This window comes from Mustela nivalis (assembly GCF_964662115.1).
Source record: "Mustela nivalis genome assembly, chromosome: 9".
Classification (NCBI taxonomy): domain Eukaryota; kingdom Metazoa; phylum Chordata; class Mammalia; order Carnivora; family Mustelidae; genus Mustela; species Mustela nivalis.
The window spans coordinates 59,798,313-59,939,403 of NC_139028.1; the positions used below are offsets into that span (position 1 = coordinate 59,798,313).

At 40.0% G+C, this 141,091-nt stretch overlaps 3 protein-coding genes and 1 long non-coding RNA gene across 8 annotated transcripts in view; 3 read left to right on the forward strand and 1 right to left on the reverse strand.

Annotated features, from left to right (window-relative positions):
- RSF1 (remodeling and spacing factor 1) overlaps positions 1-40,220 on the forward strand; it is a 158,457-nt gene extending 118,237 nt beyond the window's left edge. Inside the window, exons 6-16 of one of the 2 annotated variants that reach the window (XM_082749528.1) lie at positions 6,777-8,533; positions 10,397-10,603; positions 17,175-17,279; positions 18,911-18,990; positions 23,918-23,972; positions 25,524-25,633; positions 29,057-29,124; positions 30,555-30,762; positions 32,460-32,680; positions 35,140-35,328; positions 37,667-40,220. In XM_082749528.1, the coding sequence (XP_082605654.1) occupies positions 6,777-8,533; positions 10,397-10,603; positions 17,175-17,279; positions 18,911-18,990; positions 23,918-23,972; positions 25,524-25,633; positions 29,057-29,124; positions 30,555-30,762; positions 32,460-32,680; positions 35,140-35,328; positions 37,667-38,232 (3,566 nt within the window). In that variant the 3' untranslated portion in view covers positions 38,233-40,220. Of the gene's footprint in view, positions 1-6,776; positions 8,543-10,396; positions 10,604-17,174; positions 17,280-18,910; positions 18,991-23,917; positions 23,973-25,523; positions 25,634-29,056; positions 29,125-30,554; positions 30,763-32,459; positions 32,681-35,139; positions 35,329-37,666 lie in introns of both variants that reach the window. The other variant, XM_082749527.1, reaches the window with a different exon arrangement.
- Positions 40,221-54,518: 14,298 nt separating this feature from the next.
- Positions 54,519-83,863, forward strand: CLNS1A (chloride nucleotide-sensitive channel 1A). Of its 2 annotated transcripts, none has more exons than XM_082749568.1 (7): positions 54,519-58,235; positions 65,579-65,715; positions 72,090-72,188; positions 73,063-73,170; positions 74,573-74,746; positions 80,115-80,204; positions 83,096-83,863. In XM_082749568.1, the coding sequence occupies exons 1-6, from the start codon at positions 57,961-57,963 to the stop codon at positions 80,180-80,182; spliced, it is 861 nt and encodes a 286-aa protein (XP_082605694.1). In that variant the 5' UTR covers positions 54,519-57,960; the 3' UTR covers positions 80,183-80,204; positions 83,096-83,863. The 2 variants fall into 2 exon arrangements, with proteins under 2 accessions (XP_082605694.1, XP_082605695.1); XM_082749569.1 differs by having other exon boundaries at positions 74,636-74,746.
- Positions 83,864-87,488: 3,625 nt separating this feature from the next.
- Positions 87,489-106,680, reverse strand: AQP11 (aquaporin 11; the record flags this gene model as incomplete). 3 transcript variants are annotated; one of them, XM_082749570.1, is made up of 3 exons in its annotated part: positions 87,489-90,829; positions 96,765-96,881; positions 106,059-106,680. In XM_082749570.1, 3 exons carry the CDS (start codon positions 106,678-106,680, stop codon positions 90,750-90,752), a joined length of 819 nt encoding a protein of 272 aa, XP_082605696.1. In that variant the 3' UTR covers positions 87,489-90,749. The 3 variants fall into 3 exon arrangements, 2 of the variants coding, with proteins under 2 accessions (XP_082605696.1, XP_082605697.1); XM_082749571.1 differs by lacking the exon at positions 96,765-96,881; XR_014316423.1 differs by lacking the exons at positions 87,489-90,829; positions 96,765-96,881 and adding an exon at positions 104,970-105,663 and having other exon boundaries at positions 105,695-106,680.
- On the forward strand, positions 100,334-116,158 carry LOC309873618. The gene is made up of 3 exons (XR_014316426.1): positions 100,334-100,591; positions 105,447-108,060; positions 113,034-116,158. It is a non-coding gene; the product is annotated as an uncharacterized lncRNA (long non-coding RNA).
- The last annotated feature ends 24,933 nt before the right edge of the window (positions 116,159-141,091 follow it).

Sequence of the window (141,091 nt, forward strand, 5' to 3'; positions counted from 1 at the left end):
TCTTTTCCCCTCCCTTTGAGATTATTTATTTATTTGACGGGAGAAGGTGAGGGGAGAGTACACATTGTGGGAAGGGCAGAGAGAGGAGGAGCGAATTCTCAAGCAAATTCCATCAAGCACAGACCCCAACTTGGGGCTCAATCCCATGACTCTGGGATCATCACCTGACCTGAGACCAAGAGTCAGATGCTTAAGACTGAGCTACCCAGGCAGCCTTCATGGCAGTTTCTTTTCTTTTCTTTTTTTATTTTTATTTTTTTTTATTTTATTTATTTTTTATTTGGGAGTGAGAGAGAGAGAATATGAGAAGAGAGAGGTCAGTGGGAGAAGCAGACTCCCTGTCAAGCAGGGAGCCCGATGTGGGACTTGATCCCAGGACTCCAGGATCATAACCTGAGCTGAAGGCGGTCGCTCAACCAACTGAGCCATCCAGGCACCCCATGGCAATAGGTATTTCTTGACAATAGGTATTTGTATTTCACTTTGAGAGAGTTTAGAGTCTAAAGAAATGTGGAAAGATAGTTTTTCCAAGGTCTCCTAACTAACCAGTGTGGAAGTGGCACCAGAGCATGAAATTTTGCCTGACTCATATCTCTTCATTTTTAATGAAATGTTGAAATAAACAACATAGTATAAAATACAGAACACTTAGATATTGTTAAAATTTGCCTTTGATTAAAAGTGTTATAGAAACAGGTATTTCTCCCTCATTTTCCATTCCATTCTTTTCCTCTCATTTTCCAGGCATGGCCACAGTCCTGTGAAACATTCTTATGTTTATGATTTTGCTACGTGTATGTAGCCATATCAATATTGTAGCATCATTTTGTGCATTTTATAATTTCTGCGAATCCTATCATACTACCTGTCCTTTTGTGTCTTGCTATTTTCATTCATCATTCTATTTCTGAAATTTATCATATTGATCTATGTAATTTGTTTCTTTTCTGTTATTTGCTATATAGTGGTTATTCATTTTCCTGTTTGAAGGATATTTAGATTATTTCTAATTTTGCAGTTTTATAGCAGTGCTATAATAAATACTCATGTTTATTTTTTTCCGTTTAGTATATGTAAGTATATTGTCCATAAGCAGAATTACTCTGTTACAGGGTATATTTCTTCAGGCTTTAGAGTGGGTGTTTCCAGCTTGCTCTTTAAGCTGTTTGTGTTAATTTATCATAGGTATATAAGATTTGAGCAAACTCTGAAACCACTATCCTATTTTAAAATTAAGTCTTGGTTTAGAAGAAGAAAATTACAAAGAAATCAAGCCTCCGCAGGAATTAGTTGCCCCTTTATCACCCAATGGATGACAAGCCCAATATATATTAAGTGGATATGGATAAATTTTGGTCAGTATGGAAAAGGAAAGGTAATAGAAAGCAAAAGGAAAGGAAAATGTGTCAGACATGCTTGCATTTGTTCAGACAAACCCACCACCCCAGTAAAGCAAATATCACAATAAATAAAATGAATCAAAGGAATTTTTCATTTCCGAGTGATTATAAAAGTTATATTTACATTATGCTGTAGTCTGTTAAGTGTGCAATAGCATTGTGTCTACAAAAACAGTGTGCATACCTTAATTAAAAAATACTGCTAAGAAATGCTAACCATCATCTGAGCTTGCAGTGAGTCACAATCTTTGTGCTGGTGGAGAGTCTTACCTCGATGTTTGTGTGGATGCTGACTGATCGGGGTAGTGGTTGCTGAAGGCTGGGTGTCTATGGCAGTTTTTCAGTATAAGACAACAGTGAAGTTTGCCGTATCAGCGGACTCTTGCTTTCATCAGTGATTTCTCTCTAGCATGCAGTGCTCTTTGATAGCATTTTACTGTCAGTAGAATCTCTTTCACAAAATTGGAATCAACCGTCTTAAACCCTGCCACTGCTTTATCAACTAAGTTTATGTCATATTATAAAATCTTTGTGTCATTTCAATCATCTTCACAGCATCTTCACCAAGAGTAGAATCCTTCTCAAGAAACCACATTCTTTGCTCATCCATAACAAGCCACTCCTCATCTGTTCAAGTTTTATCATGAGATTACAGCAGTTCAGTCCCATCTTCAGGCTCCACTTGTAATTCTAGTTCTCGTGCTGTTTCCGCCACATCTGCTGTTGTTGCCTCCCCTGAAGTCTTAAACCCCATGAGATCATCCCTGAGGGCTGGGATCAGCTTCTTCCACACTGCTGTTGTTGATATTTTGACTTTTTCCTGTGAGTCATAGATGTTCTTCATGGCATCTAGAATAGTAAATCCTCCTCAGAAGGTTTTCAGTTTTCTTTGGTTACATCCATCAGAGCAAACAGTGTCTATGGCAGCTATAGCCTTCTGAAATGTTTTTTCTTAAATAATAAGACTTGAAACTGGAAATGACGCCTTGATACATGGGCTACAGAATGGATGTTGTATAAACAAGCATGAAAACAACATCCGTCTAGTTGTCCATCTCCCATCAGAGCTCTGGGGTGACCAGGTACATTGTCACGAGTAGCAGTATTTTGAAAGGACTCTTTTCTTATGGGTAGTTGGTCTCAATAATGGGCTTAAAATATTCAGGAATCCCTGGTGTAAACAGACCTTCTGTCTTCCAGGCTTTGTTGTTCCACTTACGGAAGGTAGGCACAGTAGATTTAGCATAAATCTTAAGTGCCTTAGGATTCTCAGAATGGTAGATGAACATTGACTTCAGCTTCAAGTTATTAGTTATATTAACCCCTAATGAGAGTCAGCCTATCCTTTGAAGCTTTGAAACCTGTCATTGACGTCTTTCCAGTGTGGAAGTCCTGGATGGTGTTTTTTTTCCATTAGAAGGTCTGTTTGATCTGCATTGAAAATCTGTTGTTTGGCGTAGCCACCTTCATGAATTGTCTAGCTGTGTCTTCTGGATAACTTGCTCCAGCTTCTGCATCAGCACTTGTGGCTTTGCCTTGCACTTCTGTGGTATGCTCCACAGCTGCTTTCCTTAAACCCCAGAAACCAGCCTCTGTTAGCTCTAAGGTTTTCTTCTGCGCTTTACTCTCTCTCCCCTTTATGGGATGGAAGCAAGTTAGGGCCTTACTGTGGATTAGGCGTCGGATTAAGGGGATATTGTGGCTGGTTTCCATCTTCTATCCACACCATTAAAACTTTCTGCAATCAGCAATAAGGCTGTTCTCCTTTTTTTTTTTTTTTTTTTGTTAACTCATGCACACTGGAGTGGCATTTTTAAAATTTCTTTCAAATACTTTTCTTTGGTATTCACAAATTGGCCAACTGTTTGGTGTAAGAGGCCTGACTGTTCACCTGTTTGGGCTTCTGACATACCCTACTAAGCTTAATCATTTCTAAAACTTTTGATTTAATTTTAGAAATGTGTGACTTTTCCTTTTGCTGGAATACTTAATGGCTGTTGTAAGGTTATTAGCTGGCCTGATTTCGGTATTGTTGTGTCTCAGGGAATAGGAAGGCCCAAGGAGAAGGAGAGATTGGGGGATGATCAGTTGGTGGAGCAGTCACTTATCACTTAAGTTGACTATCTTAAAAGGATGGGGTTCGTGGAGCCCCAAAGCAATTGTAATAGTAACAACAAATGATCACTGATCACAGATCATGATAACAAATGAAAAAGCTTGAAATATTGTGAAAATTACCAAAATGTGACTGACGTGAAGTGAGCAAATGCTTTTAGAAAAATGGTGCCAATAGACTTGCTTGATGCAAGGTTGCCAAAAACTTTTGAACAAAATGCAGTATCTGCAAAGCACTATAAAGTGAAGGCCAATAAAAAGAGGTATGTCTGTACTGGACAGATGCCTAGCAATGGCTTTTATAGTTAACTTTTATAGGACGTTCACTGTTTTATTCCATAGTGATTATTGTTGGGCAGGTTGAGAAAGCACACAGTAGGTGATTAGTAAATATTTGTTGCGTAAATGGATGAATCTGCTTTAAAAACCTACTGTAGAGGGGCGCCTGGGTGGCTCAGTGGGTTAGTCTGCTGCCTTTGGCTCGGGTCATGATCTCAGGGTCCTGGGATCGAGCCCCACATCGGGCTCTCTGCTCAGCGGGGAGTCTGCTTCCTCCTCTCTCTCTGCCTGCCTCTCTGCCTGCTTGTGATCTCTCTCTGTCAAATAAATAAATAAAATCTTTAAAAAAAAAAAAACCTACTGTAGATAATACTTCTCTTTAATTGCCTTAAGTTTGCCAAGTTCAAAACTCCATTGTGAGTTTTGAAGAGAGTTTTTTACCTTAAGTTATGTTTCTTCAAATTTTACATCTCTTCAACTCATTTGCATGTCTTTTACAGTTTCTTTTTAAGGATGCTTATGTACCCGAATGATCTTTTTACCAGTTATGGTTGTGCTTGAAGGCTCATTTTCTGTCATGATTTTGTTTTCTTTGCAGTTTTAGCGACGTATGTAAGCTAGCGGAGCTAGAGAAGTAAATGTTCTCACATCTGAAGGGAATTGAGCCAAACACAAAAATCCCAAGGATTTAACATTTTGGGGTTAGGAGAAATATAGGCCAGTGACATATAATTTTTCAGTTCACTTATTCCAGCTGCTTTATTTGTAGTTGAAGAAATGAGGATCAAGGAGTTTGATACATATGTGGAATTCCCCACTAGGTGAATTAGGATTCATGAACCTAGGAGCCTTGAAACTAATGTTATTCCTCAATTTATTTTGCCATGTTGTTACCAAATTGGAATCAGTTGAAATCACTGAAGAGATCTTTCTCATTCATCATTGCCAAATGAAAAAAGTGTCGTCTTACCTCAGGTCAGAACCATAGTGAGGTCCTGAGTTGTTTTCTGAACCAAAACATATAGAAGAATTATTAAACTGTGTTTAGTAAACCCTTAGTATTAGGTTAAAGTTACTTTTTCTTAACCAAGATGTTCATTTAATTAGATTTCCTGATATGCTAACCAATCTCAATAATCAGGAATTTACTAAGGCTGCTTTTTCAGTGGGTAGCAAAAGGCACACAGATTAAATCATTAGTATCATGTCTTTAATTTCCTTTTTGGCATGTATATATGAAATCATTAACAATGTAAAGAAGGAAAAGCCATACTGACCTTTGTTTCAGGTTCTGAATGGTGCTTAGTGATCCTTGGACGGTGTGTATTCGCAACATGACTTAAGTAAAAGAAGTAGTGATTTATAATTTAAATACTCTGTTAAAGATTCTGCATTCTTACTTTCAAAAACATGTTCTCCCTTCGATTTGACTCCGTTTTGTACCTCCAAAATACATTGTAATTCTGGTTTATCAATTTGGCATAATGTGTGCAAAATTTTTTGTAAAAATTACTACTTTGGTAAAACAACATTTTTTTTAAAAGATTTTATTTATTTATTTGACAGAGAGAGAGATCACAAGCAGGCAGAGAGGCAGGCAGAGAGGGGGAAGAAAGAGGGGGAGGCAGGCTCCCTGCTGAGCAGAGAGCCCGATGCGGGACTCAATCCCAGGACCCTGGCATCATGACCTGAACCGAAGGCAGCAGTCTAACCCACTGAGCCACCCAGAAGCCCGGTAAAACAACCTTTAGAGCTGAGTTTTTTCAGTTGTTAGAATAGGGTGAAGTGATGGGAAATAGAGGTAAAATTAGTATTTAATGAATTCTGTGAAAACATTCTGCTCAGATTCTCTGAGTACTGGTTTACATTGTGCAATCTGTGTAATCCCTTTCAAAGAAATGCTCTTGGGACACTTGAGTGGCTCGATTGGTTAGACATGCAACTCTCGATCTCAATTCGGGTCTTGATCTCAGGATTGTGAGTTCGGGTCCCACATTGGGCTCCACGCTGGGCATGGAGCCTACATAAAATGAAACAAAAATGTTTTTTAAATGCAAAAGAAATTCACAAAGATGATGCTATTTACGAATATGTTTTTTGCACTATTAGGTACTCCACAAAAGTTGGAAATATGTAGCCAATTAAGGTAAAAAGAGGAACTGATGATAAAAATATATAGTTGGTAACATAATAACTTCTGAAATGTTCACTAATGACATTTGATAAAGTAAATTGTAATATAGCCACATTGAGGATTGCTATATAAGTCTGATTTCAAAAAAGGCATTAAATATCATAAGAAAGTGATAGTGTTTCCGTGAAAAAAATGGGGTACCGTGATCCAGAAACTTCATCAAAAATATACAAGACTAGAACAAAGTAACCTAAAAGAGTAATAGTGGTTGCCTCTGGGCATTAGGATTATGGACCTTTTACTCTCTTTGTGGGCAGATGTCTCATTTTCTGTATAGAATTGTGTTACTTTTATAATCTGTGTAAAGCATAAAACAAACATTTTTCCACTGCCATGCTCACGTTACCTCAATGAAATGAAGCGTTCAGTGACTTACGAGAAAGAACATTTGTCAGTTTTTAAAACAAATATGGTCTTTTGGAAATGTTTTATGTAGTATTTTTAGTTCACATTTTTGAGCCATCACTTGAGCTTGAATAAATTATTTGAAGTGTATAAACATTTGCATTCCATTGAGAACACTGAAGCTAAAAGTATAAAGCAGAAACATGAATCTTTCTGAATAAGTGTTAATATTTAGAAGCTTTGCTTCAGGTTTGGTAATTTCCTTCACTGTCAGATTTGGGGTATTTTGTTTTTGCTTTATGTTTCTTTTTTGGTCAGATGTCCATTAACAGGAGACTTCTTTTAAGAGGGAAATTTCAAATGGGAAAATCTATTACATTTACCCTTTTATATTTTATAATCTTGAATGATTTGATTTATGTAAATTTTTTTCTGATTTTTAGAGGAACAGAAGGAAAATGAAAAGATGAAAAGTGAAGAGCAGCCAGTAGATTCAGAAAACTGTTCTACACCCAGTGCTCTAGAAGAGGCTACTGTGAAAATAGAAAAAGAAGATGATAAGGAACTTGTCAAACTGCCGGTCATAGTCAAGCTAGAAAAACCTTTGCCAGAAAGTGAGGAAAAAAGGATTATCAAAGAAGAAAGTGATTCCTTCAAGGAAAATGTCAAACCCACCAAAGTCGAAGTAAAGGAATTTAGAGCAGATCCTAAAGATATCAAAGGTAGTATGGAGAAACTAGAGCCAGAGAGGCTAGAGTTTGGTGGCAATGTTAGGTCTTCTCAGGAAATCACTGAGAAGTCTACTGAAGAAACTGAGAAACTTAAAAATGACCAGCAGGCTAAGATACCACTGAAAAAACGAGAAATTAAACTGAGTGATGATTTTGACAGTCCAATCAAAGGACCTTTGTGTAAATCAGTTACTCCAACAAAAGAGTTTTTGAAAGATGAAATAAAACAAGAGGAAGAGACTTGTAAAAGGATCTCTACAATCACTATTTTGGGTCATGAAGGGAAACAACTGGTAAATGGAGAACTTAGTGATGAAAAGGTAACTCAACATTTTAAGACAGAACAAATGGAGACAAGGTTTTATGATACAAAAGAAGATAGCTGTAGCCCCTCTAAAGACAGAAGTGTCATTGTTGAGGGAAATGGAGCAGAGTCCTTAAATTCTGTCCTAACGAATATGAAAACAGGTGATCTTGAGAAGGAGGTGGTCTCTGTAGAGAAAGATGCTGACAGATCAATATCAGTCTTAGAATCCCAAAATCAAAAAGGGCAGTTGGAGGAAACAGGTCCTGCAGAAATGGAAATCTCTCTTGAGACTCTTGAGATGGCCAAGGATCTCTCTTTGAAAACTGCTTTATCTGCTACTGAATCTTGTACCCTGAAAGTTGACGAGAAGTCTCCCCAAAGTAAAAAGGATAAGCACCCACAAGTTCTAGAATGTCTTGAAAAGTTAGAGAAGTCCAAAAAGACTTCTCTTGATAAGGACACACAACGATTGAGTCCAATACCAGAGGAGGTTCCAAAGCATACTCTAGATTCAGTAAAGCCAGTCTCTCCTGAGGCAGCTGAAACTTTGGCACCATCTAACATGACTGACCACTGTGAGAAGTTAGCCTCCGAAAAGGAAGTGGTGGAATGTCAGAGCACAAGTTCTGCTGAAGGTCAGCCCCTAGAAAAATCAGACCCAGAAATTCTAAAAAAAGATTCTGAATCCACCAGGGTAGAAACAGATCATCTGGGCAATGCCCAGACCTCGGGCACAGAGGATCCTTCTGAGACAAAGGGTTCTATGCAAAAAAGCAAATTTAAATATAAGCTAGTTCCTGAAGAAGAAACCGCTGCCTCAGAAAACACTGAGATAACCTCTGAAAGGCAGAAAGAGGGCATCAAATTAACAATTAGGATATCCAGTAGGAAGAAGAAGCCAGATTCCCCTCCCCAAGTTCTAGAACCAGAAACCAAGCAAGAGAAGACAGAAAAGGAAGAAGAGAAAACAAATGTGGGTCGTACTTTAAGGAGGTCTCCAAGAATATCTAGACCCACAGCAAAAGTGGCTGAGATCAGAGACCAGAAAGCTGATAAAAAAAGAGGGGAAGGAGAAGATGAAGTGGATGAAGAGTCAGCAGCTTTGCAGAAAGCAGACAAAAAAGAAAACTTGAAAAAAACGGACAAGGATACAAATTCTAAAGTAAGCAAGGTAAAATTTCTTCTATTCTGAGTTTTAATTTTTATTAGAAATAATTTGGCCTAAGTGTAGCTCTTTATTTTGGCCAAAAAGAAGTTATAAAGAGCACTTAAAAAAAAAGGTATCTTTATTCCTGTATCCGAGATGTCTTTCTCACTAGTTATCCCCAGATACTAAATTTCAGACTGTATAATCTTGTCATCTTTTAAACTTTTTTTCTATTACAGGCAATGTGGAAATATATATTCTCTTTATAAAAAAACTATGCAGGTAATATTTAACCTGTAGGATTAAAAAATCAAAATGCTGCATAAACATTATTAACAGTTGGGATACATCTCTTCCCCATTCTTTTTCCATACATTCATGTGTATGTTCATAAATATTTACCCATTCACTTATAAAATAGATTGAATATGTTCATTTTTCTATGGATTTTTCACTTATCAATGTGTCTCTGAACTCTTTCCATGTCAGTAGATGTAGTCTACCTTTTGGTGATTGAGGGGTACATAGTATTCCATAGTATGGATGTACCTCAGTTTATTTAATCACTCCCTTATTGATTGACATTTAGGTTGTTTCCAATTTTTCACTATTACAGGCAATGCTGCATTGAAGATCCTTTTGGACATAAGTGAGTATTTCTTTAGAATAGACTCCTAGAATTGGCATTGCTGGGTCAGGGGGCATGTGTTTATTTTAACTTTCGATAGCTGTTGCCACATTGCCCTGCCCAAAAGGCCCCATTAGTATACTCTCACATTACTATGTATGAGAGTGTCTGTCTTCCCGCATTTAATCATTAGTCTTAGAAACCAGAGTTCTTTTTTCTATGACTCTTCTAAGCAAAATCTAGTACAAATCTATAGCTAGTTCATAGGAGTTTGTTATAATTAAAAGTGCTACTTTTAATTTAAGTGATCCTTTGTTCCCTGAAATTAGATTTTTAATTCTTTAAAAATATTTCTCCTTCTGTTGTTAGAATCATTTTGGTCTTTGATGGGGACTTTACTGTAGGAATGAACTGAAATATTAATTAAAAGATTGAAACCAGGTAGTAAAAAATTTACAACATTATAAACTTATTTTCTGAATAGTAGATTTTAATATTTGTTAAGATTTTTATTTGAAGTTCAGACCCTTAAAAATTTTTAATTCGGGGACGCCTGGGTAGCTCAGTTGGCTGAGCAACTGCCTTCGGCTCAGGTCATGATCCTGGAGTGTCAGGATCGAGTCCCACATCGGGCTCCCTGCTCGGCGGGGTGTCTGTTTCTGCTGACCTCTCTCCTTCATGTTCTCTCTCTCTGTCTCTCTCAAATAAATAAAATATTTTTTAAAAAATTTTTAAATTCATCTCTAATATGGGAATTTAAACTTTTATATAACAGTAGGTGAAACTATAGTCTCTATTAGAGAGCCCTTAAAATGTGCGTGGCCTTTGACCCAGAATCCTCTTCAAGGAATTTATCCTAACCACAGAGATTTATAAAAGTTTATATTTATGAGGAGCCATATTTTATGAAAGTGAAAAACTGGGAAACTACCTAAATGTCTATATAGTAAAGGATTAGACAAATACAGCTGTGTGATGGCATGTTATACAGTCATATACAGTGAGGTTAATAATATATTTTATGACTAGGGAAAATACTTACAAAATAGAATGTTCATATAAACTCCCCCCAACAAAAGTAGAATAAATACTGGAAATATGTAGCAAAATTTAATAGTAGATATATCTGTGATGAAAGTATAGTAATTTTCATTTTCTTCTTGTATTTTGACTAAAAATGGGCATATAATGAGAAGCTTGTTTTATATTCTTATTATACCAAATTATTCCAATTTTTAATTTTTTACAAGGTAAAACCCAAAGGCAAAGTTCGATGGACTGGTTCTCGAACACGTGGCAGGTGGAAATATTCTAGCAATGATGAAAGTGAAGGTTCAGACAGTGAAAAATCATCTGCAGCTTCAGAGGAAGAGGAAGAAAAGGAAAGCGAAGAAGCCATCCTAGCTGATGATGATGAACCATGCAAAAAATGTGGCCTTCCAAACCATCCTGAGCTAGTATGTACCTGAGCTAAATGAATCATATTCATCTTACTGGCATGCTGTGGTTACCTGAAGTAGCCACCTCTTCTGGGTTTGATCATGATTTGAAATTTTTTAATGCTGCACAGCTTTTCTGCACAAAATAACTTTAATTTCTATTTCTCCAATAATAATTCTGTTTTCATTCTACTTGGTTTATAGATATTTCTTCTACTTAAGGATACACTCCTAACCTCTTCTCACAGATCAATGAATTCATTCAAATTTTTCTATTCTGTTCTTTTTCTTTAAATGTTTCTTCTTTCCCTTTTATTTATAATGATATTTCTGAAGGGCCAACTTTAAAGAGGTAAGGCCTAAAAGCCTTATTGCCTTCTGTAACAACATTTAAGTCAAGTAGTCACTTAACATTTAAAATAACATTTAAGGGGCACCTGGGTGGCTCAGTGGGTTAAGCCACTGCCTTCAGCTCAGGTCATGATCTCAGGGTCCTGGGATTGAGTCCCGCATTGGGCTCTCTGCTCAGGGGGGAGCCTGCTTCCCTCTCTCTCTCTCTCTGCCTGCTTCTCTGCCTACTTGTGGTCTCTCTCTGTCAAATAAATAAGTAAGATCTTTATAAATAAATAAATAAATAAAGTAACATTTAAGTCAAGTAGTAACTAGTAGGGCTTTAAACTTTAGAAAATGGGGAGTCCCAATACAAAAACAAAACAAAACAAAACAAAACCAAAAACCCAAATGTAGAGGATAAATTCTCTACCAGGTATTTTCAGAAGAATACTGACAGTGGAACCTACCCAGGAAGTTAAGTTCTTTAAAAGTAGCCTAAATCAGGAAATTCAGTTCCTAACCTGTTTATATAATTTTTGCATTTCATAAGAGCTTTCTAAAGAGGCTATTGAAGAAACATTCTCTTTATGCCCAATTCTGGGCAACTGGTCTGTTTTGAATAGATGCGACTTTCAAGGCAATTTCCAGCTACTAAGTAGAAAGGAAAATAAAGGGGCGCATGGGTGGTTGGTGGGTTAAGCCTCTGCCTTCAAGCTCAGGTCATGATCTCAGGGTCCTGGGATCGAACCCCACATTGGGCTCTCTGCTAAGCGGGGAGCCTGCTTCCCCCCTCTCTCTGCCTACTTGTGATCTCTGTCTGTCAAATAAATAAAATCTTTTTAAAAAAAGAAAGAAAGAAAAATAAAGAAAGATGCTTCCACGTAGGTAGAATTTTATGTAGCTGAAACTTCTCTAAATCCAATAAAATATGGAAAATTCATGTGAGCTAGTTCTCCAAGGCTCATTTTCTTATAAAGCAGTGTGGGGTGATAGGAAAAGCATTGGAGCCAGACCAGCATGGTTTCAACTCTTAACTTCAGCCACTTAACAGGTGCTCTCTTCTCAGTATCTTAATTACTTTGTTATAAAATGGAAATACTACCACATACTTCTTTCGAGTGCTGTTTGTTTCTTTATTGGTTTGTCTTTTAAAGGAGAAAGAAGTTTATTGAATAACCATAAGGGAGTGATGGGCAGGACAGCAGAGGAGAGACTGTCTGCTATGGGTTGTTTTTAATAAGTTATGTAAAGTTGGCTTAGTACATACAGTTCCTGACACCCTGGTGTGCTATCTTAAAGCTATTTGTGATTTACTTATTCTTCCTCTTCCTTAATGTTAAAGTCTATCTGGAAATTAAATTATCAGTAATGTTTATCCTGTTCCCATAGTTTCAGAGGGTTCAAGTAAATGATAAAGCTTAGAAGCAGACAGTGACATTAGCTCTGAGAATAGATGTTGAAATTGTGCTGAGAAGATCCTTCCAAGAATTTTTATGATCATCAGGCTATGAAAGTTAAGATTTTTGTGTGGAGGGGCGCCTGGGTGACTCAGCGGGTTAAAGCCTCTGCCTTCGGCTCAGGTCATGATCCCAGGGTCCTGGGATCAAGCCCTGAGTCAGGCTCTCTGCTCAGCAGGTAGCCTGCCTCGCTCTCTGCCTGCCTCTCTACCTACTTGTGATCCCTGTCTGTCAAATAAATGAATAAAATCTTTTTTTTTTTTTTAATGATCTTTGTGTGGAGAAAGGCCATGAGAAGACTTGAGATTTGGTCTTTTCTGCCCTCCAATAAAAACTTAACACTTGTGGGACGCCTGGGTGGCTCAGTTGGTTGGACGACTGCCTTCGGCTCAGGTCATGATCCCGGAGTCCCAGGATCAAGTCCCGCATCGGGCTCCCAGCTCCATGGGGAGTCTGCTTCGCTCTCTGACCTTCTTGCTCATGCTGTCTCTCACTGTCTCTCTCTCAAATAAATAAGTAAAATCTTAAAAAAAAAAAAAATTAACACTTGTGTTCTTTCCCTTCCATTTGTAATACCTTTTTAAACCAAGAGTGTGAATTTTGACTGAGGAGGCAGTAGATGTCAGTAGCAAAGGGGTGAGAGGAAAAGAGAAGTAAAATGAAGTGAGCAGAAATGATGTTAAAGAGATGGAGAAAGTTGTACCCTTCTTGGAACACACACACAGGACTTTTCATTTATTTGGTTATTTTAATAGCTGCTCTTAAAAATCCCATTGCTGGGGGCACTTGAGTGGCTCAGTGGGTTAAGCCTCTGCCTTCGGCTCAGGTCATGATCCCGGGGTCCTGGGATCGAGCCCTGCATCGGGCTCTCTGCTCAGCAGAGAGCCTGCTTCCTCCCTCTCTCTCTGCCTGCCTCTCTGCCTACTTGTGATCTCTGTCAAATAAATAAAATCTTAAAAAAAACAAAAAAAATCCCATTGCTGGCTACTGTGCCAAAAAAGAGTGACATTGGAAACTCAAGATCCCAAGTGTGGTGGATTCCATTTGCCCAGTGTTTAAAGATAATCATAAATCAAAATCTCAAGCATCTATGATGTGTTAAGTGGTACAGAAATGACGCTGAATTAGAAAGACATGTCCTTGCCCTCACTGAACTTACAGCAAGAAAGCAATAAATTCATTGATGAGTCTAGAATTCAGTGGGGTGTTCCAGATGCTTTATTCAAAATAAATGGATCATTGGCCAAGGTTTGGAAACCTTACACAGTAGGATTTATTTTAACGGAATTTTATCTTTATTGCAAAATAGAGACAAACATCACTTTTTAAATATATTACATTCCAAAAGTTTACTTTTAATTTTGTTATTTGAAATTTAGATTACATTTTACCATGCAAACAATGTGATAAATGAAAGGAGGTGCCTAGGTTAGTCCACATATGCCTGTGTGATCAGTCAGTGGTATGACTTAAGTAAAACACTGATGTGACTTAGTATTGAGTTCTGGGTAGTGGCAGCAAATTGTGATGCATTGTAAGAAGGGGGGAGGCAGCTTTTCACTTTTAAATTGCTGTACACTGGTGCACATCACACTGCCCTCCTCTACCCATTCCAGCCACTGTGGTTCATGTTAGCAATTTAGAAACTGCTTTACATATATACTACAGTTGAACAAATAAATGAAGTGTGGACAATTGGAGCCAGTTTTCTCAGTGTCAGATGAGCAAGATCAAAGGCTAGAATGTGTCCTGTGGTACTGGATTAGAGCTGGAGTTACTGGTATGAACTCCTGCTTGCTTTAATATAGATCTGTGTTATACATGGATTGCTCTACATGCATTTATATCATAGCTCTGTTCTCTGAGAGAGCCTAGAAGCAATGATGTCTCATACCATAGCACTCAGCACCCAGATGTTTATTTGTTTTTTTCTTTTTAAGATTTCATTTATTTACTTATTTGAGAAAGAGAGAGAGAACAGGGGGAGGAGCAAGGGGAGAGGGACAAGCAGACTCCACACTGAGCAGGGAGCCCAGTGCAGGGCTCGGATCCCACGACCCCAAGATGATGACCTGAGCCAAAATCAAGAGTTGGACATTTAACTGACTGAGCCATGCAGGTAACCCCCAAATGTTGATTTCTAAATACCGTTCTCCAGTAAAGGAACTAAGGCTTCCAGGAGAAATGGCTAATTTAAGGACTTGGGCAGGGAAAATACAGGATGTACCTGGAGTGTCCCATAATGTCAGAAAGTTTAAAAGGGCCTTAAAAAAAGGATGCAAATGAGTCTTAAGGACACCAGGAGCCAATCTGAAAGAATTAGCCAGTGCCTGTGGCTAGGGGAAGTTGAACAGTAAATAATGATTTTAGATTCTAAGCCAAAGAAAATAAATCTTTATTAGTTGATTCTGATATAAAGAAGTGACTGAACAAACAAACAAATGGGGGGAGAAAGACATTTCTTTACAGAAAAATTCCAAATAGTAGAAGGCCTGAGGGAAGTAAGTAATCATCATTAGAACACCACAGTACGGTCATTACAAGCAATGATGTAGCACTGATGAGTGCTAAAATTAATGGGTGAAATTTATTAATTTCTGTGGTTGGTTTTAGTTTACACCTCCAAATTCTTTGCTACTCCACCCTCCAGAAAGTGGAGCTTAATTCTCCTCCCCTTGAGTGTGGGCTAGACTGGAATAAGTATGGAAAGTGAAAAGCAGTGACTTCACAGTGATACAAACCAACAGGTACTACCATAACCAAGTGATCAAGGTTAATATTATTAGTAATAGGTCATGATGATATCACATATCCCCAGATTTGATGCATTGAGCAAGGCACTTCACCTCTGTGGTATTCTCCCAAACTCGTAACAAACCCAAACTGAGTGGCAGTCCATGTAGTATCTAGTACTCTTAAACTGTCAAAGTCATGGAAAACAAAGACCAAGCAACCATTACTGTTGAAGGAGATTGAGGAAACATGATTAAATGCAATATAATATCCTAGACTGCATTCTGAATTCAGAAAAAGAGCACCAGTGAGAAGCTGGTAAAATCTGAATAAGGTCTGTTGGTCAGTTAATAGTAATGTACTAAAGTTAATTTCTTTTTTTTTAAGATTTTATTTATTTATTTGACAAAGAGCATAGGCAGGGGGAAGAGCAGAGGAAGAGGGAGAATCAGGCCCCCTGCTGAGTAAGAGGGCCCAACATGGCGCTCAGTACCAGGACCCCAGGATCATGACTTGAGTTGAAGGCAGGCAATTAACCGACTGAGCCACCCAGGCACCCCTAATGTTCATTTCTTAATTTTGATAAATGTCCCATGGTTATGTAAGATGTTAACATTAATGAAAGCTGGGTAAAAGATGTTTTTGTAAGATTTTATTTATTTGACAGAGAAATCACAAGTAGGCAGAGAAGTAGGCAGAGAGAGGGGGGGAAAGCAGGCTCCCTGCTGAGCAGAGAGCCTGATTCGGGGCTTGATCCCAGGACCCTGAGATCATGATCTGAGCGAAGGTGAGGCTTAACCCACTGAGCCACCCAGGCGCCCCTGCTGGGTAAAAGAATTAAGGGAACTCTACTATCTTTGCGACTCTTCTGTGAATCTAACATCATTTAAAAATAAGGTTTTTTTAAAGTTAAACATTTCTGAGTGTACATTTTAAGAGAATTGTTCATCTTAAATAATATAAAATGACAACTTGGGTCTAGTTATTATTACCCTTTATTTGTAAACATGATGATCCTAAGTATAGCTCCATTCCTCATACCTTTGTCCCTTCGTGTTTGAATTTTCATGATAAAAAGGCTCATGTATGTTTCAGCAGGGAGCCTGCTTCTCCCTCTGCCTGTTGCTCCCCCTGCTTGTGTGCTCTCTTGATCTCTCTCTCTGACAAATAAATAAAATCTTTTAAAAATTAAATAAGTAAATAAAATCTTGAGATACCTGGGTGGCTCAGTCAGCTTTGTCTGATTCTTGGTTTCAGCTCAGGTTTTGATCTCAAGAGTCATGAGTTCAAGCCTCACATTGGGCTCCGTGCTGGGCAGGGAGCCTACTTTAAAAAAATATATTAAACAAAATCTTAAAAGAAAGAAAGAAGAACTTGTGGGGGCTCCTGGGTGACTCATTCAGTTGAGCATCTGGTTGTTGATTTTGGCTGGGGTCATGATCTCTGAATCATGAGATCAAGCCCCATGTCAGGCACTGCTCAGCATGGAATCTGCTTGATTCCCTCCCCATCCTTCTCTACTCCTCCCCCTCCTCCTGCTATTTCTTTCTCTCTCTCGCTCTCTCTCTAAAGTAAATAAATAAAATCTTTTTTTAAAAAAGAACTTAATTTTTGGGGCACCTGGGTGGCTAAGTCGTTGGGCGTCTGCCTTCAGCTCAGGTCATGTCTCAGGGTCCTGGGATTGAGTCCCGCATCGGGCTCCTTGCTGTGCGGGAAGCCTGCTTCTCCCTCCCACTCCCCCTGCTTGTGTTCCCTCTCTGACTGTCTCTCTCTCTCTCTTTGTCAAATAAATAAATAAATAAAATCTTTAAAAAAAAAAAAAAGAAAAAAACTTAATTTTTCACTGAATTTTGTAGTTTATCATATTGCAAAACTTTTTACTTTTTAAAAAAAATGACGTGTTAGATCCCAGTTAGCAGAGCTTTTTTAGTTTTATGCAAATAAAGATACTCTGGTATAGGATACTTCTTAGTATAGTATTAAGAAATATTGAAATGTCTTTAACTTCAGAGTCACTGAATTTTAGTCATAGAACTAGGTTGACTTTAACCTGTGGTTTGTTTCAGATTCTTCTGTGTGACTCTTGTGACAGTGGGTACCACACTGCCTGCCTTCGCCCTCCCCTGATGATCATCCCAGATGGAGAATGGTTCTGCCCCCCTTGCCAACACGTAAGATCCAGAACACCTTTGTTTTTAGTCTTTCAGTTTTATATTCCAATTAATAATACTTTTTGACGGCCACTAAACATTTTTCGTTTTCAAAGCAGTTGGTATATACTGTTTCCTTTTTGTTTAAAATTCTGTGAAACTTGAGACTATTGAAAAAAACTACCTTTTATTAATAACTTTTAGGCCTTTTTTTTCCCCCTACCAAAGCATTTTTTGAAGACCTAATTTTTATAAAATTATAATCTCTGATACATTGTTTTCTTAACATATGTTACAGGCACAAATAGCCCCAAATTAAAATGATATATGAGGGAAGAAATAAATTTCTTTATCCCTTTGTTTCATCCTCTTTTTCATTTCTGCCTACCTCCTTCTTGTCAGTTTTATGGATGGTATTATGAATTATGTACCACTGTGATGCTACTGTGAATAGAAACATGGATTATACTTTTCTTATATCTTGGTTCAGGTGAATTTCCTTTGGAAGCTGAAGAACAGACTATTTTTATGCCACTGCACTCAAGGGGTCCTTTCTGTCACAAGTCCAGGCTCATCTCACTTTAAAAATGATGGGTTTTATTGAAGTTCCCATCAAAGTGGATTTCCTTGGCTTATCATAGCTTTATCAGATATATTCTTCACCTCTGTTTTAACCCAGTCACCTTGTGGCATGGTTGTATAATTTTTTCCCATTCTCTTTTTTTTAAAAGTAGTGATTGGCATCATTATATTGTATTGTACATAGAACCTTCTCCCTTAAAAATGTTGTGGGATTCTTAAGACTTTTTCATGACTGTCATGTAAACGTGTTGAGCCAGACGCTATTTTTTTTTAAGATTTTATTTATTTATTTGACAGACAGAGACCACAGGTAGGCAGAGAGGCAGGCAGAGAGGTGGGGGGGAGGGTGCAGGAAGCAGGCACCCTGCTGAAGCAGAGGCCCGATATGGGACCTGATCCCAGGACCCTGGGATCACGACCTGAGCCGAAGGCAGAGGCCTCAACCCACTGAGCCACCCAGGCACCCCAGGTGCTATTTTAAATGTTGATTACCACCAGCAACATAGGCATAGAATGTATTTCTGGATGAGGCTGGGAGTTTCCGCAGCAGAGTACTGTGCTCATCCTCATTTCAGTAGAGGCTGAGTCATCTCTTTATGTAGTTAAACCCAAGGACCTTCTCAGTGTTCTTTCACTGTGTGGCCTCCCTCTTCAGCTCTCAGAATTGCATGGTATCCATGAGCTAGCATGCAAGGGATAAATGTATGTGGAAAGGTGTTAAAAATGACAATCACAGGGATAGCTGGCAGGCTCTGAGTCAGTAGACTCTTGATTTAAGGGTCAGGCATTCAAGACCCCCACTGGGTTTAGAGCTTTCTGTAAAGAAAAAAAATAGGGGCGCCTGGGTGGCTCGGTGGGTTAAAGCCTCTGCCATTGGCTCAGGTCATGATCTCAGGGTCCTGGGATCGAGCCCCACATTGGGCTCTTTGCTCAGCGGTGAGCCTGCTTCCCCCTCCCTCCCTCTCTGTGCCTGCCTCTCTGTCTACTTGTAATATCTGTCTGTCAAATAAATAAAATCTTTTAAGAAGAAAATAAAGAAAAGAAATAATACTCATGTTTTGTTCTTTCAGAAACTACTGTGTGAGAAATTAGAAGAACAATTGCAGGATTTGGATGTTGCCTTAAAGAAGAAGGAACGTGCTGAACGCAGGTATTGTGATATGTGTGTTAATGTTTTACTTGGGAATTTGTTAGTAAAACTGTCTTGCAGTATAGGTTAATATATCTATCTAAAGTAATTATTGGCAAACTGTGCTGTGGGTCAAATATGGCATGCTCCTTATTTTTCTATTCCCACTAGGAATGTTTGTTTTCCATTTTTAAATGATTGAAAAAAATCAAAACAAGAATCTTACTTCATGACAGATGAACATTGTATATTCCAATTTTATTGTCCAAAAAGTCTTATTGGAACACAGCTATGCTCATTTGTTTATATATTGTCTGTTGCTGCTTTAACACTACAGCAGCAAAGTTGAGTAGTTACAACAAAAACCTTTTGGCCTGCCATGTGTAATTTATTATCTGTCCTTTTACAGGAAAAGTTTTCCAACTCCTGATCTAAAATATTTATCAAAACCTACTCTGAATATATTGTTATTGTGCAGTTATTGTGCAGGATATATACCTTACTAAGTATGTAGTGAGTACAAGAAAATTCTAAGAACTGGTCTAGTTACCCATGTCATCTCTTTGGTTGGACAGAATTAACACCGATAAAATAAAGAGCATTGAAATGCTAAACTGTGTCATAAGAGTCCTGACTTACAAGAAATGCCTCCCTTTTCAATTTACCACTGCACTGTAGTCTTAAAGCAGTTGTAGAAGACTTCTTGGAGGAAGTAAGACTGGAGTTGAATCCAGTCTTTAAAAGGGGGCTCAAAATCAGGATCATATGTTTATGTTTATTTGTATTTATTTGTACCTTCTTCAGTTATTTTATTGCTAAACAATAGTAGTTTAATGCTAAACAACACATCTTCAGTGTGTACCAGACTGAAGAGAAAAGGTGAGTGAGACGAAGCTCTCCTTACATGGAACTCACCTCTGTCAGAGTATAGCCGTATCAGCCAGTGGTATAGAAAGGTAGACTGATGGTATATTCAGAGCAATACAGGAACACTGTGGAGGGCCATTTTAGTTTCTGGTAGGGGTTTGGGCTATCAGGCAAGTCCTTGGAAGATAACTTAGGGCTGGACATGCAGAGAAGCATATTTCAGGCAAAGAGCCAAATACAAGCAAAGACGAAGTGTGGACATGAGACAGGGAGAGTGGTAGGAGATGAAGTTGTCAACACAGATTGAGGCCAGATTATGAACAGCTTGGCGTTTGTGACTGGGGGATTTGAATTATTCTCTACAGGTAGCAAGAGAGCCATCAAAGGAGAGAGAGAAGTATAACCAGATCTTTATTTCAGAAAACATGCCCTGGTAACAGTAAAAAGGAATTAGAGCTGAGACTGTTGCACTGGGGTCTAGGAGAGCTGGTGAGGCCTGCACTCGGGCATACCTTCTAAGAAAGTGGTGGAGGTATTAAAAGAGAATATTCAGAAGCTTAACCGTTGATGCCCATTTGTACACATTATGAGAAAATCTAAACAATGTCTCCTGGTTGGTCTTACTATCTTCATTTGCTGCTACTGTAACCTTTACTTGCCCTCTCATAGTCTTCCTCTCCCTCCAGTTTAGCTTGCTTTAAAACAGACAGCTAGCTCATTTGATAATCCACTCACTTTATTCCCCCATACCGTGAACTCTGTGGATTCAGCCTCTAGATCCTGGTTTTTTTCCTTACTAGTCACCTTGAACTCTCTGCTTTATAATGGATGCTACTTGGTTTAAAGGCAAAATTAATCTCTAAAGTTGATTAGGAAATAAAAATAGTTCATTTTTAAAAACCAGTTGTCTACCCTGGAGCTAATAATATATGTTTATAAAAAATTAAAAAATTATTTAAAAATCAGTTGTCTAGATACCTTTGTATTTAGAAACTCTGGATAATAGTCTTTCATGTAATTATTAGGATAATTTTGATATTAACAGTTTTTCCTGCTTTTATTTTTGACACTAGAAAAGGTTTAAATAAGGATGCTTCAAATTAAATCATAATAAGAAATTAGGCATTTTCTTTACTCTTTCTGAAATCTACCTGCGCTTCTGAGAAATGAGTAGTTTTATGGAAAGGCTGGTTAAAATTTTTTGACTACTGCCTCACTATAGGGTATATTCTTGTAATAAGAGGTACTTAAAATTGATGTTAAAATATGCCACAATACTTATTCACACTATTGGTCTCCCATTACTAACTCATTTGCTTTTGCTTTTACTTTTGGTAATCCTTTTTATTTAAATGTCATCCTTTAAGAGGATATCCATAATTGTGGCTTTAGTTCATACATGAAATCCTTTTTGAGATTGCATCACAGAAAGAAGAGGAAAGTTACTATTATAGGGAGAATAGGCTGCCATAAAGCCAGTTAACTGAATTACTGTTATTATTTTTTAATTCTTACCAATAACCTGGTTAACAAAGTTTTCTTTATCTGTAGCTCCTAATAGCTCCTGATATATATGAATCCTAGGGGCTCTAAACAGCAAAATTAAAAAAATAAATAAATAAATAAACAGCAAAATATATATATTTCTAAAGTAAATAATATATTAATTGTAAACTCTAGTTGACTTCACTTGTTTTTAAAAATGAGCATTTTTATTCATCCTTTTTAAAATCTGTAAACAATTTCTCTAGCACTCATTCTAGAACCATAGAGCCTTGGTTACTCTCTATATCCTAGCACAAGAACATCTTTCCCTTTGTTCATACATTTATTCAACATTTAACCAACATTTAGTGAGCACCCACTTTATGCCAGGCAATGTAATCAACATGAAGTGTATTATGTGGTCTCTACCTTAAAGGGCTCTACAGTATGGTGAAGAAGAAGGATTTGTCAATCAGTAATTAGTGACTGGCCAGAAACTGACTACAGAGCTGGAGCTGTGATGCTCTGTGAAATTTGATGTTTCAGAAGTCCCTTCAACTGGTTGGTAAACATCCCTTCCAGAACTTGGTGCCAGAAATTATTTGGGAATTCAAATAGTTCTGTACTTCCAGAGTTCTTTTACTAGTGTTTGCTAGCAGAGAGTTGGATTTAATCAGGGTTGGAATTTTCCAGGTAATGTAACAGAGGGAAGGAGAGAAAGAGACAAGGAATTTGAAAGTATATGCAAAGGAGTATTTATAATGATGGACCATGGAGTCTAAGCCAGGTAAGGGGGAAAGTAAGGACACAAGGGAGTAATGGACAGTGAAAAGAGGCTAGGGTCGATGGATAGAGGTCCCACTGGAGTTAGAGAGTTGTTGAAATCAGTGTACCAGAGGGCGTGAGCCAGAAAAGGGAGCGAGTAGACGTCAAAAAATAGGTTCCCTGAAATTGAAATTTTAGGAAGGGTGTGGTTGTTTCTAATAATGAGGTCTGGGCCCAGTATGATCATTGAGCCAGGTGGTGGTGAACAGAAGACATATGGAACAGAAGACCTATCTTTCTAGAAGATTACTGAGCAAGAGAATGCTGTAATGAGTAATCATACCTACCTTTAAGAGCCTGCTTAACTGTTACCACCTATTTAAAGCCTCCAACTTTCTCAGCTTTTTTTTTTTTTTAACTTTCTGAGCTTTTCAAACAAGTTATTCCTTTTTCATGTTTCCATTATACCTTTTCATAATGGACTACAGTCAGCTGCTAAATAATTGTGAGGATAAGAACCGTGTATTATTTGCCCTTGGAATTCCCAAGCCTGACACAAATCATGGTGGGCTTGAACCGAATGTTTTTCAGTTGAGTTTGGGAGATAATAAGTGAAAGTAGAGATTTTGCGATATAAAAGAGGAAGCTAATACAACAGTAAACTTGATTAGTGTAAGGATAGATATCTATTGAACATATTTAATAACAGAACTCAAGTTCTGACTTATCCATGAAGTCTTCCCTGCTAATTTCAGCTACTACTGTTCTTGCCTTTCCTGGTTTTTAATTCATTAACTATACTATTTTTAATCAGGTTTTGATTAAAATAATTTTATCATTTTCTTACATGCCAGTTTTTGATTGAAGAGCTTTGTAACCCATCTCAAAAAGACCATAAGATTCTTATTAGCAGAGCCAAGGGTTTCTAGGGCAGTGAAGGCTGCATTCTGAAGGACCCAGGTAACTGGATGAGAAATGCCCTTCTCTAAGGAATGTCACAAGCAAAGAGAGGAAGAGTGCTCATTATTTCTGTTCAGTTCAATGGACACTGGCCTGTGTATATAAGAGCTCATCTGTCCTTGGTGAATTAGATGATGTTCGGGAGAACCAGAAAAGAAATGTCTATTGGGTATAGCAGTTTGTTAGTGTGAAATTTGTTGAATTAAAATCAACAAGGATTTGTTTCTGTGGAAAGAAACTATGGAGATCTCATTAGTGTTCTAAATCCACATTACGTGAAGAAGTGTTACCTGGCTCTAAAAATAATCTTCATTGGAGCAACTAGGGTGCAGAGCCCGCTATGTGACTGCATGCCTTTTTTCTTCTCTGCAAATGCATGGTGTTAGTATCATTCCCTGAAACCTTGACATGATCCTATTGTGTAGAACTCTTTTTTTAGTATTGATACTTATTACCACAAGAGTATAGTTTTGTATAGACGCATATGAAAACTTCTAGCAGAACAGAGATCTAGTTTGTCTGGGGTTGACGTTCTGTGTAATCACTTTGTCAGTGAGTTGTAGCATGACTCTCCTCATGGATTTTCCTTGTCTACTTCAGTTCACAGGTTTTATTTCATCAGTATGATTACTTCCAAGACTATAATTTTTGGTTACACCTTTTTACAGTTTTTACCTTTAGAAAGTTTTGTGCCTACCACAGATACCAGTGCAATAAGCTCCATAGAGAGTAGCTAACATGTCTGACCTAGCTAGCCTCTGCTATTACCATGAAATCATAATTTTAGTATTGTCTGTGTTAGTAATGCTTTCATAATAATTTTATTTTTAGCAAATCTCATTTTGCATGCATTTTTGTTTTTCACTTAAAGGAAAGAACGTTTGGTGTATGTGGGTATCAGTATTGAAAACATCATTCCTCCACAAGTAAGTTCCTCGTTTGTACTATTTTTGAAGAAGAGACTGCCATAATTGTTCTAAAATTTAACCCACTTTATGTAATGTGAATTGTTTTAAATACATAGTATACCTGTTTTATTAAAAGTGGAAATGTTGGGGCACCTGGGTGGCTCAGTGGGTTGAAGCCTCTGCCTTCAGCTCAGGTCATGATCCCAGGGTCCTGGGATCGAGCCTCGCGTTGGGCTCTCTGCTCAGCAAGGAGCCTGCTTCCTTCTCTCTGCCTGCCTCTCCACCTACTTGTGATCTCTGTCTGTCAAATAAATAAGTAAAATATTTAAAAAAAAAAGATTTAAAAAATAAAGTGGATATGTTGGGGTGTCTGGGTGGCTCAGTGGGTTAAAGCCTCTGCCTTCAGCTCAGGTCATGATCCCAGGGTCCTGGGATCAAACCCCGCATTGGGCTCTGTGCTCGGCAGGAATCCTGCTTCCTCCTCTCTTTCTGCCTGCTTCTCTGCCTCCTTGTGATCTCTGCTTATCAAAAAAATAAATAAAATTAAAAAAAAAAAAAAAGGTGGAAATGTAGGACCTTAAGGAAATCACCTGTATTTTCCCTCATGATTAAAATTAAGTACATGCTGGACTGCTTGGTGGGCTCAGTTGGTAGAGCTTGCAGCTCTTGATCTCCGGGTTGCAGGTTTGAGCCCCATGTTGGGTGTAGAGTCTACTAAAGAAAATAATAGTAATAGTAAAATAAAATTACGTATATGCTAATAGCCCTAAAATGTACTATCACATTCAAATCAGATTTATATAGCTCACCCCTCTGAGGTTTATGTTCCAGGGTGGTTTTATTTTTTAACACTGTATTATACTGGGTAATTAGATTTTAGCTTCTTTATGTGTTGTTTATGTAAAGTGACAAAAGAGTAGTTTAGGGAGATTGGGTTTTAATTCTGTGCTCTGAGTGTTTATTAAAAATCTCAGTATCTGTTCTTAACAGTTGGTTTCTTTGAAGGAATATTGTTTTACATTTATTAGTCTAATTTCTCATTAAAGATATCCCAAGAGTGAAAGTACATATAACATGGTTTTCATTTAAAATAAAGAAATGTTCCTAGTTTTGTACACACTTTCATTCAGGCTTAATTAAATCACATGCTTAACTAACCAAGACAGATTACTACATCACCATGCTTCTTTCTTTTTCTAAATCCATTATTTCATTGATTCAGCATATCTTCTGAGTATCTTCTATGTGTTCAATTTAATTATTTGTTAAAAAATCTATTAGTGGAGAAACTTCATCATGATTGTTTTAAAAGAGTTAATTATAAACTCACAGAAACATAAGAATTTTAATACAGAAGGGCTTCATCCTTTGATCACCAGTATTCTTTTGAATCTCTCTACTTAGCATTGCCATGTTCATTCCATTTTGTTGGGCGGGTGGGTGGGATAACCTCACTTTTTCGGAACTTTAACATGTGCTGCCTAGACAGACATTAGAAAACTATTCATTCCAAGTATCTTCTTTTTTGTCCTAATAACCTATATGTTTGTTACCATATTTTTAAACCAGGAGCCAGATTTTTCTGAAGATCATGAAGAAAAGAAGAAAGATTCAAAAAAATCCAAAGCAAACTTACTTGAAAGGAGATCAACAAGAACACGCAAATGTATAAGTTACAGGTATGAAATATGTGAAAATGGTGAAAGTGTAAAATGTCTTTTTTAATTATCCAGAATGACCCAAAAGTACACGCTTTTCCCTTTATAATGCTCTTTAGTTGCTTGTATATATTTGTTACTTGCTGTCTGTAGAATCCTGGGGCTTCAGAGCATGGTCCTTTCAGAGTGTGAATTTGCTCCTGTCATCCTCTTCTGCTTAATATACTCTGTCAGATTTCTCTAGCTCTTGGGTTAAGGATCGATGCCTTTAACAAGGCCCCTACAGGCACCATAGAGTCTGTTCCATACTTACCTTTTTAGCTCCGTGTCATCCACATTTTCCCTCACTCTGTCATTATCAGCCACAGTCGTCTTTCAGCTCCTTTGCGTGTGCTCTTTACTCGACCTAGGATTTCACTCCTACTTTCAGCTTGTTACCCTTCTCTTGACCAAATCTATTATATGCCCTCATGGCAACCAATTCTTCTCTTAGAAAGTACTTGTCATGGTTTTAATGATTGTGATTTTAGTTACTGAATTAGTATTTCTCTCCCTGACTGGACTGTTAGCATGAAGGTAAGGAAGGTCTGTTTTACACATTCTTTCACCCTTGGCAGCTTTAGCATAGTACCAAGAGATAGTAAATGCTCCACAAATGTCTTTTGAAAGAATCAGTAAATATAGTTTGGTTTTCCATCTCCTTCTGACCCTCCCCCTGCTTGTGCTCTCTCTCATTCTCTCTCTCTCTCAAATGCAAAAAAAAAATTTTTTTAATTAAAAGAAATAATTGCAACACATGACAAAACATTAAAATCTTTAATACTTAAAAAGGGGGCGCCTGGGTGGCTCAGTGGTTAAGCCGCTGCCTTCGGCTCAGGTCATGATCTCAGGGTCCTGGGATCGAGTCCCGCATCGGGCTCTCTGCTCAGCAGGGAGCCTGCTTCCTTCTCTCTCTCTCTGCCTGCCTCTCAGTGTACTTGTAATTTCTCTCTGTCAAATAAATAAATTAAATCTTTAAAAAAAAATTTAAAAAAATACTTAAAAAGCTCCCACAAATCAGTAAGAAAATATGCATAGTGGCTGATAAAATGGGCAAAGGTTTCAAATCAGTGCTTGTGAAAGAAAAAGCAAAAATGACAATAAACATGAAACTAATTTTTGACCTTACTCAGTAATCACATTAAAATTAAAAGAACAAATAAAATATTTTAAAAAATTAAATTAAATTAAATTAAAAGAACAAGAAAATAATTTTGCTTTTCAGAATTAGAACAAAATTGATGATAAAATTCATCAACTTCATGGTTATATTATAAATTACTACAACCCTTGGAGAACAGTTTTTCTACTCTTTAAAGCCAACAGTTTTATTGGTAGCAAGAATACTAAGAACAGACGTGTAGTCCAACAGATCTCTTGGTGAAACCTTGGCCATCAAGAGTTATGATAGAGTTATGATAAGGTAGAGTTACAATAAAATACCGAGGAAGGGTAGCGTTTAGATGAAATGTAAAAGAAGCAATGAAGAGTTATACTCAAGGCAAATTTATCAGATCTAGACCCCATAGGGATATGGGTTCCTGTTTCCTTGAAAGCATAGAATTTGAAGTCGATGTGTGGAGTGTCATATCCAATCCCTTATTCAGAGCTCTGCATCTGGGATATAAATCAAGGCTACTTATTTATGTTAAAAATAACAAATCCTCCAGGCAAGCGTGGAATGTTTTATTCTTAATGATACCATTTTGTAAGTCCAAAGAAAACCAAGTTTTTCAGTGAGTGAGAAAGTAGAAGTCATTCAAAGGAAAAGGCTGTTTTGGGACGCCTGGGTGGCTCAGTTGGTTGGACGACTGCCTTCTGCTCAGGTCATGATCCCGGAGTCCTGGGATCGAGTCCCGCATCGGGCTCCCAGCTCTATGGGGAGTCTGCTTCTCCCTCTGACCTTCTCCTCACTCATGCTCTCTCTCACTGTCTCTCTCTCTCAAATAAATAAATAAAATCTTTAAAAAAAAAAAAAAAAAAGGAAAAGGCTGTTTTGCCACTTTATACTGAAACATACCATTGGGAGAAAATGTTGTTTTCTGTTAACTGTATCTGGCTTTATCTGTATCTGTTATTCTAGCCTAATGAGTGGATCCACAGATTTTTACTTTCTCAGAATTTGTTTAAGAAAAGCTAAGCTACAGCTGCAAGGTTGTTTTTCATAGCTGTGTTTGTAATTGTGAAAAAATTGGAAGTAAACTTTAAATTATGATACATCTATAAGATTAGATACTATATAGCCATTAAATACTATGTTGTAGAAGAATTCTTAACCTGGAACTTCTGGCTTCTCTGAAATTAGAGATAAAATTTTATGTTTATGTGGATTTTTTTTTCCTAGAGAGGAAATCCATAGCTATAATGAGTTTCTTATGAAAAGACAAAATATTTGGCTGTTAAACTCTGATGTTAATCCATTGTCTGCCTTTAATCCAGCACTGTCCAGTGTGATTTACTATGGTTATGGAAAGGTGCTCTTTCTTTGCTCTCTAGCCTGGTAATTGTAGCCATACGTAGCCGTGGAGCACTTAAAATCCACCTGGTGAGAAACAGAATTTTTTGTTTTAATTAATTTAAATATAGGTCGCCACATGTGACTAAAGATCATATTTTGCTTAGTTTTAGACAAGCCACTTTATCCTTTTGGTCACCTCAGGTCTAAAGTCTAGCGAGTTTTGTATGTGAAGAAATCTTGAGGATCGTCTAGACTTGTCTTGTTTAAGTTGGGGGCAACGGCCTTTGTGAGAAAAAGTACTTTTACCTAGTTCTAAAATTCTGACCATCTATGTATGGATTTTGGAAATAGTAATATCATCTCCGATGACCATAATCATGTAGTTCTCACACTTAGTATTACTTCTGGAACACTAATTCAACTTACTTTGCTGTGTGATTTGTGTAGTTAGAGGTTGGCAAACTGGTCCATGGAGCAGGTCCTGGCTCACTGCCAGTTTATATAGCCATAGCCCATGACCTAGGGATGGTTTTTATATGTATAAATGATTGAAAAAAGAACCAAGAGATGAAAATCTTAGGACCGTTACATGAAATTCAAATCCCAGTGTCCATGGATAAAGTCTGCTTACATTCTCCATAGCAGCACAGTGACAGGGCTGTGTGGGTGTGGCAGAGACTGTGTAGTCTACAGAGCCTAGAAGAGTTCCTGTTGGGCCCTGTACAAAATAGTTGCTGATGCCTGGTATAGATGATCTTTGAAAAGGAGTTAGATCCCGATTTACAAAAGAAACTGAGGTTCACAGGAGTGAAGTGGTGTAGTCCAAGTCCCACAGCCCTGAAGTGGCAGAGAGCATTTTTATATTCAGGCCTTTTTCATTTCAGAGGCAACTCCTCCTAACCCATGTACCAGGTCGGGCTGTGATGTGCTTGTTGTATATATTTTAGATTTGATGAATTTGATGAAGCAATCGATGAAGCTATAGAAGATGATATCAAAGAAGCTGATGGAGGAGGTATGTGTTTATCATTCCCTCTTCTTCGTATGAGTTGGCCAATAAGTTAACTTAAAATGCCCTGATTAGGGGCACCTGGCTGGCTCAGTCAGTAGAGCATGTGACTCTTTATCTCTCGGGGTCGGGAGTTCAAGCCCCACATTGGGCATAGAGATTACTTTTCAAAAAAAGACAGAAAAACAACACTGATTAGAGCAGTAAGCATATAAATTTTTTTATTCTCTACTGATGTTAAATGTCTGAGATTCAAAATAATTTGTGGACATAGTGTCAATGGGTAGACTCAGATCTTACTAATTATTTTTTAAGCAGTTTTATGACCTGATATAAAATGTAAATGTTCCTGTGTAGATTAAAAAATTTACTTCTGCTTCCAAATAGAAAATCCAGGGGCGCCTGGGTGGCTCAGTGAGTTAAAGCCTCTGCCTTTGGCTCAGGTCATGATCCCAGGGTCCTGGGATGGAGCCCCGCATCAGGTTCTCTGCTCAGCAGGGAGCCTGCTTCCCCCCCATCCTCTATGCCTGCCTCTCTGCCTACTTGTGATTTCTGTCTGTCAAACAAATAAATAAAATCTTTTTTAAAAAAAGAAAACCTGCTTAAACTTTCTTGTTGTTTATGTTTAGATCACTACAAATACAGAATCTTAAAAATTATGGATAATCTGAATCTGAATGATTACTTTAGATCAACCTTTTAAAAATCAGTTTATTAATTCCATAGTCTTTAACAGGTGACATAAAAACAGAAGGGTTTGAAGGTAAATTAAGGAGAATGACATAGAGAATTACCAGTGCTCTAGTATGGAGCATTGTGGTTTCCATTCATACTTAGGAAACCTCTGAGGAGGATTAGTAGTAAGTAGGCTGTCTGAAGAACTCACCAGCTTTTCCAGGGCTCTGCACCTTATTGACAGCTTTGCTGCAGGATTCTCATCTTTTCTGTCCTGCACACACAGTTAAAACAGATTGGTCTCTTTCTAAAGCCATGTCCAAAGACAATTTTGAAGAAGAGATTCTTGAGTGATTGCTAATAGGTATGAGGTTTCCTTTGAGGTTGATAAAAATGTTCTGGAATTTGTTAGTGATGATAGTTGCACAACTTTGTGACTACTAAAAACCTCTGAACCATACACTTTTAAAGGGTGAATGTTATATAGTATGCAAAATGTATCAAATTTTTTAAAAAGTTCTTTACATGGTGAACTTCCACTTAGTAGACTAAACATGTGCAAAAATTCTCTTGATGAGAGCTCTGTCAGTGGAAGTTGTGAGAAAACCACTTATTTCTAGGAAAAAAATAAATGAGCCTAAACATGAACAAGGACCGCTCTAGATATTAAAGAGAAGCTTTTAATAAATGTACTGTCATCTCTCTTCCTCCCTTTATTCCCCTTATCGCACCTCTCACCCTCCTCCCACCCCCAAACTCAGGAGCTGGCCGAGGAAAAGATATCTCCACCATCACAGGTCACCGTGGGAAAGACATCTCTACTATTTTGGATGAAGAAAGAAAGGAAAATAAACGACCCCAGAGGGCAGCTGCTGCACGCCGGAAGAAACGCCGGCGTCTAAATGATCTGGACAGTGACAGCAACCTGGATGAAGAAGAGAGTGAGGATGAATTCAAGATCAGCGACGGGTGTGTGGTTTGCCAGCAGATCCCATTCCCTAGATACAGGCTTAAATGGGGCTCGAAGAGAAGCTCGGCCAGGTTGTGACAGGGCTTTGGTCCTTCGTGCACATGGACGATCTCTTTTTATTTTCAGGCTATTTAAAACCGATTCAAGACTACGGTTCTTGGGTTTTTTTTAGATTAATACATTTAATATTCAAAACCGTGTTTACATTTTATTAACTGGAATCAAGCATTCATTTGCTGTGCATCTCCATGCCACCTTCTGCCAACATGTCCTTGAGAGGTTCCTAGTCAAATGTGAGAATTAAGTTCAGGTGATTAGGTGCTATTCTCTGGTGATCCACAGAGGTTTGGCTTGGGGCAGGTAATCCAGTGCGGAAGATCAGGAAGGATTTTTCCTGCAGACCAAGTGTTGAAACAGTACTGCAGAGTTTCTCCTCTCAGATTGTTAGTGGGAGAAACAAACTTGAAAACCACAAAAAAGTCATTCTGTGTCATTGCTACTAAAATGTAGGTAAAGTTAACCCTAACTTAGGTTAGGGTATAAAGGAAGAGTTTGATAAATTTAGAGAGTTCAAAGAAAGCCTTAGAGTGGAAATAAAGCTTGATCTGAAATTTGAAGAAAGAAAAATTAGGCAAATCAGTGAGTTTGAGATTTTACAATGGGATGAGAAAGAGGGTACCCTAAGAGCAGTCACGTGTTGAAGACAGCAAGGCATAAAGACATCATGGAATATTTAGGAAGCTCCTGGTATGTCAGGGTGGCAAGAATATGAGGAAGAAGTAGAGAGTGCCTAGCTGGAGATGTGGCTAAAAGATAAAAAGGAACCAGGTGATGGAGCAATTTGTTTGTCATGCACGGGAGTTCGCACTCTTACCCTGAAGATGATGAAAGCCCATGGATGGATTTTTAAGCATCAGGCTAATTAGGTTTATGTTTCAGAAAAATTCATCCTGACATTCATTTGGACGCTATCTGGAGGGGAAATGAATCTAGTGACTAGAGGGACTCCTTGGGCAATTGCTATAGTGGTTTAGGTGAGAGATGAGTGTCCGACAGAGAAGAGGGATCAGGTTGGAGATAATATCTTTAAGAGGGTGACTCAGTTGGTTAAGTGACTGCCTTCAGCTCAGGTCAAGATCCTGGAGTCCTGGGATCAAGTCCCACTAGGGCTCCCTGCTCAGCGGTTAAGTCTTCTCCCACTGACCTCTCTCCTCTCATGCTTTCTCCCTCTCTCATTCTCTCTCTCTCTCTCTCTCAAATAAATAAATAAAATCTTTAAAAAAAAAAAAAAAGGGTGACTCAGAAATCAATAATTGATTAGATGGGAGAAATTAGGAATAGTACCAGGTTTCTGGTCTGAGTTACTGGATAGGTAATAGTTCTAAATATAAGACTTGGAAACAGAAGAGAGGAATAGGTTAGGAAATAATGAGTTCTCCTTGGACATGTTAAATTTAAGGCATGTGGGGAACATCCCAAGATGCCAAAGAAATTTATGTACAAAAATCAGCATCATTTCATCTTCTTAACTTCTCTGAAGAGAAAAATAGATGGCAAGACCTTTCTCCATTTTATTAACAGACAAATTGATAGAATTATCCAGATGTTTTACATTTTTTAACCATTACTGAATGATTCATTGGACTTGTTAGAATTTGAACTCAGAATCATAATTCATCTGGTTTCTCTTGGACAGATCTCAAGATGAGTTTGTTGTATCTGATGAAAACCCAGATGAAAGTGAAGAAGACCCACCATCTAATGATGACAGCGACACTGACTTCTGTAGCCGGAGACTGAGGCGACATCCCTCCCGGCCAATGAGGCAAAGCAGGCGTTTGCGAAGAAAGACCCCAAAGAAAAAGTACTCTGATGATGATGAAGAGGAGGAGTCTGAAGAGAACAGTAGAGACTCTGGTAAAAATATTTGTACCCATATCACACCAACTCAATTCTTAGAACTTCTGGAGTTAAGAGGTTTTGTTTTGTTTTTTCCCCCTAAAGATTTTATTTATTTATTTGACAGAGAGAGGGGGATCATAAGTTGGCAGAGAGGGAGGGAGGAGGCAGGCTCCCTACCAAGCAGAGATCCCAATGTGGGGCTTGATCCCAGGACCCTGAGACCATGACCTGAGCTGAAGGCAGAGGCTTAACCCACTGAGCCACCCAGGTGCCCCTAGACTTTTATCTTCATAGAGTTTCTTTGGACTCATTCTCAATAAGCTGAGAACATTTTTCTCAGATACCTAGCAGTTGGAAAGAGAAGGTTCACCAGTTATTTCTAACACTTAGATCACTATCAGTGAATGATTCATTCGTTTTATAAATTAGTAGTAGTTGATGTTCTTATATTTTATGTTTATCCCTATTAATTGAATAAATAGTGACAGGCCTAGCACCTAAAAGAACAGATAAGATTGGCAGAAAGGTAGCTGTCCTCTCACTGAGGAAATGTCACAGCTAGGAAGGAGTATTATATCCTTCACCTGGCTGAGCTTACGGGTTTTTTGGTTTCATATATTGTATAACCATAGTAGAATTATCAAAATCAGATATTTTAAAACATTGAAGGGTGCCTGGGTGGCTCAGTCAGTTAAGTTATCTGCCTTTGGCTCAGGACATTTTCTCAGGGTGTGGGACAGAGTCCCACATCAGGCTCCTTGCTTGGCAGGGGAGTCTGCTTCTCCCTCTCTCTCTGCCCCTTCCTCTCCCCTTGCTCGTGCGTTCTCTCTCTCTCTCTTTCTCTCTCTCTCAAACAAATAAATAAAATCTTTAAAAATAATTAAATAAAACATGGGTATATTACTTTATCTGATTAATAGTATACATTAAGATTTCATCAGGTATCCCAAAATTGTCCTATCAATTTTTTTCTAGTCCAGGATCTAATCCAGGAGTACACATTGCATTTATTCATGTCTCTAGTCTCCTTTTTTTTTTTTTTAAAGATTTTATTTATTTATTTGACAGAGAGAGATCACAAGTAGGCAGAGAAGCAGGCAGAGGGAGAGGAGGAAGCAGGCTCCCTGCTGAGCAGAGAGCCCGATGTGGGGCTCGATCTCAGGACCCTGGGATCATGACCTGAGCCGAAGTCTAGTCTCCTTTAATCTAAAATATTCCTCAAACCTTGTCTTTATTGATCCTGACATTTTTGAAGAATACACACTAGTTAATTTGTAAAATGTCCCCTAGTCAGGGTTTTTGTTTGTTTGTTTGTTTACTATGATTAGATTTAGATTATATATTTTTCAGCAGGAATATCACAGAACTAATATATGTTCTCCAGGTCTCCGATAGTTTTCCCTTTAGAATTAACAATAATTTGTAGGAGGGCATTTTGAAACTATTTATATACCATTTCTTTTCAGATGTTTCATCCATAGTTTTAGCATTCATTAATGATTTCCTGGCTCTATCATCCCTTTTATATTTATAATTTGGTGTTCTTTAAGAAAGTGCTTTCCCTTTTCCCCTATATATTTCTTTATATCAGTATATACTTGTGGATTCTTATTTTAGTCTGTGGATATAATATGTTATCACCATTATGTAGGCTCAGTTTTTCCCAGATTTGGCCAGTAGGGACTCCTTCAGACTGTTGGTGAGCCATTTTGAAATGTTCGAAATTCATTCAAAGCTGGATGTGATAATTCAGTGGAATTCGTTAGCACCCCTGAAAAACTGCTCTAACACAAGGTCATAGTCTCTGGTTTACTATGCAGAGATGGTAAGGATAGTGCTATGTAACAACACTTTGAGAGCTGAGGTAGCCCTGTGTACTATAGTTAGCAGATTTGATTTCCGTGGGGAAGCCAGAACTGTAACTCCCAACTCTATACTTCTTTAAAACAGGTTTGTCAGTTTTCTGGGATTAGAGATTTTAATCTGTGCAGTACATTGTGAAGTTATAACTGTACCAGACATCTGTACACATGGGAACAACAGGTTATTTTGAGGCAGAATAGTAACCAAATAGTCACCAAGAAGAGCAGCTATATAGCTGGCTGGGTAGCTTTAGGTTGAATGAGCTAAATAAATCGTGTAAAACATCTACTCTCAAACAGTGGCTGCTAATAAGAAACATTAGTGAGCTTTGGGATTAAAGACCCCTACACATTTACTCATACTACTAAGAGGAAAATAAGAGACTTACAGTGAGTGGTGCCTGGCTGGCTCAGTCAGTAGAGTATGTGACTGTTGGTCTTGGGCTCGTGAGTTTGAGCCCCATGAAAAGGGCGACTTAAAACCATTATTATTAACTTAAAAATTGTTATTACTGAATCCTACTTACTAAGAGCTTTACATTTTTATAACCTAGGCTAATTACATTTCTCTTTAATAGACTTGAATTTTGTTATTTCTTTTTTCTTGAACAGAAAGTGATTTTAGCGATGATTTTAGTGATGATTTTGTAGAAACTCGGCGGAGGCGGTCAAGGAGGAACCAGAAAAGACAAATTAACTACAAAGAAGATTCCGAAAGTGATGGTTCCCAGAAGAGTTTACGACGTGGGAAAGAAATCAGACGAGTTCACAAGCGTAGGCTTTCCAGCTCAGAGAGTGAAGGTAAGGAGTAGATCTCCAATTTATAGAAGTTTGGACAAGGCATTAATAGAAGCTATAAACTCAGGATTGTGGTTCTGTAACATTTCATAGAAATTCAGTAATAAGCAGTGATATCTTTGAGATAAAATCCATTATTTTTTGCCCGATCCCTTTACAGTTAAAATAAATGATACTTGATAAGATGCTAATTTTTAATATCTCCATTGTAATAATTTTTCACTGAGATAGACAAGTCTTGGAAAATTAAGATCTGAGCAAGAATTCTTCTGCTCCCTTATTATTCATGGGCCTCATTTTGAGATAACCTATTCCCCAGATAATTAAACAGTTGCAAATACAGGGACCTGCTGTCTCTTTCCAACTTGACGGTGTGCTTCAGTTGGTTTTATTTCTTAATAGTTTTAGCTGTGCTCCATGCCAGGAGTATAGGAAAAGCTCTAAAATGTGAATTCGTGATACCCATTTAGTCTTGTGGTTATTCCAGTTCTTTTAAATGATTCTAACCTTTACATAATTCTCCATTATTTATTATCTGTCTTGAAGATTTCAAAGATCCTAATCAGTTAAGTTTGAGCCCAAGCCAGGAAAGAAAGGGAAGAAATAGTTGAACTTGGGAGACTAAAGAAAGGAGATGAACATCTGATTGTGTGTATTTATCTTCATGTGTCATTAAAGATAAACAAATTCAGTAATTCAACTATTAAAAACAAATACTGCACTGGTCACTATTCTGGGCACTGTGACTGGAAAAGTGAACAGAACAGCCAAAAATCTGTAACTCCCATGTAACCCTTATTTTAATTAGGGGGAGAGATAATCAAGATAAGTAAGTAGAACGGATGCTGTATTAGATGGGGATAAATGCTGTGTGGAAGAATAAAGGATTGAAAGAGGAGCTGGGTTGGGAAGAGTGACTGGGATCTCACATAGGGCACCACAGGAACTCCTCATTAAGAAGACCACATTTGAGTAAAGACCTGGCATAATGTTGGTGTGTGTCATGCATTTATCTGAAACAAGAGTGATACAGGCAGATGGGGCAACTAACGTGAAGGCCTGGAGGCAGCTTTGTGACTGGGGCGTTCAGGAATGGAGAAAAAGGAGGCCAGGGTGGTGGAAAGAGAATGATTGAAGGGAAGAATTGCGTGAGATGATAAGAGATCAGCAGGGGTCCCAACACGAAGAGAGTAGTCCACAACTACAGCCACCTGTTTGTGTAAACACTTTGTAAATCAAGTTTTATTTAAATTTACAATAGCTACACGTGAGTAGTGACTACCATATGGGATAGCATGGTAGGCCATTGTATAGTATAAACTTTGGAGTTTATTCTCTGTGAGGAGAGAAATAATTAGAGGAGTTTGAGCAGAGCAGTGATATGATCTGACTTATATGTTAATTTGCTGTGGTAGCTGTGTTATGAATAAATTTAAGGGGAGAAGGGCAGAATCTAGAAGACCCATTGGGAACTCACTGAAACAGGCCCAGTAAGAGGTGATGGTGGGTGAAACTAGGACAGTAGTAGGAAAGGGGTAGAAGGGGTGAAAGGGCTACCTTGTGAAGGTAGACAAAGAGGATTTACTGTTTGGTTAAATGGGACAAAGAAAACAATCAAAATATGACTAAGTGATTAGAACACTAGAGCTGCCGGTGACTCAGACCGGGGAGACCAGAGCAGTGCAGGTTTGAGGCAGAAGTGTAGGACCTTGGTTCATGACATACCAGGTTTGAAATGCCTGTTTAGGAATCCCAGCATAGTTGTTGGGTTGGCGGGTTGTTGATACATGAGTCTGGAATTTAGGGGTGGCCTAGAACAAGGTCATCAGCATATAGATGCCAAGCCATGAGATTAGGTGAGACCAACCAGATGTAAATACAGACAACAAGAAGACATTGAAAGACTGCCAAGGAAGGACATTTAATAATACGGGTTAGGGGTTAGCACACTGTTTCAGATGCCCAGAGTTGGGTGCTCAGTTTAATCTTTCCTTATCAGTCTGTATACATGATTCCATAATTGGAAGGATAGTGGATAGGAGTTTCTCAGTTTGTGACCACCCTATCTTCATCTAATTTAAGGATCATCCTGTTTGTTTTCTAAGAAATGGGATTTTGTTCTTTCCTAAAATCTTAATTAAAAAACACACAATGGGTCATTCTGTGGATTGTTAACAGGCCTGAGAGGATGGAGAAATAAGGCCAGTTATTGGAGGGAAATAGGATACATGGGCAAGTCTGCAAGCAGGATATGGGGTGAATATGGGGAGGAAAAGGAAAATTACTTGTAAATCTGTTATCGTTAACTGTGTCGATGGCTTAAATGTGCTGTTTATTCTAGAGAGCTATATGTCCAAGAACTCTGAAGATGATGAGCTAGCTAAAGAATCAAAGCGGTCAGTTCGCAAGCGAGGTCGAAGCACAGATGAGTATTCAGAAGCAGATGAGGAAGAAGAAGGCAAACCATCTCGAAAACGGCTGCACCGGATTGAGACAGACGAGGAGGAGAGTTGTGACAATGCTCATGGAGATGCAGATCAGCCTGCCCAGGACAGCCAGCCCAGGGTCCTGCCCGCAGAACAGGAGAGCACCAAGAAGCCCTACCGGATAGACAGCGATGAGGAAGAGGACTTTGAAAATGTAGGCAAGGTGGGGAGCCCTTTGGACTATAGCTTAGTGGACTTGCCTTCCACCAATGGACAGAGTCCTGGCAAAGCCATTGAGAACTTGATTGGCAAGCCAGCTGAGAAGCCTCAGACCCCCAAGGACAACAGCACAGCCAGTGCGAGCCTGGCCCCCAATGGGACAAATGGAGGGCAGGAGGCAGGGGCACCAGAAGAAGAGGAAGATGAGCTTTTAAGAGTGACTGACCTTGTTGATTATGTCTGTAACAGTGAACAGTTATAAGACTTTTTTTCCATTTTTGTGCTAATTTATTCCACGGTAGCTCTCACACCAGCGGGCCAGTTATTAAAAGCTGTTTTATTTTTCCTAGAAAACTCCACTACAGAATGACTTTTTAGAAGAAAAATTTCAACAAATCCTGAAGTCTTTCTGTGAAGTGACCAGTTTTGAACTTTGAAGATAAATAATTGCTGTAAATTCCTTTTGATTTTCTTTTTCCAAGTTCATGGTCCTTGGTAATTTCATTCATGGAAAAAATCTTATTATAATAACAACAAAGATTTGTATATTTTTGACTTTATATTTCCTGAGCTCTCCTGACTTTGTGAAAAAGGGTGGATAAGAATGCATTCCGAATCTGTGAGGGCCCAAAATAGAATTAGGGGTGGGAGAAAGCACTTGTGCTTTAGCTTTTTCATATTAAATATATATTATATTTAAACATTCATGGCATAGGTGATGATGAACAGACTGTTTAAAAGTTCCAGTCTGTATTGTTGCAGTTTGAGAACTGTAGATAACATCATACATGAGTCATTCAGTAACAGCATTCATGATATCAACTTGTTTACTATTGGAGATAACCACACTTAATAAAGAAGAGATGGAGAAAGCACCATCATTAAAAACTCTAACCTGAGTTTCTGTTATAGCGGAGTTTCTTGTTTAAAAAAAAAAATCATCTGAAAAACATTTGTACAGTAAAATGTATAATGAAGCTTTGACAACCAGATTGTGCTAGCAGCAAATTTTTTTTAAGCAGCTTTATGCAGTGGTGATGAGGTGGCCTCGAATATCTTATCAATGGAGAGTTATTAGTGAAATAAGCACGGTCTTTCTTTAGGCCAAGGTGGACTGTAAACTTTGCAGCAAGTATAACTCTTATCTTCTGGCCACTTACTATTTAAATATCTGAAATATCCCATTTGGAAAGAAAAACATCTATACATAACATACATGAAGAGATGCTAAGCTGACAGCGGTATTTTAGCACATTTGATGACGGGGAAAGGATTTTCAGGTGAATTTTAACTGGTCTATTCTTGCCCTTAGTATCTACTTCAAATTGAAGTCTACAAACAAAGCAGTTCCTTTGGGAGGTTTTTAGTTTGAGTTTTAGCATGTATGTGTGTGTATATGTGTGTGTATGTGTGTGTGTTGGAATTTCCTATCTGCCTGGATATATTAGCAGGGTTTGAATGTAGTTTTGGCCTCTGGCCATTAGACTTCTATTAAAATTCATTAATAGTCACACGACCAACCTAGAGTTGATTGAGAACCGCCAATATACTTAATGGGCATGACATCCATTTCAAACATCTCAACACTTTCATGAAAGAGAAGCCCTTTGTTTCAAGAAAAAGGGGTTTATAACTAAATATCTAACATGTAATTGACACTAAAATATGAACTTTGTCTTATTTAGTTACTGTTACAGCTGTAAAATTTCAGGCAGAGCCATAAATAACATTGTACAAAGTGTAGCACTTGTGATTAAACCTTGCCTGTCAAATTCTGAAGCCTTCAGCCATTACTTCTGTGAATACTTTTGCCCTGGGATTTGGGTTTTTCTGTTCCGGTGTTGTGTCTGTTGCCGGCAATGGACACACCATATCTGCTGCTGGCCCAAGGAACTTTGTTAATTTTTCTTTCCAAATTAAGCATTATATGTGCTAGTCAGTGTATAGTAAAGCACTTCTCTTTTTTATTATTAAAAAGCTGGCATTAGACTTGCATTATAAATACCTCTCTAGAAACTTTATACTCCTTCTTTTCCTTTCCACAGGTGTTGCCCTTAAATCTTCTCTTTTGGCCTTGAAAGTTTATAGCTGTTGTTTTCATTTGTTGGTTCTTTTGTTTGTTTTGTTTTGTTTCACTTTAGTTGTGTAGTACCTGCCCATTAATATTTTTGCTTTGATTCTAGCAATGTATATGTATCTGTATAAAAAAATAAAATAATGAAAGCAACCTAAAAATAGGATGCACCAATAGCATGTGGTTCCAAGCAAGTTGTGATTTTTTATTTTGAGACAGTGTTCCACTGGAAGGGAGGGAAGGGCTCACAATCACAGACACAGAGCAGGGTTACGTAAGGAGCCATATTCACGTACCAAGCTTTTTTTAGCCAGGCTTGTTCATTTGTTTGAAAGTTGGGTGAGGATGTTAGTTACCCTTTTTAACTATCCAACAGGCAGTCAATAGAAGGATTCCTACTAGTGAAAGGTAAGTGGTTAGAATGTGTGGAGGGGCCTCCCCTGCCCCCATTCTTCCTCTACCATTTTAGTCCTGCAGCTGGGTAAAGCCACTACCATGTAGAAATTCCCACGTACGCTGTCTCTACCTCTGGACACACCAGCTCCTGCTTCCACCACTCCATTGTTAAGCAAGTGATAAGAAGTATCCAGTGGGGTAGATTATTTATTTTACAGGATGCCTAATGTGAAATAAAGGTATTCTTTTTACCTTTCTCTTACAGAGAGCAAAAGGTCATTGTTACCAGAGTAAAGACTGAGTACAAGTTAGCATAGGTCCCACTGACATGGGTTATGATAACACTTTTGCTGCCTGTTAATTTACCAAACTTGAATTAAGTGTTTGTGAACTTGATAATGAATGTCTGCCTTCTAACCTTATATTCTGATTAAGCCAATTTACTGTTTCATCTACAAAGAGTGCAATCCAAGCAGCTGAACTTACAAACTATTATGCAGACAGGTTAATTATGGGCAATTAAATGTTGGACAGTTCAAAACCAATTCTGCTGCTTGATGATTAGATTTAGTCCTTCATAGAGTCTTGAGCTCATTGAAATACTAAGTGAACATGCTTTGAAGAAGTTAAAAAAAAAATGTAGAAAAAAGTAAATGTCCTGTATCCAAAGATTTAATTCAGTCATTAGGAACTGGACAGAGTATAGGAAAGCAGCAGTTCCTCTAGAATTTCGAACATCTTGGATCCTCAGAGTACTAACCGTGGATCTAGATCCATCTCTAGCTGCCATTAAATAGAGTGCTTTAGTACTTGGATCCTTTTTTGAAATACAGGTGGACTCCCAGCGTCATACTGCACAGTCTAGCATGTGTATTAAGGGGAGATGTAGTTTAGTGCGCAGAATATTTAGTGCGCATTTCTGTAAAAGTTTGAAAAGTAGCCAAGTTTTCACAAAGCAGAAGCTTTGAATTAAAATACATGAAAGGAACTCAGACTGAAAATACACATTTTGGTTTTGTAGACTTGTGTCAATGAAATAGGGTGTAGTGTAAAACATTTTCCATTGTTGGCACATTATTAGAGAATGATGGCAGAGAGCTTTTCAAGAGTTAACTAGATAACATTAAGGTTGGGTTTCCTTGACATTTGTTTTTCCAGCTGGTCAAGGTTGCATATGCAGATAATAAAGAGGAGTTTTGTTTAGAATAAATTCTTGTCTACTGATAGTCTTTTTTTTTTTTTTTATATGACCTGCCAAAGAACCAAGGACTTAGGATGCTAAAAATGTTGTTGAAAAAAACATTTTTAAACAAACAAATTTTAAAAGGATATTCCAAACTCCAGTTTTCACGTTTTGGTTGATAGAGCCCATACCATAGTATGCATCTAAGCAAAGTATATATACTAAGAAAAATGTAGGCATTACTTGCTTCAGGGTAAAATAGTGGGAAAATGTTGGGAGTTTTTAAATGGAATTGATGGAATTTACTTTGTCACAAAGAATGCCTTTTTAGCTTATGTTTGTGGGGACGAGCAATGTTAACCATGCGCTAGTTCTACCATATGACTGGAAGGGACCCAAGGAATCTATTAATTGAATATTCAGAAAAAGTTGTGAATTCTGCCCTTCACCAACACAGTGAAACAGGTCCGGGATTGCTTCACAGCTATAGAACAAGTATTCACAGACCCAGATCTTTTTTAAAAAATAGAACATACATATTTGTATGTATATATATAAATTAATATGTGTATACATACTTTAGATGTTAGCAATTAAAAATGAATCCTTTGAAATCACTGACATCGCAAAAAGACATAAGACGAATAATTGTGACTGATGTGAAATTTAGAACATTTAATTACAGAAGGTCTAGAAAAAAATAGTGAAGTTCCTCTTCTTGATTTGATACTCTAAGAAAATATTACTGATTCCCTAAGAAGTAAGAATGCCAAGACTGCATATCTGCTATAATCTACCTATCCCCTGCTTAATATTATTAGACCTTCTTAGAACAAAATCCATTCCTATTTTATCCACCATTCCCAGTGTGTACCTGTAAACCTACTTTGCAAGTGGCAGTTCAGCTGCTGATTGTCTTATTTTTATACCAATCCGAAAAGACAAGGCCCTTTGCTATCAGTGTATTTAAACTGGGTTATTGTGTTATGTGTACATGTAATAATTTGTTTTCAAGATATTTTACTTCAACTTAAATATCATTTATCATTTTTTCAGTGCCAAGAATTGCTAAGTAATTATGTAATATACATCGAAGAAGAGTCATTCCCTAGCAAGCAAGCAGTCTTTGTAAGCCAAACTGTAGTGTGCTTGGTATAGAACCACTTTAGATTATACAATGCTCCTTTTGTTTGCATAAACCCTCTCAGAAATTGATTAGAATAGGACCCCAGTAGTGGATATTTTTCCCCTCATTTTGGTCATGTGAGCTCAATTTTTTTTTCATTTTATATTTTTACAATTTCATTCTGGGAAATGGTGATTTCAGTTAATGAAAATGTTATTTTTATTTTAGTAACTTTTAAGATAGATCTATCCTATGCTTAAGTTATATGAGAGGGCATAACAAATTATTAGATGAATAGAAATTTATTAATTAAGCTCCTTAGACATTTTGAATGAGAAAAAACATTTAAAGGAACTACATTTTTGTTTTTTGCCAAACCGGTACAAGCTAGTAAATGCACTAAGGACTGAGTGACCTGCCTTGTTCATTTTGCCACTGGATGATGTAAGTTAAGAATGGAATTGTTAACCCTAATTATATATTTTCTTGACTTTCATCACTTTCTAAAGAAATCTAATTTAAGTGTTTGGGGTTTTGTTTGACCTGTATTTATTGAGTTCTGGTCATGGACCAGGAGCTGCATGTCATGCTTATGGATGGCCAGAACACAGTCATTGGGATACTTAATGGCTCAAGACCTTCTGAATCATTTAACTTATTTTGTATGTTGCAAAAAAAAAAGTTTATTTTGCTTGAGAGTCACATTTTTTATATAACTGTACAGCTTCTAAGGGTTGGGAGGTGGAAAAATACCCTAAAATAGGTTGTAGATTTTTACAATTGTGTTTATGCTAGAACATCTACAGGTGCATATGTAATTAAACCTAAAATTGTTTAAAAATCTGTGCCATGGTCTTTTTCATTTTCCTACCCTTTAGCAGAGTTGGTGCATGTCAATACTGCTATGTGGACAAGCCTTGGAATTCGGTTAATAACCCTTGTCTCCAAAGCTTTAAGATCATTGCATGAAAATTATACACAAACACGTATATACACAAACATACACACACATGTGCACACATGGATCTAGTTTATATTATTGTAAATGAATTTTCAATTTCGGAACAGCTATAATAGCCTAAATTTGGCAGTTAACAGCATATTATAGTGTGCAATTTTCGTGATGCCTAAGTAGGGTATTCTCAATGTTGGTCTGGTATTTTGTTCTCTTAGCGAAGTAGTTTCTTAATATCTGAATTGTAGCTTGCCCAAACCTGCCGGGGAGGTTTTGGATATACCTTGAAAGGGAGTGTCCCATGCAGGGATAGGCGGGGTGGGTTGAGGCAGAGCTTGGCTTCTTTTCAGTATGTAAAAGAAGGGGAAAACTAGAATTACTTGATTTGGTTCTTGTTATTCAGTAGACTTAATGCCACAGGAATATTTTTCTGCTGGAAGGGATATCAGATTCAAATCCCAATTCTCTCCACATTTGATGAAAAGTATCTTTAAAGCTTGTAGTGTTGCTGATTCTAGCAGTCTTTTACATGGCACATTTCACCGTGACTTATATTAAGACACCAGTATGTTTGCTGTCTGATAATTTTACCATTCTAACTCCTCGTCTATATAGCACAGGTGTATCCTTATAAAGAATTAAATTCATCTAATTAAATTCATCTAAGTGTGTCTATCTAAACTACCTTAATCTATTGTCAGCTAATGTGGGATTGTCCGTTTCTTTGCTAGCTTCATCCATTCAGAGGAGAAGCCTGGGAATCATGAATTTCCAGGTGAAGAAGACAAATTCCAGATAAGAATTTGTGAATGGTATATGTTAAATTTCATTTTGATTTTAAAGTAATAGTAGCTGAGATTCAGGGAGTATTTGGTCAAATGCCTCTTGGATTTTCAGACATGCTTATATGAAATGCTTTATTTTCCTATGCATAAAAAAATTATTGCTGGAATAGGGTCTCAGAATGCTTTATTTTATTTCTAGGAGATGAGAGCTAAAGCAGAAGCTCCAAGATTGGCATAAAACTGTGGAGGTAATCAGGAACGCGCTGTTAGTCAAACAGGGGAAGCTGGAGTGCTCTCTGCCACATATAATGTACTGCATGTGTGTGTGTGTGTGTTGGGGGGGGAGATTTGAAAACTGGAAATGTGATTCCAATAATGCACAAAGTAAATTTTGTGCATAGAAAATATGGGAATTCCTGGTAGCTTAAAGCTTCAGGGGTTAACTGCAGTGTATGAACACCTAGTGTGTTAGAATTGCAGTGCGTACTTGTTTAAATATAATATTCCTTGTAAGTGACAACCAAAATATGTTGTGGCTGGTGCCAATATTTTTTGTTAATGAAATGTTCAATGTTTCACTACAGTCTGATCAGAACTCTTGGTGTTATAAGCCAGGCCTAAAGCTATTTTATAGCTATTGGCCTAATTGTGTAACTTTTTTCTTTCAAAATGTTTTATTATAATACTTCTGTCATTTCTTTCACTTAATATATGTCAATTGTCATAATAAAAAATTTAAATAATTTGATGTAGTTAGCATCATGTGTTTGCAAACTTAGTTTATTTCAAACTTCATGGCACAGAGAAGGCTAAGAATTTTCAGCAATAGTTGATGAAGCCTGAAAATTTTGTCATCTAAGGGGAAAATGAATTGTTTTCTACTATCCAGAAAGTAGGGGCACCTGGGTGGCTCAGTGGGTTAAGACTCTGCCTTCAACTTAGGTCATGATCTCAGGGTCCTGGGATAGAGCCCCGCATCAGGCTCCCTGCTGAGAAGAGAACCTGCTTCCCCCTCTCTCTGCCTGCTTATGATCTCTCTCTCTGTCAAATAAATGAAGTCTTTTTAAAAAAAAAGGAAGAAAGAAAGAAAGTAAATTTGCAAGTGTATCGATTTGCCCAAAGTTACTTTTAAGGCTGTATGCCAGCTAGGTGAATTATAGGTATTAGAAGTCTGTCTATTGAAAGATTTCTTTTAAGCTTCTAGAGAACTGACTCATTAAAGAGGCCTTGTTCTTGTTTGTTCAGTGTGGGCCTGTGGGAGCACAGAACTAGACCAGAGGGCACACAAGCCGAAAGGCAAAAGCTTTTATTTATTCTATGGGAAACTTTTTTAGAGTTCTGTAATAACAACTTTGGAAGTGAATTCTCAGCAATAGGGGTTGTTTAGGTTTAGGCTGAACCACTACTTGGCAGCAATGTAACAGATCAATACATTCAAAAAGTGGTTGGACCAGATGACATTAAGGGGCACTTGCAAAAATCCTGAGTATGACTCATCTACAAATGTTTATATATTCTGGGGTATAGTAAGATTGACAGTGAACTCTCTCTCTCTCTTTTTAACAAACAAATTAGTGGAATTCACCACTGTTTGCAAATCTGATTTAAAACACTGATTAACTGCAATGCCTGGGTGGCTCAGTTGGGTTGGGTGACCAACTCTTGATTTTTGGCTCAGATAATGATTTCAGGGTGCTAAGATCCAGCCCCACAAGGGGCTTCGCGCTCAGTGGGACATCTGCTTGAGATTCTCTCTCCCCCACTCCCACTGCCCTCCCCTACTCATGCTTGTGTGCTCTCTTTCTCTCTAAAATAAATAAATTGGAGCTCCTGGGTGGCCCAGCATCTGATTCTTGATTTCAGCTCAGGGCATGATCTCAGGATCGTGAGATCAAGTTGAGGTTGAGCCCCACATGTCAGGCACCTGCTTCTCTCCTTCTCCTACCTTGCCTCTCCCCACCCCTCCCTCTCTTTCTCTCAAGTAAATAAATAAATAGGGGCGCCTGGGTGGCTCAGTGGGTTAAGCCGCTGACTTCAGCTCAGGTCATGATCTCAGGGTCCTGGGATCGAGCCCCGCATCGGGCTCTCTGCTCAGCAGGGAACCTGCTTCCCTCTCTCTCTCTGCCTGCCTCTCCATCTACTTGTGATTTCTCTCTGTCGAATAAATAAATAAAATCTTTAAAAAAAAAAGTAAATAAATAAATAAAATATTTTAAGACAATACCAATTAACTGGGGCATCTGGCTGGCTCAGCAGGTGGAGCATGCAACTCTATGATCTCAGGGTCATGAATTTGAGACCCACATTGGGCACAGAGATTACTTATAAAAATACTGATTAACTATTTAGGTAAAAAACTTCTTAAAGCAGATTTTCACTTAATGGACTGAAAGCTAATCTGTGCTGGTAAGAAACGACCAGCTACATTTTCCCAGTGGTTTATTTATCTTAAACAGAATGAGTTAAATGGAGGTGACAGTGCTGTGGCAGCCTTGAGTTTAAAAGAGTCTTTTCTGGAGCTGAGTGAGTCTAGAGAATGGCTGTCAGTCCACATCTCTTTCAGATTATGAGACCAGAGGATGTAGAAGAATTTTTAAAAACTGAATTGATGTACTATATGGGACCATGAGAAGAGCACAATTATAAAATCGGTTGGCTCAGTCAGTTAAGCATCTGCCTTTGGCTCAGGTCATGATCTCAGTGTCCAGGGATTGAGCCACATGTCAGGCCCTCTGCTCAAGAGGGATTCTGCTTCTCCCTCTTCCTCTGCCCCTCCCCACCACTGCTCATTTGCTTGCTCTTTCCCTCTCAAATAAAATAAAATCTTTTGAAAAAACTGATGAAATATTCTACTGAAACTAAATTAAATGTTGGGTGAAATGAATGATTGTATCATTTTGACCCTTCAATGACTTTGCATGAGTTCCTTAAGGTCCTAAAAATCTTCTTGTCCATTACAGAGCTACTTTATCCACACTGGAGCACTCATCCTTCTCTCCAGCCTGTCTCCAAGAACGAGGTATCTCCTGTGCTTGTCACATCACTTCTGTGTCCCCGATCTGGCCCCTTCCCCCTTGCCTCCTATAGGTCTTCACATCTCAGTGATCTTATTTGGCTCCTACCCCTCTATACTCCTTTCTGTACAAACCTCTATCCTGGAAAACAAAAGTGTCAGCCTGTCCTTCATTTAATCTGTCTCTCACATATTTCTTTTTTTTTTTTTTTTAAAGATTTTACTTATTTGTTCATGAGAGACAGTGAGAGAGAGAGGGGCAGGCTCCCCATGGAATAGGGAGCCCAATGTGGGACTCAATCCCAGGCTCCTGGGACCATGATCCAAGGTGAAGGCAGACACTTAACAACTGAGCCACCCAGGCACCCCTAAACAAGGAGGAATTTCGATACTAACTAGGGCTTAAGAGAAGCAAGCTGGCTCAATTTTGGAAAACTGGAAAGTTGGCTTCAGATTCAGACTGATCCAGAAGGCAGGGCTGGAGTTTTAACTGGGAGATGTTGTAAGAAGAATCAGGACAGTGCTAAAGAGGCAAGAACCCACAACCAGAAAAGGCATATGAAAGGGGAAGAGAGGGCTAGGAAGCAGTCTTTGTGATGATTTTCCTCTCTGAGACACAGCCACTTCTAATAATCTAGATGTGTTTGCACAGTGGTTTCCAAAACAAAAGTTCTGACAAATTTCACTTAAAAACCTTTCTTCTTGGTTTTTAAATTGAGATATAATTCAGGTACCATAAAAGTCACCATTTAAAGATGTACAATTTAAAGGCCCTTAGTGTATTTACAAGGTTGTCATCATCCCCAAAAGAAACCCAGTATTACGGGCAGTCACCATTGTCCCCTTCCCCTCAGACCCTGGCAACCATTAATCTACTTTCTGTGTATAAGGACTTGCCCGTTCTGGACATTTTATATAAATGAAATCATACAAAATGTGGCTTTTTGTGTCTGACTTCTTTCATTTAGCATGTTTTCATGACTTCATCCATGTTTTAGCATCAATCAGTACTGCAGTTCTTTTTATGGATGAATAATATTCTACCATGTTGTTTATTAATTCATCGGTTGGTGGATATTTGGATTATTTCCTCTGTGGGGCTATTATGAATAAGCATTTGAGTACAGGTTTTGCGTGGAACTATTTTAAATTCTCTTAGGTACATACCTAGGAATGGAATCGCTATTACATGGTAATTCTTGTTGCACATTTTCAGGAACTGCTAAATTGGTTTACGCAGCATCTTCATTATATTTTTTTTAAGATTTTATTTATTTGACAGATAGAGATCACAAGTAGGCAGAGAGGCGGGCAGAGAGAGAGGGGGAAGCAGGCTCCCCACTGAGCAGAGAGCCTGATGGGGGGCTCGATCCCAGGACCCTGGGATCATGACCTGAGCCGAAGGCAGCTGAGCCACCTAGGTGCCCCCATCTGCATTATTTTTACATTCTAACTGGCAAGGCAGGAGGGTTCCAATTTCTCCACAGCAGTAATGCTTATTATTGTTGGTCTCTTTTTATTATAGTCATCCAAGTGGATATGAAGTGGTTTCTCATTGTGGTTTGACTTGCATTTCCCTGGAGATTAACGATATTGAGCATCTTCTCATGTGCTTATTGGTCCATTGTTTAACTTATTTTCAGAAACACATGTTTAGATCCTTTGCCCACTTTTTAACTGGATTATCTGTATTTTTATTGTTAAGTTATAAGTCCTTTATTTATTATGGATGCCAATCCTTACCAAATATATAACTTGAATTGCAAATATTTTCTCCAATTCTTCAGATTTTCTTTTTGCTTTCTTTCTTTTTTTTTTTTTTTTAAGATTTTATTTATTTATTTGACAGTCAGAGATCACAAGTAGGCAGAGAGGCAGGCAGAGAGAGAGGAAGGGAAGCAGGCTCCCTGCTACGCAGAGAGCCTGATGCGGGGCTCGATCCCAGGACCCCGGGATCATGACCTGAGTGAAGGCAGAGGCTTTAACCCACTGAGCCACCCAGGCGCCCCTTTTCGCTTTCTTGATGACATCCTTTGACACAAAGAAGTTTTTAATTTTGATGAAGTCCAATTTGTTTTTTTCTGTTTGCTTTTGCTTTAGATGTCATCCCTAAGAAACTGTTGCCTAATGCAATGTCACAAAGATTTATGTTTTATGTTTTTTTCTAGGAGTTTTATAGGTTTAGCTCTTAAGTTTAGGTGACCGATTCATTCTAAGCTATTTTTGTGTATGATGCCAGGGAGAGGTCCAAATTCATTCTTTTCTGTGTGGTTATCTGGTTATACCAGCACCATTTATCGAAAAACTGTTCTTTCCCTCACTGAATTATCTTGGCATCTTTGCCAAAATCAGTATACCAGAAATGTATGGGTTTACTTCTGGACTCTTAATTTTATTCCACTGATCTATGTATCTATCCTTATGCCAGTACTACACAGTCTTGATTACCGTAGCTCTGTATTAAGTTTTGAAATCAGGAAGTAAGCCCTCCAATCTCTTTTTCTTTCTTTATAACATAATTTTGACAATTCTGGGTATCTTGAATTTCATATCAATTTCAGGTTCAGTTTGTTAATTTCTATTAAAAAATTGGAATTTTATTTAAAAATAAATAAAGTTCAGGGCACCTGCGTGGTTCAGTGGGTTAAATGTCTGCCTTCGGCTCAGGTCATGATCTCACGGTCTGGGAATTGAGCTTCCTGCTTACTGGGGAGTCTACTTTCTCCCTCTCCTCTGCCTCTCTCCCTGGCTTATGCTCTCTCTCTCAAATAAATAAGTAAATCTTAGGGACGCCTGGGTGGCTCAGTTGGCTGGACAACTGCCTTCGGCTCAGGTCAGGATCCCGGAGTCCCGGAATCGAGTCCCGCATTGGGCTCCCACCTCCATGGGGAGTCTGCTTCTCCCTCTGACCTTCTCCTTGCTCATGCTCTCTCTCACTCTCTCTCAAATAAATAAATAAAATCTTTAATAAAAAAAAAAGTAAATCTTAAAATAACTAACTAACTAAATAAATAAAGGTCTAGAATAGACTAATCTACAGTAATAAAATCAATCAATAAAAATCAGATTAGTGGTTGATTCTGGAAGGGATAATTGCCCAGAAGAAAATGTGTTTTATGTATCAATAGGGTTGTATGTGTATTTGTCAAAACCATACATTTAAGGACCATGCATCTCAGCATATAAAATAAACTTCATCAGCTATTTTTTTTTCAATGTGGGACTTGAATTCTCAACTCTGAGATCAAGACCTGAGCTGAAATCAAGAGTTGGACGCTTAACTGAGAACCCAGACACCCCACTTCATCAGAAAATTCTTCAAAAAATTGAATCCTTATACAAATTTATGTTACAGCATTTCACAGTTCATCATACACAACATACACCTATTTCTTTTCACCTGGCTAATTCTAAATAATTATTTAAGATGCCACTAAGTTACCTCTTCCAAGAAGTCTGTCCTCACCCTTCAGATCAAATTAGGTGCTCCTGTATGATGCTGCATATTCTATATTATACTGCTTAATGAACTATTCTGTAATTGTTTTTCCAGCTACTGTTTGATAGGCAAGGGCTATCTGCTCTCAATCCTCAATCTCTAGCAAAATGCCTTACATATAAGACATTTAAAAATAATAACAAATCTCACTTGTCACTCACCTAATCACAGGAAGTAAGCATTCTTGTTCCCATTTTACAGAGAGAAAACTGAGGCTCATAGATTAAGTATTTTTCTAAGACTCTAAGTTAATATTCTTTCTACTATGCTTCTTTTAATTCAGAGGTAGAGTTAATAACCAAACTCAGTTTACATGCTAAGTAAGCACTCAGCCTCACTGTTTTGTGGGTCATTCCAATGAGCCATTCTAGGATTCTATCTGAACACCGTAACAGCAGAGAAGGCCAATTCTCTTAAGTCCTAGAGTTTCTCCCATTATTAGTCCTTTTTTTTTTTTTTAAAGATTTATTTATTTGAGAGAGAGAGAGCATAAGCAGGGGGAAGGGCAGAGGGAGAAGCAGGTTCCCTACTGAGCAGAGAGTCCATGTGGCTTGATCCCAGGACTCCAGGATCATGAACTGAGCTGAAGGGGGGTGCCCCTTTAATAGCCTTTTTATTTTTTTATTTTTTTTTTTAATTTTATTTATTTATTTGACAGAGAGAAATCACAAGTAGATGGAGAGGCAGGCAGAGAGAGAGAGAGGGAAGCAGGCTCCCTGCTGAGCAGAGAGCCCGATGCGGGACTCGATCCCAGGACACTGAGATCACGACCTGAGCCGAAGGCAGTGGCTTAACCCACTGAGCCACCCAGGTGCCCCTAATAGCCTTTTTAAATAGAGTTCTTCTTTACTGATAAATTTACATATGCTTATTAAACAGATAGTAAGAAAAATTAGTCACATCCCCACCACTCAGAAATAACCACTCAATATGTTAATGCATTTCCCTTTAGTACTTTTTATTTGGAGATTAAAAAAACTAGATCTTTCTGAACAAAGATCCTTCATAATAAAATTGACAGTTTATATAACCAAACAACACACTCCATTATCTGTAAAAGCCAGATGACCCAGGCGGCAGGAAGCTTTGAGAACGAAGAGCATATTTTTTGCTCCTGGGTCAGCAGCAGCCCTGAGGGGACTTGGGAGGTTTTCAACAGAGAAAGGCAGTGGCAGCTGAGGAGGTAGCAGAAGAGTCCATATTTTCCTGGACCTAGACCCTAATAGGTTAGGCTTTGAAACTTCTTATTTCCTAAATTTCTACTTCTGGCCATGAGGTCTCTGCTGCTGTATGTTGTTACACAAGCTGCTTTCTTCAGTTTAGGTCACTTGCTCATTCACTCTGAAAGAATGTCTGCTGATGTGGTGATGTTCTGCCCTTTGTGATTTCTACTAGTTATACATTTAAGAGGGACCTCAGTAGTTTGTTAAAATAAGGGTATTGCTGTCTGAACTCACCTCCTGGGCCTATTTCAAGATTCACCATCTTCCCTGATAATCCTTGCTCTGCAATTCAAGGACGAAGGAGGAACCTGAAATGACCCTCACAACCTTAATGTTAACCTTAATGTTCTCCTGAAAACCTTGTACATAGTGGGGGACTATGCTGCCTGGCACCTGGTATGCAAGCAGTAAGAGCTCTGAAACATCATTAACTGTATTAACCTCTCAAATCCATATGCTTGAAAAATCAACAGGTTAGGAGCAATTCCTTTTAAGTTAAAACCCAATGATAGGTGTCACATCAAATGTAAAGACTTAGACTAGCGCAGAATACAAAATCACAATTCTAATTTATTTTCTCACTTCATGATTTTTATTTTTTCTGTATTCTTTCCTCCTGATTCATGCTTTTTCATTGATTTTATTTCACTTGTTTATTCATATGCATCACGCATTACCTTATAAAAGTTAACTTTTGCTCACACATGACACTGTCCACGTTATGTTAACAGAGACCTCAAATCCTTAAATTTAGGAACATCACCATAGCATATATGGTACCCACTCCTCCAACCATCCCCTTCCCACAAAAAAAGAAACAACACAGTCTAGTTTTTGTGGGTTTTTTTTTTTGAGAGAAAGAGTGAGCACTTGCATGCAGTGGGAGGGTAGTTGGTGGGGAGGAGTGGAGGAAGATGGAGAGAGAGAATCTTTTTGTTTTTTTTTTTTAAGATTTTATTTATTTGACAGAGAGAGAGAAATCACAAGCAGGCAGAGAGGCAGGCAGAGAGAGAGAGGGGAGGAAGCAGGCTCCCTGTGGAGCAGAGAGCCCGACATGGGGCTTGATCCCAGGATCCTGGGATCATGACCTGAGCCGAAGGCAGAGGCTTTAACCCACTGAGCCACCCAGGCACCCCGAGAGAGAGAATCTTAAGCAGGTTCCACATTCAGCATGGAGGCCAACATGGGATCACGACGTGAGCCAAAATCAAGAGTCAGACACTTACCCAACTTGAACACCAAGGTGCCCCTCATGAATTATGGTTTCATGACAGTGGAAATGTACCTCAAGTCATGGTAAGAGGCAGAAAAGCTGCTAAGTTGAGTTCAACGGCAGGGCAGTCGGCCAGGCTTATTTATCATTGCACCATTGTTTTAGCAAAATGCTACAGATTTCAGCGATAATTTGTGGCAAGTCACTCACCAAGGGCTTGCTATATACATGGCCCCTTCCAGACCATCTTGGCCTACTTTCCAGCCCCATCATGCTGTCATATGCCACAAATTCTTGCAATTCCTTAAAGACTGCATGGTCCTTCCTATCTCTGTGCAACAAATAGGAATTACCTCCACTTGTACTTTTTATCTTTAAACTCCTCATCCTCAAGTCCCAGCTCAAATGTCACATTCTCCTAGTTCTCTAGGTTCTCATGCAGAGCAATCCCTTGGCACTTGGTGCGGCCTTCAATACAACATTTAACAAAGATTATAATTTCTTGTACCTCTTCCCCAAAGACAATGAGGTCTCTGAGTTCAGTGAACTAAGACCGGTTTGGAGGCTCTTAGAGTGGTTTAATAGACAGAGGACCTGAGTGGACAACAGTGGAGGAGTGAGGGGTCAGATTCATGATATGGTAGTTAAGAAGTGACGGGACTTGGTTGACTGGAGGCAGTAGAATATAGTGGTTAAAGGGTGCATGCTTTGCTGCCCAACAACACAGATTCTACATCAAGCTCTGCCACTGAGTAGGTATGGACCTTGGGCAAGTTACTTCGTCCTGACTTTTTTTTTTTTAAATCTGTAAAACAGGAATCATGACAGCATTTATTTCCTAGGATTGCTATGAAGATTGATACACATAAAATGCTTAGAACAGTGAGTACGTAGCATATAGTAAGCCCTCCATAAATGTTAGTTGCTGTCTTTAATTATTATTATTACTGAATATGAAGAGTGAGGGAGAACAAAGAAATAATAAATTCCAGGTTTCTAACTTGAGCAACTAAACAGAGGTGGTATTTTTCCATAGAATGGACACTGAAGAAAAAGTAGAATTGAATGAGAAGATGGCAAATTCAGATTTTTATTAAGACTATTTCTCAGAGCAGTTTTAAGTTCACAGCAAAACTGAGGGGATGATACACAGATCTCCCATATATTCCTGCCCCCAGTCATGCACAGCCTCCCTCATTATTAACATTCCCCACCAGAGCTGTACATTTGTTGCAACCAATGAACTTACCTTGAGACACATCATTATCACCCAAAGTCCACGGTTTACAAGTTCAACTTTTGATAAGCTGAATGAGAAGTGTCTGTGGAACTGCCAAGTACAGAAGTCTAGCAGGCTGCTGGATGTAAAAGTCTGTAGTTCACAAGAGAGTTCTGGGATGGAGATACAAATCTGGGAGTCCCTGCACAGCATTATTGAAATTATGGGCATGGACAAGCTTGCCAAGTCAAGTGTATAAGGAGAAGCACAATGACTCAACACTATTCAAGGTTCTCTCTCACTTCTCTTTAGCTAATCGGTTATTGTTAGGTTTACCCCAAAACTTAGTGACTTAAAACAACAAATATTATCTCACAGTTTCTGTGGATCACAAATCTGGGCCATTTAGCTGGGTACATCTGTCTCAAAGACTCTCCCAAAGCTGTAGTGAGTCAAGGTGGCAGCCAGGGCTGCAGGCATTTCATTGCATATAACACTACAAGGCTCATTAAAAAAGAAAAAGAAAAATCCAGGAGATCCTACTTGTGGCCACACTCTGTAACTTTCTTTCTTTCTTTTTTTTTTTTTTTAAAGATTTTATTTATTCATTTGAGAGAGACACAGTGAGAGAGAGAGCATGAGCGAGGAGAAGGTCAGAGGAAGAAGCAGACTCCCCATGGAGCTGGGAGCCCGATGAGGGACTCGATCCCGGGACTCCGGGATCATGACCTGAGCCGAAGGCAGTCGTCCAACGAACTGAGCCACCCAGGCGTCCCACTCTGTAACTTTCAAGGCAAGGTTAGAAGAGCAGCTTCTATCAGTCTCTCTTTTGGGATGCTCACCTTTAAAGCCCAGCTGCCAGGGCGCCTGGGTGGCTGTTATTAAGCGTCTGCTTTCGGCTCAGGTCATGATCCCAGGGTCATGTGGGATGTGGGACTGAGCCCCACATCAGGTTCCCTGATCAGCAGAAAGTTGTACTTTCCCACTGCCCCTGTTTGTGTTCCCTCTCTTGCTGTCAAATAAAGTCTTTAAAAAAAAAACCACACATACACACATGCACACAAACAAACAAACAAAAAACACAGCTACCAAGCTGTGTGGAAGCTCAGGCTACACAGAGAGGCCATGGAAAGGTATTCCAGCTAATAGCTCCCACTGAGGTCCTAGTTGTCAGCCACAACGTGTCAGATGTCATGCTGGAAGGAAGACTGGGAATCTCAGGGGATATCTAGTCCTGAAAACAAAGTTTTCACCAGTCTTCTTTCAACTCTAATCACTCATCTTCAAGTCTTAAGAGGACTATTAAAAGTATGATCCTAGTAAGAACGGACATACAGGAGGTTTAATTCTTACTATCACCAAAAGGCAGGAACATCCTTATACCTCTCTGCTAACTAGTTGTAAAGGTGATGGTTTGTAGTGAAAACACTGAACCTGACATAAAAAGGAAGGAATTTAATTTCTAAAGTACTAGTAATGTAGCCTGCAGGAAATCACCTACTTTCTCTGATCTTCAGTTTTCTTATCTGTACAGTGAGCATAGTAACAGCCCCCATGCCTACCTTACAGAATTATTACAAAGATCAAAGGAGACAATGGATGAGAAAAACATTCTTTTGAAAAGTAAAACACTATACATAAGTGAGACCTGTTAGGCCTAGTGCTTCTGTTACTCATTGGGATATATAGGAGGCAAAGGAACAAATCCTGCCCTGCTTTAATTTCTTACTGATATGCCTGTTTGCTTTGACATACATTTGCTTAAATGCCTCCTCTGAGCCTGTCACTGTAACAGGTGAAGAGCTCTTTGTCATAGCTATCTCTTTTCTTCAGTTATAAACTTGAATAAAATGTTTCACCATTAGACTAGCACTTTCTACAAAGACACTATGAAAACTATGTCAAGTTGATATGAAATTATCATACAGGTCTTAGCCAATTTTCTCTCTGCATGATTTAGGAGATTCCATTTCTGAACAAAGCATTGGCTGCTTTTCTAAATAGTCAACCACATGTAGCTGTCCCATGGAACCCTGAAACTCTCCATTTCCCATATGAGATTGTTAGCGCCTCTCAAAGCTTACTCCTCCTCCTGAATTCTCCATCTTGGAGAAATGAGCCAGCATCCACGCACTCACTTTGCCTGGGAATCATCCTTGACTTCTCTCTCTTCATCCATCCTCATGTGCATTTTCACCACCTTCTTTCTCTCAGTCTCTCTCCAGATTTTGAGGATTTTACCTTTGTAATAGCTCCAGACTCCTCTGTTTTCATTCTCACTGCCACTGTCTCACCTATACTGTGGGAACAACTTTCTAATACTCTCCCAGCTCAGCGTACCCCTCCTCCAGTATCGCTACCAACAAACGAAGCCTAGTTAAAAAAAAACAAAACAAAACAACCTAAGACTCCTCTTTCAGTAGATAGAAATGCAGCTGTTCCACATGTCCAGTCATCAGCCTCAACAATGCTGGTATAGGCATGAGTATACTGATTTCACAGGCTAGAAAATTTGGCCTAGAAACTGACTGACTTCAATTCCACTAGGTCTCTCCCGGCTAAACCCTCGCTCTTCAGTTTAATGCCTCAGGTTTTCCATCTGTAAAACTGGATCAATAATAGCTTTCTCATATAATTAGCATAAAGAGGAAATCAGGGCCTGGAACAGTGCCTGACACAGAACACTCGGTTACCCATTACCAATTATTTCCTGATGAAAGTTTTCATTGCTCATATTACTTCGTTCTTCAGTGCCCAACGAAGAAATAACGCAAGGGTTCCGAATCTGACCGACGAATTCTTTTCCTTTCAGGGCGCCATGTCCTCCCTGACATAGCCAACTCTTCACCCAGAGTTCATTACCTCTTTGGGCTTGTTTGCCCGCCCGAGACGAGGGGATACGCAGCTCCCGCACTGGGGCAGCGTCTCAACTTAGACTGATGGCGGAGGCACGGCCGTTAAACTGAGATGTGGACGCGCCAGGCTGAGGCCCGCGCAGGCGAGAAAAGCCGTGAGCCCTTATTTAGACTTCGGATCTCTAGATGACGCGGTCTTTGATTCCTGTCCAAGGCTCAGGCCTCTGTTCCTCCTCTGTAGAAAAAAGAGTTTATCATTCCTTGTGCTTCCTCTCTCAGAGGGTTGCTGTGACGACGCAGGACTAGGATGCCGGAGAGAAAGTTCAGCTTTTCAAGCCCGGAGCCTAAGAAACCGCGACGGGGCCGAAGCCCGGAGAAGGGAGTCACGTGACCGACGCGGCCGGGTCCTCTCAAGCCTCCGGGAGCCAGCCCCCGGACGACTCGTCTCTATGGTGGATGGGGCTCAAATTCCGGGGCGGACTAAGTTGCTCTTCCGGGGTGATTGCCACCGTTTCCGGGGCGGGGCGGGGCGAGGCTTGCCCCTCGAGCCGACGTGCTTCAGCATCCTCCCGGTTCGTGTCTCCACGCTCCCTGCTGCAATGAGCTTCCTCAGAAGTTTCCCGCCGCCTGGCTCGGCTGAGGGGCTTCGGCAGCAGCAGCCAGAGACCGAGGCTGTGCTGAACGGCAAGGGCCTCGGCACCGGCACACTGTACATCGCTGAGAGGTAGGCAGGGTCCCTGTTCCCCTGTGTCAGTTTCCTGCGCGCCGCCTTCCTCCTGCTGTCGCGGCTGAGTGGCGGGGCGGGGACGAGACCGCGACCTCGCGGGCTGCTGAGAGGTGGAGCGCGCGAGCTCTGGGTCGCCTCAGGGGGGCCTCTGCCGGGGCGAAGACTCGATTGTTCCGGTGTCCCTTTCTCCCGAGTCTTCCTCTTTCTCACACGGAGTTCTCTCATTGATTATGCTTTTACCTGTTTTCCCGACGTCTGCTGAGTGCGTCGCTCTTTATTCAGGGTTTCGTTTTAAGATTTTGAGTTTCCAGCCCCTGAGTTGAGAATCATCCTTGTGCCTGTCTTGCCTGTGAAAAGGTGCGGAAGGTGTTGCCCTGGGCAAAATATCTAAGTTTAGAGCAGATTGTGGAGGATTTTAAAAGTTTAGTTAAGAAGTACGGCTTTTCGGGGCGCCTGGGTGGCTCAGTGGGTTGGGCCCACTGCCTTCGGCTCAGGTCATGATCCCTGGGTCCTGGGATCGAGTCCCGCATCGGGCTCTCTGCTCAGCGGTGAGCCTGCTTCCTCCTCTCTTTCTCTCTGCCTGCCTCTCTGCCTACTTGTGATCTCTGTCAAATAAATAAATAAATTCTTAAAAAAAAAAAAAGAAGAAGAAGTACGGCTTTTCTTCTGTAGGTGTGGATGGGGAGAGGAACATCCTCAACCCCACGCAAACTGAGATCAGATCCAAGAGAGACTGAGACTCCCATTTCTCGTTTCCCATTTCTGACTCCCATTTCCATTCCTAGGAGGAATTGCCCTTTTATTTGGCCTCCTGGAGCACTGTAATTTTGCCGTAAGACAGATGTGTCTCCAATATCGTAGCTGTAGGACTGAGGTCCCTATTTCCTTGTTACGCGGTTTCAGTCATCCTCAAGCCAGCAATGACACATTGAATCCTTCCCATCCTTGAAATTTGTCTGACTTCTACTGATGCATCACTTTTGTCTACAGCCAGGGAAATTTCTCTTCTTTTTAAGAGCTCATGTGATTCCGGGGCGCCTGGGTGGCTCCGTGGTTTAAGCCTCTGCCTTCAGCTCAGGTGATGGTCTCAGGGTTCTGGGATCGAGCCCCGCATTGGCTCTCTGCTCAGCGGGGAACCTGCTTTCCCCCAGTCTCTGCCTGCTTGTGATCTCGGTCAAATAAATAAATAAAATCTTAAAAAAAAAAAAAAAGAGCTCATGTGATACCATTGGACCCACACAGAATATCCAGGATGATCTCTCCATTCTGTTGTTAACTGATTAGTAACCTTAATTGCATATACAGGTTTTCTCTTGCCATGTGACAATATATTCATAGGCTTGACACTAGGGGGTTGAAAGTCCTGGGGGAAGCAAATTTTTGCCTACCACAGAGCACACAAGAAAATGTAAAGTCTAAAACATTGAGGACAGCTTAGGAATTTTGACCAATCACTGAGAGAGGAAATAGAGATGGGAGGAAAAGCAAGTTGGGGGTGAGGTGCAAATAATGAGTTTGGTCTGGACATGTGTGATTAGTTGGACACAAGAGTGTCTTAATCTCTATGGTTAATACTCTCCCAACACACACACTCTATCTTAGCGTATACTCATGGCGGATGGGTTAGATACACCAGAAGAGAAGAGGGCCAAGGCATATCTATAGTAAGATAGGTATGGAAGAAGAGACTTAAGAACAGACAATAGGGTGAAGCAGTCAAAATCTGAAAGCATCTGATGGGTAATGACAAGGAGATCTTTAATGATCTTGGGAGAGCAATTCTAAACGGCGGAGAGTGCTGTATATTGACTCTTTCTATAATGTAACTACTGTTTGGGGAAAGGAAGACAAGGCCCTATGCTTGTCTTTTCATTTTGAAAAACTTCAAACCTAAAGAAAAATCTCAAGTGTTGTTTATTAATACACATAGACAAACATTCATCACTTGTTAACATTTTACCACACTTATCTTTTTTCTGAGTTGTTTGAGAGTTGCAGGCATGTTGTCCATTCGTCTGTAAATACTTCAGCAAAAATCTCCTAAGAACAAGGACATTGTCCTGTATAATCACAATATAGTTATCACACTGAAGAAATAGAAATTTCTTTTAAGGTCATATGTTCAAAAAATTTTCATATCAGCTTTTCACTGAGAAATCTCTTACCTTCTTTAAGAAAATATTTTTGTAAAATATACATACAAAAAGGAATATACATTATATATGGGTGATTTAAAGAATTATAATTAAACCAGCCCCTGTATATCCACTATCTAAGTTAAGAATAGAATATTCTGGGGGCACCTGGGTGGCTCAGTGGGTTGAGCCTCTGCCTTCAGCTCAGGTCATGATCTCAGGGTCCTGGGATTCAGCCCCGCATCGGGCTTTCAGCTTAGCGGGGAGCCTGTTTCCCCTTCTCTCTCTCTGCCTACCTCTCTGCTTACTTGTGATTTCTGCTTGTCAAATAAATAAATAAAATCTTTTAAAAAAGTAAAAGAAGAATAGAATATTCTGAGTACCATGGACAGCTTTATTCATCACTCTTTACTCTTTGTTAGCATTACCTTCTTGGTCTCTTTCCACTTTTCTTTCCCCCAGGCATTTCCAGGTCTTGATAGAATCAAGGCCTCAACAGAGGTTTCCTAGAGGATATGACAAATGGGGATTAACAGCCAGGTTAATGAGGTGGGGCTAAGGGGTAACATTCTATTTAGAAGAGACAGGATGCTCAGAGGCAAGGGTAAGAAACAATATTTAGTGTGTGCCAGAGTATATAATACACACACCATCTTCATCGAGGGAATGAAGGGAAAAGGGTGGACAAATAATAAAACTGAAGAAGGAGCATGTTTGGGGCGCCTGGGTGGCTCAGTGGGTTAAGCCTCTGCCTTCGGCTCAGGTCATGATCTCAGGGTCTGGGGATCGAGTCCCGCATAGGGCTCTCTGCTTGGCAGGGAGCCTGCTTCCTCCTCTCTCTCTCTTTGCCTGCCTTTCTGCCTGCTTGGTCTCTCTCTGTCAGATAAATAAATAAAATCTTAAAAAAAAAAAAAAAAGAAGAAGGAGCATGTTCTATGAGTTTGGCTTATTGCCCAAAGCTTTGAGAACATTATTTTAGGATTTTCGGTAAAGAGAGATAGGGTCTGATTTAATTTTAGGTGGTTTCTCAGATGTGTGTTGAGAGATACAGAACTCTTGGGCTTATTTTCAAAGTTGAGTTTTCATAGGAAATTGACTTTTTTACCCAGGTGGGGAACGGAACAGAGGCATGAATTATTCAAAATAGAGCATTTGAAATGGATAAAGTAGGTAGTTAAAATATATCTTAAGCCAAAGTAAATTTTAAAACAAATAGTTAAGCCAACTCAAAATCAAAACCTCATATCTCTTTCCTGTTCTTCACCTCATGCCAGGAATAAGGTATAATGATCATACTTGTTCAGAAGCATTAGAAATTAGCAAAATGTTCCTCTGTATTACTATCTATTTGTTTTTTCCCTTTTGTGACTCATGGCTTCTTTGGGTTGGGTGTAGTTAATTAGATATTTTGGTTTGGGAGGGCTTTTCTTCTATAATATGTGGAAAAATGAAGAAGAACATGGTGATCAGAGTAAATGTTGCTTTTGAGTAGACTTTGCTTCTGTTCTGTAGAGTGCATATCCATGTCCATGTATAAGGAACTACAAAGCAGTTATGTGCTTTTTTAAAAAAATTATTTATTTATTTATTTATTTGACAGAGATCACAAGTAGGCAGAGAGGCAGGCAGAGAGAGAGGAGGAAGCAGGCTCCCCGCTAAGCAGAGAGCCCGATGTGGGGCTCGATCCCAGGACCCTGGGATCACGACCCAAGCCGAAGGCAGAGGCTTTAATCCACTGAGCCACCCAGGTGCTCCAGTTATGTGCTTTTTAAAGTAAAGACCATAGGGGTGCCTTGGTGTCTCAGTTGGTTAAGTGCCGGACTCTTGGTTTGACTTTGGCTTAGGTCATGATCTTGGGGTTGTAAGAGCAAGCCTGGCGGAGAGTCTGCTTGGGATTCTCTTTCTGCCCACTCCCTCTCCTCTTGCTCTCTCAAATAAATAAATGTTTTTTTTTTTTTTTAAAGATTTTATTTATTAATTTGACAGAGAGAAATCACAAGTAGATGGAGAGGCAGCCAGAGAGAGAGAGAGAGGGAAGCAGGCTCTCCGCTGAGCAGAGCGCCCGATGCGGGACTCGATCCCAGGACTCTGAGATCATGACCTGAGCCGAAGGCAGCGGCTTAACCCACTGAGCCACCCAGGCGCCCTCTTTTTTTTTTTTTTAAAGATTTTATTTATTTATTTGACAGAGATCACAAGTAGCAGAGAGGCAGGCAGAGAGGGAGGAGGAAGCAGGCTCCCCGCCGAGCAGAGAGCCCGATATGGGGCTTGATCCCAGAACCCTGAGAGCATGACCCGAGCGGAAGGCAGAGGCTCAACCCACTGAGCCACCCAGGTGCCCCTCAAATAAATAAATCTTAAAAAAAAAAATGAAGACCATAATTTGATAGGTGGTGAGTCCACTTTATATTTTAGTTTTTCCATCTTCTAATTGAGTTATTAAAGTTTTATGGCTCTGGATATTTGAAATGATTTTGGATACCCAAATTTGGACTATCACTTTTGAGTTGTGATGATACTGGCCATTTTTGAAGTGAGAAAAGGCAGTTTATTTGCTTAAAATAATAGAGTTCTAGTAAAGGACTAGCATTACTTCTTTGATATGTGAGCACTATTTCATTTCCCCATTAAGAAGAAAGCAGTGGGGGGCGCCTGGGTGGCTCAGTGGCTTAAAGCCTCTGCCTTCGGCTCAGGTCATGGTCTCAGGGTCCTGGGATCGAGCCCTGCATCGGGTTCCTTGCTCGGCAGGGAGCCTGCTTCCTCCTCTCTCTGCTTGCCTCTCTGCCTACTTGCGATCTTTCTCTGTTAAATAAATAAATAAAATCTTAAAAAAAAAAAAAGAAGAAGAAAAAAGCAGTGGACAGGAAAGATATGTATGTATACCACACACAATCCAATTGCAATAGTAAAATCTATTTCTCTGAAACTAATGGAATGAATCATTCTGGGAAATCATTTCTTGAGCTTACCTCTTTAAGCTTCTTACGATTTATCATTTTAAGCCTCCCAGGTTTTCTTTTTCTTTTTTTAATAAATATGTTGAATGGAAATCCTTGCAAATGACAGTGCATCTTTTCCTACTTTTGCTTTTTTTAGTGTACAAGTCATTGCATTTTTGTCTACTTAGAGTTGTACGTATTTTTACATCATCTAATTCTGTTTTCGCTTCTGATAAGTGAGGGTTATGTATTATATACACTTAATTGTGTTCTCAGACATGGATTTTCTTTAGGTGGACTAAGGTGTCAAGTTCATTCTCCCCTTACATGGAATATGAGTGGTCTCAGACTGCTGGGCTGTCATTGTTCTGGCCCGAGGGAGTCCTAGGTTCATCACTGTATTTGTTTTTGCTTGCTTAGAAATTAGGCAACCAGGCTTGTTAAAATTATGTAAAAAGTAGAATGATATGAGGGTGTTATTGTATTAATTTCTTTTTTAAATAAAAGCTTTATTGAGATAATTCACATATACAATTCAGTGGTTGTTAGTCTACTCACAGAGTTGTGCAACCATCACAATTGATTTTAGAATATTTTCATCACCCCAAAAGAAATTGGCACTCATTAGCAGTCAGTCTCCATTTGTCTCCAATCCTGTGCAGCCACTATATCTCATTAACTTTTACCCCATTAACGTTTTTGTTGTGTGGTCTCTTAAGGATCTTTTTGCTACTTTTTTCCCTGCTAAGGTAAAATATGGGAAGTATTGCCATAAAATTAGCCAGCCTTTACTCAAAACTCAACATACTGATTTTGGTGATATATTTCCTTTATTATCCCAATAAAATATTTGCATTTGGCCACTTTTGAGGGAAAACTAGACTTTTCTTATTTGTGGCTTTCTTTTAAAGCTGCAGAATAACTGAAAGGCTTCAGGTCTTTCAATGGGATAAGTATTATCTAACTTGTGGTAAGTATGATGACAGCCATTTCATGTATATGTCATTTAATGTCTTACTTGTGGAGAAATTAAGTTACTCCCAAGAGTTTATTGCATACTTATATGCTGAGCACTAATGCTAGTGGTTTTGAAGAACATGAAATAAAGGAATATGACAGGTTCTGTCAAGTAGCTCATATTCTGTCAGGGTACATCTGAGATCCATTACCACAGAGTTAAGTGCTAAATGGCTTATTACTGCACATAAGTGCAATTCAGAAAAAGAAGACATCATTATGTAATGGAGTAATTGGAGGGATGACTCAAGGAGGAGCTGGGACTTAACCAGTTGAGGAGGAATTGCAAAAGCAAGGCACCTGAAGACATTCCAGATAAGAACCAGGATGAAAGGCATAGAAACACATGTGACTTAAGAAATTGCATTTCAAGGGCGCCTGGGTGGCTCAGTGGTTAAGCCGCTGCCTTCGGCTCAGGTCATGATCTCAGGGTCCTGGGATCGAGTCCCGCATCGGGCTCTCTGCTCAGCAGGGAGCCTGCTTCCTCCTCTCTCTCTCTCTGCCTGCCTCTCTGCCTACTTGTGATTTCTCTCTGTCAAATAAATAAATAAAATCTTAAAAAAAAGAGGATACTTTAAAAAAAAAAAAAAAGAAATTGCATTTCAAGGTTTTTTTTAATTTTTAGCTAGAGGAGAAGAGAACTTAACAGAATTGTTTTGTTTTGTTTTTTAAAGATTTTATTTATTTATTTGACAGAGATCACAAGTAGGCAGAGAGGCAGGCAGAGAGAGAAGAGGAAGCAGGCTCCCCGCTGAGCAGAAAGCCTGATGCGGGGCTCTATCCCAGGACCTTGGGATCACAACCTGAGCTGAAGACAGAGGATTTAACCCACTAAGCCACCCAGGCGCCCCAACAGAATTGGTTTTAAAGAAAGTCAATTCCTGCTGCTGAATTTCATTATTTTAGGAATATTTCTAGGGGTGCCTGGGTGGCTCAGTTGTTGGGCGTCTGTCTTCAGCTTGAGTTGTGATCCCAGGATCTTGGGATGGGATCGAGCCCCGCATCAGGTTCCATGCTCAGCAGATAGCCCCCTTTTCCACTTCCTCTGCTTGTGTTCCCTCTCTTGCTGTGTCTCTCTGTTAAATAAATTTTTAAAAAATATCTTTAGGGCAAAAAAAAGGAGTATTTCTAAACACTAAGCTTGAATTTATTCACATGCATAAAACTGTCCAAGCTGAACCTTTATAATCTTTAGGGCTAAATTAGGATTTAATTTCTTAAAATAATCTACTTTACACCTGTTTTTCAGCCGCCTGTCTTGGTTAGATGGCTCTGGATTAGGATTCTCACTGGAATATCCTACCATTAGCTTGCATGCCGTGTCCAGGGACCTAAATGCCTATCCACGAGAGCATTTGTATGTTATGGTGAATGCCAAATTTGGAGGTATGTATGGTGTAATCTAATCTTGAGCTTCTTTTGGTGGAATATTAAATATCATATATTTAAAAAAAGGTCTTGATCATTAATATTCAAGCCATTGACCAATTTTGGGTAATAGATTATTAAGCAAAATTTCAACTCAGTAAAATAATTTGGACAGTACTTTTTATTTTCTATGTATTTGCACTTAGAATTTTTCATTTATTGTGGATTTATATTTCTACTTTTTCCTCTTACATTGACTTGTTTATTCTTTCTCTTTGTAAAGGCATTTATATTTAGCACCCTTAGAAGCATAGATCAGTATACTTTGTGCTTCCAAGAGTTTAGTGTAGAACCTGGTTTTTTGTTTTGTTTTATTAGAGAAGTGGTTCTCAGTGAGGGGACAGTGTTGTGCCCCCCCCTTTAGGCAATGACATTTGGATTGTCATGATTGGAAGGGGAGTAGACTGCTACTGACATCTAGTAGTTAGAGACCAGAGATGCTACTTAGCACCCCACAAGGCACAGGATAGCCTCCCACAATCAGGAATTAACCCAGTCCAAATGTCAGTAGTGTCCAAGTTGAGAAACCCTGTAGTACAAGATTCCCAATTTTTGCTATTGAAATAATTAGATCCATAAAGATCTAGTGAAAGTGATGAAAGAAGGGGTAAAAAAGAGAAAAAAATCCATTTGGGGGATTGTTGACAATGGGTTGTAAGAATGCCAAATGAGAAACAAATTAGGCACAAAATTAAAACTTGTGTTTAATTTTTGTAAGTGTAACTAAGTGAGAAGTTATTCTTATGTTGTGTCAGTTTAATATGCTCAACTTTTGTAGAAATGCAGAGCTTTGTGACTGAAAGGACAATTTGTTACACTTTTACTGAACTTGTGCTTTTAAAATAATGGGGTGTGGGGTGCCTAGGTGGCTCATTTGGTTAAGGATCTGCCTTCAGCTCAGCTTATGCCCAGTGTCCTGGGATCAAGCTCCACTTTTTCGGCTTCTTCCTCTCCCTCCCTGCTCCCGCCCTTGCCTATGCTCTCTCTTTCTCTGTGTCAAATAAAGAAATAAAACCTTAAAAAATAAATAAAATAATAAAACTAATAAAATGTTGCCTTTCTTTCGAAATAGTGTATAAGAGACAGTCCTGTGAGTTTGCCTGTTAAGCTACTGCTCCTTCAATTTAGGATTTTAATATCATTTCAGATGTAAGATGGTGACTTATAATTAGTGTGACATTAAATTATCTAATAACTTTTAGGCTTTTGGCAACCCTGTCTCATCAGTCCTGCCTGATTCAGCTCTCTGAAAATATTTTTGGTAAAAGATTTTGAACACTTGCCATTGGAAAAAATGCAAAGATAGATAAAAATCTAGTGAAGTTTGAAAGAGAGGGTAAGGAAAAGAAAAAGTTGTTGACCTTGGGTTGTAGTAAGATTTCCAAATGAGGAGGTTTGGGGCATAAAGTTCACTTTCCAAATAAGTACAGCTATGATTTTATAAACAAGATTATTTCATACTTAGTGTAAGCCATTCATTCATAGAATTGCAAAACTGAGAGGTGACCTTGCTAGTCATTTCCGGTTCGTGGTGTGAAATGCCCATAAATAGTGGAGAGTATTAGCTTTGGCCAAAGATGTATGTTAGAAAATTAGGTTAGAGAGGTAGAGTTCAAGGTTAGAGATGTAGCTAAAGAGAAAAAAACACTGAATAAGACTGTCATTAACTTGGTAAGCAAGTTATTTTCATCTCTCTGAGCCTAAGTTTCATCCAGAAAAATGAGGGGTTTGTAGTATTTAGTTCTTAAACGTGGCTGCACTGTAGAAACACCTGGGGAGCATTAAAAATAAAATACCAGGAGTCCCAGACTAGGCAGTAAGGATTCAGTAGGTTTGAGATAGGTATTTTAAATGTTTGCTCTATATGATTATATTCTTGAAATTGATGGGACTATGATTAATCTTTCTTACCAAACTAAGTTGGATTTCACTATCGTACTAAAAAGTAGAATCCTCCTGGGTCACATTTACGTAGTAGTTCTCCAGTTCCAGATTTTTTTTGTTTCTTTCTTTCTTTTTTTTTTTTTTTTTTTAGGTTTTATTTATTTATTTGACAGAGATCACAATTAGACAGAGAGGCAGGCAGAGAGAGAGGGGTGGAAGCAGGCTCCCCATTGAGCAGAGAGCCCAATGTGGGGCTCCATCCCAGAACCCTGAGATTCATGACCTGAGCTGAAGGCAGAGGCTTAACCCACTGAACCACCCAGGCACCCCTCTAGTTCCGTTTTTGTGGGATTCAGCTCTTCTCATAAGTTCACGTGCTTGGATCCTGTTTTCCCAGCCTTTGTTCCTATCCTGATTCTCCAAGCTCCAGATGTTTTTTTTCTCTTTGGATTACCTCCATAAACCTTATTAAAGTAGACTTTCAACTTGTAATTGAGGATACTAGATTATTTTTAAAATAACTGAAAACTTACTTGTACTGTTAATTTAGAAAAGTTTAGAGACTGGAAATATGGCAGATACTATGATCTAGCATGAGATGATGAGTGTTGGTCATAGTTGTGTATTTTTCTTAATTGCAAAGATACTGTATTGTATTTATATTTCTTGCCTCAAGGTAGATTCCTGAGGATATAAGAAATATTGTTAAATGTTATTTCTAGGGAGAGGAACTAGGATGGTAGGGACTTACTTTTTCCTTGGACTACATCACACTCTTTCAATTATTTTTATACCAGCATGTATTACTTTTATAATATAAAAGTGATGTTCATTCAGTTATAGAATAATAGTTATAATAGTTAAATACATTTCATTTTTATTAAAACACTGAAAAAGTTTGGTACTACCATAATGTATTAAATTCAACTGTTTAGAGTTGTTTAGAGTTCTCCAATTTTTTTATTATTTCCCTTGTTTACAGAGGACAGTATAACAATATAACTATATAACAGCAATAGGACAGATAAATGTCCTATGAAATCTGTTATTTAAAATTGTTAATAGTGGGCATTTAAATTTTTTTCCTTTTTTGCTTATATAAGCAAATTTATACATATATATGTATATATGTATATATTTATAAGCAAAGTATATATACATATCATATATATGTACATGTATTTTTATTTTTTTACTTTTATTTTTCCAAGCCATGCAAGCTAAATGTAGAATGAAAAAAATAGTTATTTTTATATATATATTTATAAGCAAAGTATAATACATATATATACATATGATATGTATATAATACATATGTATATACATATACTACACATGTATATAATACATATATACATATATGCATTATGTATATATACATTATACATATATACATATATGTATAATAAGCAAAGTATAATACATATATACACATATGATATGTATATAATACATATGTATTGTATGTATATAATTATATGTATTGTATGTATATAATGTATGTATATGTATGTGATTATGTATATGTATTAGATACATATATGTATTATACTTTGCTTATAAATATATATATATAAAAATAAAGATTTTTTTCATTCTACATTCAGCTTGCATGGCTTGAAAAAATAAAAGTAAAAAAATAAAAATAAAAAAAGCATTTAGATACCCCTTATAGTTGATTCCTAGGAGTAGAATTGCTGCTTTGAAAGTGCTATTTTTAAAGCTCTTAACATATATTGTCAGATTACTTTCCAAAAATTGTGTATCAGTTTACACTTTTGATAGTAGTATAAGAATCTTTCTACTTTGTTTTCATCTGCATAGGGAAATAAAATGTTTTTTAAATGGTAACTTTAATATGCTAAACAGCATTTAATTTACATTTTTATGTGTTATTTTTTATTTAAATTCAGTTTAGTTAACCTGTAGTATATTATTAATTTCTGGGGTAGAATTTAGTGATTCATCAGTTGCATGTAACACCTTTAATTCATATTAGTTTGAGCATGTTTTGAGAGTCTATTTAAGTACTTTGTTGACCTGGTTTTGTAAATTTTTTATATTATTTATTTTTTAAGGTTTTTTTTTTCCTTTAAGATTTTATTTTTAAGCAGTCAGTACACCCAAGGACTTGTACTTAGAACTCAGATAGCAGGAGTCTCATTCTCTACTGACTGAGCCAGCCAGGCACCCCTGAAGATTTTTTTTTTTAAAGATTTTATTTATTTATTTGACAGACAGAGATCACAAGTAGGCAGAGAGGCAGACAGAGAGAGAGGGGGAAAGCAGGCTCTCTGCCTAGCAGAGAGCCCGATGCGGGGCTCCATCCCAGGACCCTGGGACCATGACCTGAGCCGAAGGCAGAGACTTTAACCACTGAGCCACCCAGGCGCCCCTGAAGATTTTATTTTTAAGTAATCTCTGCATCCAGTGTGGAGCTCGAACTTAAGATCCTGAGATCAAGAGTCAATGTGCTCTACCAATTGAGTCAGCCAGAAAAAAAGCCAACTCTGTAGATACCTTCAGAGTTTAGTTTTATAATAAAAATGTTCAATGCCCCGACCTGGTTTTTTAAAGTTATGAAACAGTTCAAACATGATAAAGTACAGAGAGTAATAAAAAGTTTTCATTATTCTTTATCTAACATAAATTCTTTTTTTTATTTGTCTTTTTTTTTTTTTTTAAGATTTTATTACTTATTTATTTGTCAGAGAGAGAGCGAGTGTGCACAAGCAGGCAGAGTGGCAGGCAAAGGCAAAGAGAGAAGCAGACTCTCCGCTGAGCAAGGAGCCCGATGTGGGACTCGATCCCAGGACCCTGGGATCATGACCTGAGCCAAAGGCAGGGGCTTAACTGACGGAGCCACCCACTCATCCCTCATATTAGTCTTTTAAAGAAATAAAACTGGGAGTGTCTAGGAGGCTCAGTCAGTTAAGTGTCTGACTCTTGATTTCTGCTCAGGTCCTAAGATGGAGCTGAGTGTCTGGCTTTATGCTTAGCGGGGAGTCTGCTTGAGATTTTTTCTGTCCCTATCCCTCTCCCTTTCTTCCCCAATTGCACTCTCTCTCTCTCTTTCTGAAATGAACAAATCTTTAGGCAGATGTGCATGGCTCAGTTAAGCATCTGTGATAAGCTTTTAACTAAGTTAAGCTTTCTGTGTGTATAAAATAAATAATTAAAAAATCCTTTAAAAAATAAAATAAAATAAAATAAAATGAATAAATCTTTAAAAAAATATAAAGGGACGCCTGGGTGGCTCAGTTGGTTAAGCAGCTGCCTTCGGCTCAGGTCATGATCCCAGCGTCCTGGGATCGAGTCCCATATTGGGCTCCTTGCTCCGCAGGGAGCCTGCTTCTCCGTCTGACTCTGCCTTCCACTCTGTCTGCCTGTGCTCGCTCTCGCTCGCTCTCTCTGACAAATAAATAAAATCTTAAAAAATATATATATATAAAGAGCTAAAACTGTATTGGTACCATTGAAATCCTTTTCATACCTTTTCCATTTTGTTCCATACTCTGTCTCCCAAATTAAACATTGCCCTAAAGGTGGTTATGTGTCCTTCCCATCTAAGCTTTTAGATTTTTTACTGAATATGTATAAAATCCATAAGCAAAATAATGGTTTTGTTTTACGTTTAAACTTTTAATAAGTAAATGTATTATTTATATATATTCTGTAGTTGGTTTTTTCACTTGGTTACATTTTTTAATCTAGGAGTTTTGTTACATAAAAATACTCATTTCTTTTTAACTGCTGTCTATAAAATATCACATGACCGGGTTACAATACATGTTTGTTTGTTTTTTTAAGTAGCATTTATTTTTAAAATTTTCACAAGTGCATACAGTACTTCACTAAACATTTATGTATAAACTCCTTCTGTACATAATGTATACATAGATGAGGAATTGCTGGGTAATAGGCTATGCATACCTCCAGAATAGTTGTAGTAGTTCCTGCTTCCATCAGCAGCCTGCGCTAGTTTTCTTTATTGAACATTTGTATTTTTTTCTTGCCTATAGACTTCAGTAATTTATCTGTTTGGTTTGCTAACTTTTATGGGCCTTAGTTTTCTCATCTGTAAATTATTGGTGATAAAGCACATCAGTGGTTTACAAACTGCTACTGAATCCTTTGTTTCATGGTGAAAGGTAGGAGAGGCAGATGACAGTGGAACTGTACTTGTAAGAGGCCTGTTTGGGTTTCCTCACCCCTACCATGACTTCAAAGGGGGCTTGGGATCCTTAGAGTTCAGTAAGGCACAGTGTGACTAGACCAGGGAGGCTGCCCAAGGTCTTTTTTAGCTCTAAAATAACCATGTTATGAAGTAAAAACTATATTGCAGTGTTTAGATATATCAGGAAGCATCCTTTATGAATTTATTTTAGGGTTCTTTTTTTCCAAAACAAAAAACATCATTTAAAAAGTTACTTTTATTCCCTTCCTAGAAGAATCAAAGGAATCTGTTACTGAAGAAGAAGAAGACAGTGATGATGATGGTGAACCTATTGCTGAATTCAGATTTGTGCCTAGTGATAAATCAGCATGTGAGTATTCTATAGAATTGATTCTTTTCCTTTTATATACCAAGTATCCCACCCCTCATACACATACACTTTTTTTTTTTTTTTTAAGATTCTATTTATTTATTTGACAGAGAGAAATCACAAGTAGACGGAGAGGCAGGCAGAGAGAGAGAGAGAGGGAAGCAGGCTCTCCGCTGAGCAGAGAGCCCGATGCGGGACTTGATCCCAGGACTCTGAGATCATGACCTGAGCCGAAGGCAGCGGCTTAACCCACTGAGCCACCCAGGCGCCCCTACACATACACTTTTACCTTTAGCCTCATTACCTCTGTTCCGTTGCTTTTTCTTCATCCTAACATCTAACGTATCATTGAGGACCAGATACCTATTGATATCAAAGATTGTCAGTGTGGTGAGGGTATAGGAGACACCATGTTATTTGGTGTGTTTTGTGAATGGAGGGATCTGGTTATTTTTATTGACTTGATGCTATTGACTTTGAATCTTGCCAGATAGAGGGCAGGGGTCTTGGCAGTTCCAAAGTGGAAGATGCCAGGATAGCTGGATAGCTGGAAAAGAGCCCTATGAACTGAAAGGGGCTTCAACCTGATACCAGCAGTCTGATCAAGACACTGCCTCTTTTTCTCAGAAAACCCAGCCAGGCATGAAGAAGTCTCAGCATTATCTTAAAATGAACTATTATTTTGTGACTTGTCCATTTTCATCAAGTACTTTTCAAGATTGATTCTCCTTGGAATTTAGCAGGTTTTATAAATAGTGAGACTCTGGTATATTTCTTGTCTACCCATTGAATTAATTTACACTGTTGGTTATACTATTAAATTTTCACTCTACACTGGCCAGAAAAGAATGTTCATTACAATTTCCTTGTTCAGTGGAGGCAATGTTCACTGCAATGTGTGAATGCCAGGCTTTGCATCCTGATCCTGAGGATGAAGACTCAGATGATTATGATGGAGAAGAATATGATGTGGAAGCACATGGTTAGTGAAACGGATTTTCTTAAATGTGTGTTTATTTCATTTTAACCAGTTATTTGTACTAAGGCTATGGGATTATAGTTTTTTATATTTCTATTAAATACTCATTTAATACTCTATTAAATACTCACTCAAAAGTGAATGGTGCAGTTCATGTCTAAGCGAAACTGGAAAAATGGATGGATTTTCCAAGCTTGAGGGTAAAAAGTAGGTATGATTGGGAGCAGAAAATGAATAGAGATAAATGGAGGGGAAGAAAACAATAGATGAGAAAGCGGATAGTTGGGAGAATCTTTTAAATTGATGCACCTGCTCCCAGAGAACAAGCCTTCTCCCTCCACCACTTAAAAACTTTATCACCTACAGCTTTACTTAACATAATGCTTCAAACAACTCACTACCAAAGTCATTTTCTCCCCCGAGAACCATACGTCATTTATCTAAGTTTATTTCTCTTTTCCAGACCAGAATACCATCATAGTCTGGTAGTCTTATAACGTGAGGTGCCTGCTGTTCTCTTTTCTTTTCTTTTTCCCACTGCTTTCATGTCCACTGATCTGGCTGTCCAAAGTCCTTTCCTCCATATGTACCTACTTCCTGGCCTGAGACAAATTCGGTTCTAGAGTTTTCCTTCTATGAGAAGGAGATACATTTAGAGAGAATACAGGAGGAGGTACAATTAGAGAATGTATCTAAACATATTCTCATTTCCAATGAGATTTTTGAATGATTTTATTTTTTATCCTTTTTATATTTTCCAGAATTTCTCAGTTTTTAAAGGGAGCATGTGTTTTTGTTTTTTGTTTTTGTTGTTGTTTTTAAATATTTTATTTTTTTCAGTGTTTCAAAATTCATTGTTTATGCACCAATCCAGTGCTCCATGCAATACGTGCCCTCCTTAATACCCACCACCAGGCTCACCCTACCCCCTACCTCCTCCCCTCCAAAACCCTCAGTTTGTTTCTCAGAGTTCACAGTCGCTCATGGTTTGTCTCCCCCTCCGATTTCTCCATCTCACATCTCCTCTCCATCTCCCAATGTCTTCCGTGTTATTCTTTAAAGGAGCATGTGTTTTAATCCAAAAAACCTATCAGTACAAATTAGTATCATATTAATTTGCACTCACCTATAAAATTCCCTCTAGTTGATGGACATTTGATTTTTTGAGAATTGCTGTTTACTGGCTCATTATCTTGTGGAATCCCTTCTCCTTATGGAGGATAGAGACATTTTCTTTGTGTCTTTATTTTCAATAGATGACCTACATCTCTGTATTAAATAAATATTGAAAAATATTTCCCTAGAAGCCTTTTTAAACTGTACCTTATCTTCAGTAAATGCATTATTGATTATCCATGTTTTTCTAATTGCTTTATAATAGCTTAAAAGCATTTTATTTATTTAGAACAAGGGCAGGGAGACATCCCTACATTTTATACCTATGAAGAAGGATTATCCCATTTAACAGCAGAAGGCCAAGCCACATTGGAGAGATTAGAAGGAATGCTTTCTCAGTCTGTGAGCAGCCAGTATAACATGGCTGGAGTCCGGACAGAAGATTCAATAAGAGATTATGAAGGTGAGTATCCTTTCTTTCACTGTGAGCAGTTAGATGGTCCTTGGGCAGCAGGGGAAGGTACGGAGAGATATATATGTTCTTTTAGAAACTCTTTATATATATATATATATATATATATATATATATATTTATATAATATATATATTTATTAATTTGACAGACAGAGATCGCAGGTAGGCAGAGAGGCAGGCAGAGAGAGAGAGGGGAGCGGGCTCCCCACTGAGCAGAGAGCCCAATGTGGGGCTCCATCCCAGGACCCTGGGATCATGACCTGAGCCAAAGGCAGAGGCTTTAACCACTGAGCCACCCAGGCACCCCTAGAAACTCAAGAGAGTGAAATCGCAGAATTAATCTTACCATGTAGGAAGCAAATGTAGAATTATATAGAATGGGAATTCTCATGAAACTTTGTTGTTGGGTTTTTTTTTTTACTTTTCTCCTGAACTACAAAAATAGTCTTTTGACAGTCAAAAATCTTAAATGGATACAGGCAAAGAAGAAATGAAAAATCAAGTGTAATTATGATTGAAAGACCTCTGTTAATTTTTCTTTTGCATATCTTTCCGGTCTTTTTGTTTGTTTGCTTATGTGTATGTGTATCTATGCTGCTGTTTTTATTTTTAAAACTAATTCCTACATGATTATATGCAAAACTAGGATAATCTATTAATTAAAAGGGCTAGACAGCACTCAAGAAACTTGGGTTCTTATTCTGTGACAAACTTCTGGACCTTAAACAAATGGCTTTCAAATTTGCTTCTGTTATCTCCACTTTGTAGATTTTTTGGTAAATATTTCCCCTATAAGACTGATTTGCTTTCTGAGTATCCTATTTCAGTCAGAATGTTGAAGTATTCTTCTGACTCAGCCTTTACTTCTTATTTCTTGTTCCAGAGCAATACTGGGGCCCATGGATTTTTTCATTTAAATGACTTTAACATTTCCTTGCTATTACTGCTGCTGTCCTTCAACCCTAGGCCCTTGTCTTCTCCAACTGGATTTACAATAGTAAAATTTTTTGCCTTGATCATTCTTGCCTTCAGCTCACTGTGCCATCTTAATCTGAGAACACTCTGTGGTCACCCCTATATAGGGATGTTCCCTCAGTGATTGCCTGATAATCACCATATAAAGTTCTAACTCTGAAGAGAAAACCTCACCTTGCCCCACATATCTCTGATTTTGTTCCTTCTACTCTCAGTAGAACATTGAGATACTGCTCTTATGTGCCAGACCCTGATTTAAGCACATTACACATACTCATTTAATCCTTCAAAGAATGTTCTGTGGTGAATGTTACTGTGATCCCTACTTTACAGATGAAGAAACTGAAGCACAGAAAGATCACATAACTTGCTAGAGGTCAAATAGTTAATAAGTGAGAGGATTAAATGAGCTATTATGCAAAAAGAATACATTAGGACCTGTTATAAGCACTTCTTGCATCTTACATGTATTTAATATGTACTAGTATTTTAATGTTGTTAACGAGTCTTACCACTTTTAATTTTTAGAGATGCAGATATTCTTAAAGAGGGTTACTGTAGTTTTTCTTTTTTTAAATAAAGATTTAATTGATTAATTTATTTGAAAGAGAGCATGCAAGCATGGGGAAGGACAGAAGGAGAGACCGAGAGAATCTCAAGCAGATTCTGCAGAGTGTGGAGCCCAATATGGGGCTCAGTCTCAGGACACTGAAATCATGACCTGAACCAAAACCAAGAGTTGAACCCTTAACTGACTGAGCCACCCAGGAATCCCTCATTTTTCTTTTATTGGGCAATACAAGTTTCTGTAATATAATGCTGTAATCAATATCATCATGCACATATAGCATGTTGACCTGGGGGTTCTGAAGTCCTGGGTTTTGGTGTTTTTTTTTTTTTTTAAGATTTTATTTATTTATTTGAGTGAAAACATGTGTGTGCGTGCACGCCTGCACAAGTAAGAGGAGGGACAGAGGTAGAGGGAAAGATTTCAAGCAGATGCCCAGCTGAGCAGAGAGCCCAATGCAGGACTCAATTCCAGGACCCCGAGATCATGACCTGAGCCGAAGGCAGAGGCTTAACCAACCAGATTTCACAGTCCTGGGATATTTTAATTTAGAAAAGTTTAGGCTTTGGGTCACACTGTTAGTCCTTGTGTATTCTCTCCATTTTAAGTCCTAGTTGGTGAGCCTCTAACAGGGTATGGGCTGAGATGGTTCAGATGATTTCTAGTGTACTATCAAACTCTTAGCTGAAAGAATTCAAGATGTTACCTTTTTTTTTTATTACAGTGATTAACAGGGGAGTGTCCTTGGACATTGAAAAGCTTTTCTTCACTGAAGGCTTTTTTTTTTTTTTAAATTGTAAAATTCCTTGTTTAATGCTTTATAGTAAATGATTTTAAGATCACACTTTTTGCTAAGTGATATTTTGGACTTTTATTCCTAAGCCTTATTAGGATATTGAGAGTTGCCTATATATGAAACTTTTTCAGCCTATACCATTCCCCATCTCCTAAAGTCCTAAGTACCCATGTCACTCTTTTTGCCATTGATTTATTTATTTTGTTCGACCTTTGCAATTTTAAAAATTTGATTTATTTTTAAAAATTTTTAAATGGCTAAAAATTATATATGTTTAAGATATGCCAGATGATGTTTTCATATACATAGTGAAATAATTATAACAGTCAAGTTAATTAACATCCATTGCTTCACATAGTTACCCATTTTTTGTGATGAGAACACCTAAGATCTGCTGTCTTGGTAAATTTCAACCTTTTTGCTGTTTAAATACAGCCTATCGCAGTTCTCTCTGCCTGAGTCCTGCACACTGTGCTTTAATAAAACCATCTTTTTCACACTGAGAAACAAACACCCTGTCTTTTTGTGGTATTTCAGTACTTCGTGTGCTTATTTTCGTAAGAAGTGTTTATTGAGCTACTATGCCAGGTACAGAGAATATAGCAGTGCCCAAGTAGGGATGAGATTACTGTCTTCATGTCAATGGCATTCGTGTGTAGACAAAAATAATTTAACTCATTAGGCAGTTATAGTACATTGTGGTACAGCATTGAGTTATAGGGGAAGCTTGAGAAGCCATGGAATCAGGAGGTTGGACTCTTCACTCAGCCTGGATAGTCAAGAGAGAGATTCAAGCTTCATGGAGTAAGTGACATCTAAGCCAAGATCAGAAAGTGGAGTCAAGTGACCTGGGTGAAGGGGGATTGCGTACAGGTTGGGGAGAGATGCAGGTAACAGGATCAGCCATGTGCAGAAGTTCAAGAGACCATTCAACTTTGGGGGACTGTAAATAGTTCATTATGTCTGGATCTCTGTGTATGAAGGGTGGTTATTACAGCAACAGATAAAGGTGGAGTAGTGAACTGGGTTATACATTAATGGAACTTGAAAGCTTTTTTTTTTTTTTTTTAAGATTTTATTTATTTATTTATTTGACAGAGAGAAATCACAAGTAGATGGAGAGGCAGGCAGAGAGAGAGAGAGAGGGAAGCAGGCCCCCTGCTGAGCAGTGCGGGACTCGATCCCAGGACCCTGAGATCATGACCTGAGCCGAAGGCAGCGGCTTAACCCACTGAGCCACCCAGGCGCCCCTTGAAAGCTTTTTAAAAGAATTTTAGTGTTCTGCCTGGGTCAATGAGAATGTGAAGTGAGGAACTTTTAATTTGATTGTAGTTTCAGAAGATGATCCTGGCTGTGATATGAAACATTGATTGCAGAGGGAAATACTGGAGGATAGAAGAGAAACTCTGTTTTTTTTTTTTTTTAAGATTTTATTTATTTGAGAGAGAGAGAATGTACATGAGTCAGGGGAAGGGCAAAGAAGCAGACTCCCTGCTGAGCAGGGAGCCTGTTGTGGGGCTCGAACCCAGGACCCAGGACCCTGGGATCATGACCCAAGCCAAAGGCAGACACTTAACTGACTGAGCCACCCAGGCGTCCCAAAAAGAAACTGTTAAGTAAGTTATGATTTAAATTAGATGAGAGATCATGGCCTGCATTTGTTACTGGGAGTGAATGTCAAAGACTTAACAGATTTGAGAGATGTTTAAGAGCGCGAAGCAGTGTAAGTTAGAGATGTGGGTAGGGGTCTCTGAATTGGACAGGTGAGAGTTATCCTTTCGTAAATGTTTGGGAAGAGAAACCTTTTTTTTTTCTTTTTCTTTTTTTTAAGTAGGCTCTGCTCCTATTTGGGGGCTTGAACTCTCAACCCCGAGTCCCATGCTCTACCAACTGAACCAGTTAGGTGCCCCAAGAGAAGCATTTCTTTTCTTTTCTTTTTTTAAAAAACATTTTATTTATTTATTTGACACAGAGAGATCTCAAGTAGGCAGAGGGTCAGGCACAGTGTAGGGGGAAGCAGGCTCCCCAATGAGCAGGGAGCCTGATGTGGGGCTCAGTCCCAGGGCTCTGAGACCATGACCCAAGCTGAAGGCAGAGGCTTAACCTCTGAGCCACCCAGGCCCCCGAGAAGCATTTCTATGTGGAAAGATGATAACTTAAATTTTAGATATGTGTTACATTTGCATGCTCTGCTGCATGTCCAGGTGGAGTATGGGTTGGGGCTCAGGCAGAAGAAGCCTGTTGTGGGTTAAGAGTTGAAGGTCAATGGGAGGTGCCAAAGTGGAGAAAGCAGTTCTAAACAGCTCTTTCCAGAGGGCTTTTTTCCCTTGTCTCTCCCTACACACACACACACACACACACACACTTTTTTTCCTCATGAAATGAGCAAAACACATAAGCAAGAACCTCACTCTACTTATTTTGTCTTTTCTCAGAATTAGGTCATCAGTTTTGGGAGGATAGGACTTTTATACCTTTAAAAATAAAAATAATGGGGCACGTGCATGGCTCAGTTGGTATAGCGTCTACCTTTGGCTCAAGGTGTGATCTCTGGGTCATGGGATCGAGCCCTGCATCGGGCTCCCCACTCAGCAGGAAGTCTGCTTCTCTCTCTCCCTCTACCCCTCCCCTCCACCATCTTTCTTCTTTGCTCTCAAATAAAATCTCAATAATAATAATGATGATGATAATGTCACACAGTAAATACCCAGCACAGTTCTGTGAAGAGTGAACACTTGATGCGTAGTACATTCAAAACTTATCCAATGTCTTTTTAATGTTGAGGTTGAGAATTTATAAAGTAAATGTTACATGTACAGGTGGCATTTTTCTTTTTTGGTTTATTCCTTGTTACTTTTTCAGAAGAGAAAGAAATAGCAATTGTGACCAACAGAGGGCACTAGCTTCCTTCTGGTTGATGAATAGGTTGACCCTTTACCTATCTGAAGAGCTCAGTAGACTGTTGCTCAGCAGTTGATTTTTTTTGTGGTTTTTCTTTCTTGTTGTTCTTTTTTTTAGATGGGATGGAGGTTGACACTACACCAACGGTTGCTGGACAGTTTGAGGATGCAGATGTTGATCACTGAAAATGATTTATGCTGCTGTGGGGTGAGTAGTTTATATTTTCTTCTTCTCATTGAACTTGAAAATCATGTGAAATAATTTTTATTTTCAGGAGAACGCTGTATAATTAGCAGTTTAGGAAAATGTTAGTTATCTGTTTCTGAAATTATTTGTGAAATTAGTGTTTTTTTCCTCCTAAGGAATCAAGGTCTGCAAACAGCAATGTTCAGGTTAACATTTACACTTACCACATGTTAAGTGCTGTGCCAGACAGTGGTAGGCATTGAGGCATGGAAGAATAAGACACACCCATCCTCAGTGAACTCAGGAGGAGGACATTAGCCTGTTATTCAGAAATGGGCTCCCTAGTTGGCTCAGGTGGGAGCTGCAAAGCCTGAAATCACCTCCTGCTCTGCTCTTGAGTCATCTTTTCCCACTTGTGGTATTTGAAATCTTAATACATTCATCAGAAGACACAAAGCAGCTATTTGCTGCAACTCACTGCTATTCAATTTAGGGAGGAAGTAGTAGTAATTCCAAACTGTATCTAAGCCTTTAATTTAATCATAATCTTTTATTATTATTTATTTGAGAGAGAGAAAAAGAGCAAGAACAGGAGAGGGGTATAAAGGAAGAGGGAGAAGCAGACTTGCTGCTGAGCAGGGAGCCCGATGTGGGGCTCAGTTCTAGGGCCTTAGGATCATGACCTGAGCTGAAGGCAATCACTTAACCAGCTGAGCCACCCAAACATCCCTAATTTCATTATAATCTTGTATTGGCTTCCCGCCTTTGTAAAATAATGGAGGACCAAGGTCCTGGGCACCTTAGTGTTCAAGACCAGTTTGTCAAACCCTAAGTCCATGAACATTTGTCCAAAAGCTATCATTTTCCGAAGTTGCTTCATTTCTGCTTTCTTATTTTACTTTTATTTAGCCTTTTTTTTTTTTTTTTTTAGATTTAAAAAAAAAAATTATTTGTCAGAGAGAGAGAGCACAAGCAGGCATAGTGGCAGGCAGAAGCAGAGGGAGACGTAGGCTCCCTGCTGAGCAAGGATCCCGATGTGGGACTCCATCTCGAGACCCTGAGATCATGACCTGAGCTGCAGCGGCTTAACCGACTGAGCCACCCAGGCGCCCCTCATTTCTTTCTTTCTTTTCTTTTTTTTTTTTTTTAATTTTATTTATTTATTTGAGAGAGAGTGTGTGAGAATGGAGAGGTCAGAGGAAGTGCAGATTCCCCGCCGAACAGGGAGCCTGACGTAGGACTCGATCCCAGGACTCCAGGATCATGACCTGAGCCAAAGGCAGTTGCTCAACCAACTGAGCCACCCAGGTGCCCCTCATTTCTGCTTTCTTGACTGACATAAAAGCTCACAGCCAGTTTTCCCTGACACGTTCTTGTGAGCTTTGCTATCCCTGACTTTGCTGCAAGTTACCCTGAGAAATAAATTGTCCTTTGCCAGATTGAGTATCAACTGTATGTTTGATAATAACTAAAGGTCATGTTCATGTCATTTAGAGCTCTAAGACTAGTAATCCTAGTTGGCCTTCATGAGCTATTTTTACTTTGTTAAAATTGTTGTCCATCTTTCCCCTCTATAGTGTTCTCCTCTTCTGACCTGGTAGCATTTTCTTGAGTACCGACTGTCTTCCAGTCTTATGTTACTTATGCCCAGATCCTTTAATTTAAAGCATATAGTAATAGTTTGGCAAGATTTATGTATTTTGGCTTGACTCTTAACACTACTGTGAGTCATCCAGTTGGGTTGTGAGATCCCTCCTTTTTCTAAGTTCCATTTTATCTTCCAGATTGTTGCCATTGTGAACGTAACATTTCTTCTTACTCTAACCATGAAAAATGATGATGAATCTCTGTTTTCCTCGCAGGTGCTGCCAGTGGAACTATCAGAAAATATCTCTTAGAGTTCTGTGATTTATATTTCTTCTTTAAATACTTAATTTTTATTTCCACAGCATTTATTTCTGTCAGTGTAGCCATTTAGTTTAAAACCTGCATTGTCTCCTCTGCAGTTGCTAAAATTATGTGTTCATACTGCTGCAGCTCTATTAGCTTTAATTTTCAGATCTCACAGTTCCAGATATCAGTACTTCACTATTACACTGTATGGGAAATCTTTTGGTGCCAACTTAAGTCTTCTTCCCTTCTCACTTTCCTGCTTATCATGTTCTTTATAGCATGTTGACTTTTTCAGTTCGGTAATATGTAGTAACTTTCATTGAAACTGGAAAAAGATTTTTTGATCTTCTGCCTTTTACATATTTCTTCTTGAAAAATAGATTATTCAGAGAATATGCACCACTGCATTAATAAGGATTCTGAGAAACTCATCTGTTGTGTCAGTAATGGTTATACAAATGAGATATTACTGCAGTTCACTGGTGAGAATTCTTAGGATTCCTTGTAATGTAATTTTGTAGTGAAATAATCATAAAATAACCACAAACTTCCTAATGAGCTGATGATTTGTTTTCCATTCATTTTGTGCTACAGTTGGAGCAGAGAGCTATTTTATTCATAAAATTTATACAAGTTCTTCATCTGGATAATTGACCTGAATTCCAAACAGTGTCTTTAAATTTTCAATCATTTAAAATTGTTTTTGCCTTTAAGGAATGGAATAATTAGACTGTTTATGCAACCATTAATGATTTCAAGATAGTGGAACTAGGACCTCTCAGTGCATGAGATGGGGTGGAGTCAAGGCACAGGAGTGGTAGAATCACAGCTCTACCATATAACGGCTTCTGTGCCTTTGGACAGTCCTCAGTTTCCTCCTTTAAAAATGGGGTTGATAAACTACCTGGCAGGATTGTTGCAAAGACTAAGATATAGATCTGTGTTCTCTGGCACTCTTGACTGGGCATCCAATAAATAATAGGTATTATTAAAAACACTGTAAATCTTATGTTTTTCAGATTCTGCTTATAACTAGGAAAGAACTTGGTGCCTCTTCTACTATGGAGTGGGTGTTGATGGAAGTCTTTTTCCTTCTCCAAAATTTACCTGAACCAGTTCTTTTTTGAGACAGACTATACCAGACAAAAAATTGTCACCAGCAGAAGAAACTATGACCTTTATTAACAAAGGTGAATTAACTTAACCAAGAGAGTATTTGTAGTTTATCATCTACCCCAAGATTCCTGTGCATAGGTACCCTCAGAGTAGGCCTTTGGTTCCAGCTTTCACTATATGCATCTTCTGTAACCTGGTAGGCCTACCTGGTAAGAATGTGCAGACACTTGAAGATGTAGGTAGACTGGATGGGAAGGAGGGAGGCTGAATCTAAAATAAACCCTTTTAGAGCCTAAGGATCCCATTACCCCTTAAAAAGAAAGACAAAGAGATCTCAGAGAAATCTTGGCTTCTGCTCGTTCTTCACGGTGAGGGTCTCTTTACTAATTTGGGACCCAGATTAATTCGTTCAGGCATCTTTAGGAAGCTTCTTGGGAAATTTCGTAGCCACATGAAATACCATAGCATGGATGCTTCTGACTACCCTTTTATTCCTTTCACCATGTTTCACCAGTCTGTTTTGTTATAACCTCTTAGGTTATATCCTTTTATTTCTAACCTCTTAGGTCAGTTTCCATAACAAGTGAAATTGGGATGAAGTCATCAGAGTGCTTCAATGATAATTGTTTTGTCTTTGTAATAGTTTAACAAATAAATCTAGGTTTTCTATATTATTGTGCTCTCATTCTTGACTGAACCACTAATGAGAAAAAAAAATTTTTTTAAGTAAGACTGTCAAAAAACGAGAGTCTTATTGGTTTATTTTTATTTGACTTTTGAGAATATGAACAAGAAGTGAGTAAGAAAATGCATGGTTAGAGTTTTTAGAGGCAAATTTTTAGTAGGGCAAGGATATAATACATTTCAAGGGATTTCTGCTTCTTTCACTTAGATCAGGAATAATTTCTTACAATTCTCAATTTTTAATTTTCACAGAGACCAGGGTATTCGTAAGGTTGATTTGTAGTTGCAAATTTATACTTGGACTTTCTGTACCATTATATGACTTTAAAAATATGGTTAGAAAAGCTATTCAGAATCACTTGGCTAATAAGTGACTAAATGAACACATGTCCAGTGTTCTTTTCAGCAGTTTCACTTGGTTTCTGTCATCCTTCACGGTAGACTGAAAAAAAGCTGATTATCCTTTTTCTGACTAGACTCTCAGAAATACTGAATTTGTTACAATAGGCAAGAAAAGGGCCACTTGGAAATTGAAGTTGACTGAGGCCTTCTCTGTATCATTCGTTGTGTTGGATTCTTTATATACATATACATATAACATTCTTTTTTCTTTTTTATTTTTTAAAGATTTTTATTTATTTATTTGGCAGACAGAGATCACAGGTAGGCAGAAGAGGCAGGCAGAGAGAGAGGAGTAAGCAGGCTCCCCACTGAGCAGAGAGCCGGATGTGGGGCTTCATCCCAGGACTCTGGGATCATGACCTGAGCTGAAGGCAGAGGCTTTAACCCACTGAGCCACCCAAGTGCCCCTACATAGAACATTCTTAATTGTCTTATGAAGTATAGGTGCTTTTATTATCCTGTTTTAAAGATGAGGAAACTATGGAAAGTGCTAAAATAACACTTAAGGTCATCTACATAGTGAGCTGTGATTTTTAATTTAGTGAGCTGTGCTTAAAATAACATATAGCCTTACCATCTGTCAGCAGTAGCAAGGAAACAAATTCTCTCTTAACTGCAGGATTTTGTTAAAATTTCAGCGAACAGCACAGGAAGTTCCCAAATTTATCTGCTCTCAGTCTCAGCAGCATTCATATACTATCCTGGACATTTACCTCTTCTTAGGTAAGCAGTCGGGGTATTCTCATTGACTAATCTTAGAAATTCCATTTAGGTCCTTTTTTGAAGTCATAGAAACTTGTCATCATGACTTTTGGTGAAGTAATAAAGTGCTCTGATAATATTGAAAAAATGTTGAAGAGATTCTGTGCACTATTTCCTACAGGCACTGCATGGTCAGCTTGGTATTATGGGTAATGCAGTCATCTAAGATGCAGGAGACCAAGCATCTAGTTCTGGCTTGTCAGCCAAGGTATTTTAACCTCTCTGGACCTGTTTCCTCATCTGTAAAATGAGGCAACTAGACAAATGACTTTCAGAGATTTAGCTGTAACATTCTATAATATTAGTTGTGCCTTTAACTGAGAAAATAGGTGAAAAAGAAAGATCAGGTCAGACTTCATAAAAATGAAATTCATAATGCTCAGCCAAGCCAACATTTCTTTTTTATTTTTTAAAGATTTTATTTATTTATCAGAGGGGGGGGGGAGAGAGCGAGCACAGGCAGACAGAATGGCAGGCAGAGGCAGAGGGAGAAGCAGGCTCCCTCCCTGCCCAGCAAGGAGCCCGATGTGGGACTTGATCCCAGAATGCTGGGATAATGACCTGAGCCGAAGGCAGCCGTCCAACTGAGCCACCCAGGTGTCCCAAGCCAACATTTCTTGATTCTATCTGAGCTTAATTTTAATGTTACTATAATGATTTTCTTCCTAATTCTTGATGTAGAGGAAATTTAAAGAAAAGCCATGGAGATTTTCCCCCATAATGTGAGCCATCTAAACTATCCATAAAAGCTAGTGTTAGTAGTTATCTGTTCTAAATTCTGTTGTTTAAAAAATGTGTTCATAGGAGCTTAGTTGGTTCATAGGAGCTTAGTTGGCTTAGTTGGTAGAGCATAAAATTTTTACATAAAAAGATTATATAAAATCTTAAAAATAAAATAAAAAATATATTCATTAAAATGATCTCAGTGAGTTTTCTCCTCCCTTAGATCAATTTGTCAGATATTAATACTTTTCAAATAAGCTTGTTTAAATCTATGTACATTTGTGTATTTTGAAATCTTGTTAGGATCTTTGTCAGTACTGGTAAAGATGAGAGATGATGCATAGATAGATGGTGATGGTATATAGCCTTTTACTTTTAGAGGAAAACAAGTGTGATTACTCATTGTTCAGAGAGATACTAGATTTTTAAAGTTATTATTTATTTATTTCCAGAGAGAAAGCGTGAGATCATTGGCGGGTGGGTGGGGCAGAGTAGAGTGGGGAAAGAGTATCTCTAGCAGACTCCAAGCTGAGCATGGAGCCATTCATCCGGCTCAATCCCATGATCCCAGTAAAGAGTTTCAGCTTACCCAACAGAGCCACCCAGGTGCTCCTTAAGATTTATTTATTAGAGAGAGAAAGAGTGCAAGAGGATGAGGAGGGAGAGGGGCAGAGGAAGAGAGAATCTCAAGCAGACTCACCACTGAGAGTGGAGCCTGTGGTGGTGGTGGTGGGGCTTTATTTCATGACTCATGAGATTATGACCTAAATTGAAATCATGAGCTTGACCATCAACTGCCTAAGCTGCCCAGGCACCCTGATACTAAATACTTTAGATAGAATTTTATTTACCTGCAGAATTTCAGATAATATCCTTACTATGTAGCTAATTCTTGTGGAAATCCTGTTTGAAAAGAAATTCTAGAATGGATGACTCTGTATCCAGTACCCATCCTCTGTGGCTAATATGAAATAATTCCAAGCAAATTCCTTATGAGGATTCTAATAGAATTATTGCCATTCTTTGACAAAGGAGCTGAAACAAACATTTTCCCTAGCATCTCACTCTTATATATACATAAGTAAAACCAGTATGTAATTTGGAGAACTTCGTAATTTCAGATGAGAAGTCAGAAAAACTTGGGAGAGCAATGAACCTATTCAGAATTTTTGTTATTAACATAATCTTAAGAAGATAAAGGGAATATGGCACCTAGCTGGCTCAGTCAGTGAAGTGTGCAGTTCTTGATCTAAGGGTGTGAGTTTGAGCCCCATGTTGGGTATAGAGATTAGTTAAAAATAAAATCTTAGGGACGCCTGGGTGGCTCAGTTGGTTAAGCAGCTGCCTTCGGCTCAGGTCATGATCCCAGCGTCCTGGGATCAAGTCCCACATCGGGCTCCTTGCTCCGTAGGGAGCCTGCTTCTCCCTCTGACTCTGCCTTCCACTCTGTCTGCCTGTGCTCGCTCTCGCTCGCTCTCTCTCTGACAAATAAATAAATAAAATCTTAATAAATAAATAAATAAATAAAATAATATCTTAAAAAAGAGATAAGGAAAAATAGAAGTATATAACTCAGGGATAAGGGTAAATAGAAGTGTCTGGAGGCTAATTCTTAAGATTTAAATGACTACTTGAAGATTATATGAATCATGAATATAGTTAGAACAGTGCCTAGAAAATGGCTCAAAAATGTTAATTATTACACAATAATTATTACAGCAATAATTCTTTTTTTTTTAAGATTTTATTTATTTGACAGACATCACAAGTGGGCACAGGGGCAGGCAGAGGGAGAGGGGGTGCCAGGGAGCCCAATTCGGGGCTTGATCCTAGGAGCCTGGGATCGTGACCTGAACCAAAGGCAGAGGCTTTAACCCACTGAGCCACCCAGGCACCCCTACAGCAATAATTCTTTTTTTTTTTTTTAAAGATTTTATTTAATTATTTGACAGAGACCAAAGCAGGCAGAGAGAGAGGAGAAAGAAGGCTCCCCGCAGAGCAGAGAGCCCAATGTGGGGCTTGATCCCAGGACCCTGCGATCGTGACCTGAGCTGAAGGCAGAGGCTTTAACCCACTGAGCCACCCAGGCACCCCTACAGCAATAATTCTTAACAGAAAGAAGAAGCTGCAGATAGGTGTTAACTGACACTTAGAATATATCTGAGAAATCTGAAATTTAAAAATCTGCTGAGCAATTAAAATAGATGTGATGAGATTTATGCATTTTCCTCATAGAACCTTTTGGCCTTCCCTGCAAGTCTCTTTCCTACTTTACAGACAGGTCCAGTATACTTGAATATCTAGTTTTTAGGCTTATAATAGGTTAGAAAAGGAGAAAGGGGTGGTTGCATCAGGCATATCAATAGTAGCAGTAAGTAGTTGACAGGATTATGAAGAAAAGCAAATATTGGTTACCCAAAAATATAGCAGTCTAGCCTTTATAGTGTGTAGTGCAAATATGAGGATGGTGCAGCAATTTATCTTCACAAAAGTGTGACTAAAATTATTAGTGGTTAGAGGTTTCAGATAGAAGAGTCTGAGTTACTGGTAATAACAAGCTTAAGGTTATGACCAAAAGTTGTAGCTGAGGCAGAACAGAAGAAAAAATATTGAAAAGCCTTTCAGGTTCAGCCAATGAACTGGGAAGCCAAGACACTGGAAGAATCATCTTTGTGGGTATTGGAATCCTCAAGAACTGTAACTGGAATGGTGGCGTAGAGGCTGAGAGTGAAACAGGAATGAAGTTCTTATAGGACCTGGGGGAACTGAGGGCAATAGAGGGTAGAAAATTGCAATTAGAAGTATCCAGGTGGTGGAGGGCATGGTCTGATGACAGGTTTTTAATGGAGGGAAGAAAGAGGAACCTGTTCCACCTCCCGGCCCAGTGGTATCAGAGGTGGTATGGAGAAAAGAGCTACCATTTCAGAGGGCTGCAGGGGAAGCACTGTCATCTATAGTCTCGAATTCTGACACGTGTAGAGGGCTGGGTATTTTCACAAATTAATACTCTTTTTTCTTAAACCACAGAGTCTCATGAAATAGTAGTTGAAACACAGCTCCATGTTTGGAAGACATAGGGAGTGGCAGTGGGACCATTTTAAAGGGAACAACCTTTATTTTATGTTGCCATGACAGGATTCAGGCCTAGTATTGCCAGATCTTTGGGATTTTTTTTTTTGAGAATCCGGAACTGGATTTTTGTGTGAAAAAGAATACATACAACACTAGCTTTTTATTTACTTATTTTAAAATATTGTGCAGGCCAAATAAACTGTATTTAGTCATCACAATTTTATGAACTGTGCTTTTTAAAATAAAGACTAGTATTTGTAAGTTCATGAGTCAAAGTCCATGATCCTCAACCTGGTTGCCTTGCGGGTCATCTGCTACCATTCAGTCCAATCTGCAGGTGTAAAGGGAGTGACTTTGACCAGCTGATCACCAACCAGCACTTAAATTACCTGACAGTTTATCAGTTGTTTGATTATTACTCAAACATATCTGATTTCACCCCTTATTTTTTTACTTTCAATTCTAACTCTCATAATGGAATTTCCTTGGAAGAGAAACACACAACTTTATAGCTAGAATTTTTAATGAAAAGTAGACCTCATATGATAAAAGGAAGCATCTAATGAAAGAAAACTTAGAGGCTCTTTAAGCCCAACAAAACAAAACAAAACACTAGTTAATTCCTAAATAAATTTTAACATAAAATCTTAAATGTTGCTTAAAAACCTTCAATTTTACTTTAATCATAATGATAACTGAGAAGTTTTTTTGTATTGAAATAGAAGTCTAAGGATGGTATTTGGCTCTTTTTGACCTCAGGGCAGCAAAACCCTCTGGACTTAGTTTCCTTATCTGTAAAATGGAGATTAAAAATACTTGCCCTACCTGCTACATAAGGCAGCTGTTAGGATCAAATGAGAATGTGAAAAGCTTACCTCGACTTTGTATGGGCAGTTTGTTTTATTTTGTTAAGGGATAACAACTTGCCTAAAGCTAGTGAGATTGTCTATTTAGAAAAAATATTTTAGAGTATATTTAAAATTTAAGAAACCACTCGAATATGAGTGGATATATAATCTATTTCCAAAAGGAACTTTCCTATTGATAGATGACACTGCTGATGGTATCATTGTGTGACATAATGGCTAAAATCTACCCTCTCTAGGTCTGTAAGCATGACTAGTCCTACTTTGGCTAATAATCCTGTTCATTCAGGTCAGATTTGATACACACTCTTTCTCTGGTCCTATTATCACCTCCCTTCCCTTCTCAACCTGTGCTCCTTTTTTTGTCAAAATTCGTAATTATCACTTGAGATGTATATTTAACATAATGAGTCTTTTTTTAAAAAAAGATTTATTTTGGGGGCACCTGGGTGGCTTAGTGGGTTAAGCCTCTGCTTTCGGCTCAGGTCATGATCCCAGAGTCCTGGGATCGAGCCCCACATCGGGCTCTCTGCTCAGCAGGGAGCCTGCTTCCCCCTCTCTCTGCCTGCCTCTCTGCCTACTCGTGATCTCTGTCTGTCAAGGAAATAAAATCTAAAAAAAAAAGATTTATTTTTTTACTTAGAGAGAGCTGGGGAGGGGAGAGGGAGAGAGAGAATCCTAAGCAGACTCGTTGCTGAGCATGTAGCCCAATGCAGGGCTTGATCTCGTGACCCTGAGATCATGACTTGAGCCAAAACCAAGAGTCGGACACTCAACCAACTGAGGCACTCAGGTACCCCTAATGTTTTTTCTAGCAGCATTTAATACACAGTCAAAAGAACAAGTCTTAACTGAGAAACACAGGATTTCTTCTTTTCACAGTAATTGGGATTTTTAAGTTCCAGTGATGATGACTACAAGGCACCTCCTCAGAGGAAACTAAACATTGATGAGTCTAGTGCAGCCAGTATGTTGAATATGAGGTGATAAAATCTTTATCACATCCAGCTTGACTGTCCTGTAACTTAGTTTGAGTCTTTTGGAATAGTTATTCCTTTTTATTAATTGTATGGTTGTTATACAGCCATGGGAGAAAAAAGCTGAACATCAAAATCATCAACAATATACCTGAAAGACAAAATAGAGTAAAATAAAAACAATCTAAGGATGTTGATAATCATTCAGTGTCTATAATTTAAGATTACATACCTAGAGATTTGGAAATCTATGTTTAAAAGAATTAGCTGCATCAATTCTACATGAAACACATGGATATTTTTTAATACAACATTCTCACATTTTTCCTCAACCATGAGTCCTTAAAAACAGTATGTATCTGGTATAATGAGAAGGACCTAAACAGTGAATTGAAAGGATAAATAGATCTGGAGGTCTAGTTCTGGCCCCATTATTGATTTCCCGAGTGAGAAACCCTGGATTTAGGTCCATTTGCTCTTCTCTAAAATAGCAACACTGTGTCCTTCCATGCCTCAGAGATGTATATACTGGGAGAATAAGGCAACTGAAAGCACTCTTGAGTTTTCATTTGGAATGCTCAAACACTTCTTTCTTTTCTTTTTTTCCTCATCACTCACAGTGTTAATAGCTTTTAGAGCTATTCCAAGCAAAATGTCTAAAACAAAATTTCAATGCTAAACTTTTATATCTTTTTTTTTAAAAAGATTTTATTTATTTATTTGACAGAGAGATCACAAGTAGGCAGAGAGGCAGGCAGAGAGCGAGAGGAGGAAGCAGGGTCCCTGCTGAGCAGAGAGCCCGATGCGGGACTCGATCCCAGGACCCTGAGATCATGACCTGAGCCGAAGGCAGCGGCTTAACCCACTGAGCCACCCAGGCGCCCCGAACTTTTATATCTTAAATAGAAAATATGTGGGGCACCTGCCTGTCTCAGTCAGTTGACCGTCCGACTGGGATCGAGCCCCATGTTGGGCTCCATACTTGGCATGGGGTCTGCTTGAGAGCCTCTCTCCCCGTCTCCCTCTGCGCCTTCCCCCACTCTTTCCCTCACTCTTTCTCTCAAATGAATACATAAAATCTTTTTTTCTAAAAAAAGAAAACATGTAAAAAGTAAAGTGTCATATATTAGTAAATATTCATTTTTGAGGTCACACCAGATAATCTAGCATGTGGCTATTGGTTAATTTTTTGGTGGGGAAATAGGGCTGGGGGAGACAGCCATAAGGCTCAAATCACTGTATTGAAAGGGATGTCTGGGGGCAGCTGGGTGGCTCAGTGGGTTAAGCCTTTGCCTTTGGCTCAGGTCATGATCTTAGGGTCCTGGGATCAAGTCCCACATCGGGCTCTCTGCTTGACAGAGAGCCTGCTTCCTCCTTTCTCTCTCTGTCTCTGCCTGCCTCTTTGATTACCTGTGATCTCTGTCAAATAAATAAATAAAATAATTTTTAAAATAAGGGATGTCTGCAATAATTAATATTTTTATCTTAACATATTTAGGCTTAAAGCTCTAAATTAGTTTAAACTCAGATTAAGAATGAGTTTTTGTCACATGCAGATTTGATATTTTTTTACTCATTTGACTAGGATTTGGATAGCTTAACACACCTTTGAAAGATGAGTCTGTTTTGCAACCAAAGGCTTTAAAAGGAAAAAAAAAAAAAAAGGAAAGAAACAACCTATATGTTAACTGATCCACAAAATTTGACATGTTCCTTATAAAGTCAGAGCTAGAGCATAAGATATTACATTGAAAATGTTTTCCAAAAGTTTTCATTATATGAAATATGTAAACTAGATAATTAGTTTTTCAAAATTTTTTTATTTATTTGAGATAGAGCACAAGCAGGGAGAACAGCAGAGGGAGAGGGAGCAGCAGATTCCCCACTGAGCAGGGAGCCCAATGCAGAGCTCAGTCCCAGGACCCCAGGATCATGACCTGAGTCAAAGGCAGGTGCTTAACTTCCTGAGCACCCCTACAGACTTAATTCTTTACGTATTATTATAGTCACATTTCTACTATTTTTTTTTTAAGATTTTATGTATTTATCTGACAGAGAGAAATCACAAGTAGATGGAGAGGCAGGCAGAGAGAGAGAGAGAGAGGGAAGCAGGCTCCCCACTGAGCAGAGAGCCCGATGTGGGACTTGATCCCAGGACCCTGAGATCATGACCCGAGCCGAAGGCAGCGGCTCAACCCACCGAGCCACCCAGGTGCCCTCTACATTTTAAATTAATTTTGGAGAGATGGCAAGAGCCATTAGAAAAATTATAATTACCTCTGCTATGAAGAGAAACAAGAAAAACAAGGAGTATGCCTTCTAAGAATAGTTTGCTCCCTGCTTGGTCAAGAAGGGAAAGATATCTTGGGATAAATACATACTTTTTTCTTTGGGTGTCTGGATTTTTGGGGGGTAAGTGGTTCCATAAAATGTTTCAGTAATAGCTACAAGTAATGTTACTTTCCTATCTGGACTATACTAACATGAACACTCAGTGGCATCACCTAATGTAGCTTCAACAGGGTTTTGTTTATTTGATGCTCTTTTATTTGGCTGTTTGAATGACTCTTGTAAAAATAAAATTTCTTTATGATTTTCTTTTTTTTTAATTTTTATTTTTTTTTAAAGATTTTATTTATTTATTTGAGAGAGAGACAGTGAGAGAGAGCATGAGCGAGGAGAAGGTCAGAGGGAGAAGCAGACTCCCCACAGAGCTGGGAGCCCGATGCGGGACTCGATCCCGGGACTCCCGGATCATGACCCAAGCCGAAGGCAGTCGTCCAACCAACTGAGCCACCCAGGCGTCCCTGATTTTATTTTCTTTATTAAGTAGGCTCCATGCCCAGTGTGGGGCACAATGTAGGACCTGATCTCAGGACCCTAAGATCAAGACCTGAGCTGAGATCAAGAGTTGGACACTTAACTGACTGAGCCACCCAGATGCTCCCTAAGATTTTATTTCTAAGTAATCTCTACACCCAACATGGGGCTTGAACTCACAACCACAAGATCAATCAAGACTCAAATGCGCTACTGAGCCAGCCGGGTGCCCCTAAAACTATAATTTCTTATTTTTCCCATCCTTCCTATAGTTTGGCATTAGCTTCATTTGATGCCATTTTTGTTTGTTTGTTTTGCCAATGGAAACGTAACTTCAGTGAATGACAAAATCTAATGTCAAACTGGAATTCAGTATTCTAAAAAGTGCCATTTATTCACGTATATCTTTTATCTATATCTATTTAAGGATTCTTGTATTGCTTTTCATTCCTAAACCTCTTAAACAAGTGTAGGAACAAACCTCTTTAAACCAAGAGCTATAAGAAGTCTTAGTTAAGTCTATTTGGGAAAAGCTGGGAAATCCTTAGGCCAACAAAGAATTTTTGTATATTTTCAACAAGTCAATTAGGGCCAGAGATAATTGCTAAAAAGTTTAATCCCAATGCTATTTATAAAAGATTCCTTGAATATGAAGAAACAAAATAAATACATACTTTTTTCTTTGGGTGTCTGGATTTTTGGGGGGTAAGTGGTTCCATAAAATGTTTCAGTAATAGCTACAAGTAATGTTACCTTCCTATCTGGACTATACTAACATGAACAGAATGTAGTCTCTTTCCCCATCCTACTACTCTCTGGTCTGTACCCTTTTAAAAGGAGCAGAAGTGATTTCTCCTCTTTTTTCTATCATGAGACTTTTTTCCAGTATGTTCTTCCAGGAAGAATATATTAAATGATTTGGGCTAGAAAACATTTTTTTAAAGATTTAAAAAAAAGTAATCTCTGTAGGGGGCACCTGGGTAGCTCAGTGTGTTATTAAACCTCTGCCTTTGGCTCAGGACGTGATCTCAGGGTCCTGGGATCAAGCCCTGCACTGGGCTCTCTGTTCAGCAGGGAGCCTGCTTCCCCCTCTCTCTCTGCCTGCTTTTCTGCCTTCTTGTGATCTGTCAAATAAATAAATAAAATCTTAAAAAAAAAAAAAAAGTAATCTCTACACCCACCATGGGGTTCGAACTTAAAACCCTGAAATCAAGAGTCACATGTTCCATGGAGACAGCCAGGCACCTACATGACTTTTTGCTTTAAGCTGTGTTTTCTGGGGGTGCCTGGCGGGCTTGGTCCATACAGCATGTGACTCTTAATCTTAGGGTTGTGAGTTTGAGCCCCATGTTGGGTATAGAGATTAATTTAAAAAAAAGGAAGTGTCAGTCTGATTTTTTTTTCCTTTTAATAATTCTTTTGGAAGCTCTCCTGGGTGGCTCAGTCAGTTAAGCATCAGACTCTTGATTTCAGCTAAAGTCGTGATCTTGGGGTCATGAGATTAAGCCCTGTATCAGGCTCTCCACTGGGAATGGAGCCTGCTTAGAATTCTCTCTCCCTCTGCCCCCTTACCCCACTTGCTCACGTGCTCTCTCTCTAAAACAAACAATAAATAAAAATTCTTTTGGAAAGGTCTACCTCCATTTTAGTGTTATTTTAAGTAATGGATGATATAATTCTTTTTTTAAAGGTTTGTTTTTTGTTTTTTGTTTTTTTTTTTGTAAATCTCTATACTCAAACTCATGAACCCCGAGATCAAGAGTTACTCACTCCTCTGACCCACATTGGGCTCCTGCTCAGCGGGAGCCTGCTTCTCCCTCTGCCTACTGCTCCCCCCTGCTTGTGTGCTCCCTCTCACTCTCTCTGACAAATAAGTAATATTTTTTAAAAATCAAGAGAAAATTTTAAAAAGTTATTAGAAAACACTAGCAATCTTTTTTTTTTATTAAAGATTTTATTTATTTATTTGTCAGAGAGAGAGAGAGAGAGAGCGAGCATAGGCAGACAGAATGGCAGGCAAAGGCAGAGGGAGAAGCAGGCTCCCCACCGAGCAAGGAGCCCGATGTGGGACTCGATCCCAGGACGCCAGGATCATGACCTGAGCCTAAGGCAGCTGCTTAACCAACTGAGCCACCCAGGCGTCCCAACACTAGCAATCTTTAGAACTGAAAAATAGCTGCCATTGTTAGCATTTTAAAATACAAACTTTTTCTGATATTTTTCATGTTTAGGTCCACTAATTTTATTACGGAGCAAAATAGGTCTTAAATGTGAAATAAAGGCATGGAAGGTGAATGTGAGGAGTTAAGTGTGCTGGGTTTTCGAACATATTGTGCCAATGTTCCCTTCTATATGTACCCTAATTTTTAAAAATGTATTTAAATTAACATAATTTTTTTTTTTAGATTTTTTATTATTTATTTGACAGATAGAGATCACAAGTAGGCAGAGAGGCAGGCAGAGAGAAAGAGAGGAGGAAGCAGGCTCCTTGCTAAACAGAGAGCCTGACGTAGGGCTCGATCCCAGAACCCTGGGAACATGACCTGAGCCGACTGCAGAGGCTTCAACCCACTGAGCCACCCAGGTGCCGCCATTTTAACAGAATTTAAACAGAAATGAGTAACAAACAAAATGCTAAAAGTGGATAAAAATGATGAACTAATAAAGGCCGGGCATCATCACAGTCATTTATAGTTACAATTTATAATCAGGCTTCTAAGAGGTGACTAAAGAAAATCAAGAAATGCTGATAACTTAAAAAAATAAATGCATATTAAAGTAAGAGAAGTTTCATATATCTGATCCAGATAGAAATAACAGGAATGCAATTGTGGATAATTTTAAAACTATACTTATTACAGTTATCCATTGTTTCATGAGATGCTCTTTTGCAAAATGAGTCAAATGAGCTAAACATTATTTTATCTGGAACTCACAAATTTGAAAAAAGAAATTCCCTTTAGTAAGAAATGTTTTTTTTTTTAATGGAAGGAATCACTCCTCAGTTTTTTGGTCTATATGTCAGAGTTTCTTAAAGTGGTATCATACCTGAAAATGACTACCCTTAACTAGATAACTTTATTTCTTTGAAGAAAAAGTTTTAAAGGATACTGTACAAATAAAGTATTATTTCAGGTATGTTAACCATCTTTTTCATTTTCTTTTTTGTCCCTATTCTGGTTTTGGAAATTGACATGTTAAAGTGACATTGCGTATCATTTTAAAATACCCTAATTTTGTAATCATATTAGTAAAAATATGCTTACCTAAAGAAGGAGCGAGCCAATATACTATAAAAAACCGAAGGAATGCTTCGTCAAAACACTTGAAATGCAGTGAAAGTGCCAAAGCTGGATTAAATACAGCTCCTGTTAGACTTCCTCCTGTAATACATTTTAAGCAGAGTGATACCAAACCATGTATTTTGCATTTTCTTATAACTACTTTATTTTAGGTGTTTAAGTGTCCTTATGCTATAATCTTCCTTTGCAGAATCACCTGACATATTATAGAACATAAAAATAGATTATACATTATGATGTGCTAGGACATTGAGGTTTTTTTTTTTTTTTAAGATTTTATTTATTTATTTGACAGAGAGAAATCACAAGTAGATGGAGAGGCAGGCAGAGAGAGAGAGGGAAGCAGGCTCCCTGCTGAGCAGAGAGCCTGATATGGGGCTCGATCCCAGGACCCTGAGATCATGACCTGAGCCGAAGGCAGCAGCGGCTTAACCCACTGAGCCACCCAGGCGCCCCGGACATTGAGTTTTAATCCAGTGCTTTTCCTATATATTATAGAATGCATATTGAAAGTTAATCTGTTCTATTATTGGTCCTTCAAGTTTATGAAATAGGAGATTTGGCTGCCAATCTTTTAACATTCATCAATGTAAGTGAAAAAGTAATAAATAATGAAAATACATTTAAAATGGATACAATACCTTAGGATCCTCTTGGGCATAAGTATACCTTTATGTTGAAAACAAAAAAATGGACCAAAGTATTATCATTGGCTCCATTTTTACTTGTCAACAGAGAGAGCCCTGAAGAAGGGACTGTGAATGGCATGTGAATTATGTTAATAAAGTGGCTACAAAATCATTTATTTATTTATTTATTATTTATTATTATTATTTTTAAAGATTTTATTTATTTATTTGACAGACAGAGATCACAAGTAGGCAGAGAATCAGGCAGAGAGAGAGGAGGAAGCAGGCTCCCTGCTGAGCAGAAAGCCCGATGCGGGGCTTGATCCCAGTACCCTGGGATCATGACCTGAGCCGAAGGCAGAGGCTTTAACCCACTGAGCCACCCAGGCACCCCCAAAATTTTTTAAATAAAAAAAGTGATCGTGTATAGTTGTGAAAGGTAAGCAAAAATTCTGTTGATTACTTTTCAGGATTCATGATCCAGCTCTGCACCCAGGTTCTCTCTCTGACGTGGAGCCTAGCAGTTTAGTTCTGGCCACACAAGCAAGTAAGGAAAAGCCAAGGAGGCTAGACTTCTTCAAATGGACGAGATCTGTGGCTCAGCTTTTCAGAACATACACTAAGAATATTACTGAGAGAGTAACATTTCTCTTACTTCTTCTGTGTAGAAGCTTGGGCATACCCATTGGCCTCTGATTCAGCCACAGAGATATATCCTGATATCTTCACAAACTTTACCTTGACATATGCCACTATATAGCATGCTGTCTTCATAAAATGCAGTAAAATTGGAAATTTAGCAACCCTTTCACAAGATTTCACTAAGGAGATATTATACTTGATAGGCTGCAAATATTGAAGCTGTGTCAAAATGAAGGTGTTGAGCAGTGAACTAAGTTCACTCCATGGCTAACAGTTTTTTCTAGAACACAGGCCTCACAGTATGATTCATACTCATGTCTCAGCAATTATAAAAGATACCATGTTCAGAATCAGTCTTGAATAGTCAATCCTGGAATGTTAAACCTTGGTTTGTAGGTAGTCATTTCAGTTCAATAAAAAAATTGTTGAGTTCCTATATAGTAGACATCATGGGCAAAAGTTAAGGACTTATACAGGTCTTTACATTACAGTGTAATATATGCTATGATAATACAAGTGACCTGTGCTTTTTTGAGACATGCATAAGTAAAAATAGACTGACCCACTGCTCTCATAATTAGTTTATTTTGGTGTTCCCATTAGGCCTTTGCTATTTCCATTAGGTCTAAGAACACTATCCATCAGTCTTAGACCATCCTAAAATTCAAACTACTTCACTTGCCCTATCTTCTAGTCCTCACATCACCAAATCTGCTGAGTGTGATGTTGTGGAAGCTGCTCCCCCAACCTTCACCTCTTGAATATGGACTGGCTTTGCAACTTGCATTGACAAAGAGAATGCAGCAGAAGTGATGCTATGTCCATTCTGAACATGACAAATGACAGTGAATTCTAGGTTCAGGTCTCAAAAAACCCATCAGCTTCCACTTTTTGCTCTCTTGGAATAGTGCCCTGACCATGTAAACAAGCTGGTCTAGGCTGATGGAAGATAAGAGTCCACACAGAGGAGAACTGACAGTTGCCACTGACTGCTGGGCACATAAGTGAAGCTTTTCCAGCCCCACCAACTCTCCAGCTAAATGGTCTCAGAGGAATTTCCAATCTAACCCACAGAATCACGAAAAACTATGATTTTAAGCTATAGCTGATATACAGGGCATGTGGGTGGCTCATTTGGTTAAGCGTCTGCCTTCAGCTCAGGTCATGATCCCAGCCAAGGTCCTGGGCTTCCAGCTCAACAGGGAGTCTACTACTCTCTCTACCCCTCTTCCTGCTCATGCTTTCTCTTTTGCTCAAATAAATAGATAAAATCTTTGGGAAAAAAATAGCTGATACAGAAGTTTATATCAGGAGTGGGTTCTGTGTCAACAGTAGTCCAAGGGGTTCCTGAGTGGCATAGTCGGTTAAGCATCAGACTCGGTTTTGGCTCAGATCTTGATCTCAGGGTCTTGAGATCAAGCCCCATGTCAGGCTCCTCACTCAGTGTGGAGCCCGCTTGGGATTCTGTCTCCCTCTCTCTCTACCCCTCCTGTTCATGTGCATGCTCTCTCTCTCTCTCAAATAAATAAATCTTAAAAAAAAAAAAAAAAAAGCCCCAAACATGTGGCTTTGGCTTTGACATTTTAGATTATATAGATAGCTCTTTGTTGGGGGCTGCCCTGTGCATTGTGGGATATTTAGTAGCTTCCTTGGTCCATACCCACTAGATTCCAGCACATCCATCTTCCCCAACTCTCTAACAACCAAAAATGTCTCCACACATTCCTGAATGTTCCCTGCAACAGGGTGGCGGTGGGGTTCTTATTGAAAACCACTGTTGGGGCATTTGGGTGGCTCAGTGGGTTAAGCCTCTGCCTTTGGCTCAGGTCATGATCTCAGGGTCCTGAGATCAAGCCCCGCATCTGGCTGTCTGCTCAGCGGGGAGCCTGCTTCCCCTCCCCCTCTCTGCTTTCCTCTGCCTACTTGTGATCTCTCTCTGTGTCAAATAAATAAATAAAATCTTAAAAAAAGAACTCCCTGGGGCGCCTGGGTGGCTCAGTGGGTTAAGCCGCTGCCTTCGGCTCAGGTCATGATCTCAGGGTCCTAGGATCGAGTCCTGCATCGGGCTCTCTGCTCAGCAGAAAGCCTGCTTCCCTCTCTCTCTCTCTCCTTCAGCTCAGGTCATGATCTCAGGGTCCTGGGATCGAGTCTTGCATCGGGCTCTCTGCTCAGCAGAAAGCCTGCTTCCCTCTCTCTCTTTGCCTGCCTCTCTGTCTACTTGTGATCTCTCTCTGTCAAATAAATAAATAAAATCTTAAAAAAAAAAAGAACTCCCTGTTGTACAGAACTATTGATACTTGAATACAAGTAGACATATCAAAGTTTGTTTATAGTAGCAAAGAACTGGGAAAAACCTGACTGTCCATAAGAAGATAGCTAAATAAACAAGCTTATTAATTTGGAATAACATGCAGTGTTTTGAAATAATGAGAGAAATCTCTTTACTGATTAACATTGATAGGTCTCCAAGATACCACTGAACAACTACTACCATCAAGAAAAGCAAACTGCAAAAGTAAGGTATAATACCTTTTATGTTAACGTGAACATACCTAAATAATAGTTTCTATAGGGTCTTATCTATATAATAAATCACATAAAGAGTTTGGAAGGACACACACAAACACATCAACACACACGCATGTGCAGAGGACTACCTTGGTGGGAAGATTAGGCAGAGAAGGAGAGAGGACAGGCATAGAGGATGGCAGTCAAAAGGCACGGTTGGTCTCATTGTTACTGTTTTAATTTTTAACAAAATATGTTCATTAATTGTGTAATTTAAAATGAATTATTTAAAAAGAATCATCAGTCAGGTACAGGACTGACAAACTACCTTTGAAAAATATTGTTTATTGACATCTGAAGGGGAGAAGACATAATAATATATGTCCTAGAGGAGATATCAATGGGAAGACCGAGCTGGCTGATTGTCAAGAGTCTTACAGGATAGCAGGAACTTGGTGAATTACCACAGTTAAAGACTGTGTCAAAGTCCAGGTTTCAAATCTGGCAATTCTAGATGCTGATGTTACTCAAGACTCCTAAAGGGAATCAAATTCACTGGGACAGAATGACACTAGTTAAAACCATAAGACTCATTTATAAGCCAGAATGTTAATTAACTAATTTAGAGTGGAGGCTAGCCCTCTCCACTGACTAGAATATTTGTGCCAGGTACTAGGATAAGAACTTGAAATACGTTATTCTATTCGTCATAATAGTCTTAAGAGATAGATAGTTATTATTCTCCATTTTAAAGATGAGGAAATGAGGCCTAAATTAAGTATCTCTTCTAAGGGTACAGCACAACTCCAAACCTGTGCTCTTAGCCACTACATTAATAAATAAATGTTCTGGACCTTTGAAGCGATTTTTCATTTGTAAATGAGTATTTCATATAGTTCTTATATTAAAAGCAAATATTTAAAGGACTTAGTTCCCTTCTTTGACAAAAAATTCTTACCTATATTCTTCATGATTCACAAGGATACCAAAAATTCCTGAATGGAATAATGAAATGAAGTAAAAATACTACAATTTCTTCAGACAATTTATTAGGCTTATTTTGAAAGCCCTTAGACATGAAATATAAAACATCCAGATATATATTATTTTTTTCTACATGGATTTTTTAAAGTGAATAGTATTTGATTTGTAACAGGTGACACATGCTAAGACCTGGTTATATGTTATAATGAATAAAATAATTTTAGTTTCTGTATTCATAAAGCTTACTGTCTATTGGAAGAAGACATCAGAAAACAATGTATAATTAAAAATTCTATAACGGTAATGAACAGGTGCAGTAATAAAGACAACTTACTTAGATGTATAAAATAATGGATTTTTTTCAGTGCTTACCATTGACCCTTTAACAACATGGGTTTGAGATGCATGGGCACACTTATATGCAGATTTTTTTGACAAATACCATATAGTACTGTAGATGTATTTTCTCATGATTTTCTTAACATTTTTCCCCCTAACTTACTTTATTAGAAGAATACAATATATAATATATACAACATACAAAATATGTGTTAATCAACTGTTAACCGTAAGACTTCCAGTCAACACTAGGCTAGTAGTTAAATTTTGGGGGAATCAAAAGTTATATATGGATTTTTGACTGTGCAAGGGCTTAGTGCCCCTAATCCCTGCATTGTTCAAGGGCCAACTCTAATTAAAAATGAATGCAGGGGCCCCTGGATGGTGCAGTTGGTTGATCATCTGACTCTTGGTTTCTGTTCAGGTTGTGAACCCAGGGTTCTGTGATCGAGCCCCTCATTGGCTCCATGCTCAGTGCCGAATTTGCTAAAGTTTTTCTTTCTCTCCCTCTGCCCCTCCCAACTCTTTCTCTAAAATAAATTAATTAATCTTAAAAAAATGAATGCCATTCTCTTTTACCTTGTTCATTGAACCAAATTCTCCAAAATAAAAATTAAGGAGATTTACTTAAAATCTGCACTAATAGTTTTATAGCTCTAACATGTTAATAAATCACATCCTAGGACACAACCATGTCAAACCACCACCAACAGTACCTTAGAAGTTAAAAAGAAGGGCACCTGGGTGGCTCAGTGGGTTAAGCCTCTGCCTTCAGCTCAGGTCATGATCTCGGGGTCCTGGGATCAAGCCCCGCATCGTGCTGTCTGCTCAGCGGGAAGCCTGCTTCCCCCTCTCTCTGCCTGCCTCTCTGCCTACTTGTGATCTCTGTCGGTCAAATAAGTAAATAAAATCTTAAAAAAAAAGGAAGTTAAAAAGACATATCAAAGTAATTTATAATGAGACTTGAAGTAGCTGACCCTTCTCCTGTCTTTCCTCCCTTGTCCATTCTTAAATCCTTCCTACAAAAAGCCTTACCTATCTCTGATATGACAGAAACTTGACCAGTCCCAAGACAGTTCATTCTGTCTGGAACAATTCTGATCTAAAGTTATGATGTATCCACAGAAGATAACTTGGAATTACGGCTTAGTGTAGCATTACCCAATGTGTGTTCTCTTCTGCTACATAGTCCTAGACAAAAGGATTCCTTAAGTTTGAAAAATTGTTCCACATCCTCCTTTTGGGGTTTCACAATATATAACAGCATAGAAAAGCCTCTGTTAAAGCCTTAACAATAGAAAATCTGTTTAGGGGCGCCTGGGTGGCTCAGTGGCTTCAGACTCTGCCTTCGGCTCAGGTCATGATCTCAAGGTCCTGGGATCGAGCCCTGCATCGGGCTCTCTGCTCAGTGGGGAGCCTGCTTCCCCACTCTCTCTCTGCCTCTCTTCCTGCTTGTGATCTCTCTGTCAAATAAGTAAATAACATCTCAAAAAAAAAAAATCTGTTTAATGCAGTGTTTGCCAGACTTATTCAGCAAAAGAATCCTTTAGCAACTTAAAGTTTTTAAGATTTTATTTACTTATTTGACAGAGATCACAAGTAGGCAGAGAGGGGGTAAGCAGGCTCTCTGCTGAGCAGAGAGCCCGATGTCTGAGATCATGACCTGAGCCGAAGGCAGAGTTTGAAGCCACTGAGCCACCCAGGCGCCCTGCAACTTAAAATTTTTTTTAAATTATGGTAAGGTATATGACATAAAACATGTCATTTTAACCATTTTTAAGAATATATTCAGTGTCATTAATTATATTCACAATGTTCAACTATCACCACAATTTCTAAAACTTTACCATCACCCCAAACAGAAACTCTATACTCTGTATCCATTAAAGAGTTAGTTCCACTCCTCTCTGCCCCCTAGTCCCTGGTAACCTCTATTATACTTTCTATGAATTTGCCTATGCTGTGGGGTTTTTTTAAATAAAGATTTTATTTATTTATTTAACAGAAAGATAGTGAGAGAGGGAACACAAGCAAGGTGAGTGTGAGAGGGAGAAGCAGGCTTCCCGCTGAGCTGGGAGCAGGATGCAGGGCTGGATCCCTGGACCCTGGGAGATGCTAAATGGCTGAGCCACCCACGCGCCCCATATGTTGGTTTTTATATAAGTGAAGTCCTGCAACATTTGTTCCTTTGTGTCTGTCAAGGTTCATCCATGTTGTAGTATTTATCTGAACTTAATTCCCTTTCATGGCTGAATAATGTTCAATTGTATGTACATATTTTTGTTACTTTTGAGTGCAGTATAGAAATGCTGATAATGTAATGTGAATAAGCTTTAGTGTCAGTTTGAACCATGATTCTAGCACATTCTGGCTGTGTTAGCTTGGACAAGTCATTTCACTTTTGTGAGCCTCACTTTACTTAAAATGTATTCATTAGTGAGTTTTTCTAAGGATTGAGTAAGATAACTCATATAAATTTCCTATGTGCTTATTAGTATATTGCTCAATGAATACTCTTATCTCCCTTACATTGACAGAAAAGGAAGATCATAATAGATTATTAATTTCTGTAACAGTAGTAATCCACAATTTTCTATTATGTTCTGCCCCAGCAAACAGTCTCTGGCACTGATATTGCACGTACTAGCCATGTGTGGCTACTGACTACTTGAAATAAAGCTATTGCAACTGAAGAACCAAGTATTTAATTTTAGTTAATTTTAATCTGAAAAATCACATGTATCTAGTGTCTTCCGAATTGGCCAGCACAAGTCTGGACAAGAGCAGTGTTTTCTCAGCTCTGGTTTCATACTGAGATGACCTGGAAAACTATAAAACATTAATTTTATAAGTATATTACTTTTTGTGAGGGATGATTATATTCATATAGAGGGCATGTTTCTACTTTAGCCCAAACCTAAAACTTTAATAAATAAGCGACTATTCATCAACCCCTGAAATATACAGAAATCTTTCCCTCTCTCTTCTACCCTTTTTTCCATCTGTGTCTACACACAAAGAATAGCAATATATCTATCGGATGGAAGATGGGTTGGAAAGTCTTTCATTTTTATCCTGGAAAGTCAAGCAAATATTTAGAAGCCTTTCTTTTCTTTCTTTCTTTCTTTCTTTCTTTTTTTTTTTTTTTTTAAGATTTAGTTGTATATATGACAGACAGAGATCACAAGTAGGCAGAGAGGTAGGCAGAGAGAAAGAGGGGGAAGCAGGCTCCCCGATGAGCAGAAAGCCCAACTCGGGCCTCGATCCCAAGACCCTGAGATCATGACCTGAGTTGCAGGCAGAGGCTTTAACCCACTGAGCTACCCAGGCGCCCCTTTAGAAGCCTTTCTTTTGAGGTTTGCTTCTACTTATAGTTTCACTTTCAGTGGGCAGAAGATAGACCTTTACTATTAATTTCCTTTTATTAGATTCCTGCTTCTAAAACATTTTATATAGTCCCAATGAAGCTACTTCATTGCAATCATTTAAAATGACACATTTCATCATTAAACTTTCGGTTTTTTTTTTTCCTTGTCCCCTTTAGGATATCCAGGGTATCCACTGCATCTGAGATCTGTCAAAGTAAACCAATGGTTTGCAAGAAATAATCAGATTTCTCGAGTTACTTTTTAAAAAAATCTTTCATTTCAATCAAGTTTTAATTTTGTAGAAAAAGAACTAAGAAACAGAACTACAAAATTGCTACTCCTCACTCTTATTATTAATCAATCATGTTACCTGTACTTTAAATTGAAAGGCACCTTTTTAAGGTGCCTTTAAATTGAAAGGTACCCATGATCATTTTTCAGTCTGAGTGTCAGGTTGTCAAGAGGAAAGAGGTAGCGATAAGTTATCTTTCCTTTCTACCATTAAAACAATCCCTTTGTAGGATATTTGAACCCTTGGCAGTATTTCACAAGATCTCAGTTTCAGCACAGAAATGGCTCCTGTTGCTGGGGTTCAAAAAAAGCACTGAATGGAGGATCTATATGTCTGCACTACTGGTAAAGAACGGGCTGCAAATGTATAGAATAACGGGGATACCAATATTGGCATCGCAGAGGTGTAGGGGTTTCAAATGTATCTTGGTAAAGAACTTTGTGCCTCAGGTCGTAGAGGCTCCGGAGGTGCCAAGTGTTTTGTGGGAATAACAAACCTGCGTAGACCAAAAAGGTGATGAGTGCTGCCAGCAGGTGGATACGAAGCTTGGTTCTGATCTCCTGGAAGTGCAGCAAAGCGCTGTGGAAGATAAAGGAGCAGATGGCCTCTGTGATGACCGCTTTGGGTAAGTCGACTTGAATAGGATTCCTGCAAACGAAGGTCCTCTCGTTGAGGTGATACTTGGTCAGCCCCAGGCTCCACAAGGCGCTTATGCAGTACCTGCTGCACAGGGCACCAATCAGCTGAGCCAACAGCCTAATCGCACCCGTCTCAGGGGACATTCCCCCCAGCAACATCTGCATCAACACGCCGCACGGGTTGCTGGAGGTGCCCACCAGAGTCAGGCCATGCACCAAAGAGAAGAAGTAGATTAGCGTCAGCGGCCAGGTGGGGTGCGCGGGTTCCTGCTCGCTCAGCAGTTGCAGCTCATGGGTGCAGAAGCAGAGCTGGAAGGTGGCCAGAAACTCCAAGACGAAGGTGTGGGCCATCATGAACCTGTGCAGCTGCAGCCGGGTGACCACGCGGGCCAGCCCCATGAACAGCACGAGCAACAGCATCAGCCCCAGTGAGGTGCAGGTGTCCTGCACCTCCGGCCAGAGGCCCCGCAGCGCCGTCATGTCTCGCTCCTGACCAGACTAGGCTGCCTACTTGGCTCTAGCAGAAGCAGCGTCGGGGCAGGAGTCCCAAGTCCTAAGTCTGCAGCCCCGCCCCCTCCTCACGTCCCGGGGGCGGACCGACTCAGGGCGAGCTGGAAGCCCCTGGGCGTCACGCTGGAGGACGCCTCCCCTCCCTCCTCCCCTCCCCGGCTCGAAGCTAGGGTGTTGGGAGCCGGGGAAGAGAGGAGGGGAAGGGCGGCAAAGGAAGCTCTGCTAGGGCACCGGCTAAAGGGCCAACCGTCAGTCCGACACGCACACGCCCCCGCCACCTCCCTGAGGGACTGGAAGCCGGCGTAGGTCTGAGAGGGCGCGGAGGGACGCTGCGCGCCGAGGCCATTGCGCATGCGCGCGGGGACCCGTGAGCCCTTGCGAGCGGCTCGACCAGAGCTCCGAGGACGCCAGCCCCGGCACCTAACGGGAAGGTTCGCGTTCACTGCGAGGTTGACACTTGCTTTGAAGGGAAGACCTTGAAGGTTTTTCTTCCCTGCTCCTAAAATGGTAAAACTGTCCGGCTGGAAACACTCCTAGAGATAATCTCGTCCAACCGCCTCGTTTTTATTAATGGGGCGACTGAGAAGATGGGAGGTGACGGAGGTGGGACGCAGAGGCCAGGGGTGGTGAAAGGGAGTAGACTTTGGAGTCAAACGAAGCCGTGGGTAGACTTTGGAGTTGAACGAACCGGGGTTTGACTTGTGTGAACAAGGGCATGCAACTGAGTCTCTTGTGCTGAGTTTTCTTCATCTGCCTCATGTTGGGCTGGCAGAAAGAAAGGGCTACTTAAGATGGCGAAAGTTCCCGCCACAAAACCTGAGCTCCCACAGGAAAACAAAGACCCAAGCAGGAATCTGAAACACACACCCCACCCCTTCCGGCCCCAGTGGGCCAATGGAACCCTGACAAGCAAAATCTGAGACCCCCGCTCCAGCTCCAGTGGACCAATGGGACCCCAACAAGCAGACGAATTATCCAAATAAGGGAAACTTGCCAAAAGACCCCTGAACTCCCCTCTAGACCCCCTTAAAAGCCCCCTTCTCCCTGCCTCGGGACTTCCCCCACTCTGCTTTTCCAGAGTTGCGGAACCTCGGGGGAGGGTGCCCTCCTCCCCCCTGTCGCAGTTTTCCTGGCTCCCCTTCTCCTGAGCCCTGAAACTGCGCCGGAGAGTGCCTTTAATAAATCTTGCCTTGTGCCTACCTCGCCTGGTGTGTTTATCTCGCTGGAAAAGCTTTACATTCGGTGCGAAACCAGGAGGGGATCGAGCCTCTGCCTCCCCACGGCGGCTCTCCCCTCCACCTCCGGACTGGGACTCAGCACTTCCTTCACTCGGCTCTGAAAGTCGCTGCGGTGAGTGTTTCCTGGCTCCTGACCCCTCCCGAGGCGCCCTGGCCCTAGCAGCAGCCGGGTCTGGGCGAGCTCTCCTCCGCCACCAGGTGGCCCCGTAGTTCCGAGGAATTGGGAGACGTCCTCATTCCACGGCAACTATTCTCCTGAACCGCAGTTCAGCCCGCAGAGGAGGGGACGCCTTCCTCCGCGTTTTGGGTTGATAGGGGAAGGAGCTATGGGAACCTCCCAGTCCAAATTAGACTCAAAAACTCCCTTGGGCTGTCTCCTGGCTAATCACCGAACCTTGGGGTTAGACCAGGACTTACGGAGGCGACGTCTACTAGTGAGGCCACTTCTGTGGCCAGGAAGTAGCGAGGAGGAAGACAGACCAGGGTGGGGGTAGGGGAAACGCTCTGCGTCTTCCACCTGGTCTGAGGGAAATGAAAGCCGCCTGTGGTGTCCCTGGAAATGGATGTGTTCTTTCCTTACTAACCTAGGGAGGATCCTGAGCGAAAGGACACTTGCCGTCATTTTGTGTTGGGGGATTTTAGACTTGGGCCTTATCTGTCCAGCCAGCTGCCACTTTCTTCATGACATCAAGCGCTCAAGCTGAAATGGGGAAGGGGAGACAAGAGTCATTCTGTCGGTGGGGGGTGGAAACCAAATCAGCCTGAGAGTATCAGCCTGAAGTAGGACTTCTCTTAACTACTTGGTCCTAAATATATCATGCAAAAGGACATAACTAGAAATGTAATAAAGTTTTATGTTTAGAAGTGAAAAAAAAAAAAAAAAACCGTACCGTTGCTTGGCCCAAGTATGGACAACCAATCGAAATGGCCTCCTGAGGGCACCTTCGACTATCAGGTGCTCCTGGGCCTTGACAATCTCTGTAAGCGCCAAGGCAGATGGTCCGAAGCACTTTACGTCCAGGCCTTTTGGATTCCACGCTCTAGACCCTCACTCTGGTCCCGTTGCCCAACTTATCAAGTATTCCTTGCCTGCACCCCCCCTTTCGGCCCCTCCGCCGTCCACTCCCAAGAACCTTGATTCCCCTTCCCTCTCCCCTCTCTCCGACCCCCCTGAAAACCTCTCCAGGCCCCCTTTAAGGGCCCCCCAACTGTCCCCCCTCCTCCCTATCAACCTATCCATCAACCAGCGCTCCCAGACCACCCCCCCCAAAAGCTCTGAGCCAGAGCCTTCCCCGCCTTCTAACCCTCCTCCCTCTCCCCCAATCTCCGCTCGAACATGGTCCAGAAATCAGTCTCCAGACCTGGTCTGTCCCCTGAGGGAGTTTGCAGGGGCTGAATGGGTTGTTGGAGTCCACGCACCCTTCTCTTTGTAGGATCTCTCCCAAATAGAGAAGCACTTGGGGTCCTTTTCTGCCAATCCTGATAACTATATCAAAGAATTCCAATACCTGGCCCAAGCCTATGACCTCACCTGGCATGATTTACATGTGGTAAATCTCCTCACCACAGAGGAGAGGGAACGCATCCAGGCTGCTGCCCGGGAACACGCAGATCAGGTCCTTCTCACTGATAGCTGCCATGCCAGTTGGAGCCCAGGCGGTCCCAGCTGTAGAACCAGGTTGGGATTATCAGAATGGCCAAGATGGCCACCGGCGCCGCGACCGCATGGTCCAATGTCTCATAGCCGGCATGCGGGCAGCCTCTAATAAGGCCATTAATTACGACAAGATTAGGGAGGTTGTCCAGGCCCCTGACGAAAACCCCGCCATGTTTCTTAACTGATGGACCGAGGCTTTAACCCAGTACATTCGCTTGGACCCCTCCTCTCCTGCAGGGGCCACGGTACTGGCTACTCATTTTATCTCTCAATTGGCGCCAGATATATGGAGAAAGTTAAAAAGGCTGAGGAGGGCCCTCAGACCCCCATTTCTGACTTGGTGAAAATGGCATTTAAGGTCTTTAATTCCCGTGAGGAGGTGGCTGAGCTTACACGACAAGCCAGACTCCAGCAAAATGTTCAGTTGCAGACCCAAGCCTTGGTAGCAGCCCTGTGGCCGGCCGGCTCCGGGAGCCAACAGAGAGGGGCAACCAATCGCACCCACCCCCCCGGGGCCTTTTTCAAATGCGGGGCCGAGGGACATTGGGCTCGCCAGTGCCCCAATCCAAAGCCGCCAACTCGGTCTTGCCCTTAATGCCATTTAATGGGCCACTGGAAATCCGACTGCCCTAACCTCGGGGTATCTTTGGCGCCTCAATGTGGGGGACCCCCCGAGACAGTAAGTCCAGCCTTTCAACTGCTCGGATTGGAGGACGACTGATGAAGCCCAGACTCGGCCACCCCTCTCACCCAGGCCAACCCCAGGGTCATGCTCCAGGTAGGGGGTAAGTCCATCTCCTTTCTGCTGGACACGGGGGCTACCTACTCTGTTCTGCCTTCCTATTCGGGACTTACAGAAACCTCACCAATTACTGTTATGGGGATTGATGGGACCTCCTCCAATGCTAGGGTGACCCTTCCCCTTATTTGTAGCCTGGATGGGTTCCCTTTCTCCCACTCGTTCCTAGTGATTCCTTCCTGCCCAGTCCCTCTATTGGGGAGGGACATTCTCCAGAAACTGAGGGCAACTATCTGCCTCTCCCCTTCCTCCCCTCCCTCCGCCTCAACTCGTCTCATCCTATACCTCTCCACTCCCTTGACCCCTGTTCCAAATGTCCTAACCACTGTAGATCCTCGGGTGTGGGACACCTCGGAGCCTATCATTGCTTCCCACCTTACGCCGTTAAAGTACAACTTAAGGATAACTCCAAGTTTCCCTCTTGAGCTCAGTTTCCTATTTCCTTAGCCCACCCCCGGGGCCTGAAACCTATCATAGAACGGCTTAAGCGTCAGGGACTCCTGGTCCCCATCAGTTCCCCCTGTAACACCCCTATCCTCCCAGTACGTAAGCCCTCAGGGGCTTATCGACTGGTACAAGACCTTAGGCTTATCTACGAGGCTGTGGTTCCCCCTCCATCCAGTCATTCCTAACCCCTACACCCTATTGTCTTGCGTTCCCCCAAACATCTCTCACTTTACAGTACTGGACCTGAAGGACGCCTTTTTCACCGTCCCCTTGCACCCTGATTTCTATTTTCTTTTTGCCTTTACCTGGGAGGATCCCAACATGCATGCTTCTGGACAACTAACTTGGACTGTCCTACCCCAGGGGTTCAGGGACGGCCCCCACATTTTCGGCCAGGCCTTGACTACAGACTTACAGCAGGGCGTCCTTAAGGCCAGTACTCTACTACAATATGTGGATGACCTCCTCCTCTGTAGCCCCTCCCTCTCGGTCTCCCAAGATGACCCCTACTTAACTTCCTGGGGGCCAGGGGATATCGAGTCATCCCCTCTAAGGCCCAATTGTGTGCCCCTTTGGCTACCTATCTGGGTGTACTTCTGACTCCCACTTCTAAGTCTCTTACCGGGGACCGCATATGACTCCTCCAAGAACTCCAACCTCTCCAAACGGCGGATGAAATACTCTCTTTTCTTGCATTGGTTGGGTTCTTCAGACATTGGGTTCCAAATTTCTCTATCCTGGCCTGTCCTCTACCAGGCGGCTAAAGAGACCCCCCCCAGGGCCCCCTAACTGATCCCACTTCGATCCGCCACTCATTCTCTAAACTAAGTGACTGCCTTACCACTGGGCCAGTCTTAGCCCTACCTGATCTCTCTAAACCATTCCATCTCTACACTGATGAGCGCTCCGGCTCAGCCACTGGCCTCCTAACACAACTGGTGGGGCCTACGCATAGGGCTATAGCCTACCTGTCCGAGCAACTGGATGTCACCGCCCAGGGATGGCAGCCCTGCCTCAGGGCCCTTACAAAGGAGACCCGCAAACTGATCTTAGGGCAGCCCATTACGGTCTACTTTCCCCACCAACTCACGGACCTTCTTAGCCACCGATCCCTGGCCCATCTGACTCCTTCTCATCTCCAGCTATTCCATCTGCTAATCCTAGAAAACCCACATATCTCTCTCTCTACCTCCCCCCGCTTAAACCCCGCAACTTTAATGCCTATACCCTCGCCCACCCCGGAACCCATTCATTCCTGTCTACAACTTATAGAGGACCTCACTCATCTCCATCCCGGTCTCTCTGATCAACCACTATCCAATCCTGACCGCATACTCTTCGTGGCAGTGAGGCCAAAGACACACTACTTACGCTGTGGTCACCATGGATGTGGTATTAAAGATGGCTCCCCTCCCAATCAGAACCACTCCCCAGAAGGCTGAACTCGTAGCTCTCACCAGGGCATTACACTTGTCGAAGGGACAACGAGTCACCATTTACACTGACTCAAAATATGCCTACCTCATAACTCACACTCCTCTTTGGTAAGAACGGGGGTTCCTAACGACCAAGGGCACCCCTATAGCTAATGGACATTTCATCGCCAAGTTGCTTGAGGCCCTTAGTCTGCCCGCTGAGGTAGCAGTTGTTCACTGTCGAGGCCACCAAATGGCCAAGGATCTGGTCTCCCTAGGTAACAACAGGGCAGACTCAGTGGCCAGACAAACGGCCCTAAATACCTCTGCGTCTCCTATCCTCTTTCTTAACACCCCTCACCAGCCTTCCTACTCTACAAAGGAAACACAGCCCTCCAGGCACGGGGAGGAAAGATTGGAGATAAGGGGTGGATCTACATTCAGGACAGGATTGCCCTGCCAGGCAATCTGGCGCACACCTTAATTACTGACATCCATCTATCCCTCCATTTTGGCCCAAAGGCTCTCCACCAATTTCTTCAGCCATTGTTCTATCATCCTTCCTTATCTAAGGTAATCAAAGTTGTCCACAGGGCTTGTAAAGCCTGCTCGGCTGGGAGTGAATTCACAAGGAGATATCAGCAGACCTGGGCCTAACCATCAGCTCCGAGGTCATCAGCCGGGGGAAGACTGGCAACTGGACTTCACTCACATGCCTCGCCATAAAACCTTTCTCTACCTATTAACCTTGGTTGATGCATTCACAGGCTGGATCGAGGCATACTCCACGGCCCAGGAAACAGCGGATGTGGTGGCTACAATACTCATCAAGCACATCATCCCGAGGTTCAGATTACCCCGGACCCTCCAGTCTGACAACGGACCACCTTCATCTCCAGTGTAACCCAACAGGTATCTGAGAGCCTCAACATAACCTGCAAACTTCACATCCCATACCACCCACAGTCATCAGGTAAGGTAGAAAAGGCCAACGGGCTGCTCAAAGTCCAACTCACCAAACACCCTAGAGACCTGCCTTTCCTGGCCCACACTTCTGCCCCTGGCTCTCACCAGACTCCGGACTACACCCAGCAGGCCTTCAGGCTTAAGCCCATTTTAATTACTTTACGGCCTCCGAGCTCTCTTAAGGGCCCACGCCAACACTGTCATCCCAGCCCCAAGCAACCATGCTTCCGAAGGGGGTCTACAAGATCTATATCCTGGGGACCAGGTCCTCCTCAAAAGCTTGTGGCCAGGCTCCTTACAAACCCAGTGGACCGGGCCTCATACGGTCGTCCTTACCGCCCCATCTGCTGCGAAACTGTTGGGGCACTCTGCATGGGTACATATCAACAATCTCAAACGGGCACCCACAGAGACTGATTGGACTTCCCAGATGGCAGGCCCCACCAAACTTCGCTTGGTTAGGGCTCCTTCTCATATTCCTTCTAATCCAGACAAACCAGGCAGACCCATGTGAGTCTAGCTGCATGAGGGGTTCAGGTACCTTTCGCTATTTCTCAGCCTTTACTTATATGCCTGCAACCTGCTACCGGGGAAAGAAACCAACAACCTGTACATATGACCAGAAAACCTATTGGGTTTCTGACCTCGTGACAGCCAAACGCGGTATTGCCCCCTGCAACATCTACCCCAGGTCTGGAAAAGTTTGCTGGACCTATCTGGGTCATGTTGGTCTCTCTGACGGGGGAGGGGTCCAGGACCAGGCTAGCCACAAACGCATTAAAACAGCGGTCATCGACCTGACTAAACGACTCCAAGCCCCAGTGACCCGGTCTATAAGGGCATCAATCTCGGTAGCATCCAAAAATTCCCTACCACTGAACAACTGACAGTGGCCCTCCTGAATTCTAGTTACAACCTATGTAGAATGTGTCGAAGAATGGTGACAGTGACTGCTGGATCTGTTTCTCTTTTTCAACACATTCCAACATTGTAGGGGTACCCCTCCCTATTGACTGGCCACTCCCTAACTCTACAACCACAAATAATACGGTTCTTATTGGCCCTATCGGGGGGAAACATACCTATTATTAATGTGTACTCCCCCCTTACCATGGCAGCTGCCAGCATCACTAACTCCTCCCTCCCTTAGTGTACTCCCTCGGGAATATTTCTCTTGTGCCCTCAAGGAACATATCGCTGCCTGACCACTAATGACTCCCTAGGCTGTATATTCATTCTACTATCTCCTTCTACCACCATCTACTCTGAATCCCAGTTGCAATCCATCCTATTCCCCCAACACCGTGGAGGAAGGGCTGCCTTCCTTCCATTCATAATAGGGGCAGGAGTAGCCACAGGGGTGGCAACCGGAACAGTGGGGACAGGAACTTCCATAGACTTTTATTACAAACTCTCCCAAGCCCTGAATGATGACATGGAACGGATTGCTGACTCCCTCACAGCCCTACAGATACAAGTTACCAGCCTGGCGGCCTTAGCTCTGCAGAACCAACAGGCCTTAGACCTTCTCACTGCCAAAAAGGGGGGGACCTGCCTATACTTAAATGAAGAATGTTGTTAATTTGTTAACCAATCAGGTATAGTTACCTCTGAAAGACCCTTCCCCCAGTTGTTAACTAATTAACCGCTCTTTTGCCTTTCTGTAACCGCTTGGCTTTTAGGGTGTGACACTTGTCTCCTGTTTGAACAAGATACCTTCTGCTAATGGCCGAGGCATGGTCACGTAGGCAGGGGGCCCATGGTCATGTAGGCAGGGGGCCGCCTAGTCACATAGGCAGGATGCGTCTCTGCTGAGTAATAAGGTCCAACTCCCCCTCCTCACTCCCCCTTCCCGCCTTTTTCTTCACTCGCGCGGGGGTCCTCCAAAGCCAATCCACTAACACCAAGTATGCCTTTTTCAAATGTTCAAATTGCCAGCCAATCAGCTCCGCCCCACCCAAAACTTGTTTGTACCTGTCTATAAAAATCCTGCACTACCCCAGCCTGGTGTGCTCAGTTAGCAGGAGCTACTGACCACCCGCCGGCGCCCGCGCTACAATAAAGAACCTCTTGCTGTTTGTATCCTGTGGCAGTGTTGAATTCTTGGGTAAGGGGATCCGCGGGTCTTTCACCTCCAGGATCAAAGAACTCAGGGATCGGATTCAAGCACGGTGGCGAGACACGTCTTTCTGGGGCCTGGACCCCTACACCTGGGTAACCTGGCTGCTCCCTCTGGAGGGACCTGTATGCATAATCCTCCTTCTAATCTCAGTTGCTCCCTGTCTTTTCCGATGCTTGCAGGGTCGCCTACAAGAACTTGCCCGAGTGTCCGTCAATCAACTCCTCCTTCAGCCCTACTCTAGCCTGCCCACTTCCGACTACCCCTATGACGACGCCCCCCCATCAGCAGGAAGTAGCCAGAACTGAGTCAACGCCCCTGGCACCATTATATAAAGCAAAAGGTCGGAATGTTGGGCTGGCAGGAAGAAAGGGCTACTTAAGATGGCAAAAGTTCCCGCCACAAAACCTGAGCTCAGACAGGAGAACAAAGACCCAAGCAGGAATCTGAACACCACCCCCTCCAACAACCCCCCACCCCCGTTCTAGGCTCCCGTGGACCAATGGGACCCTGACAAGCAGGAATTTGAGACACACCCCCGCTCAGGGCTCCAGTGGACCAATGGGACCCCGAGGAGCAGGCAAAATATCTAAATAAAGGAAACTTGCCAAAAGACCCCTGAACTCCCCTGGAGACCCCTTAAAAGCACCTTTCTCCCTGCCTTGGGTACGACTCCGCCACTCTGCTTTCCAGAGTTGCGGAACCTTGCCCGAGGGTGCCCTCCTGGGTCAGTTTTCCTGGCTCCCCTTCTCCTGAGCCCTGAAACTGCGCTGGAGAGTGCCTTTAATAAATCTTGCCTTGTGCCTACCTCGCCTGGTGTGTTTATCTCGCCCGGAAAAACTTTACATATCATAACAGTTGTGGGTTGTATGCCCCACCTCATCGATTTGTTTTAAAAAGCATGAAACACTAGCACAGAGAGCCGCTCATAAAAAGCGTTCAGTAAGTGCTAGCTGTAAATCTGATGATGCCAGAGTCCGTGGCTTTTGACACCGCAGCCCACTCCCCAGCAGCTCACCTATCTGGGGCTGCCCATTGTGGAGAGGCTGGGAGAGAATGTCCGGGATTCCTCAGACCTTGCAGCCAACCTGCTTTTGTGCTAATGCCAAAGGTGTCAGGTTTTAGTGTTGGGGTGTGGGGAGGGCTTAATGCCTCAGTCCTCTTCCACCTCTGTTTTGCCTCCACCAGACTGTGTTGACCAAGAGTTCACATTTCTTAGGGCTGGGGAGAAGGGGGAGAGAACAAAAATGAGGGGAATCATTAGCCCAAGTTTCAAGCGATAGAGCATTTGGCAGGTGTTCTTGTTGATTCTCTTCAGCTTTCCTCCCCAATCTTAATTGTCCTTTTATAACTAATGAAAGTTCTCTTAATAACTCCACATTTTTTGTGGTGCCAATAGACATTCTCTGAATTAGAAAATAAATACTTGTACAAAACTCACAAACTATGTACAGAAATGAAGCCCTTTCCTCTTTCCTGTATTGGTGCCTGACCAAAAGTTTACAGTAAATTAAAACTACGTTTTAGTCACTGCTGTCTAAAGAGGCTGCTTTTAAATCAATTCTGTGGGTGTAACCCTTTCATTTTTCCCCTTTGCTAAAAGTCACTTGAGAATGTGAATATATTTTATTTACTGCTCTGCTGAGAATTCGCTTTAACTAACGAGCTATATAGAAAACAGTCTTTTGAACTTTGATTAGAAATTTTATTTTATTTTACTTTTTTTAGAGCATGATTAGAGATTTTAATATATATTGTCATTAAAAAGACTTTGGACTTTTTTCCCATTAGAGAACAAGAGCTGAACACACCAGGTTAATTACCTTTAATTAATATGTCACATCACATAAATCAATCTCTATTTTCAGAAACAAGAAATCACTAATTAATCTCTTAATTCCTTCAGCAAAAATGTTTGTTGATATGGATGACAGAGCTGCATTTTGCAAACCCAGATCTCAAAATTCCAGTTCTCAAGACCAGTGTCTTCATGAGAAAGAAAGACTCTTAGGTTGAGAAGATAAGAGTCTGGCTTCCCCTGCAACTTTGGTCCAATTTTAACCACTTTGCTTCTAGGCATTACAGAGGTATTCTGGCCAGGGGAAAAAAAAAAAACAACCAAACTTATTTTAGAGTGACCAAATAATTACTAAGGGAAAATTCTTTACAGAGGAAATTCAGTTGATAAAGGCAGAATGATGGATTTAGAAAATCACTAATTTGCAACCCCTAATGAAATTTAATAAATAATTAATGGATATAAAAATGTGGAAGACTGATGGTAAATTTATAAGCCTACTGATCAACCAATTTTAGCATCACCCAAAGTGGAGCAGCTAGCTATACATTATATGCCTCAAGTACAGAGCAACACTCACACAGTATTTTGCCTAAGGGGGGAAAAAAAAAGAAGCTAAATCTAATAATTTATTTTTTTAAAAAATATTTTATTTGAGAGAGAGCATGAGTGGGGGAGGGGGCAGAGGGAGAATCAGACTCCCCACTGAGCAGGGAGTCATACATGGGGTTGGATCCCAGGAATCTGGAATCATGGCCTGTGCCAAAGGCAGATGCTAAAGCAACTAAGCCACCCAAGTACCCCTCTAATCAAACATTTAAACGTTAACTCTTAGTTTATAGGAAATGCAGGGAATAGAGGAACAAGTTAAATGACACCATATAAAAGCAACCAGCCATATTCAGAATGTGGGACATTCTACAGAACAAATGACTTGGCTTTCCAACAAATCAATGACTGCCAACTAGGAGGGCCTAGGAGGTAGGACACTCAGTAGCCATGAGCACACCTAGTGTCCAGATCTTGGTTTCTTTTTTGTTTGTTTTTAATTCAGTCTTTTCAGTGTTCCAAGATTCATTGTTTATGCACCACACTCAGTACTCCATGCAATAGTTGCCCTCCTTAATACCTACCGCCAGGCTCACCCAACCCCCACTCCTCTCCCTTCCAAAACCCTCAGTTTGTTTCTTAGAGTCCACAGTCTCTTATGCTTCGTCCCCCCCTCTGATTTCCCCTAATTCACTTTTCTTTTCCTTCTCCTAATGTCCTCCATGTTATTCCTAAAGCTCCATAAGTAAGTGAAACCATATGATAACTGACTTTCTCTGCTTGAATTATTTCACTCAGCATATTCTCCTCCAGTCCTGTCCATGTTGATACAAAAATTGGGTATTCATCCTTTCTGATGGAGGCATAATACTCCATTGTATATATGGACCATGTCTTCTTTATCCATTCATCTGTTGAAGAGCATCTTGGCTCTTTCCACAGTTTGGTGATTGTGGCCATTGCTGCTATGAACATTGGGGTACATATGGCCCTTCTTTTCACTATGTCTGTGTCTTTGGGACAAACTCCCAGTAGTGCAATTGCAAGGTCATAGGGTAGCTCTATTTTTAATTTCTTAAGGAATCTCCACACTGTTTTCCAAAGTGGCTGCACCAACTTGCATTCCCACTACTAGTGTAAGAGGATTCCCCTTTATCCCCATCCTATCCAACACTTGTTTCCTGTCTTATTAATTTTGGCCATTCTAACTGGTGTAAGGTGGTATCTCAATGTGGATTTTTTTTTTTTTAAGATTTTATTTATTTATTTGACAGATGGAGATCACAAGTAGGCAGAGAGGCAGGCAGAGAGAGAGGAGGAAGCAAGCTCCCTGCCGAGCAGACAGCTCGATGCGGGGCTTGATCCCAGGACCTGAGATCATGACCCGAGCTGAAGGCAGAGGCTTAACCCACTGAGCCACTCAGGCGTCCCTCAATGTGGTTTTGATTTGAATCTCTCTGATGGCTAATGATGATGAACATTTTTCCATGTGTCTGTTAGCTGTTTGTATGTCTTCTTTGGACAAGTATCTGCTCATGTCTTCTGCCCATTTTTTGACATGATGATCTGTTTTTTGGATATTGAGTTTGAGGAGTTCTTTATAGATCTTGGATATCAACCCTTTGTAGTGTCATTTGCAAATATCTTCTCCCATTCTGTGGGTTACCTCTTTGTTTTGTTGACTGTTATCTTTACTGTGCAGAAGCTTTTTATCTTGATGAAGTCCCAAAAGTTCATTTTTACTTTTGTTTCCTTTGCCTTTGGAGACATGTCTTGAAAGAAGTTGCTGTGGCTGATGTTGAAGAGGTTACTGCCTATGTTCTCCTCTAGGATTTTGATAGATTCCTGCCTCACATTGAGGTCTTTTATCCATTTGGAGTTTATCTTTGTGTATGGTGTAAGAGAATGGTCGAGTTTCATTCTTCTAACATAGCTGTCCAATTTTCCTAGCACCTTTAAGATCTTGGTTTCTAATTACATTCTTTAATAAAAGGAACCAGGGCTCCTTGGAGAAAAGGCTGATCAAGGATTTAAATATCCTCAAAGCCATACTTCTATACATAGATAATTGAATAAGGAGGCTGAGCACAGCTCTTTGTTAAGTGTGGACTATGCATATTGATCTCTTTCAAAGAAAGAGTGTGGTAGTGGGAAGATGAGAAAGAGAAATTTTGCAGTGGAGAATCCTGACAAACACTACTTTAGCTAGATGATCAAAGTTAATAACAGCAGTGATGTCATGTTGACAGTGTGTATACCCTCAATAGGGTGTAATGTTAATGGCACTTCTGTGGTTTCTCCTTTCCAAAACACATAGCCCCAATATAATCATGAGAAAAACATCAGAGAAATCCCAACTTAAGGACATTCTACAAAATGTTGTTACTGATACTCCTCAAAACTGCCAAAGTCAGGGGCGCCTGGGTGGCTCAGTGGGTTAAGCCGCTGCCTTTGGCTCAGGTCATGATCTCAGGGTCCAGGGATCGAGTCCCACATCGGGCTCTCTGCTCAGCAGGGGGCCTGCTTCCCTTCCTCTCTCTGTGATCTCTTCCCTTCCTCTCTCCTACTATGATCTCTCTCTGTCAAATAAATAAATAAAATCTTAAAAAAAAAAAAACCTGCCAAAGTCATAAAAGAGAAGTCTGAGACACTTATAGCCAAGAGGAGCCCAAGGAGATATGATGACTAAATGTAATGTAGTGTTTTGTGGTACCTGGCTGGCTCAGTTGGAGAAGCATGTGACTCTTGATCTAGGGGTTGTAAATTAAGAGATTACTTAAATAAGTGCACTTAAAAAATAATAAATGTAGTGTATTAGATGGGATCTTTGGACGGCTAGAGGACCTTAGATAAAAAATTAGGGAAATATGAATAAAATAGTAACATACTAATATTGGTGCATTAATTATGACATGTTTCATAGTAATGTAAGATGTTAATAGGGAAAACTGTGGGTCATGTAGGATCTCTCTGAACTATGTTTGCAACTTTTCAGTAAATCTATAACTTAAAAAAAAATTTTTATTTGTTTATTTGAGAAAGAGCATGAGAGTAGTGGGAAGGGACAGAGGCAGAGGAAGAAGCAGACTTCCTGCTGAGCAGGAAGCCCAGTATAGGGCTCCGTCCCAGGACCCTGGGATCATGACCTGAGCCAAGGGCAGACGCTTAATTGACTGAGCCTGCCAGGTCCTCCTATATTTGGATATTAATCTATAAGTAAAATAAAAAATTTACTAAAAATAATATCACATACATAGGATAGGTGTTGCTGTTATTTTTTAATTTAATTTAATTTTTTTTTACTTAAATTGAAACACCAGTAAACACCAGATTTCAATAAAGCCTGAGTTGGCACTGGTGATTCTAGCAATGATAATGATGTAGGAAAGACATTAGGGTTCAAAGCCAAGGGCTAAGAAAGAATTCTTGAGACGTCTTTGGTGCAAAACGGTGATTTTATTAAAGCATGGGGATAGGACCCATGGGCAGAAAGAGCAGCACCGGGGTCATGAGGAGTAGCCTATTATATATATACTTTCAAATTGGGAGGGGGTTAGGGATAGTGTAGGTCTCCAAGGAATTTTGGAAGCAAGGTTTCCAGAACCTTGAGGGGGCTAGCTATTGTTGGGAAAAGGTCATTTATGACTGTCTAATAAAACATTAGTCATAAGACCCTTCAGATGTATATCAGTGGGCCATATGCCTGCGGGATGATTACCAACACTTACCTTTGTGGGGGTGAGTTAGACAGAAAGGAAATTTCCAAAGGAATTTTTATATGTTAAAGTAGATTTACAGGATCCTGGGCGGGGGTGGTGGGGAAAGGTTAGGCTAGGATTATCTTTTGCCCTTAACAAAGTATTAAGATCGAGGCATTTGAGTCCCTAGAGGAATGTCACTCTGCCTGTTTCAAGGACTTGTCAATGGGCTGTAGGTAATAAGGAAATTTAATAATTTTTCTTCTGCCTTTGTTTCCCACATCAACAAGAACTGGTGAAAACCATCAGCACAGGACTTCTATAGCAGTGGGGTAGGCACCTGTGGGCACCAGCAACTGCTGAGGGTTTGGGGCAGCTATCAGAAGCTTTTCTAAGGCTTCTGGAATATAAGGCATAGTGCAGAGAACCATAGGGGAAGGGAGAGAAAACTGAATGGGAAGAAATCAGAGAGGGAGACAAACCATGAGAGATTCTGAACTTTGGGGAAACAAACAGGGTTACAGAAGGGAGCGAGGTGGAAGGATGGAGTAACAGGGTGATGGGTACTAAGAAGGGCATGTGTTGTGATGAGCACTGGGTGTTACATGCAACTAATGAATCGTTGAACACTACACCAAAAACTAATGATGTACTGTATGTTGGCTAATGGAACATAATTAAAAAAGAAGATGAAGCCTATCTGCCCTTTAAGCCTCAACAGAACAGAGGGGTTTCTACTGAGAGGTAGAGCTGGAGCAGGCAGGAAGAAAATGGTGGTGAAGACAACTATTTTGCAAGTATACTTGGGGGTTCACAAAACCATTTAGGAAAAAATAAGGAAGTTTGGCTTTCCTGCAGAATGAATGGAAGTAGAGCCAAAAAATTACTGTTTTGCATATTATCACAGTCTTTTAGTATGAAGGATACTGTTGCCTAAAAATCAGGAGGTCTACAGCACAAGAGGATTTATTGCTAAGGTATCTATGAACCTCTTTAAAATCTGTTAAATATAAAATGTAAAATATAAAAATACATAAAATATGCACACACATACTCACCCTAAGTGTAATTTAATGACCTGAGTCAAAGAATGTATTTTTTTTAAATATAAAGGTTAAAACTAAGTTAGTACACAGGTGCCAGAAATCCCTTTCATTATATCTAATCTGTTAGAAATATAAACCTCAACCAACTGGTTTTTCAGCTTCCTTTTGTCTTTAATGATGGGACTGGTGGTTTGAACATATGCCTAAATTTCTGCTTTTGAATTTAACTGGACAAACCTGATTCTTATCAGGATTATCAACTCTTTGAATTCTAGTTATGTAGTGCCTCTTTCCGAATTTAACTCCACCTAACTTCCTATTTACTCTTCCCTTTTTGGGGCTCAACTGGCTCTTTCATCTTTACTCAGCTTCTCTTACAGTGTGCATTATGACTGGCTCTTATATGTTTAAAAAAAAAAGCAAGATTTGCATTTTTTTAGTAAGATAATTCATCCTTTATCTCTAGATGTGAACAAAATCCAACTGAATCAATCAAGACAGACCTTAACCCCAGAACAAGACTTGTTTAATGAAGATTATAGACAGTATGACTAATAGGCTTTTATCACCATGGAGTCTCTGTACCTCCAACAAGTATTTATTGAGAATTAGTTAAGTGCCAGCTGGTACACTAGGCACTGCAATGCAGCAATGAATACATACTATCCATTTATTCTTGGTGCTTAAGCTATTGAGAAAGACAGAATGATAAAAAAAATATTTAAACATTACGCATATTAAGATAGGGGAGAATGAGCTGTCATCCCCAACACTGTGGTTTTTAATCTTTTAGGTGGGGAAGTCATAGACTCCTTGCATTTGATTGATATCATAGACCCTTGCCCCAGAAAACAAACATAACCCCCAAATCTTGCCAATAATTTCAAGTTGTTCCTGGGCCATTTGAAGACTTTCCATGAACTCTGGTTTTAGAATTCCTATCCTAAATGATAAACACCAAAATTAGATGAAACCTGAAGAAGCAGAAATCCTAAGGTATATGAAGGTGAAGATAGACTAAGTGCTGAGGAGTAAGAGCAGCAAGAATGAAAAATAAGTTTCCACAGCTTTATGTTAATGTGTTATCTCTAGCTAACATACTTAATGTGGAGGACCCAGTACCCAAACAAGTGAACCTTGCCCTCCTACACAAGAACACTTTGAGAAACTACCAACTCCTTCACCTTTGCTCTAGTGCAACATGATGGGTGGAAAGAGGCTTTACAAATTAAAACTAAGCAGGGTAAAGGGGATGAACAGTTACTGGGGTTTTGTGTGTTTGTGCTATTTTATATAGTTATAAAGAATGTCAAGGAAGCCTTTTCTAAAAAGTGATACTTGAGAAAATTGTAGAAGCAGGGGAGCAAACCATGTGGTTTCCTGGGAGAGCCTTTCAGACAAAAGTAGCAGCAAAAGGAAGAAGACCAGAGGGCAGGGCAGAGTGAGTAAAGGGGACAGGGGGAATGGGCTCAGAGACAGAGTTGCACTAAGTGTGTCAGGTCCCCAGGGTAGGTGTAAAAGGATCAGGCATGAGGGATAAGCAGAATATGAGGGGACCAGTCTCTGACAGGATCATAGAATGAATGCTGTTAGTAATGGGAAAACTGCTCAGTGAAACCCAATAGAAGATGTTTTGCACTGCTATACCCACAACAGCATAAATGCCGAAGTAAAGGAGTGGTTAACCATATAGGATAATGTAGAGAGACTTACCAAGGCTTGCCTTACCAACCTAAGTGTCTAGGTGTGTAAATGCCGACACCCCCTTTCAGTGCGTGTGAGGGGGTGGGGAGAGGGTGAAGTCAGGAAACAGAAAGAACAATGGGGAAGACACGCAGGGAAGTGGGTGGAGAACAGAAGGCTAGGATATCTTTAGTGAGAAGAGGCCAGAAATAGAGGAAAGGAAAAGGATCAGGAAAGAAGGGAAGGGAATAAGGAGCCAATACTTACCAAATGGCCAGAATTTGCCAGGGTCTTTACATACATATTTTAACTTGGTTTTAGAGCAACAATATGAGATGGATGTCATTGTCCCCATCTTATAGATAAGAAAATTTCAGGCCCAGAAATTTAGTTGACAAGGTGTCATACTGCTAGTAAATAGTAAGAGAGGCAACTTTATTATTTTATCTTCAGTTTTACCTATTCTCTTATGTCACTGTATGGATTAACTCCTAATATTATATTTGGAGAAACAAATTGATGTTACAGGTAGGAAGACAAAAGAAGTGCAAAGTGGGAGGCAGCGTTAGAATTTTGTTTATTGGGTTCTCCTCACTCTTGGATTACAAACCTGGCCTTACAGAAAATGCCACAAGATGGCAGCATCTTACTTGTTGGTTTGGGAACCACTTATGTTTCATAGACCACTGTTTCAGTATAAAAATATTGAATAAAATGTAATAGGTCAATTATAACCCATATTAAGAAACTGACCCATCTTGCCCAGAAATACTTGTCGAGAAATAGAGTAAAAGCCCCTAAGTTCACAGAAATACATCTGTTCATAAGCATTAGGATCTTACATTTGCCTCCGGGTAAGCCTGGATAAAAGAATGATTTCCAATGCTGTGTGGGAGTTATGGGCAATAGCAGAATGTAGCGGTCAAGTTTCCATTCGGGACATCAGAGAGATATGTGTTAAAATTCTAGCTTTGACACTTAGCTACATGGTATTGGGCAAATAAAAATCCTTCTGAACTTTCTTTTCTTTCTTTTCTTTTCTTTTCTTTCTTTCTTTCTTTTTTAAAAAGATTTTATTTATTTGACGAACAGAGATCTCAAGTAGGTGGAGAGGTAGACAGGGAGAGGAGGAAGCAGGCTCCCCACTGAGCAGAGAGCCTGACTTGGGGCTCAATCCCCGGACCCTGGGATCATGACCTGAGCGGAAGGCAGAGGCTTTAACCCACTGAGCCACCCAGGTGCCCCTGAACTTATTTCTTCAACTGTAAAATTTCTACCCCTTAGGTTTATTGTAATATTAAATAGCTCACAAAAAGCTCTTAGTGAATGCTTGACATTTACCACTTAATACATAGTATCCATTGATGAAATTGATGTGACTTGAAGTTGGGCTCTTGAGCAAATGGCTAAGAAAGAATTCTTGAGACATGTTTGGTGCAAAAAGGTGGTTCTATTATAGCACAGGGATAGGACCTATGGGTAGCAAGAGCTGTAAGTGTAAGAGTGAGGGGTGACTGATTATATATTTTAATTTTTTAAAAAAGATTTTATTTATTTATTAGACAGAGATCACAAGTAGGCAGAGTGGCAGGCAGAGAGAGAGGAGGAAGCAGGCTCCCCGCTGAGCAGAGAACCTGATGCAGGGCTTGATCCCAGGGCCCCAAGATCATGATCTAAGCCGAAGGAAGAGGCTCTAACCCACTGAGCCCATCCAGGTGCGCCTATATTTTAAGTTTTGTGGAGAGAGGAGAGGTGGAGATGATGTAGGTTTCTAAGGAATTTTTGTATGCCGAAAGCAGGGTCTTACAGGACCTTGAAAATGTAGCTATTGTCAAGTTAAGGTTACTTTTAGGCTTTAATGAAATATAAACATTAAGGCATTAAGGCAGCCGTGAACTCCTTGAGAAATGTCACATTCTTCATGTCTCAGGTATCAGTGGGCTGCATGCTGTAAGGAGATTTAACTTAAACTACATTTTTCTTGCTTTTGTTCTCCTCATTTCCCCCTGCTGAAACATTTGATCCTTAAATCTTTAAGGTTGTTGAGGATGGAAGGTTTTATCTTCTGTAACTTCTTTCTCCTAAATAGAGCTGTCCCTACCTATGAGTCAACATTGGTCAGTTAGAGATGTAAGAGTTACAAAAGGCAGAGGTAGGCGAATCTAAGGTAGACAACATCTGTGACTCTCCTTGAGTAGAAAGGATCATCTGTCGATGTGCAGTTATTGTAGTGGTGGAGTCTTGGCACCAAGCAAAAAAATCATTGAAGAACACAGCATATTGGAATTAAAACGGCTGCAAGAATGAAAGAGACCCTTAATAGTTGACCATAGTCCTCCGCCCAAGCCAGGAACCTAACCAGCCATATCATTATAAAGCCTAATTTGAGTATTCATATCTTTTAGTAGCCCTGTGACATTTTTATGATAATCTGGGAACTTAGGCACTCGTTATTGGGCATCAATTTATGGGTTTATAAAGTCAATTAATATTTTAGTAGTTTGAGGGTATGAAAAAGTCTGATTATGTCCTGGCAAATCCATGTCATATTGCTCATATGGCCAAGGAGAAACATCCTGGTTAGTGATAGATTTAGCACAAAACAAGATATAATTATATATTATTTCTGAAATATAAGTATATAGAGCGCCAATTAGTACCTTGTAAAGGGGAAGCCCACCAGGGTAACCCAGATGTACTTGATATGGGCAAAATTCTACATATCAAGCAAGCTGTTTGATTTTGAAGATCAGCATAATGTGCCCATTGTAAGAAGGAATTGTCAGTTAAGATAGGTGAACAGAGAACAAAAAGAAAATATACAGCCTTCATTGTCATTTGAAGAGGAGTTTGAGATCTTCTACAGGTTCATAGGAGTAAGAAGGCACTTTGGTTCGGTCATGGGTTTCCTGTGAAGGAGGTACAGGTTTTATTTTATATACATGAGTCCAGGAAGAATGCCCTTCTAATTTTACTGCAGTGGGAGTACATAATACGACCTGATATGGACCTTTTCATTTTGGATTTAAGTTCCCCACCATATTTGATTTCCATTTTTTAAAAATAAACCATGTTTCCAGGACTTACATGGGGTAGACTCTCAGTTATAGTTGAGTCAGGTTTGGGGAGCATGTGATCAGTGTATTTATTAAGTTACTTATGAATTAAATCAGCCTCAAGGGAATAATTTAATAGAGCATTATAATCTTTATCTAATAATAGATACAGTGTAAGAAATGGCTTTCCATCTAATAACGGAAAAGGGCTGGATCTTAGAGGTTGTTTTGGAGCAGTTCTCATTCTGAGGAGTCCTTTTGGTGAGAAAGTAACCCAATTACCTGGGTCTCTAGACTAAGTTTAGTAAGGTATCATTTTAAGATATGATTAGCTTTCTATGCCTTTCCAGAGGATTGTGGATGCCAGGCTGAGTGTAGAAAATATTTAATTTTAAACCTATGCTATTTGTTGAATTATTTGTACAGTAAAAGAAGAGCCATTATCACTTAAAGAGATTGTGGAAGGCCAAACCTAGGAATAATTTCTCATGACAGAACTTCGATTACTTCCATGGCTTTTTCCATTTTACAAGGAAAGGCCTCGATTCATCCAGTGAAAGTATCAACCAACACTAGAAGGAATTTATAGACTTTGCAAGGAGGCATCTGTGTGAAATCAAGCTGCCAGTCCTCTTCTGTATATGTTCCACACCTTAGGACTCGTTTTAGAAGTGGAGGAGGGCAGATTGCACCTTCCGGATTTACTTATGCACGAACTACAGGATCAGCAGATCTATTTTATTGTAGCTGTTGAATTTACTCCATCAAGTGTATTAAATATATATAAGTAAATATTTTAATTAAATGTTCTAAGGCATTTTTGCCCAAATGAGTAGCCTGGCGTAAACCCTATATTACCTTCCATTGGTTAATTTGGAGTATAAAGATTTTCTCTTGTCATTAACAAACTAGTCCTGTTTATTTTTTAAAATATCCTCATTCCTAAGCTATATGAATTTCTTGGTCTGAATAGAGTAGAGTTATGGACTTTATTGGAATTAAGATAGCTGTAAGGCTTAATATTTGTTTATTCTGTGCTTCCTGCTTGGCTGCACAGTCTGCCAGATTATTTCCTTTAGATTCTCAAATCATGTCCTTTTGATGTCCTCTGAGGAGGATTACAGCCACCTCCTTAGGTAGGTGTACTGCCTCAAGGAGAGTAATTATTTCAGGCCAATATTTGATTAGGGAATTGTGGCTTGATTATAATCCCTTTTCTTTCCAAATTGCCCTGTGGGCGTGTAGTACCAGGAAAGCATATTTGGAGTCACTATAAATATTAATTTTTGAGACTTTTACCAATTGAAGAGCACAGGTCAATGCTATTAATTCAGCCTTTTTTTTTTTTAAAGATTTTATTTATTTATTTGACAGACAGAAATCACAAGTAGGCAGAGAGGCAGAGAGAGGAGGAAGCAGGCTCCCTGCTGAGCAGAGCCTGATGTGGGGCTTGATCCCTGGACTGTGGGATCATGACCCAAGCTGAAGGCAGAGGCTTAACCCACTGAGCCACCCAGGTGCCCCTTAATTCAGCCTTTTGAGCAGAAGTATTTATTGGAAGGGCTTTTGCCTCATTGGTCTTAATGAAATTAACTATAGCATATCTGGCTTTTCTTTTTCCCTTATCCATGAAGCTGCTGCCATCAGTAAACCAATTTTCATTTGCATTTTCAATAGGGGAATATTTTATTTTTATTTATTTATTTATTCATTTATTTATTTTAGAGAGGGAGAGAGAGGGTGGAGGGCAAAGGGAGAGGGAAAATCTTAAGGAGGCTACATACCCAGCGTGGAGCCCAACTCTGGACTTGATCTCACAACCCTGAGATCATGACCTGAGCCAAAATCAAGAGTTAGACACTTAAGTGACAGAGCCACCAGGTGCCCTATTAGGGGAATCTTTTAAATCTGGTTTGCTAGAATAAACAAGGTCAATAATTTCTGAACAGTTATGTTTTAACATAGATGTATCATGCTCAAGTCCAGGCATAAGGGTAGCTGGGTTTGAAGTTTGACAGGTTTAAGTATTATTTCAAGTATATCTAAAAGTATAGCCTGGTATCTAGTAAGTCAGCCTCCCATCATCCATTGGTGGTCTTTAGTCTCTAAGGCAGTTTGAACTTAATGTGGAGTCGTTACTGTTAAGGATTGCCCCATAGTAAGTTTTGAAGCCTCTTCTACCAGGAAGGCTATGGCAGCCACTGCTTGAAGACAAGCCAGCCATCCTTGAGTTACATTATCAAGTGACTTTGAAAAACAGCCCTCTGGCCTTGTTTCATTTCCTAACTTTTGGGTAAGAATTCCCAAAGCTTATCCCTGTTTTTCTGCTACATAGAAAGTGAAAGTTTTTTTCTAAATTTGGTAAAGCCAAAGCCACGGCTGATGAAAGTTTAGTTTTTAATGTTTGAAAACCTGTATGCTGGGCTTTAGTCCAGAGCAAAGGTTCTTCATAAGGGCTTTCGATTGAGACATATAATGACTTGGCTAAAAGCTCAAACCCAGGAATCCATAGGCGGCAAAAGCCTGCCATACTTAGGGAAGTATGAAGTTGTTTCTTTGTAGCTGGAGGCCCAAGATCTAATATACCTTTTTCCTGTCAGTAGACAGCGTATGGTGTCCTGGTGTTAGTTCCTATCCCAAATATTGTAGTTGTTGTCTAGATACTTGTGCTTTTTTGGGAGACATAGGATACCTTCTGTCTGCCAAGAAATTAAGTTACAGAATTACTATCAGACATTTCTTTTGTGGGACTGCAGATTAAAATGTCATCCGCATATCAAATTATAGTCTCTTGAGGCAAGGATATATCACAGAGGTCTTTGCTAAGTTAAGCCCCAAACAAGTAAGAACTGTCTCTAAGTCCCTGCGACAAGACTGTCCAGGTTATTGGAGCAACCTGTGGGCTTGAAGGTGAGACCCATTCAAAAGCACATAGTGGCCGTGTTTCCTCACTTGGAGGGAAGCAGAAGAAGGCATCCTTGAAATCAAGTACTGTAAACCAGGTGGCATCACCAGGGGCCTGAGTGAGAATAGTGTATGGATTTGGCACTATGGGATGAGTAAGCACCACTGCCTCATTTGTAGCTCTTAAATCTTGTACCATCTATATTCTCCATTTGGCTTTTTTAATGATAAAATTGGAGTATTGTAAGGTTATTGACAAGGCTTTAAAATACCATGTTGGGCACCTGGGTGTCTCAGTGGGTTAAGCCGCTGCCTTTGGCTCAGGCCATGATCTCAGGGTCCTGGGATCGAGTCCTGCATCGGGCTCTCTGCTCAGCAGGGAGCCTGCTTCCCTCTCTCTCTCTCTGCCTGCCTCTCCGACTACTTGTGATTTCTCTCTGTCAAATAAATAAATAAAAATCTTAAAAAAACAAACAAACAAACAAACCATGTTGGGGTGTCTGGGTGGCTCAGTTGGTTAAACGTCTGCCTTTAGCTCAGGTCATGTTCTCAGGGTCCTGGGATCAAGCCCTGTGTCAGGCTCCCTCTACCGTTCCCTCCTGCTCATGTTCTCTCAAATAAATAAATAAAATCTTTAAAAAACAAATAAAATACCATGTTTGAGAAAGTTGGCAGTAAGTGTTTGTGACCCGGCCTTTGCCTCAGGTTGTTGTTGTTTTTTTTTTTAATTTTATTTATTTATTTGACAGAGAGCACAAACAGAGGGAGTGGCAGGCAGAGGAAGAGGGAGAAGCAGGCTCCCTGATGAGTAGAGAGCCCGATGCGGGGCTCGATTCCAGGACCCTAGGATCATGACCTGAGCTGAAGGCAGATGCTTAACCCACTGAGCCACCCAGGCACCACTGCCTCAGGTTTTAAGTATTGTCTTTAATGAGGTATAGTGGCCCTATTCTTTAAGGTTACTTTAACTGGCTGGGCTTTAAGAACCTGACCTGGGACATCACAATCCTAGACCTGTGAATTTACTTTCTTCCAGATATTAGAAGAGATATGAGGGTAAGGTTTTAATTCCTAAGATGTTAAAGAGAACAAGCTGTCTTCTTAAGTAAGAACAAACCTGCTTCCTAGTTTATACATTACGTCTCATCCAGGCAATGGAGTAGGACAGGATGGAAGGACTAGAAAACTTGAGTGACCAATTTACTTTTATATTTACAAGTTAAAGGCGTTGTCTGATGGCACATTTTGTTTCTCTTTCTATGCCAACAATTGTATGCTAGAAAGACAAGTAGGACTGGCGTGCTGACTAAGAACAGAGTAAATGTCTCCAGTATCAGTAAGAAAATTAGGGGCGCCTGGGTGGCTCAGTCGGTTAAAGCCTCTGCTTTTGGCTCGGGTCATGATCCCAGAGTCCTGGGATCGAGCCCGCATCGGGCTCCCTGCTCAATAGGGAGTCTGCTTCCTCCTCTCTCCTCTCTCTCTGCCTGCCTCTCTGCCTACTTGTGATCTCTGTCTGTCAAATAAATAAATAAAATCTTTAAAAAAATAACTTAAAAAAAAGAAAAAGAAAATTAATAAACTTACCTTCCACATCCAGGGTAACCCAGGGCGCAGCCATGGGTTTTGTTTTTTTTTAATCTTTTTTTATCTTTTTTTTTTTTTTAAAGATTTTATTTATTTATTTGACAGGGAGAGATCACAGTAGACAGAGAGGCAGGCAGAGAGAGAGGGAAGCAGGCTCCCCGCTGAGCAGAGAGCCCGATGTGGGACTCGATCCCAGGACCCTGAGATCATGACCTGAGCCGAAGGCAGCGGCTCAACCCACTGAGCCACCCAGGCGCCCATCTTTTTTTTTTTTAAATTTAAATTCAGTTAATTAACGTATAGTATATTATTAGTTTCAGAGGTAGAGTTTAGGGATTCATCAGTCTTATATAATACCCAGTGCTCATTACATCATGTGCCCTCCTTAATGTCCATCCCCCTGCCTACCTCCCCTCTAGCAACCCTCAGTTTATTTCCTATGATTAATAGTCTCTTAAGGGGTACCTGGGTGGCTCAGTTTAAGCCTCTGCCTTTGGCTCAGGTCATGATTTCAGGGTCCAGGGATCGAGTCCCATATCAGGCTTTCTGCTCAGCAGGGAGCCTGCCCCCACCTCCACCTGCCTCTCTGCCTACTTGTGATTTCTGTCTGTCAAATAAATAAATAAAATCTTAAAAAAAAAAAAGAGTCTCTTATGGTTTGTCTCCCTCTCTGATTTCATCTTGTTTTATTTTTCCCTTCCCTCTCCCATGATCCTGTTTTGTTTTTTATATTCTTAAATTATCATATGAGTGAGATCATATGATAATTGTCTTTTTCTGACTTATTTCACTTAGCATAATACCCTCTAGTTCTATTCACATCATTCTGAATGGCAAGACCTCATTTTTGCTGGCTGAATAGTATTCCATGGTATGTGGAGATATATATATAGATATATATATATATATATATATATATATCTATCTATATACACACAATTGATAAAGATGTGAGATAGATAGAAGTCTGTCTGTCTATCTATCTATCTATCTCACATCTTTATCCATTCATCTGTCAATAGACATCTGGGTGGGGTGCAGTCATCTTGATGTCAAATGGAGCCAGATCAACCTCAGGGCTCTGTCATACCAGATCCTCTGGTTTCTACTCTTAGGTGGGGCGGAGGTGGCAGTGGGGGGAGTGAGTTCCTGCCTTCTTCTTTCTTTGGAGATGAGAACAGTCTCTCTATCAATGTCCCCCTCACCTTTTTTCCTATAGACAGGACGTGGCCCTGGGGGAGAACCTTTATTCAGACATTCTTTGATTCAGTGTCTGATCTGGCCATACTGTAGCATCAGGACTTACCTGATTCTTTGTCTGATTCCGTTTTTTTTTTTTTTTTCTTTGACTCCTGGTTAATCTGGTGTTTTGGGGGATCTATAATAGTGGAGGGATCTATAATAGTGGCAGCTAGTATTTAAGCCTATATCCTACCCTGAAGTTTAGCTCTCTGGTCCTTTTTTTGCTCTAAGCCCACATCTCTGTTATTAAAGACTCCAGGAGCTTCTACCTCTAGTAGGCACTGGCTGGGGGCTTGAGGACCCAAGGCCATTTTAGTCAGTTTTTGGCAGATGTCCAGTGCCTACTGGACATTATAAAATGTGTGTTCAGTGAATTGTGTAAGACTGATGAATCACAGATATGTACCTTTGAAACAAATAATACATTTATTGTTGTTTTTTCAAAAAATGAAAAAAAAAAAAAAAAAAGAAAATGCATGTTTGGTATAGTTGTTCCCTTAGGTAAGGTTGGATTCAGATTTGTATATTTACGGATGGTTTCTGTTAAACGACCCTGAAATGGATTCTCAGAATCTGAAGTTGGATTCTCATCAGCTTCTTCTTCTTCTTTTTTTTTTTTAAAGAATTTTTATTTATTTATTTGACCAAGAGACATCACAAGTAGGCAGAGAGGCAGGCAGAGAGAGAGAGAGGAGGAAGCAGGCTCTCCGCCGAGCAGAGAGCCTGATGCGGGACTCGATCCCAGGACCCTGAGATTATGACCTGAGCCGAAGGCAGTGGCTTAACCCACTGAGCCACCCAGGCGCCCTCTCATCAGCTTCTTGAGTAACTTCCTGAATTTTATCAAAGTTTACAGGTGTAGAGAACCCATTTTTCATTCCATCTATTAAACAAGTTATCATATGGTGTTGTCTTTCCCTTCCCTGTCTCCTGTCTTGGTAATGCCATGTGGCTTGGTGTTTTGGACACCAGTCTTTCTATAAGATAATGTTACAAATCTCTCATTGCCAGTTTGTCAGCAAACTCTTGAGCCCCTGCCCAGGTATGACTCTTTTCCTCAGAGGTATAACAGTGAGTTAATATGATGCATATATCTTGCCAGGCCAAATCAAACATAACAGATAGTTTTTGAAAGGCCTCAATAAATTGAGAAAGGTTTTTGGAATATTGTCCTAATTGTCATTTTCTCTGAACCACCAGATCTGCCATGGAGAACAGGACATGGACCCTATTTGTGCCCATTTCTCTATTAGCAGCCTCCCTAAAAAAATGCAGTCCAAATTTAGGTGGAGGTCCTAGGAGATATGGAGTTCCACTCCTGGTAAATCCAGCTGAGCTGACAGCGGAGAGGTCCTTGGGCTTATGAGGGGGAAGGATAGTAACAGAGCCAGTGTCCTTTTTGTTTGTATCAGCCAGTGAGTGACTCTTCTTGTGGTTCAGTTTTATTAGGATGAATGGACTTATTTAGACAATCGTCATTCAGTGTATCCAGAGGGAGTTTATTAGCTTGACTGGTGGTAAGACACCTCTGCAAGAGGTCCTCAGGTCTGGATCCTGAGTTAGGGTCGTGAAAGCCTGGACATAGGGTACCTCAGTCCATTTGCCCTGTTTCTTGCAGAGATCTAACTGTAGATTGTATTAAAGCTTAATTAACCATCAACGGGCCATTTTCCCTCATCTCCTATAGAGTACTGAGGCCAGGAAGTTTTACAAAGGTGTATTTTTTCTTTCTTAGATCTGGTGGTCTGAATTAATTTCAGTGGGATAAAAGGCATCGCAAGAGAGAGTCCTTGGGGACTGAAAAAGAAGACGCCATGTTCCTAGAAAAGTAGAGAAGGTCCATTACCAAAATTCCTCCCCAACTCCTGGGTGGTGACCCTTGCAGGATATGTCAGAGGTTCCTGGTATCAAAGCAACTCGAGACGTTCCTTGAATGAAATCGCTATGATTACCACCTGCCGTAAAGGCCCTGTAGGAGGGATGCTAGTGTCCCTCCACCCACTTCCCCATCGCATTCTAGAGGGGAAAATGGGTGCTGGCATATGGATCAAGATATCCTGCCTTTCTTTACTGTCAGCAAGGGTGCTGACAATATACAATGTGGAAAGGACTGTCTCATCTTTTAACAAATCTCACTGGAAAACTGGATATCCACATGAAAAGAATGAAACGAAATCCTTATCTTGTACCATACACAACAACCAATTCAAAATGGATTAAAGACTTAAACTGTAAGACCTGAAACTGTGAAGCTCCTAGAAGAAAACATGGGGGAAAATTTTCTTGACATTGATTTGTTTTTTTTTAAAGATTTTATTTATTCCTTTGTCAGAGAGAGAGCAGGCTCCCTGCTGGACAAGGAGCCCGATGTGGGACTCGAACCTGGGATCATGACCCGAGCTGAAGGCAGAGGCCTAACTGACTGAGCCGCCCAGGCATCCCGACACTGATTTTATTTTATTTTTTTAAAGATTTCATTTAGGGGTGCCTGGGTGGCTCAGTTGGTTAAGCATTCTACCTTCAGTTCAGGCCATGATCCTAGGGTCCTGGGATCCAGCCCCCTGTTGGGCTCTGTGCTCAGCAGAGAACCTGCTTCTCCCTCTGTACCCTACCCCTCAATCCCCACTGCTTGGGCTCTCTTTCTATAGATATCAAATAAACAAACAAACAAATAAATAAATAAATAAAATCTTTTTAAAAAATATACTTATTTATTTATTTTTAAATAAAAATAAAAGCTCTGTTTGACAGAGCTGAGCAGAGAGCCTGATCCAGGGCTTGATCCCAGTACCCTGAGATCATGACCTAAGCCGAAGGCAGAGGTTTAACCCACTGAGCCACCCAGGTGCCCCAAGATTTTATTTAGTGTAGAGAGAGAGGCAGAGGGAGAGAGAGCATGAATGGGAGGGGTCATTGGAGGAGGGTGAGGGAGAAAGAATCTTGAGTAGATTTCTCCCTGAATGCAGAACTGGATGTGTGGCTCAATCTCAGGACCCTGTAAGTGGGTTGTTTGAGTGAGCCACCCAATTACCTTGACATTGACCTTGATAATTATTTCTGGGATATGACACCAAAAACAGAGGCAACAAAAGTGAACATAGATGAGTGAATTCACATCAAATTAAAGGGGGCTTGTGCACAATAAAGGAAGCAATCGAAAGTGAAAGGCACAGAATGGAACAAGAGAAAATATTTGCAAACCATTCATCTCATAAGGGGTTAATGTCTAAAATACATATGAAACTCCTCCAACTTGATACCAAGAAAAACAAATAGCACAATTAAAAAGTGGTCAAAGGACTTGAAAAGACATTTCTTCAAAGAAGACATACATATGAAAAAGTACTTAACATCACTAATCATTGCATTTCAGGAAAATGCAAATCAAAACCATAATGAGTTAAAATCTCAACACCTGTTAAGATGGCTGTTACAAAAGCAAAAGGTAAGTATTGATGAAGATGATGAAAAATTGGAAGCCTTGTACACTGTTGGTGGGAATGTAATTGGATGTAATTGGAAAACAGTATGGAGGTTCCTCAAAAAATTAAAAATAGAACTACCATATGATCCAGCAATTCCACTTTTGGTATATATCCAAAGGAATTGAAATCAAGATCTCAAAAAGATATTTGCACTCCCATGCTCATTGCAGAATTATTCACAATAGCCAGATGTCCATTAGCAGATGAATGGATAAAGAAAATGTGGCATATACATACAATGGAATAGTATTCAGCCTTAAAAAAGAAGGAAATCAGGGCGCCTGGGTGGCTCGGTGGGTTAAAGCCTGTGCCTTGGGCTCAGGTCATGATCCTAGGGCCCCGCATCAGTCTCTCAGCAAGAAGCCTGCTTCCTCCTCTCTATCTCTCTGCCTGCCTGTCTGCCTAACTGTGATCTCTGTCAAATAAATACATTTTTTAAAAATCTTAAAAAAAAAGAGAAGGAAATCCTATTATTTGTGACAACATGGATGAACTTGGAGGGCATTATAAGTGAAATAAGCCAGTCTCAGAAGGACAAATACTCTGATTCCACTTTTATGAGGTATCTAAACTAGTCAAATGATTGGAAGCAGAGAACAGAATGTCGGTTACCAGGGGCTGGGGGAGAAGGAAATAGGGAATTGTTGTTCAGAGGGTGTCAAATTTCAATTATGCTAGATGAATAAATTCTGGAGATCTTTTGTACAACATAGTGCATATAGTTAATAGCACAGTATTGTGCATTTAAAAATGTAGAGGTTAGATCTCTACATTGTTGTAGAGGTTAGATCTCCACAGAAATGGGACACCAACTTTTAGATGGATATGTTTATTACCTTGATTGTGGTGATAATGTCTTCATTGTATGCATATGTCCAAATTCATCAAATTGTATGCACTAAATATGTAAATAATTACATCTCAATAAAAAAATTTTTTTTTCTGCTCTCTCGATCCTCAATCCCAGAAATTCTGATTTAGGTGGTGTGGAGTGAGGCATGGTCATTAGAAGTTAAAAAAAATTCTCTAGATGATTCCAGTATGCAGCCAGGGTAAAGAAATACTTATCTAGGGGTGCCTGGGTGGCTCAGTGGTTAAGCCACTGCCTTCAGCTCAGGTCATGATCTCAGGGTCCTGGGATCGAGTCCCATATCGGGCTCTCTGCTCAGCGGGGAGCCTACTTCCCTCTCTCTCTCTCTGCCTGCCTCTCTACCTACTTGTGATCTCTCTCTGTCAAATAAATAAATAAAATCTTAAAAAAAAAAAAAAGAAGAAAAAAGAAATACTTACCTAGACCAACATCCTCACTCTACAGATGGGAAAGAGAGGCCCTGAGGAAGGAAGTGACTTGTCTGGTAAAATGAGATGAAGAACTCCAACCAAGTTCTCCTGACTTCAACTTGGGTTCTCTCCAGCACATAACACCACCTCAGACTCACTTCCTGTGCTTCCTGACGAACACTGCTGCAAATTGTCTCATGTCGTATTCCTTGAACACACCAGGTCCACCCCTGTGGTATATCCACAGCAATACAAGCTGCCATTGGGGTGCTTATGTGCCAAACAAGAGCAAGCCAAAGTATATGTTATCTCAATCCATATAGCAAGCTTTCAAGGAAGGCACGAGTGTCCTCATTAGAGGAGGAGGAGGCTGACGTTCAGAAACTTCAAGGAACTAGTTGAAGTTGTGACTAGTGAAGAGAAGCCAGGATTTGATAAATGTCCACTGGATGCCAACAAATCTCTTTCACTACACTCACTGCCACCTGTTCCCACCCCACCTTAACTTCCTAGGTAATTTCTCCATCAAGAACCAGCTCTAGTTTCACTCATTCTGCAAAAGCTTTTTCACCCCAGACCACAGAGTTATTTTTATTGATTTAACTTTCCCGACACTCTAATCACCTACATTAGCTATTTGGCAGGGTCTACCTCATATGGTAATTTATTGTGTCATGTGTATGACCTGTTTCCTTCTCCATGAGGTTGAGCCGGAGAGGGATCTACCTGTGTTTCTGCACTGGTCCTGTAGCTGTGTCAAGATACAGTGATTACAGGGTGCCTGGCTGGCTCAGTCGGTAGAGCATGCAACTCTGGATTTTGGGGTTGTGAGTTTGAACCCCACATTGGGTGAAGAGATTACTTAAAATCTTAAAAACAAAAAAGACACAGTGATTGTGATGTCATTAATATTTAGTCTTTTGTGAGACTCCACTGGGAGTATCTGCAGAAGGGAAACACCCGTAGGCCCAAGAGGAGTTGAAAATTTGAACTGAGAATGGAGATTTCCTCAGGCTTGAATTTATAGAAACATTTACAAGTAAGTCTCTAGGTGTCAGTAGAAAGCCAAGTTTTAAGACTGTGAGAGTAGAATGAAATAAAAATCTCAGGCTATAAGGAGTTTTTTTTTCTCTCTGTAACCATTAAGCTAAAGCTAGAATTCCCTCTCCAACATAACAACACTGTAGGAACATTCCTCTCAGCCCGGGGGTCGGTAATGAAGAGCCTCTTCCATGTTTGGACAGCTTTATTGGAATGCTGGCTTACTGGTTTTATGTGAAACTGCCTCCTGGTAGCTTCTACCTACTGTCCAAGGAGATTAAATGGCAACAGCCCATGCGTTGCATCTGGGCCTGGGCATGTGGTAGCCAAGGCAGGTGTTCCACAAAGGTCCACCCTCAGAGCATCAGGGAAGGAGGCAAGTGAGCAAGAGAGCACCTCTGGAAGGGTGCTGTCCTCTCGGACCCAGAGACGGAGAGGGTGACTCTTTCTAGCACAGTCCAAAGACCTGGGAAGTCAGAAAATCCCCTTTTCACTCTGTTCTTTGCTAGGTCTCCCCAATAGCCTGGTCTTTGCTTAGTCAAACCCACTCTCCTCAAAAAATAGGTTTTTCATTCATCAGGCAGCCTGCCAACCAGCCATTTATTAAGCATATATTTACTGGGAGCCTACTGTGTGCCAGGTAATGAGCCTCCTATTAGGCAGTTAATAAGTGGCAAATGGTGTTATTAATAACCTGATGATAACTCAGTCACAGGTAAATCCACTTTTATATGGAGGATTTTTGAAAAGAGAATGGAGAGATAAGAGAACTAGCATTTACTGAATATGAACTGCAAGGTATTAGGTGCTTGCTTTACCTGCTTTATATTGTTGAAGATTTACCACTAGCTTTTGAGATGGGTTACCCACATTTCCATTTTAAAAAGGAGGAAGCTAAGGCTTAGATAGCTTAAGTAACTTTACTAAATAACTACAACTAGTAAGTGGTGGACCTGGAGTCCAGGGATACAGAGCCCCCAACAACAAAACTGCCACACTGTGGGCCCACATGGGAATCCCTAGGACAGCTGAAGCAACATCATGGTCCCTTCCTGTTGCGAGTCTGAAATGAACACTTTTATTTTTTTATTTTTTAGGTACTCTCTATGCCCAATATGGGGTTCAAACTCACAGCCCCGAGATCAAGAGTCACGTGCTCTAGGAATGGAGCCAGCCAAGTGCCCCTGAATACTGTTTTATGTTTTTATTTGTTAAGATTCGATTTATTTATTTATTTATTTAATGAAAGAGGAGAAGGCATATACAAGCAGGGGGTAGGGACAGAAGGAGAGGGAGAGAGAGAATCTCAAGCAGAATGACTGAGCATACCCAACCCCGGGCTCAAACTCACAACCCTGAGATCATAACCCGAGCTGAAATCAAGAGTTAGATACTTAACTGACTGAGCCACCCAGGTGCCCCATAAATACTGTTTTAAATTAAGTTTTCTTGGGCGCCTGGGTGGCTCAGTGGGTTAAGCCACTGCCTTCAGCTCAGGTCATGATCTCAGGGTCCTGGGATCCAGTCCCGCATCAGGCTCTCTGCTCAGCAGGGAGCCTGCTTCCTCCTCTCTCTCTCTCTGCCTGCCTCTCCATCTACTTGTGATTTCTCTCTGTCAAATAAATAAATAAAATCTTAAAAAAAAATAAATTAAGTTTTCTTTTTAAGCTTTCAAACCTAAACCCCTCATTTTCTCTGTTGTATTTTTTAAAATTTAAGTTTGCAAAGTGACTGTTTTATTGTTTCCTACAGAAGTAAAATTTCCTGTCAATACTTTTCCATTATAAACTTGAATGCATGACAAAGCATATCGAAAATCAATAGCAGTAATTTGGGTATTCATCGGTTTTTCCTCTAGAATTAGTTCTTTGATTATACTTAATTGATAAATTATTGTGATAATATCAAAGAAAATTTTCAAGAAAATAAATATTACCCCAAATCTCATATCCTAATACAACTACTTCCATTCTAATTCATATCCATGTGTATATGTGTATTTCAGTTGTAAATACTTAATAAATATAGGCTATTATTGTAATTTCAGATGTTTTATATTTTGATTTTTTTTTCACTCAACCTTATTTAAGAATCATGTTTCTATGAAGCTTTCCTAATGGTCCCATTTAATTGCTGTCTAATGGTCTATCAAATTTCATTATATATTAAGGCCTTTAGAAATGAAGTTCAGGGATTACTGACAAGAAATGCTCTTTCTCCCTTTAATTCATTTTTTAAGCAATCCACTGAAGCATGGCTTTAGCTTTTTTTGTTGTATCCATTCAATGTGTTATAACAGGGGACAGGGAAATATTTTTGTAGTCAGTAGGACATTTTCTTCTTGGTTTTAGACGTTTTGGGTCAAAATCAGAT

What these genes read in the sequence shown, in the direction of transcription:
- CLNS1A (XM_082749568.1), top strand. Translation starts at nt 57,961, where the DNA reads ATGGTGGATGGGGCTCAAATTCCGGGGCGGACTAAGTTGCTCTTCCGG. An exon ending in ACACTGTACATCGCTGAGAG is followed by an intron (nt 58,236 to 65,578) that starts GTAGGCAGGGTC and finishes CCTGTTTTTCAG; the next exon opens with CCGCCTGTCTTGGTTAGATG. An exon ending in GGTGAATGCCAAATTTGGAG is followed by an intron (nt 65,716 to 72,089) that starts GTATGTATGGTG and finishes TTCCCTTCCTAG; the next exon opens with AAGAATCAAAGGAATCTGTT.